The sequence below is a fragment of the Zootoca vivipara genome, chromosome 2 (genome assembly GCF_963506605.1).
Source record: "Zootoca vivipara chromosome 2, rZooViv1.1, whole genome shotgun sequence".
NCBI lineage: Eukaryota > Metazoa > Chordata > Lepidosauria > Squamata > Lacertidae > Zootoca > Zootoca vivipara.
Genome location: NC_083277.1, coordinates 28,488,013 through 28,607,617, shown reverse-complemented (window position 1 = coordinate 28,607,617; position 119,605 = coordinate 28,488,013). Strand labels below are relative to the sequence as shown.

Below are 119,605 nucleotides of genomic sequence, written 5' to 3'. Positions count from 1 at the left end.
CTCTGTCTTATTTCTCAACTTGTTAAATTGTGTGTCCCCATAATGCTAAGGACACTTCATTGAGCCTAATGAAACTAAATCCTTTGTAAAAGTGCGAAAAATCACTGGTAGGATGAAATTTACCCCAGGCTGTCCACAAGAGACCAAAAGACCAAATAACTGACAGAAATCTGGCTTCATTTTATAGAAATGAGTAGGCTGTTCTTCACAGGTTTCATCTTGTGAATCAAATGTGCCTTTTCTTATGATATAACCACCACTTATAATTCCACATTTGAATCCGGACTTCTATTATTAAAAGAGAGTTTCTTGTAACCAATACACATCATAAAGCCATTATCAAGTGACAGGGGAACTGGAAAGATCCAGCTACTTTCCAAACGTATAAGCGCAAGGTATATTTTTAGCTACATTAAGCCAGCCACATGCAGTTCCACACACTTATGCAATTCCAACATAAAAAAGTAATCCATAATATTCAAGAGGAACAAAATCCAATTCTTAGTCGCATACACTTTCATACAAGTCTGTCAAAACCCATTCCAAAATCCTCTCCATCTCTTTGACAGCTAGTGTTGGAGCAAAAGACCGGAGTCCTCTTAAATGGTCATTCAGCTTCCAGAGACTTTAAATCTAATAGTCCATAGCCTACACTGATCCACAAGCACTGAAGTCATGCAAAAAGTATTCTACCTTTATGAAAGATATACTTTGCAGAGTTTAGCGTGGAACATAGTATAGTCCAAACCGATTTCCACCCTTCTAACGAATTCCAGCTGGGGAAAAAAAAAATCACATAGGTAGCCTTTTTCCAGACATCTTACAGGTTGGTACCTATTCAGCTGACAGGGGGTGTTACCTTTGTATCAAGCAGATGGAAATGCTCGCAATTGTGGGAGCTATTTTTGAGGGTCTGCAAAACAGGAAAAGATTTGTATCTTTTTCAAACACCGGCCATCTCAAAATGCAAGACTCAAAACATAGCAAGCCTCATAAAAGGGTATCGCTGGTACAGTGTCCATTGCAGCAGTTGGTGGTATCTATATTTCTCCTTTTGTGGGCTGCCTGTGGTGGTTAGATCTATGTTAAGGGCTGCTTTATGAGCTGAATACCTCAGACTATGCTTCATTTTTAATTCTAATAGGCTTTATCCAACAAAGTCACTGCATAAGCGGAACAATATCCGGTGGCCCCTCCATCTTCTCCATGTAACGCCCGCCCCCCCACAACCCCACATTTGTTCTGGAGGTTTGGTGGAATTCAATAGAAGCTTTGGGGGCAGTGTAGGGGAGAAGAGAGAGAGGAAGTTCTATTACACAAGCAGAAGTTACTCTGCTCGTGCAATAATTTCATTGGATAAACTGTTGCATTGTGTAAAGGTAAAGGTAAAAGAACCCCTGACCATTAGATCCAGTTGTTACCGACTCTGGGGTTGCTCGCTCATCTCTCATTATTGGCCGAGGGAGCTGGCGTACAGCTTCCAGGTCATGTGGCCAGCATGACAAAGCCACTTCTGGAGAACCAGAGCAGCACACGGAAACACCATTTACCTTCCCGCTGTAGCGGTACCTATTTATCTACTTGCACTTTGACGTGCTTTCGAACTGCTAGGTTGACAGGAGCTGGGACCGAGCAACGGGAGCTCACCCCGTCACAGGGATTCGAACCGCCAACCTTCTGATCAGCAAGCCCTAGGCTCTGTGGTTTAACCCACAGCGCCACCTGTGTCAATTGTGTATAGTGTATTTCACTCTTATTTGTAAATTGATTTATTCGTGTAAAATAACCCTTCACAGAGGGCACATGTTGCGGTGAGATCATCAGGACTGACCTCACTGTTGTGTGGGTGGGAGCGATTGGATAGCCACAGCAACCTGATTGGGGGTCCCTCGGTTGTTGGGCAGATCTGCCCAATGGGAATTTTGTGTATTAACCGAGGGATCTTTATATACCGCTGCACGTTGCGTTGAGCTTCCTCTTTTCACTTTGTGCACCGGTTCACCGGCCCACCCTTCCCTATAATTAGGGCCTTGCTTTGACCTTGCTATGCTGTTGTGGGTCGTCTGCTTTTGAGGCAGGGGCCCGGTAGGAATTTTCCCATTTGGCTTATGAGCTGGTGCCATTTGGGTTTCACCTGTCGTGTAGCAAATCGTCATAACTTTGTAAGGCTTGGCGGTTAGGCATTGGTTAAATGGTGGTGTGGAGGGGAGGTCGGAGAACCAGCCCCCCCCTATGGCAAAAGGTATTCCGTTAAAGGAATCCAGGGACTTGGCATGCTTTTGCCGACCCCTTTTGGGGGGTAGGACCACGCAAGAGTTGCTGGGAGCATTTTGGGGTGAGCTTGAGTCACGTGCCCGTACCAATGCTCCCCCATGGTGTTTATTTGCACTGACGATATGGTGGAGTCCAGTCATCAGTGCCGCATCCTGCTGAGGTAAGATACAGCCTAGTCGAACCAATGCCTAAACAAACCACTCTCTATCTGTAATCAATAAAGTTGTGGCCAAAATTATGCCAATAACCTAAAACTAAATTCTGTGTCATGTGTGTAATTATTTATGGGGTAGCTCCTGGGGGTCTTCACATGGAAATAGTAAAAGGTGGAATACAGAAGCCGTATTCTGTCTGTAGGCCATTGGAAGGCAATCATTTCTGCAGAGCTGCTTTTCCCAAATTGATGCCCTCCATATATTTTGGACTATGGCTCTCATCAGCCTCAGGCAATACAGATATTGGGGACTGCAGGAGGCAGGAGAGTAAGAAGAAGTCCCATCCCATCCCTGGATACCAACCAAAAAGTCTACTGCTCAGCAATGGTATATTAATGCCATGAACAAGATGCCAGCCACCCAGACAAGTGCAGAGCCATGCCATTTCCCATTTCCCCCTGATATAAGGAGCGAGACTGGCGTGTAATCTAAACTAAATGTATTTTTTATATAATTATCCTGTGAACATTGGAGGCTGTCCATTCTTTTACAGGTGGGAGATTGGAATAACCTCAAAAGTGTGGTTTTGGGAGTAGAAACAGCTCTCTTTTCTACCTGTAGCCTGTACTGCAGGCAGCCATCAGGATCATATTCCTAACACCTGAGATCTGGCGCCCCACAGCTATCTACTTTACATCTTGTTTCTGCAAGGCTAGAGCTGTAAAAGGGAACCCTTTCGTCTCATTCTATTTAATTCTCCTAATTCATTTTGCATGTGTTCAGGAATGAGCACAACTGCTAATGAGCAGTGCTTAGCAAAAGGCATGCTTGCCTCTCTCTAGCACTTTCTGTTTCTCCAAGGAACTTTTCTAAGCTTCAGAGCATAAAGACAATCTTTACTATGTGGGAAAAGTCACCTTTCACACGAGCCACCTTTCCCCATTTAACAGCTATTTAGGCCCCCAATCAAAGTCCCAGCATTAGGTCATTCTCTCTCACTTGTCCCGTCATTTCTAGCTTTACACGTTAGCAGTTTTAAACCGAACTTGCTGATTGAGTTGGGTTTTTAGGGCAAACTATAGTAATATTGGAACTCTGGCACTTGTAAATTCCCCTTTAAAAATACTGGCGACCATGCTAATGTCTACTGCGCTATCAATATATCCATTGTATGTTGGCCCTGAACTTGTTCTGGGAATCTGAGATGGTGCAAATGGCCTATGGCAACAATAAAGAACTAGGAAGATACAGTTGCTAATAGCGAGATTTTGGAAATACTGTATATAGAAAGTGCAAAGAAAGAAAGATGGTATTGACCAAGTATGGAAAGACACTGGCCATAGTGAGAAACTGACCTATAAACACACACACACACACACACACACACACACACACACACACAAGAAACTATTTGGCAAACCTATTTTTCGTGCTAATGCTGAACACATCTGTGTGATCCCAGTAAAATGGACCAGCGTCTGGAACTTGTAACTGCCTCTCAGTACCAGTAAATATGTTCCTCTGAAAGACCCCCCAAAAATCTGGGTACAAAGATAAAAGCAGACTCATGAATTCTCACTCATACTCCCAGGGCCGGCTCTAGGTAGAGTCCCGGTGGTGCGGGGTGCCAGGACGCCGGGCCGGTAGGCGGGGCGCTGCGCGGCAAAGCCGCGTGTAAGCCATGCTGCGCGCTGCGAGGGAGCGATCTCCGCCCCTCAGCGCCAGGGTGCCCGACCTGCTCGAGACTGCCCTGCATACTCCAAGCTCCATCTGGTACACAGGCTGAGACCCTACCTGCCCGCAGACTGTCTCGCCAGGGTGGTGCATGCTCTGGTTATCTCCCGCTTGGACTACTGCAATGCGCTCTACATGGGGCTACCTTTGGAGGTGACCCGGAAACTACAATTAATCCAGAATGTGGCAGCTAGACTAGTGACTGGGAGTGGCTGCCGGGACCACATAACACTGATCCTGAGAGATCTACACTGGCTCCCAGTACGTTTCCGAGCACAATTCAAAGTGTTGGCACTGACCTTTAAAGCCCTAAACGCCTCGGTCCTGTATACCTGAAGGAGAGTCTCCACCCCCATCATTCAGCCCAGACACTGAGATCCAGCACCGAGGGCCTTCTCGCGGTTCCCTCATTGTGAGAAGTGAGGTTACAGGGAACCAGACAGAGGGCCTTCTTGGTAGTGGCACCCACTCTGTAGAACGCCCTCCCAGCAGATGTCAAGGCAATAAGCAACTATTTTACTTTTAGAAGACAACTGAAGGCAGCCCTGTTTAGGGAAGTTTTTAATGTTTGATGCTGTACTTTGTTTTTAATATTCGATTGGAAGCCGCCCAGAGTGGCTGGAGAAACCCAGCCAGATGGGCGGGGTATAAATAAATTATTATTATTATTATTATTATTATTATTATTATTATTATTATTATTATTATTACCTGGTGCCCTCTAGATGTTCTGGACTACAACTTCCATCTTTCCTGACTATTGGCCATGTTGACTACATCTGATGGGAGTTGGGTCTGGAGGGCAGCAGGTTAGGGATGGCTGCATTAGAGTACCGGTATTAGCTTGATTCATTTCTAGACCACTCATCGGTTAAGTGGTTTACAAATTTGTTAAAAATACAAAATACAACAGGGAAAGATTAAAAATATCATCAACACCAAAAAAACCAACCTAAATGCCATCATGGGCACAAGCATCATAAAATAAATATAAAGCAAACAAAAATAAATTAGTGCAAGAAATTAGAAAGCACCAAAAATAGAAAGGTGTGTTGTTAGGTACTTAAAAGTATTGGGAGGCACACCTGTAACAACAATAAAACTGAATGTGCTAATTTATATGTAAAGATGCCGATAAGTTTTGCCCAGCCATCTTTGTATTTATTCGCAGCTGGGCCAGATTAGGGGAGTTTTATTGGTAATTTGGTTGACAACAGTAAACATCTAGCTCATGTGTGCTGTGGGAATTGAAATCAACAGACAAGTTTGAGATATTGCATCTTCCCAGATGGCTAGCTAACATTAGCATCATTTCTGAGGTAAGTGTAACATATTGCTATGATTTCTTTCATCCTCAAACTTCACTTCAGTATCCACTTGTATAGAGCTAGTTTTATGCAAACTGAGATGGAAATTTCATTGGATTATTCTTCCTTTGCAGGAGGGGTGGGAAGGAAAGTTCAGCTCATTTGGGGAAGGAGAATGAATATTGCAAAGTGTTTCAGGGGCAGTGTCATTCATCTTAGTGGATTTTTGTTGTTCTTATGGTTGGGTATGAGACCCTATTGCATCTAAATGGGTTTTAAACTGGTCTAAAGCCTTGGTGTCAATGCATACTCAGCACAGAGGGTAGAGACCAAACTTTTCTTGCCAATACAGTCTCCCTGCTCTCCACTCAGAAATATATTGATGTTCAGCGCTGGCACCTCTCTAAGTTGTCAAAACATGATAGGCCCTGCCAGAACATTAGTAACATATTCTAGATCTTCTATACATCCATCTTAAGAAAAGCAACAACATGTCACCACTATGCCAACTGCAGGCTATACCAGCGTTGACGTATTAGTCTGTTCACCACTGATTGTTATAAATACAAGACAGCCGCTAGATTTATGCTGATACTACAACAATGGGGAAACATGAAGATGACGGTATTCTTTTTGATACAGGCAGCCAGGGTCATATTTTGTTAAGAGTATTTCCAGGAAGCTCAGGAAAGCGCTGACCCACTGGTGCAACTAGGCTTGCCAAGAAGCCAACTCAGACCTTAGCTTGTAACATCCTTCTACATAAAATACCACGTAAAATAAGCCCCATAACAGCCAGTCTAGCTCTTGCCCCCAATCTTTAAGTGAGTTTTTAAATCACACAAAGTTTTAAATCAGGAGTGGGCTCCCCCACCCCTTTATAAATATAAGAAATGCTACAGGTCAAGCAGATATGACAGCTCGCTGTAGGAATGGCGCCATGACATTTGCAGGCCATTGTTTTGCACAGATCCTGACATAATAATACAAAAATGACGCAGTGAAACAAACAGGAATTCTTATCATTTGTCCTTCTGATGCTAGGAAAAAGGGCCTGTAAAAAATAATGGGGTAAAGCTATGACAGTCTTTGAGGGAGAAAGTAAGCCTTGGATTGTAGAGTTACTGAGTATGTTCAAGTTACAGGTAGGTAGCCGTGTTGATCTGACGTAGTCGAAACAACAACAACAAAATCCTTCCAGTAGCACCTTAGAGACCAGCTAAGTTTCCCATTGGTATGAGCTTTCATGTGCATGCACACTTCTTTAGATACCCTTCTTGAGGTATTTGAAGAAGTGTGCATGCACACGAAAGCTCATACCAATGACAAATTTAGTTGGTCTCTAAGGTGCTACTAGAAGGAATTTTTTTATTTTGTTTTGAGTACGTTCAGTTGAATCCAACCAAGCCATTCTACTTGTGAAACAGAATTTTACCTTCTGCTCCTCTGCCTGATCCCTTTCTTCCTCTTGCCCAATCAACTCTTGAGGGTTGGGGGAAACACCAGATCAGATCTGGGTTTGTGGAATGCACAGAAAGAAAAAAGAGATGTCACCCTGTTCATGCAATGGCTTTGTACAGTGGACAACAGTTGTGAACGTGATCCGTGCGGGAGGCATGTTAGCAATCCGCAGCGTTCACAACCTGCAGTGTCACGTCTGTGCATGCACGGCTCACGATTTGGCGTGTCTGCACATGTGCAAAGCGCAATTTAGTTCTTCTGTGCATGCGCGAATGCTGAAACTCGGAAGTCAACCATTCAGGTACTTCTGGGCAGGGCCGTCTTAAGCATGTCGGGCACCCTGGGGCCGTGGTGCGGAGATCGCTCTGGCGCCCCCGCCCCGTTACTTGCCCTGGTGCCCCGCGCCACCCAGTCTACCCCTAGAGCTGGCCCTGCTTCTGGGTTCGCACGGTGCACAACCCGAAAAGACGCAACCTGAAGCGTCTGTAACCCAAGGTATGACTGTATTTCTCAAACTTCCAGTGAACCAATTAAAAAAGTTAACAGCCACAATAAAGAGTCTGTTGCAAACAGAGGCATGTGGCACGGCTATGTATGGGATGTGACATTTGAACAGCCACCCCACCACCCACAGCATGCACCAATTACATGGAGAGTCTCTAAACCACAACTACATGCTTATGACAGCTCCTGGGACTAGCGTAAAGAGTCAGGGGTAATCCAGTTGATGAATCTTGCTAAGGAACACTGGATTATTGTGTATTTGATAAGCAATAATGGCCCAGGGACCTTAATGTGGGCATACTTGCACTATCCTTTGTAGCAATTACAAAAGTGCCTGAAATACATCTAAGTACCTTTCAAAATGTTGCAGCTCCCATGTTGAGCTGCTGTTTTCAACAACCATAATTACCATAACCATTAAAATCTACCGTTTTAAGAAAGGGCAAATACGAAATATGCACCCTGAACTGAACGGCTGACTTGATCTCCAGTCATTGCACAGAGATTTTGTACCTCAAGTGCTCAAAGTGGCTGCTTTCAATAGCTAACATTTTAATCGAAAGCTCTGATTATCCATAGTCCCTCTCCAAAATCTCTGTTATCTAATAAAACATGAAACTGTGAAGGTTGGCCTAAAATAAGCCCAGTAACCCTGCAGCAATAAACAGATGTCATTTGTGCTCCTTTTCGTGGAATGAACAGGGTATGATTATGACATTAAAAATAAATTTGTGTTCCCCTTTCCTTCAGATGGATGCAGGTGGAACTATAAAACCTTTATTATATGAGTCAGAGAACCACGGCTGGCAGGGCTAATGGCACAACTTTAAAAATAGAGCAGTAATTAAATGAAATAACAACTGGAGAGAGAAAAATGTCTTTCTTTTTTTCCAGAAACTGGTCCAATGGCTATTTCTTGAAATTAATTAAAAATATTTTACCTGGACCTCTATCATAAATGCACTTAATGAAAAGTTGGCTGAAACTACCCAAGAACAAACTACCAGAAAGTCTGTTTAGTAAATTCAGTTCCTGAATGAGAACCAACTAAATCGGTTTTATATCTTTCCTCATAGATACTGGATTCTTTAGACTGAAATTCTGTACTTATGTAACTCAATGGTACTTAACCTCTGAGGAGGTATGTCTAGAGCTGCATTGTTAAGCTGCACGAGATTCTTGTGGAAAAGCGGGTAAATGAAGACACTCAATGATTCATCTTAGAGCAGAAATCATTTGCCGCAGAACACAAGAGTCAATGCAATGCAGGGATGTGTAACTAGTGTGCATAAGAGCCCGTTCTCCAACTGTCGGATTGGTTTGTGCTGCCTCTGTGTGTAAGGTGAGGGGAAGTGACTCCATTGATCCCTATCAGGGCTTTCCATGCAACTAATCACACTTCAAAATGACCTTAACAGATTAGACAACTGGGCCAAAGCAAACAAGATGAATTTTAACAAGGGCAAAAAAAATAAAAAATGAAAGGAACAAATACAGGATGGGTGACACCTGGCTTGAGAGCAGTACATGTGAAAAGGATCTAGGAGTCTTGGTAGACCACAAACTTGACATAAGTCAACAGTGTGCTGCAGTAGCTAAAAAAGCCAATGCAATTCTGGGCTGCATCAATAGGAGTATAGCGTCTAGATCAAGGCATTAGCCTTTGTAAGGGTTTTCTGATAACTGCAGTTTGTTCAACAAGAAGCTTCATGAACATGTTGAGAACAGACCCCCCCTCCTTCCTGTAACATTTACCAAATTACTTCGACCAAAATCACCTGCCAACAGGCAAGCGATGTTATTTTTCATCCTGCCACTTTGCGCAAAAAGAAAGGGCAAGCGGCTTTTGACAAGAAACCTTTTATAAAATGCAACCCACTCAGTCTACAATCCTATTCATGTTTGCAGGTGAGCTAGAGCCCCTGAAACCAGGTCTTTCTTCTGAATAAGCACGTTGACAATCACACTGTTCGAGAGCCAGCTGTCAGGATGTATTATGATCATTATTACCTATTGGAACATTGTGGTATCATCATACACAAGCAAAACATCTGTGTGAGATAGTTTGAGCGACTGAGGGACTGGTCCCTACAGGCAGCAGTTTTCTCGGGGTCTTGAGCAGAAGCCTAGCCCATCTCCTGAAAACTGATCTTCTTGATGGGACATTTCAGTGATTGAACCTGAGACTTCTTGCGTGCAAAGCCTGAGTTCTGCCACACTCCCAGCACAAAGAACTGCACTGCACAGGTATGAAATACAGCTGTCACAGTCAAATACAACAGACAGCTTTCATCTCATCTGCCATCGCTTGGAACGCTTCCCCATAGAGGTGCATTACATGCTCATCAGTCAAGTCACACTGAGTGATGTACACGTATGTGTGTGAAACTGGCTCCGATTCCCAGCCGTGAGCTTTAGCCCTTCACCTTCCTGACAACATGACGTGTTGCAAAGCATTCATTTCAATCCCCTCTAATAAGCTTGGATACTACATGGGATTTTATTTACGGAAGTTTACTGCTCGAGGTAATGAGGGGTGAAATAAAAATCTATTGACTGTGGCTCATGAACAATATGAGCGCAGCCATTTTTATCGTCGGCTTTACTACAGATGAAAAACTCATTGATTATCACTTTATTGTTTATCGTTAGCGCTTGTACTTAAGGTGCCTGAATCCTTGCACAGAAGTATCATAAATAATAGCACGGCTATTGGTGACCCGGGATATATCTTGGGCCATAATGTTTAGTGTGAGTAATAAAATATTGCTAAGATGATGTGGGGACGGTGGGGGGGGAGAAGAAAGGAAGGGGTGAGCCCCCTCCCTTCAAGGGGAGTCATTTCTTCCTGCAGGACATTAATGGCAGATGCAAATTAAAAGACCACACTCTTTCATAGAGAAAAATCACGCTCGTTCCATCATTGTCAATGACAGGTTTTTCAGTGCTCTATCATGAAACAGTTTTAGCTTTAAATGATCAACATAAGCACTACAAAAACCAAATGGGAGAGGGATTTGGGGGTGGGCATTTCAGATGATATATTACATTTTATATGGGAAGTTGAATGTTCTTTTTCAGACCTATTTCATTAAAGGAAAGTAATTAGTGAGGCATCATGGTATTTGACCCCATGCAGATTATCTAAGATGTTTAGGGTGCAAGTGATTGGTAATGCAGGTACAGATAAAAAATAGGGATGTGTACAATCACAGAGAATAAACACAGAAAAAGCTCTCAGTCTCTACCCAAAGACTTTTTCAGGTGAGAGCACCCAGAGGAGGGCTCCAGTGGTAAATTACCGTATATACTGGTGTATAAGACGACTTCCTGACCCATGAAAATCTTCTCAAAAGTTGGGGGGCTGTCTTAAACGCCGGGTACTAGAATCAGCAGTCTCCGCATATGGTGGGGGGAGCTCAAAAACGGCCGTCGGGCATGGCACAGTTTCCCTAAAGGAGTCCCTGAAGAAGCGCGCGCTCGGGAGAGGGCTGCTCTCCGCAGGGGCGAACGCACGGGCAAATGGCTCCCTCATGGCTTTGCCTGGATTAGCGCCTCTTCCGCAGGGGCGAACGGCTCCCTCATGGCTTTGACTGGATTAGCGCCTCTTCATCGGCACACGGGGGTGCCTGCTCAGCCCAGCCGTCCGACAAACAAAAGGGAACAAAAGGGGGGAGGGAGCAAAAGGGAAAGCTTTCTTGCACTGTCGGCTCCTGCTTTAGAGAGGGAGAGGGAGCTGAGCTGGGTGTGCTCGGCTTGCTAGGGGTTAAAAGGAACTGAGCAGGAGTCCTAGAGAAGATAGCCCGCTCAGCCCAGCCACCCGAAGCCGCGTGCAGGAACAAAAGGGAAGGCTTTCCTGCAAGGAAAATGCTGTTGCCTCTCTCCATAGCTGCCAAGTTATCCCTTTTTTAAAGGGATTTTCCCTTATGCTGAATAGGCTTCCTCGTGAGAAAAGGGAAAACCTGGCAGCTATGCCTCTCTCCTCTGCAAGTGCTGTCTTCTGGGTGGGTGGAAGGTGCTCTTGCTTTAGAGAGGAAGAGGGGGCTGAGCTGGGTGCATTCGGCTTGCCCAGCCACCCGGGAAGGCTTTCCTGCAAGGAGAAGGCTGTTGTCTCTCTGCTCTGCTGCCTTCTGGGTGGGTGGAAGGAGCCCCGAAACGGGGGGGGGGGGGAGAAGCGGTGGTGAAAGGGCAGCTCTCCCAGGAAAGGATGTGGAGAAAAGGCCATCAAGTTTCAATGAAACCCAGTTCTCCCCACAGGAGCATAGGAAGTTGCCTTATAGACCACAATATGTCATTGATATACTTATGACATAAGATGATGAACAGGAGGATTTTGAAGGCTTTTAAAGGGAAACTGTCGAATTAAAATTACCATATTGAAATCAAATCTGATGTTTCTTTAATTTTTATTTGGTGTGCGGTGCGGTGGAAGAGGGGTAGTCTTACACGGCGAATATATACCAAACTCTATATTTTAACTGGAAAAGTTGGGGGGTCGTCTTATACGCCCAGTCGTCTTATACGTCGGAATATACGGTAAGCAGCTCAGCATATTCAGACATATACAAGCTCAAGGAAAGGAGACTGCAGCTTCAATCCACCATTTAATTCCAACATTTAATCTGGCAAGAGTCTTTTAAGAATTGTTGCCCTTCCTTGAACTCACCAAGAAGCTATTTAGGGCAACAAGACTAAATCTCCCATCAGAATTCAATCTTCTGCCATGTCATTTTTCTATAAGTCCCTTTATTCTAGAGACCCTTATGCAAAGTTTGTAGTGTGCAAGCAGAGGCGTCTTAGCCATAGAGGCTAGTGGCACGGGGAACCATGGGGTCGGGTGCTGGAGGGCGCCAGGGAAGAGGTCCGGGGGCCATGGCTTGGTAGGGGCGGCAGCCTGCCTGCCGCCAGGGGGAAGACAGGAGGAGGCAATCAGTGAGCCGGGCGCACAGCAATCAGACCTCTATCCCTACCTCCCTCTGCCTATCCCTCTCCAGGAGGCGGGCGCAATCCCTGACGGCCGCCTCTCCTCTCGCCGCTGCAGTTGGTGGCCGGAGCGCTTCTCCAGCCCTTTCCTGCCACTGCACAGGACTGGAGGAGGGTATGGGGTGGCCGGGAAAGAGCTCGAGTTGGGGTGGGGGGATGGATGGGGACCCGCTTGGCAGATTTGCGGAGGGCGCCACAGACCAGGGGTGGGCTACATGAGCTCTGCGGGAACCTTCCCTCTCCGGGCCCGGAGGCGGAGGCGCACTTTGGGGTGGGAGAAGCCACGGAGAACCCTTTTTATCTCTGTGCCCTCCCTCTCTTTGTGGAATCACCGCCGCCCCCTCCCCCCGCAGCCGGTTCCCTGGCAACCGAGCCGTGCGTCATTGGAGACCCCGGGATGGAAGGAGGGGAGAGGGGAGGGAGGAGAGGGATCCCCCAAAGGGAGAAAGAGGGGCCGCAAGAGGAAAAGACCTCCCCAGCCCTGTCCAGCTTGTCCGGAGGGAAAGGTGGGCATGGGGGGCACCAGAGGGATCCTTGCACCACGGCACCAGATAGGCTTAAGACAGCCCTGTGTGCAAGGCTCTTGAGGGTTGGGGCAGATTGCAGCCACTTAATTGGCCAGGTAGGAACCCGGTCACCTTTGACCTTTTATCCAAGATGCGCAGCAAGTCAAGACTTGTCTGCTGGTCCACTTATGAGGCAAGACTCTTTTCAGCGGCTTATTCCATGGCGTTTTTGGGTGCACTGTGTGTGGGCGAAGTGGTGCTGGAGTCAGTGGAAGGAGGGTCCTCCAGGGGATTGTTATTTCAGGATGTTCAGCTTTCTAAAGGGGACCTAGTTCTCACCATCTGGAACTCCAAAACGGACCATTTCTAGGTCCGTCTGCCCTGCACGTCTGGATAGTCGGGCACAGCATCGTCCACTGTGCCAGCAGGAGAGCAGCGGAGTATTCGGACGCAGGCTCGGACTACCTGGCCACATGTGCATATCCCAGGTCTCCAGAAGAGGAATGCATTGGGAGGAGCTTCTCCCAATGGTATGGGCGAAGGTGTCTGCGGAAGGCACACCTGTGGCGATGGTGGTGCAGCTGGGTGAGAATGATTTGCTGGAAGCTCCCAGCTTGAGCCTGCTGACCCGCATGCAGGAGGACTTGGAAGAGTTGAAGGCAGCTCTTCCTGGACTCAAGATTATTTAGTCGCAGCTGTTGCAGCGACGTGTGTGGCGAGGTAGCTGATGCTCAGCTGCCACCAAGAGGGCCAGGAGCACAGTGGGCAAGAAGGTTCTGGCCTTGGGCGGGACGGTGATCCGTCACCTGGGCATTACCTTCCGTGATGCGTCCCTTTACAGGCTTGATGGGGTTCATCTGTCTGTGATTGGGAATTATTTGTGGCTGACAGCAGTGTCACCGGGGTTGAGGGATTGGTTGCAGGTTTGAGTGGTTGGCAGAGAGTGCGGGTGCTCATGTGGTGGATAGGCTCTGGTTCAGGTGATAGGGATGGGAGAACGGTCTCGCCATCCCTATGTGAAGGGTATTCCGTTAAAGGAATCCAGGGACTCAATTTGGTTTGGTCAACCCCCAAGAGGGGGTTGTGCCCATGCCTGAGTCCAGGGGAGCATCTGGGGGAGTGGACATAGCCTGTACCCGGGCTTTCTACCTACCTCAGGTGTTCACCCTTGGCGATAGAGCTCTGGGTCAGCACTACCTGCAAGGGTGTAGGGAGCTAGTCAAACCAGAGCCTATGCAACCACCTTTTTTATTCATTCACTTTGGGTGACATAAGCACTTGTAGGTCCTACACGATTAACCCTTCCATTGAAACCAATGAGACCTAAATGTTTACGTTTGTCTAGATCATGCCCCATTTGTAGAGAAACACCTATGCTTCATTTTAGCCACTATGATTTTGTCATGCAACTGGATTTTAGCTGAAAGTTAACACCATTTGCTTTTTAAAGAGTTTGGGATGGGTCATAAATTCAAATGAAAAGTCAACTCGCACTTTATTTCAAGGGTTACATCATAAGAAACTAACCAGTTCATTTCTGATGAGTGGTAAATAAAATATTTCCAACATCTGCACAAAACATGTCTATACTCATTAGTTCCATTTTCCCAATTAAACTCAGGTTTTAGTGGTCAAAAGGCGTAGATCTCAGTCAATTCACTGATTTGGTTACAAAAATAATGAAACTCCCAGTAGTCTACTCAGGCATTTTACTTTGAGCACGGAAGCATTTAAAATATCAAGTTTTCCCAGTATTTATAGCATACAACTTGTTTCCAGAGGTTTAAAGAATGTCATAATCAGCCAACACACCACAACTGTTCTTAATTGTATTATTCAGTGTAAGTTTGATGTTTTCTGAACCTGAACTGTTCTCTATGTATCCAAAGTCAATAACCTATCTAATCAAAGCCCTGCAAAGCAATAAGAGCCTCTAGGTTTTCTGCTCCTATTAAATGCAGGCCCCTCTAGCTCCACTTTTCCAAAACTATCTTAACTCTAAATTTATTAGCCTGCTCTGCCAAGGTTACTTTTAAGCTGGCATGAATGCTGTATACTGCCAGCATTTTGTTAGGGAGTAAATTATTTTCTGCAATTATCAGAATGAGTGAGCCAAAGCTATAATGGAAAGCATAAAGCAGGAGTGGCCCTAGGCTAGATCATCCATAGGTACGTTTCCCACCACAAACTTGATCACAGTGTGCCATAAGCAGAGAAGAAAGCACTGATCTTCCAAAATGGAACAACGGGCAGCAAATGGCACTCCCTGAAACAATATGCAAACCAAAATGAAGCTATCCTTCTCAATTGACACTTCTCTTCACTTTGTCAGTGTCGTTCCCCAACCCAAAAATGTGCACGAAATGCAGGTATTTGAGGAAAGCCTGCATAAAAATGACTATGTTAGTGAAAATAGCATTGAAAATGCATTATAAAAGGGAAAAGTACTAGACATGTACATGAAAATGCTAGTGGGTTTTCATGAGGACACACATACAATGACCAATATTCCATAAATGCATTAGATTATTGATTAGTAGCTCTCCTATAATACATTAGTTTTATCATTGTGATGATTGACCAAATTCTATCAGACCAGGTTGTTTAAAAGTCAGGGAAGTTCGCTCCTTCCTTCCTTCCCTCTTCTGCAATACAGACTTTAGGAGCAGTTAATAACTTTAATACCACTTCCAGATCTGTGTTCGGTACTAGATTCATTTAAATATAATCCAACAGGATAGTTTGAGAATCTTGTTTGGAGGCTTCCTGGAGGCACCTAGCTGGCTCCTGTCAGACCTGAATGCTGGACTAGAGGGGCTCTTAGTCGGAGCCTTATCAGAGCCTTCCTAAAGTTTCAGTCGAGATGGAGCCATTGGATTAACTGAAAGTGTGATTCTTTCAGTTTGACTAGACTTGTCACATAAAGGGGAAATGAATATCGGCATTTGATCATTCCTTAATTCTACATTAAAATGACAGTAATCTTACAGGCATTTTAAAATCAACAATTAAGAGATTCAACCGTTCTCCTGTATGTTTAGTCCTGAACCATGAAAAAATCATTCTCACCGTAAAGAGATCAGTGAGCATTATGTATTCCTATGATATTTTAATCAGTTTCATGCCAAACCTAGTGAATTCTCATAATATTGTAAATCTCCTATAATCTCATTAAATCAGTGACCCTGAAACCGTAAGACAAACACACACACACACACACACACACACACACAGAGAGAGAGAGAGAGAGAGAGAGAGAGAGAGAGAGAGAGAGAGAGAGAGAGAGAGCTTATCATCAGAGTCAGGTTTATAAGCCTCAAATTGTATAAATTTACCTTTCCCCTGAAAAATCAATTGCACTGCATTCGTATAAACACAGCATGAGTCTTCTTTAGCTTTTTCCAGCTGGTCCTATTTACTAAGCATGACACAACACAATTTCTCCTTGTTCAGACTCTCATTTGCTTCTTGAAAAAAGAACTTTCTTTGAATGTGTTCTTTTCTAAGCTCCAGCAGTATTGTATATTCATGATCCCATAGTCCAAAAATCAATAGTTTCTGTGGCTCCTACTAACTTGAAGTGATTCTTCAAACCCAGGGATAAGAGCAGTATTAGCAGATTCTTAAATGAATTCCACCTCTGTACCCATGAAGTGCAACACCCAGATTTTAAAGATCAAAGAGCTACACAGCAGGGATGTAGCCTTTGCTTATTCCTTTGGTACAGACATTCCTTGTTCGAGTGCTAATTTCTGTTTATCTGAAAGAATGGCTGATGAAACGCACTAGAAGGAGTATTTCCAGTAAATAAAACTTAACATAGTTTAAGCAACTGCTTTATTTCCTTGACTCCAAATGAATACCACAGTTTGCGTGTTCGGTAATTTAAAACTACGCACATTTCAAGCAAACACTATTAACGTCAATTATATCCACTTTGTGTCTCTAGGCAAAAGAAGTAAACCCTACACAAATTCAGAGTGGAGTCCCTAAGACGGTTGGATGACGTCTTGTATGCCTCCTTCTGGCAACCCTGCAGCCCAGCTGGTGTAAAATGTATTGCTCGGGGGGGGGGGTTGTCATTTGGGCAGCCCAGGACCTCCATACACACAGTGCACACTGTTGTTTCTCGAGACAGATGGATGCCAACATCATTTAGGAACGTGTCTATATGATTGCAGCATAAGAATTCTAATAGGAGGCACACATTGGGCTGCTTCACAAATTGATGTGTCAACCATGGAAAAAACCACCATGTTATTAAGCCAAAGAATTTCAATAAATTGTGAAGAGAAGATGCCTCAAGCCATCTCTCCGAAAACTGAAGGAGACCGATTTCTCAAAATGCATTTTTATACAGTGGTACCTCGGTTTAAGTACACAATTGGTTCTGAAAGTCTGTACTTAACCTGAAGCGTACTTAACCTGAAGTGAACTTTCCTATTGAAAGTAATGGAAAGTGGATTAATCCGTTCCAGACGGGTCCACGGAATACTCAACCTGAAGCGTACTTAACCCGAAGTATGAGTGTAATTGGTTCTGGAAGTCCGTACTTAACCGGAAGCGTACTTAACCTGAAGCGAACTTTCTAATTGAAAGTAATGGAAAGTGGATTAATGCGTTCCAGACGGGTCCACAGAATCCGTAAACTGAAAGTACTCAAACAGAGGCGTACTTAAACCGAGGTATGACTGTAGTATGTATTTGTACAGCTAACGTTTTGCAAGAGGGGACCTGTTCCTTTGCAGTTCTTCATTCTCTTTTCTCTGTGACATCTCGCTGGCCAGGGCTGATGGGACTTGGAGTCCAACAGCAGCCGGGTGTCTGTGCAATGTATTCCAACACTCCCTGGGGTTAGATTCACCCCCAAGAAAAGTGCTAATGGATACACAGCCATAGGTGTGTGTAAGTGAGAGGTCACAGCCCTCATTATGTCAGTTATGCTTTCTGGAATTCAAGGCTAGAAAATGGCAAAAGCTGCCACTAGATTCTGTGTTACTTACCTTTTCCATTGCATTTTATTAGAGTTCTTAATGATGCATGTTCATGGTTGCTCCTGTCATTTATCATGTATTCTGTGGTTAAACATATGCAAGCTGAACATAACAGCAAAGCAGACATTGATGCAGGATCGTCTTCTGAAAGCATTGCTCTTGAACTGTCTACAGGTCTCAAGATTAAGTGTGAAATCTGACAGGGAGTATACATATTAAGAGTACATGTTGACAGAGTGATTTGGTTGATAGTTTTAACAGTAACACATCGATTACATTTCCATATTATGCCCCCTTGCAGTATAGCTTATTGGTGTTTGCATTTCGCATCTTACGTGGCCACACTTTTTCCTCAGCGCAGGATGCAACAGGCACTATTTCCCCCCTCATGGGCTCACAATTGACTCCAAACTGGGTGACTGAGGTAGGGGCAAGGCTAGCTCAAGAGGTGAGGGGCCTCCTCCCAGTAAAATGCTTTTTTGGTGGGCCCTCTGGTCAGTTGGCCCTGTGGTTATGACCCTACAAGGAGCCAGTGGTGGATGGCTGGGAAGCCGCCATTTTGAATTTTCCTCAATGTGCCCGGTGTATCCTTTTGAAAAATTTAAAAGGCCCACCTCCCAGCAAAGGACATCAGTTCCAGTGGGCCATACTGGCAGATGCCCAAGCATGTTTGGTGCTGATGCCAATCCTTGAATTGTGGCTCTCCTTAGAGCTGATGGTGCTGTTCTTCTCCAGCCAGAGAAGCAGAAGAGGCTGTAGCAAATATCCCCAGAGTTACTTTCACGGAATCCAGAACGATGCATGTGAGTGGGGGAATTTAGAGTATGACTAAAAGGAGGGGACTTATTCTCCTCTTGTCCTGACTCGTTTTATATTATGAAATATGTTGTTCTTGTATTGCGGCATGCTGCCTTGAGAAAGTAGGTGGGAATTAAGTTTTTAAAATAAATAATAAGGGGGAAAGGGGGGGGAAACCAATCCAACACTTCCTTTTGTGAATGGAAGAATACGTTCATTGTCATTGGGCAATTTCTTGGCAACTCGTTATACCTTAACGTAGAGAGTTAATGGAGCAAGTTTTATCTGATATTATTTCTTTTTAAAAGATAAAGGTCTTAAACATTAAACCTTCAGCCAAAGACCTGTCTCTTAATCAAATGAAGTTGCTGCTCCAGCTACGGGTTTATGTTCTTTAGAAGAATTCCAGATTGCATGTTGTTTTTATAGTCTACCTGCATAACTACCTCCTACAGTATTTAAATTTCGTAATTTTCCACTCCTAATGCTACCTAAATGCACACAGAACACTTTACATGTCTCCATTTAATATCACAGTTACGTCTCATTTAAATATCTGTTTTTCAATAGCTTATTACTTGTAAATGTTTTTCAACAGATAAATGCTTAAATTGCATTTGATGCGTTTTTTAAAAAAGATTTTACAGAAGAGAATGATTAATGGTCCAGGAAGGTGTATTTATGCTATCTGTTTATCTGCTTCACCCAGATATATCAGTGTTTTGAAAACTAAAGTACTTACATGCCATTGCTTTTTATAGATGTTGGATTTTTAAGGCTTTAACAATATTGTTCATGTGAAACAAATTCCCCCTTTATTGCCAGTGATAAAACAAACATGACATATAAGATATGCATCATGTGTTAATGCAGAATTGTTTTTCCTCCTAAAAACTATTTCATATCCCTTAAAACAAAAACAAAACAAAAAGGCAGGGAGATGGGCCAGGATCTCCATTTCCCAGTAGATTTCTGCCAGTTCAAAAAATATGAGGGGGGGGGGAAAGAATGGTAAATGGTAGTAATTACTGTGGCAATGCATACAACTATTATTTGGACGTCCCACCACCTTCCCCTGCTCCAAATTAAGGTTTTCATGGTGAAAATGTTGTCTGATCATGTGGCCATTAATTAAGGTGCCTCTTCATCATAAATATTTTCAGTTTTTGTTGACCATGGTCACATTCACACCTTGGGTTACAAACGCTTGTGGTACCTTGGGTTACAAACGCTTCGGGTTACAAACGCTTCAGGTTACAGACTCCGCTAACCCAGAAATAGTACCTCGGGTTAAGAACTTTACCTCAGGATGAGAACATAAATTGTGTGGCGACAGCAGGAGGCCCCATTAGCTAAAGTGGTGCTTCAGGTTAAGAACAGTTTCAGGTTAAGAACGGACCTCCAGAACCAATTAAGTTCATAACCAGATGTACAACTGTATCTAAATAACTCTTGTACTGCTTTAACAGATGCTGCACCCTGCAAAGAATGCTGGGGACTGTTGTTAAGGAAGCTGAGAGTTATTAGGAGACCCTCCTTATAACTTCCCATTATACTTTGAGGCATAAGAGTGGCATAAGAGTGCTTTAAATGTATGGTATTGTGAGAGTGAGTGATGATACAGGATGTGCCTCGAACTCAGTGGAAAGTTCCAGGGTGCCATGTCAGCTAAGTTAGAGTAGAGATAAGGAAGTATAGCCCATGCTTCCTAATAAGGTTAACTTTAGAATAGAGAGTGTAGATTGGTTAATGTATTAGAAATGTGTCTTTCTCTGATAGATAGATTGTAAGCCAAGCCTCTAAGGAGGGGCGGCAGCAATAGGGTTATAAGCTTCAGCTTGTGTGTGGATCGGGGCTCTTCGCACCACTCCGGTCGAGGAGCCCGCCTTTGCAAACGCGTTATAATAAAGGGAGTTTCAGAGCTTATTTCGGTGTCTCCTTGTCTGGTTAATAGCCACGCTCCGTGACTTCTCACAGTATGCTTGTGACCTAAGAATTCGGCATTGTTATATGAGTTATCCCCAAATCCTTTGTACTGAGAAGTACATCTGAGCAAGATTATATTTACAGCGAAATCCTAACTGTGTCTACTCAGAAGTCAGTTCCATTGAATCAACTGGGGCTCACTCCAAGGTGATGTAGTGGTAAGTTCAGGGTGACCCAGGTTGAAGTCCCCACTCAGCCATGAAGGTGACATTGGGCCGCTTGGCTCTTTCTTAGCCTCACCTATCTTTCAGGGCTGTTGTGGGGATACAATGACTTTTTAAGCCTGAGCTTTCTTGGAGGTTGGTTGGATAACAATGTTCCAAAGGACTTAGCTTGTCCTATGGAACACATAGTGTGGTGTGCTTTATTTACTTTTTTAGGTGACTCTAAAAGTGGAGGTCCTTGCAAACATCTATCAAGAGACACTGTTTCACAGTGACAAGCACTGCTACGCTGCCCTCCTAGCTAGCTGGGACCAGGATGGGGCAGGGTGGTGGCGAGGGTTGGGGAGCTCTGGATAAGTGGAGGGCATATCTGCGACTGCCACCAGCAACTGGGTGCTTTTCTGCCCTTGCTGCTGTTTGGCTTCACCCATTTCAGTCCTGGTGAGTGACAGCACCATCACAGCCATGAGGGCAATGCCACACCAGTGCCACACCTCCCATAAACATTTGCAACGGCTCCTGGTTGATTTATGGACTCAATTCAAGGTGTTGTTTTAAGACTCTGTGGCACTCCAGATGTTGCTGGACTACAAACTTACTTGGCTGCTAATATCTCCTTCATTGGCTCCTTCTGTTGGCCTGGGACCTTTTTAATTGTGGCACCTCGGTTCTGGAACATTTTCTCCAGGGAACAGCATGCACTACTAGTTTATATCTTGTTTTCTTTATATGATAGGTGGGCCTTTTTATTTGCCCGTCCCTGCCTGATTCTACCTCTGGCCCAGCTATGTTTACTTCCAGCTTGGGTGGAGGTGGAGCAAGGACAGAGATAAGGCCCACTTGTCATCAGCCCATCACACAGATGTTTCATGTTTCGGCTAGTTCTATAAAAGGCTCTGGTAAACTCACCTTAATATTTATTTGATAATGAAGATTTGAGGGTGTGCATGTATCTTAAAAAAAATAAAATACCTACCAGTGAAAACTTAAGATTTTATCAGTCCTATCAAAATGGATCTGGATGAGCCACCTTAATCACAAGGAACATTAATATGCATCTTATTTCATGTGATACCCATGATTAAGAGAAGAAAGAGGAATGCTTGATTGGAAGATAGGCCTTGCTAGCTCCCCTACAAGCCAATTTGACTACAGCAGAGCTAATTAAAGATGTCTCCTGTATATAAAATATATCATCTCCAGATAACAGCATATTGCTCAATTTTTCATCTTATTAAAAGCTTACATTAAGGTTTTCCCAACATAAATTTTGACCATGGACAGGTGCTATTTGAGGAGCCTGACAATGGGGATAACTTAGATTAGGTTGACACTGCCAAGAGATGTATCACCCACAGCTGTCTTAAAGGGAAGAAGGATGAGGAATCCATTCTCCATTATTGCCTAATGCTGATGGGCTGACATTATCTCCAGAAAGCTGCTCTTCCTTTCTCCCCTCTCTTTCGGGCAATTGGGCATACTACTCTAAGCCTAAGAGCTCTTTCCTTCCATTTTGGATTTGATGGAGAGGCATGTGCTCTCTGGAATAACACTCATGCCTCAAGGAGCGAGGCAATGTCACCTCTGGAGATGAAACATGCCACTCTTTACACCCAGTCGCAAATGCACATGTTGCTTAAAAGCAATAGGGAGGTGAAGCAATGAAGATTCACCCACCTCTTCATCCCTATTAATTCATTCCTTAACTAAGCTGAGCAAAAACGAGAGTTGGATGAAAACAGAAGGGCAAGGTCTTTGGTCTTATGTGAAATGCATTACTTTTGATATGTGTGCTGGCTTTATGTGGGTTTGATGCTCCCAGTGTATGTCAGAAGGATGGAGGAGGGGACAATAATAAGCCATAAAATACATTATGGGCTGGACTTCAGGGGTCCCCATTCTTCAACTCTTTTATGTGGAAGAAGACCCCTTCCAACAGAGAATGGAAGAAGAGCCCACCTGCGTTATCTAATCCCAAAACCTGATTGCCACAGCAGCCAACTGGCTGTGTTCCTCTGATGGTAGGACTCCCATAGCAGGTCTCCCATAGCAAAAGGGTAGAGGGTGGGGGGTAGGCCATACCAGGAGCATGCAGGAAGAACCAAATTCACAAATATAAGATTGGGGGGGTGGAACCAGACACCTGGCTTATTAATAGTACATTTGAAAGTGATCTAGGAGTCTTAATAGACCACAAACTGAACATGAGTCAACAGTGTGATGCAGCAGCAAAAAAAGTGAATGCTATTCTAGATTGCATTAACAAAAGTCTAGTGTCCAGATCAAGGGAAGTAATAGTACTGCTCTATTCTGCCTTGGTCAGACCACACTTGGAATGCCATGTCCAGTTCTGGACACCACAATTTAAGAAGGATATTGACAAGAGGAATGTGTGCAGAGGAGGGCAACCAAGATGATGGAGGGTCTGGAAACCAAGCCTTATGAGGAGCGCTTGAAGGAGCTGGTATGTTTAGCCTGGAAAAGAGGAGACTGAGAGGATATAGGATAGCCCTCTTCAAATATCTCAAGGACTGTTACATGGAGGATGGAGCAAACTTGTTTTCTCCTGCTCCAGAGGGTAGGACCCGAACCAATGTCTTCAAATTACAAGAAAGGAGATTCTACCTAAACATCAAGAAGAACTTTCTGACAGTAAGAGCTGTTTGACAGTGGGACAGACTCCCTGGAAAGGCTGTGAACTCTCCTTCCTTGGGGGTTGTTTTAGGAGTTTGGATCTGCCATGGATGCTTTAGCTGAGATTCCTGCCTTGCAGGGGGTTGGGCTAGATGGCCCTTGGGGTTCCTTCCAACTCTGGAATAAGCCTACAGTTCTATGACCAGCCAGATCAAAAGCCCTTCTGTTCCCTCAACACTCTCCCAGAGCAGTGGAAGGAACTATGCCAGTGTTGGAGCGGGTATAATTTCCCTCTCACTGGGAGCAATGGAAACAATAGGTTTCTAGAAAGACAAGCACAAAAGGCCAAATAAAAAAGGAAATCCAATAAATAAATATGGATGGCTGAACTACTTATGTTCAGCATTTACATTTGATACTGACACCAAGCAGGCACATTCACTGTACTCTTTTTGGCGCCTGCTAAAAACATCTTTTTTTTGTTTAGACAAGCCTACCCAGTTATGTAGATTGTTGGCATCTGTTTTAATTTGTTTTTAGATTAGCACTGATTTTAATTATATTTTCATGCTTTAAATAGCTCTTTTTACTGACAATCTTATTGTTTTACTCTTGTAGTAAGCGGCTTTGAATGTGTGTGGTTTTTTAAAAAATAACAATAATCAAGCGATATATAAATTTTATGAAATAAAATAAATAAATATTTCTGGGACACACAAAGCATTAGATTAAGAGGTCACAGTAGTTTCGTGTTGCTTGTTATTGTAGGAATCATTTTACTATAGGCAGTCAAACTTGATCAGACAAATCCCAAGTAACGGTATAATCACATCCTCAGTTTTACACTTTCAGACAAGCTTTTAAGTTTGTATGCTTAACGTTTGAAGTGGCTAGATTTTCTTTGGCTGAGATATGAGTGGTGGGATATGAGTGGTGGGTGGGTTGGTGGACAAGCAGCAACTATTTGAATATTCAAGAGAGAGGAAAACACCTTTTTTGGCACCTGATAAAGCTGGGGTCCCATACATTAATAGGGAATCTGCCATTGACATCACTCACATTGACATTCTAAGGTTTCTCAGCATTAGACATTTGATTGACATTGTGACGGCTCATTCAAAGCGCAGACAATATGAACGCAACCGTATTAAGTTCTTTTCTTGACTTATATAACAGCTTTTTCAGAAACGTTTTTCTCTTCTCCATAAAATTCCCAGTGACATCCCAAGGGCAATTGTATTGATAGAGCAATGCCTCTCTTACAATGCCAGGATATGCAATGTTTGTTAGGGAACTAGGGAGGGGGTAGGGTACATCCTCTGTTGCTATTATTACTATCAACCATCAGTATCATATAGACCCCATATCAGACTTCCCCAACCTGGTGCTCCCCTTGTGTTTTGGACAAGGGAGGGGGTAGGGTACATCTTCTGTTGCTATTATTACTATCAATCACCAGTATCATATAGACCCCATATCAGACTTCCCCAACCTGGTGCTCCCCTTGTGTTTTGGCTGATCGCAGTTGAGTTCAAAACCTCCAAAGGACATCTAGGGAAGGCTGCTCTGTAGAGAGAGAGGCTCTCAAACTCTCAAACCTTAAAATCAAATCCATTCAGATACATTCAAACTCCTGCACATTGCCCCAACGATAGAAGGGAAACAGAAAGTAGTTGTGTTGATGCACCAGCAGCTCTTCCCACAACCATACCAATATCTGTCCTGCTAATTGTGTGGACCAATATTTATTGGAAAGGAGCCCCGTGGTTTGCTGGAGAATGGTCCTACGACTTAGGGAGCTATGAGTTTGCAACTGTTTCTGCGGAGAACCACTTTTGCTTTCAGCTCAAAATGGTAGATGGACTTCCAAGGAGGGGGGGGGATCCATTCACTATAAGTTGGGGGGTATCTATCTAAGACATCACTCTCAACCAAGGTTTCAGACACTTTCCTCCAATAGTAAACAATTACTTATCAACCTCTCAGGAACAGAATGGGACAGAATCAAAGCTTTGGGGAAAATGTTAAGCGCATTGCGTGGGATCCAGCTTCATCAAAAACCACTGGTTTTTAATTGGAAGTAGATCATCCCCTTTGTTCTTAATTCAAAAGAGAAATGGATCCTCTCTCAAACTAGCACAAAGCCATCTGTGGGCTTGATCATGATAGCAGTTATCCACCCATCACCCCGAATAGCATTGAAAACAAGCAAGCAAATGCAAATACCTTAAAAATATTCACCCAGATGTGAGGCCATACTCGCCAGTTGGGGGAAAGGCTTCACACATGGGTGTTGTGTGCAATCCAGTCACTCAGTAGCCAACCTATAACCCTGTAAATAAACTAGCCAAAAAGTCATGGCATAGGGAGCTGCGGATGGTGAATTTAATCCGATGCCTTTTACCAAACAAATGCACTGTGGGACTGGAGCCAAAACTGGACCAGTACAAATGTTTGGATCCAAACTGGAGAAATGCAGATACGAAGAGCTCCTATATTCTGCAAAATATAGAATCAGGCCTTTAGGGTTGTGGTGCTCACAGCTTGGAATTCCCTCCCCTTAAATGTTAACTGCCTCTGTTGTCTTTTCAGTACCTCCTGAGGACTTTCCTCTTCCAACAAGTGCGCTTTCCCCCCAGTCTGCATCTACACTGAAATGGCTTGTAGGGGTTTTAGTTGTTTTATTATTTGTGTGCTTGGCACCCTGGGCTCCTTTAGGAGGAAGGGTGGGATATAAATTTAAATGAACAATTCATTAATTAATATTTATAATAATAACCCTACTAGTTTCAAGTAGAAATGGATGAGCTTTCCCTTACTTGTGTCAGATCAACTTGGAAATGAGACAAGCTACCCTCCTTGCCTCGAATCAGAAACAACTCCTTATCGGAAACACCAAGGCAATGTGAGGAACATACAAGTGAAACTCGGAAAATCAGAATATCGTTGAAAAGTGCATTTATTTCAGTAATACAACTTATTATTTTTATTTTATTTTAATTTTTACAAATGCTTTCTTTTGGAAATTCCACAGTACTAAAACAAATAGTTACAATAATACAAAAATAAACATCGCTATTACATTTTATTAATTACATTCCATTTATAATTGACCCGCCTAACGACAAATAATTACAATTAGAACTAATAAAGGCTTGGCATATCTTGCTTTGCATGTCAAGCATCTATCTCGTATATTGGTTTCACCTTTTAAGTTGCCTTACTGAAATAAATGCACTTTTCGATGATATTCTAATTTTCCGAGTTTCGCCCAGCACCCACAATCCCCCAAGCATCCTCACCCTTGAAAACTTACCCTTGAAAACTTACCAAGTGGTGAGGGGAGCAGCGGTGGTGAAGAGAAAGAGGTAAAGAAGGAAGCTCATTCTCTTTCCCCTCCCTCTCAGGTGGCCTGGCACAAAAGGGGATTGGACAAATTCATGCAGGACAAGGCAACCAATGGCTACTAGCCACAATGACTATGTTCCACCTCCACTGTCAGAGGCAGTATGGTTCTGAATACCACTGGACTGGAGCAGAGTGGAGAGTGATGTTGTGCTGAGGTCCTGTTTTATGGCTTCCCATAGCCATCTGTTTGGCCACTGTGAGAACAGGATGCTGGCCTAAATGGGTCATTGGCCTGATCCAGAAGGGCTCTTGTGTTTTCATGAACCAGTGGTCTGATTGGGCAGCTTCCAATATTCCTGTGCAATTATTCCTGTGAAACATATGCGTCTGCATTTAAAACTGAAGTATCAGTGGGGGCACAGTTCAATAGATAGATATCAAGAACAAAGGGCAGAGAGCAATTTTAAATCATTTTCGTTTTTCCTGAAAAGGTTCTTATCATTGGGAAGGGAAGTAAGAGCTACAGTACTTCAAAAGTAGTGACACCGAGGCTGAGGTGACATAAACATGAAGATAAGGAAAACATTAAGTAGATGTTGAATTGGGTTAAAAAGTATTACTCCTTTTTAAGATAAATATATTACTCAAAGATGAAAGAAGTGCAACTCTGTTTTAACCACAGAAATAGCTTGTTTTTAAAAGCAATATAAAAATCTGGATTACAATTCAAATTAACTTTGTAGGGGGAAAAAACTATAGGATTCCCCCCCCCCCCGCCCCACAGTATATACCGTAACGGTATCGGTTTTTCTGTGTTGTAAATAGAATTTATTTTGCACTTTCCCCCTTCAAATGAACAGTTCTATGTTTATTTTTAAACAAAAGGGATATAATAAACATTGGTCTTCTGCATTTCCATTCAGGATCCTTTTATCACGTACAGTTCTTATCTAAAGTTTATGTTTGTTAGAAATAGTCTCCTCCATGTTTAATTTCCTATAAAGAGAGGTGCCCCGACTCCTTTTGACCCATTTCATGATTCATTTAATTTTTTTTGGGGGGGGGGTTAAAAGGTAAAGGTAAAGGTCCCCTGGATGGTTAAGTCCAGCCATAGGTGACAATGGGGTTACAGTGCTCATCTCACTTTCAGGCCGAGGGAGCCAGCATTTGTCTTCAGACAGCCTTCCAGGTCATGTGCCCAGCATGACTAAATCGCTTCTGGCGCAATGGAACACTGTGACGGAAACCAGAGTGCACGGAAACTCCGTTTACCTTCCTGCCACAGCAGTACCTACTCATCAACTTGCACTGGTGTGCTTTTGAACTGCTAGGTTGGCAGGAGCTGGGACAGAGCAATGGAAGCTCACCCCGTTGTGGGGATTCGAACTGCCGACCTTCTGATCAGCAAGCCCAAGAGGCTCAGTGGTTTAGAGGTGAAACAGTTTGTGCACTTCTAGAAGGGAGGGTCACTGACCACGGAGTGGGTGGTTATGGCTTTCTCTGAATTAAGTGGGGCTTAACCCAAGGCAAATCGATACAGGGTTGCAAAGTAAATCTCAGGTCACAGATGCCCACCCAACACAGCTCTAGATTTTCAAAGGACCACTGACGAGCATATTTCACTTTCACTTTTATCACTCTCAAATTTCTTTTTTTTAATAATATTTTTATTAGAGTTTTCACAAAAATAACAACAGTATATAAAGAAAAAAGACACAAAAAGGGGGGAAAAGAACAAATAACAATACAGTAACAATTCTCATATCACTTCACATGGTATAATGGGACCTCCTCGGGTTTACCTCCCTGTGGTTCTTTAACACATTTATAATTAGCAAATTCTAAATCATTTTAATCACCTTACATAACCTTATTATCTTCCTTTCATATCACATATTCCTAAATTCCACAGTTTATTTACAACTTAATTTCTGATCTAATATGTTACTTTAGCATATTTTTTAAAATACAGTTTAAAGTCTTTCCATTCTTCTTCAATCGCTTCCTCTCCCTGGTTGCGGATTCTTCCGGTTATCACTCTCAAATTTCTGTGGCTCCAGACCATTCTACAGATCCTGAAAGTCACTGAGCTCATACCCTGTCTGAAAGTTTAGTGCTTCTTTCTTTGTTTGTTTTAATCCCAGGTACATATACTTCTGTGTGCTTTGGAAACCCCCAAATTCTACAGAATCCATGACCTACCGGTAGTTTTGTGGCGGTCCATTTCACTGGTACTGAAGCATCCAAGTTCAGTCTTAAAAAGGGATTTTGAGGATGGACTGAGTCAGAATGCGAATCAATGAAAATGCACTTTCTTCAGTTCTAGCTTCCCCATGGCTACTATATGTCATTCTGCAGGTTTCATCAGGATAACAAAGAGGCAGCTTATTCATTAACATTTTAGCATAATAGGCCAATTTGCTGTCCATCACAGCATGGCTAGCCTGTATAATCAATACAGCACATTGTGTAATGATAATGAAGGCTAAAGGAAAATGCTAAAACATTTTAATGGGATGGTTTGGTGAAAAGTGCCAGTCAACCCTTTCAATATACTTTACTGGTGAGTTCAGAGATATTAGGCAGAGAGAAGGCCTAACACCTGATACATCCATTCTTATGCAGGGCCAGCTCTAAGGCAAAGCTGGGTGGCGCAGGGCGCCAGGGTGCCGGGGCGCCAGGGGGGCGCCGCGTGGCGGCTCCTGCTGCAGCGGCGTTGCGCCCGCCAGACAGACAGCCGCGGTGGGAAACGGAGGGGGCGGGACGCCAGAGCGATCTTCGCACCACAGCGCCCGGGCGCCTGATATGCTTAAGATGGCCCTGTTCTTATGTTTGCCTTTCCTGCTAAAATGTGGCTTTCCCCCGAACATATGTTAAAGGCAGGGCTTTAGAATGCTCCATATGTTCTTATATTGTCTATCTATCTACAACTTTTCTTGATTAGCCCTGGGTTCAAAGATGAGCCCGAGCACCTCACATTTCTGTGAGGTGTTCAGACTTGGATTTTGGTGAGTCTGCTGAGTAACAGGCAGCTGCATGATTGTGGGTCAGTTATGAAGAACGCCTCTCTCTTTGTGCACTTAAGGACTGAATATGGTACACAGATGATATAATTAGTAGGGTGTCAGTAATAGTAGCAGTAATCAAATTTTTCTCCCATTAGAATCACGTACCTCTGTGTCCCACCAGAAGAAAAGCACTGGCAGGAATGTATTTATTTCCTGCCTTTCACCATAAGGTCCCCTTGTTGAATGTCTACGAGCACATTCAGTGTGACATATTCAACTATCATTTACTCAGGGGAGACCCATTTAAATTAATAGCCACGACTCACTTAGGTCCATCAAATTCAGTGGCTCAGTTCTGAGTAAAAGGTAGTGGATACAAGCCAAGGTTTTCAACAGCTACTAGCCATGATGACTATATTCTCCCCTTACTGTTGGAGGAGATGCGCCTTTGACTGTCAGTTGCTTGGAATCACAAGTAGGGAGAGCACTGATACCCTTGCATTCCGCTTGCAGGCTGTCAGAGGCATCTGGTTGGCCACTGGGAGAACAGGATGCTAGACTACAGAGTCCCTTGGCATGATCCAGCAGAGTTTGTCTTATGTTCTTCAAAGGAGGAATCACGATCACACCTCTTTTGAAAAAACCTCATTGGCTCCCTGTTCACTTCCATGCTCAATTTGGTGTTTTGCAATGTTCACATATTTTGCTCTTTTGTAAGCCACACTGGAGCAATTACCAATTGGTGGGATATGCATTTAAGAGGAATGTAAAATGCCAACAGTGTACTAGATGCTGTCCAATATGTGTATGCCAGTGCGTGTGTTTTTGTGTGGCTCTTTGCACATTGTAAGCAGTTATGGAAAAAAAATATTCCCATTGGTCCCCAGTAGGAACATGCAAGGGGGAGCTGCTTAACTTGTCCTAGAGGTTTATGGGCTGTTAATCAGGGTTGAAAAAGGTGACTGGAGGAGCGCATTTCCAAGTGTGCATTTGTTTGTCAATAAGGCTTCATGTGCTATCAGTAACCTCTTGGTCATGCTGCTCATTCTGTCGATATTTCATAGCGGCGTAATGGTATTATATGACTGACTAATGGGAATGGCCATTAACGGCACTGATGCAGCTTGAAAATAGCAATCTATATTTTATGGACCGGAAAGAGCCGGAACCTTTACCTTAGACCTCAGTGAGAGTAACAGAGAATGATAATATGAATGAAATGTGTGTCCTCACATCCCCCAGGTAGCTTGTAATAAAAACCAGCTTTATTTCAAAACAGTGTGTGTGTGTGTGTGTGTGTGTGTGTGTGTGTGTGTGTGTGTGTGATTTTTGCTAAAGGAGCATGGAAGCAAAGGATTGACACATCCGCTCCTGCTTTTAGGAAACTCGCCCTTTAGTAGAAGGGAGAGGATGGGCTCTTCCTGGGAGCCAGCAAGCAGAGGTACATGAGAAGACCCTTGCTGAATGTCAGACATGTAAAACATCCCTGGCATCTGTTTAAAAGTATGCTGGAAAAGACCTGAGCCTTAAAGACAGTGCAGCCTGCCACAGAAGCCCACAGAGTGAGGCAGGCCAGAGTTGCAGAACTGCATAGCTGGTCAGTTTGCTTCAACAAGGTCTGGAGTCCAAAGGAGGCCTTTTATGCTACCAGACCCTCCAAGTGCGCCTATTTTCCAAGGACATCCCTGGTTTAAAGAAGCTGTCCCAGTTTCTGATCTCTATTTAAGACAAAATGGCTTTAGATAATACAGGCCCGTGTCAGAGGCAGGCAAACCCTTAGAAGCGGCATCCTGTAAACCAGAGGAATGCCTCATCTCAGAAAGTGCCCACAGGTTTTCATTCATTTATTGGATTCAAATTATTAACCATTTAAAATATATGGTTCCTGATTCATCAGGGTTAGATTTTATGACAAACCAAATGCTTTTAATAAAATAACCATCTAAAGCAGCCCTACTGGAACGTCTCTAGCAGGCATAGCTAATGTGGGGCCTTCAAGAGATTCCCTTTCAATTCAGTTCAATTTATGTATCCCTTTCACATTGCCAGGCATCTCAAAGTGATTTATATATGCTATGTGTAACGGTAACATTCAAAATAGAATATAAAACAAAAGTACATTAAACTAAAACATATATACTAAAAGTATTTATCTCTATAGAACAGGCATGTCCAACAGGTAGATCGTGATCTACCGGTAGATCACCGGACATCTGTGGAAGATCACTGGTAGGTAGATCACTGGCTCCCCCCAAAGAAGCTCAACAACCTTGACCTGAACCCCAGGAAACAGGGCTTTCCTTCCTAAAAAAGCTCAACAACTTTTACCTGAACCCCCCAAAATGGGGTAGATCACTGCCAGCTTATAACTCTGTGAGATCGCTGTCTCTTGGGAATTGGCCACCCCTGCTGTAGAAGAAACATCAGTGACATGACATGACTACTCTTCCTACCCAATAAGAAACACCAAAACTAAGGATGGACTCCAGGTACCATCAGCCTCAGCCACCATGACCAATGGTTAGGGATGATGAGAGCTGGAGTCCAACAATATCTGGAGGGATGCAGCGCCCCCCCTTCCTGTGACAGACAATAGCAAAGCCATGAACCGAAGGCCTTATCTGATACCGAGAACAGATAATCTCCTGCTGAAGAACAGTGAAACTTTACCTATCAAATGTGGTTGGATAGTTCCTCCCTCCCCCTTGTTCCTCTTTACTCCAGACTCCCAACTCCCATCAGCCCTGACCAGTATCAGATAAGGCTTTGTGGACCCTAAGTGCATTGACTTCATCGTTACACCCATCTCTGCCCAGTTTTGTACATGGAATCAACTATAACCCCCCCCCCCCGGCCCAACTACCATAAGCCAGATTTGAGAGCCTGGTTGTTAAAGAACTGAGCATTTCATATCACTTAATGACATCATTTAGCTCAGAAGAAAGCTAATTTTGGACAGTAAGTGGATTGACTGACCAATTTGTGTTTTAAGATGATAATTCCCCCACGTACTGCACTTCAACGCGCTCCACGGAGAACCGCTTAACACCTTCTGACACTCCGCGGAGCAGCTCTGCCTTCCGCGACGAGTGTGGCAGAGATGCAGGGAAGAGTTAAAAGTGAAGCCTCTGCCTATTTGAACTGTTTTCTCAGCGCTGCGTGTACACAGATACACTTTTGATGTGTTAACTAGAAAATCTGACGGAAGAAGAACAAAGCAGCTGTCACGGAAAGGAAGACGCTGATGAAGAACCACACAGCCTTTTATTGAAGAACTGTCAAGATTGATCCTGCAGCACTCAGTTTGTCTGTAGTATTTATCAAAGACCCAGATCAGATGAAGGAAATTAAAAAAAAAAGAAAAAACCCTCTCTCCACTGGACAGTTATTAATGGTATCTCAGATTGCGTTGCATTTAAAATGCCTAGGGAGGGGCGGCTGTGTTTTCCTTTTTCTTCTTTGAGGGTTGGAATATGTGCACAATAAAGCATAAACAAATAGCTTTTCATAACTGAGCAAATTACTTAAGGGTGAATTCATGCCTTTTAAATGGATGATTATCCTTTTCTGGATCCCACATCCATGCTAGCTTCTGTACCAGCTGATTCACTTATTTACATCACAGCAGCTCCTGGAACTGGGTGGATGTGTCACTCTGTAATTTACTCTCCAGCTTCTCATCATGATTTTTTTTTTAACAAAAAGTGTTGCCTCATTTGTTTATTGGTGTGTATGGTGTGTAACAAGGGGCAGTAACTCTTGTGAGGGATCTGTCGTGTTCCTTCTGGGTAGTTAATCCACCTTTGGTCCCCAGTTCTCAGCAGTGGCACATGGAAGCTGTCAGCATGTCACAGAGGCCACATCCCAGAAAAGGGCTTTGATTGGCTGGCTAAACCCAGTGAGGGTAGCCAATGGGTCTTAAACCCTTGGTGAGTTAAGGGACTTGTCTATCATGTGAGGACAGGTTCCAGCAGACTGAGGGGACGAGGCTGATAGTGGGTCAAGCAGGGAGCTTCTGCATGTGCTGTTGAGGGAAATGAGGGGGAGGTGGGACTCCCCAATCTGGGAATGTAGCCCATCCAGGAGAAAGAAAACCTCTACTGCCTCTACTGCCTTCCATCTATTCTCACCTGTGAGGAAGGCTTTGGGAGTCAACCCCGAGGAGCAATCCATACCCACTACCTTTCAGGACATCTTTGGGCCAAGGAGTCAACGCTACACAAATCCGGAGGGGAACCCCTAAGGCAGTTGGATGGCACCTTGGACGCCTCCTTCCGGCAACTCCCGCAGCCAAGCCTGGTGCCAAACGTATTGCTCTGCTTTCCTTCGGATCACATCAGTGAGTCTGAGGGGGTTGGGTGTCTTGCCATCTGGGCAGCCCAGGATTTCCATAGACACTGCCCAGGCTTGTGCCGTAGAGAGGTCACTTCAGTGCTCCAATGGTAGCAAAATCAATGCGAGAGACAGCAGTTACGAGTTTTAAGGCAGCCCTGTTTAGGGAAGTTTTTAATGACTGATGATTTTATGTATTTTTGATCTTTGTTGGAAGCCGCTCAGAGTGGCTGGGGAGGCCCAGCCAGATGGGCGGGGTATAAGTTGTTGTTGTTGTTGTTATTATTATTATTATTATTATTATTATTATTATTATTATTATTATGTGTTATGTATTCACTAGTCTGTGTTGGCCTGAGCTTGTGTTTGGACAAAGTATTCTGAGCCCCTATGTTCTGATTCAATACATGATATCCAATCACAGAACATTTCAGGATTTGGGCTACTGCCATTGGCCCTTAAACTCCGAGTTATGATTCACAGCTTGGGAGTTTAGACAGCCAATCACGTTGAGAATGGGAGTGGTCCAGGCCTTTAGAAATGTATATAAGCAATTGTTTTGCCTCTGTTGTCCAGTTCTGTTAGTTCAATAAAGGTTCTTGCTGTTATCACTGTGTCTTGCTTCATGGGAACCCACCTACATTTCAATAAGCACAATCTGATTGGTGTAAAGTATGAGCAATAAGGATTGCCTTTGTTGGTGGGAGAGATCATGTCTCACTGGTCATCTACTGCCTACCTTAAGCCAGGCAGCCTCTGATCAATAAAGTGCTAACCCGCCACTGTCTGCCTGCTTCAATGGGTGCTTGGTGTGGTCATACAGTTCGTCACAATTACTGAGAAGTAAGTCCTTCCTTATATGGACGTGGGTGGCACTGTGGGTTAAACCACAGAGCCTAGGGCTTGCTGATCAGAAGGTCGGCAGTTTGAATCCCCATGATGGGGTGAGCTCCCATTGCTTGGTCCCAGCTCCTGCCAACCTAGCACTTCGAAAGCACATCAAAAGTGCAAGTAGATAACTAGGTACAGCTCCAGCGGGAAGGTAAATGGCGTTTCCGTGCGCTGCTCTGGTTCGCCAGAAGCGGCTTTGTCATGCTGGCCACATGACCCAGAAGCTGTATGCTGGCTCCCTCAGCCAATAACGCAAGATGAGCGCCGCAACCCCAGAGTCGGTCACAACTGGACCTAATGGTCAGGGGCCCCTTTACCTAAGTCCTTCCTTATTCTGTTGAGCTTTCTGCACTGGACACAGTGTGCATTGGTTGCAGTTTTACAACACAATCCTATATCTTATGGCAGGATTCAACCAAATTGTAGCATGTGCAGCACAAAGTCTGCTTGTGCAATGGGACCCCCCCCCCGCTCATTCCATATGCCCCATGCGCTTCCTAAATCTATTCTGGAGGGTTGGACAGTGTGTGGGGATCTGTGGTTGGAGAAGTCTCATTGTGCACTGCCAGCAGACCTTGTTCTGCACATGCAACAACAATGGGCTCGTCCACACGCACACATGTTCCGTGCCTAGAAAGCATAAGTTTAAGTGGTTTTGCATTTGCCTCGCTCCTTTCTTCCAGAAAACCTGCTCTTTAGAGATAAATTGGAACAAACAGCAATCCGTGGGAAGCCCAGTTGCTGTTCGCTCCAATACAGCACTAAACCACAGGTTCCCCCGGGTGAAAGCAGCAGCACAAATGGAATTGCGAACAAGTCCTTAATTGAATCCTGTCTGAAGACATAAGATCATGTTGTAAGACTGCATACCCCACTTAGCACGATATTGAATTCCAACCTGTATCTAATGTATTTTTCTGTGTATAAGATGCCCCCATGTATAAAATGCATAGCTGCCAAGTTTTCCCTTTTCTCGCGAGGAAGCCTATTCAGCATAAGGGGAAATCCCTTGAAAAAAGGGATAACTTGGCAGCTATGAAAATGACCCCTATTTTTCTTAACCCAAAATTTAAAAAATAAGTTGTTTAGCTTTTTGGGGTGGGAATGGGGGAGGTCACTTCCACCAATTGCTCACCCGCCTGCCCGCCACTGCCGATCGCTTGCCACAGCCACTGCTGATCGCATACATCGCTGCAGCAGCCAATTGTCTGCCCGCTCACCGCCACCCACAACCCAACCGCCCACTTGCTGCAGCCGCCAATCGCCTGCCCAATTGCTGCAGCCACAGCTAATCACCAGCAGGCCTTGCCGCAGCCACCAATCACCCACCCAATCGCTGCTGCCCATCACCTGCTTGCTGCTGCCATTAATCACACGTCCCCCCTCTGCATTTACTTATTTACTATAAGATGACACCCAATTTTGCCTAATTTGTTTTAGCAAAAAGCATCGTCTTATACACGAAAAAATACGGTATATCGATACTTAGACAAAGGTCTCACTGAGTTCATTGCAGCCTACTGCCATGTAAGTCTGCATAGGATTGCAGTCCAAGACTGCAATCCTATACCCATTTAACTGAAAGTAAGTCTCGGTGAACTCAGGGGGACCTACCTGCAAGTACACATGGGTAGGACCATACTGTTGGTGTCTATTCTTGGTTGACAATGCAAGCATTTCCTCTTTGCCAGGTCTCAGAAAATGGATGGAATGGGCTTGAGGATTTATTTTGCTAAAAAAAAACCCAAAACCACCCATTGCGGGAAATGAAACTGACTGAACTGCAAAATACTGTTTTTATCCATCACTACCTGCTGTAGTGTATTGGCCTCTAGAGCAAAGTTGGAGTACCTGTGGCCCTCCTGATGTTGCTGGACTACAACTCCCATCATCCCTCACTGTTGGCCATGCTGGCTGAGACTGATGTTAGTTGGAGTCCAACATTATCTGGGCGGCCAGTCACAGGCCCTCTGCTTTAGAGAGTGGCTTTTATTGCTTGCCTACCATGGAGTGCCTGGCGTGCTATGGTCCATGGGGTCATGAAGAGTCGGACACGACTAAACGACTAAACAACAACAACACCATAAATATAAGTGATCCTTCAGCTATTATTATTATTATTATTATTATTATCTTCTGTTTTGCTTATGGCATTTCTTGCTGAAATTGCTTTAAATTTGTCTTATTTCTGGCACATATTGTTGTCTGTACTTCTCCATAGACTGCTGCTTTTTAGTTGTATTTATTATCATTCTAAGCCGCCTTGAAGGCAAAGTGGAGTATAAATATTTTTAGTAAATAAATATGTCCTGAGGGAATGAGGTTAGTGCAATTACTATGCCTGTTTTTGATTGGATCGGTTTCCCAGTAAACAACAAATAGATATAGGAAAAACGGTTCAGTTTGAGGAAACTGTGGGGGTAGCTTGCGATAGGCTGTTCACCTCTTCTAAGAAAAAGGCTGACACTTAGCAGGCACTGACATCGCACAGGAGTTTAGAACATGAAATATAAGCCATTTTCATCTTGCCACCGTTCTGAGCAGGGCTGGAAACATATTGCACCCAAGCCTTATGAACCTGTTTCTTCTTTTCCTTTCACGGCGATTGGAACCTCTTGAGCAGAACCTCAGCTCATTCATGAACTCACCATCTGCCAACTCAAGCCTCCCATCATTAATATACAGTGCAAATCCAGACTGGTTTAGAGGATGTTCATGGAAGTTACTGAGGCAATGTACGTGAGATACTCTTGAGAATTTGGGAGAACTTCCCCATGACTATCACATGCTATCACACAGTCCTACACATGTCTATTCAGAAGGGAGTCCTATTAACTTCAAAATGTAAGTGTGCATAGCAGGGGTCAGCAATTTGGCACCTGCAGGTGTGTATATATATATATGAGCCCGGAAATACCTTCCCTGGCACCCTCAAGGTCTCCTTCCTCTGCTAAAATTAGTCTTGAAAGAAGCCTTCTATTGCAGCCAGCAGAAAAGGTGACGTTGTGCAGGTGGCATCCACAACCTTTTCCCCAATATGTTGTTGTGCCCACGAGTCCAAAGAGGCCAGAGCATTATCGTTTGTTTTTAGACAATAATTTCTCAGTTTAGAGAAGAAAAACCATTCAATGAGAACGCAGTCTTTCTGTTTCTGTGAATATTTCTGCTGGCCTTTGTAGTGAGGTGCTTTTGCCAAAGGGCCCACATTTTCTTGTCGGGAGAGCTTTCTACACTAGCTTACAGAGCTCCTCTTTGGGGGTTTCCTTTCTACCTTTAAATACACTTTCATAACAAAATACAAGCGGTCATTCAAACAGGTTTATTCATGGGCGATGCTCATTCATCTGCCAGCAACCAGAAAGAAGCAACACTGCTTTCTCCATTACAAGAGAATGAATACGAAAAGGACGCCAGCTTTCAGGGGAAGTTTGGTGGAAAGCACATTGTGGCTAGGAAGAGGTATCCTTTTCTTTCATGTAAATAAATAGATCACTTTACAGCAGATTTTTTTAAAATAGAGAAATGAATGCAGCCTATTCTAGGGGCACTTTATTCAGCTCTAGAGTAAAATGTAAGCAGGCTGAAAAGAGAAGGGATGGAGTGGGGACAGAATGTTCATTTTCAAAGAAAGAAAGATTGATACACAGGAGACAAATTTACATATAAATACTCTATTTTTAAGATAGAGAGAAAAGGTAAAGGTAAAGGGACCCCCTGACCATTAGGTCTAGTCGTGACCGATTCTGGGGTTGCGCGCTCATCTCGCATTATTGGCCGAGGGAGCCGGTGTATAGCTTCCAGGTCATGTGACCAGCATGACAAAGCCACTTCTGGCGAACCAGAGCAGCACACGGAAACGCCGTTTACCTTCCCGCTGTAGCGGTTCCTATTTATCTACTTGCACTTTGATGTGCTTTCGAACTGCTAGGTTGGCAGGAGCTGGGACCGAGCAACGGGAGCTCACCCCGTCACAGGGATTCGAACCGCCGACCTTCTGATCAGCAAGCCCTAGGCTCAGTGGTTTAACCCACAGAGCCACCTGGGTCCCTAGAGCGAAAAGTTAACTACTAATAGGAAGTTGTCCTGCAATGATTCAGACTTTTGGACCACCTAGTTTAGTACTGGCAGCAGTATCCAATGGTTTTTAGGCAAGGGAGATTCCTAACCCTACCTGCAAACGCTGGGGTTTGAACCAGTGTTCCTCTAAATATAAAGGAGATAATGCTGGCCCAAGACATTTTGACACCTGAGGCAAACCACACAATGGTGTGTCCTCCAGCCTTGACAAGGGACAGAGGGCTGAGTGAAGATCTACATTGGGAACAAGGGTGGGGAAATCAATTTAACCTTACCCAGCAGTTGAAGTGGGATTAAGAATCCATCGTGGAGGGATGGAAGAGATCCTCTCTAAATCACACCCGGCAGCTGCAAACCCTAGGAGAGCCCAGTGTATTCACTGAGAGGCTGCTGTAGAGGCGGAATTGGTGGGAGGCTGCCAAGGATAAGGCAGATCCAGCCTCCAAGGAGCATGTCACTGCCATCAAGACCACTGTAGCAGCAGCAGCAGTATGCAGTGCATTCCGATCTGCTGCCCCCGTGGATACTGCCGCCTGAAGTGGTCGCCTCAACTTGCCTCATGAGTGGGCCGGTCCTGAAAGAAGAAGGTCTGCCACTGAGCTATGGCCTTTCCCCATGTAAAATGTAGATAATCATGATAATCTCCAGGCAACCTGCAGTTTCTCTGCAGTGAGTGCATCATGGTGAAGGAAGATCTTTTCACAGATCCCCTTGCAGAATATGTGCCTTTGGAGCAAGTGGCAGGATACCGAAGCAAGGAGAGAGGGCTCCCAGAAGCCTGTTTTCCTGAAAATTTACTACAATGGGAAATTTGGCTCAGATTTGAAAAATGGCCTTCCCCCCCCCAAAAAAAATTTGTTGTTGTTGTTGTTGTGAAAGTTGCAGATTTTGAAATGTTCACATTTGAACTGTTGATTTTGATTTTGGAGAATTCACTGAAATGAACACTTAAATCTTACTTAGTTTAAATATTTTTAGGTCTTTATTTAGTCTTATTTAGTTTTTAGGTAATACTATCAGGCACCGGCTCCCAACGACAATACATGAAATTGTTCTTAAAATTCTAACATTATATAACCGAGACTTTTTACTGCAACACAATTATGAGTATACTAGTACTCCTAAATAATTTGCAGACTGTGAGTTATATCAATGTTAGTCTTACTCGGTGCAGCAGACTCATTGAAAGTAATGGACATGACTAACTCAAGTCCATTAATTTTGATGGGTTTGCAATGAGTCAGGCTTAGTTGGATGCAGCCCCGTGAGCACGATCCATTCCTGATTGGGCTCAGTTCTGCTGGCCCTTGAATCATTTACACAACCGCACGTCAGTCGTCATTTGTAATGGGGTGCCCCTATTTGGTGGGAGCTGGCTGCAGTTACGGTAGCATCAGTCCTCTTTGGAGAGTAGGATCATGGTGAAAACAGCAGAAGAGCGAATGGATATCTCAGTTGACATCTTTTAATGAAGCAGAAATTTAGAGAGCAATTTCAAAACAATGTAGAAAGTAAGCTGGTTAATGTAGTTCCGTATCACCCATTGATAAGAAGAGCCTGCTGGATCAGACCAATAGCCCAGGGGTGCCAACTTGAAGAAAATAGGGGGGGCACAGCTAAGCCCTGCACTGCATAATCAATCACATTGTGGGGCTCACCCACACCATCTGAATGGTAAAGCCCATCAGCTTTGTGGGGGTCCAGCCCCCTCAAATATTTTATTGGAGAGGCTGAAGACACCTCGGCCCCTAGGAGTTGGCTCCTATGAATAGCCCATCTAGTCCAGCATCCTATTCTCACAGGGGTCAACAAGGTGGCTGTGAGAAACCAGTGAGCAGACCATGAGCACAAGAAGAGCCCTCTCCCCTCCCGTGGTTTCCAGCAACTGGTATTCAGAAGCAAAACTGCTTTCAGCCATGGAGGCAGAGCAGCACAGGGAAATGGAGAAAACAGGCTGTGTGGCGGCAATAAATATATATTTAAATAAGTGATTGTATGTATTTTTCTTTTAAACTGTTTTTAAGTAAGAAAAACCCGGTGGTTGTTTATGGGAACAAATATTTCACCTTTAAAAATGAAGTAGAGGGACTAAGTGATAAGATCTGGAACACAGTTCTTTTCTGCACGGCATTTCTGTTTGTGGAGGATTAAACTAAGAAGAAGTGTGCTGTTCATAATGTCTCTCCACTCTAGGCTTAATTACACCTAATATTGAATTTTTGTTTTGTTTTTCAAAGTACATTTTCCCTGTTCCCTGCAAAGAATCGCTCGAGGACTAAGATAAGCAATCATTTAACATAACTATTCAAGCCACTAATTGTACTTAGAAGTCTGCAGAACAAACTTTGTAGAGTTGGCCAAGGCCCCTTCTAGGCTCAATCCCACAAAAAAATTAGTTGTGCTTAAGACCCAACAAGATGAGTTTCCCTGTCAACTCCATTGTTGCCTAATTGTCCCCCTTTAATAAATTACCTTTGCTTCCTAGCTAATCAGGAACCAGAATACTGTATGTGAATCAGCAGCTGGCTAGCTTACACCCATCATACCACAACAGGATATGAAAACACTGGGATTTTCCACAGACCACAGAGACAGAAACCCGTATCCACCTGTAAGGGTGACTCTCTACAGGGAGCCAGCCCCCATCATCCTAACGTCCACCTCGCCAAGCAGCCGGGGGGGGGGGGAGACTCAGAGGGAGAGAGAAATCAGTGTGAGGAACAATGGGAAAGCTCGGGGGCGGAGAGATGTAGGCAAGGGCTCCAGGATGCTGGAGAGCCATTGCACCGCTTTGACCAGGAGGAGACTGAGAGGGCATCGTTCCTTCCGGTGCAAGAGTTAAGGAGAGCACCGTGACGTAGGTCAAGGGGGAGGCGTTTTGGCGTGCCCCGACTACTTTGCTGGCATAGGAACAGACGTACGCCATTGCCGAATTCTGGTTTGGACTGAGAGGTCATGTTTTAAGCTATCTCTGCACTGTAAATACAATGCACAATAAAAGTCTTTAAAGACAAACTGGACTCAAGCGGAGTTACTCTAGAGGAGCCACGATGACCCTCTGACACCACCCAATAGGGATATGTCTGCAGGACCATTTGCCTTCCAACATTATGGCACCATACTACAACATCTCAGAGTAATGAGTCCCACAGTTTGTGCACTGTTTGGGAACAAAATGTGTATGGATTAAGTATAATGAGTGCTTTCTAATTGGGAGCTAGAGACAGTGCAATTACTTCTTAATATGAAGATATGTATAAAGAAGGAGTCTAAAATGTTCCTTTCAGTTCTTTTCTAATAAAACATTGCTTTAATCAGAAGTGTAATTAAAGCATTCTGAACAGTCCCTAGCAAATAATCTCACTTCCACATCAATATATCATTTGTGCCACAGTTTATACATCTGTATTTCCTCAAAGTTTCTATAAAAAAGCCCACTGGGTTGGTTTTTTTTAAAAAAAATACAACAGGGTTTTTTATTCTTATTAAAGTGAGGAAAAATTACATATTTGCAAGTTTAATAGCTCCTCTAGAAACGGTTAGAGCCTATCAAACAACACACACACAAACCCACCCCTGCCAATACAGTTAATGAGAATGGTAAAACCACATGGTGCATATATGTGGCCCAAATAATATAGGAATTGTAAAGGATAAATTTGAACTCCTCAGAAACATTTGCAGACAACGGTTGAAAGGATGCACCAGGAGTTTCGATGCAGGAGAGGACATGGCAACCACCAATAAACCCACTGGGAAAGCACAGGTAAGTTTCTTTTTCTTTTCTTTTTTAATACTGTTTTTATTTACTTTCATGGTACGGAAGATAAATTCTGAGAAAACAATTGTTACAACAGTAAACAAATAATAATAATAATAATAATAATAATAATAATAATAATAATAATAAGCCCTCCCTAAACAGGGCTGCCTTCAGATGTCTTCTAAAAATCTGGTAGCTGTTTTTCTCTTTGACATCTGATGGAGGGCGTTCCACAGGGCGGGCGCCACCACCGAGAAGGCCCTCTGCCTGGTAACTTGTCCTGATAAAATTACAGACTTTTATCACGCCATGTGTTAAAGTTTCATTTGATTACTCTAAGAGATCATGGTACATTTTCCCAGGAGTGCTGAGTGGATTCCTGCCACACTCTGAACAATTTGTGTATTCAATAAACATTTGCCATATGTTATAAAAGGAATAGGGATTGTGTTTGCCCTTTGCCGCTCTCACCTGGCATGTTCGTTTCTCAGCCAATGCTATCGACCATCCTCTGCTATACCAAGAATCAATCTTCAGCCCATCACCGGTTTTCCAACATCTGGCTAGGTAAGCTTCTGAAAGGTAGATTCCCACAACCAGATCCCCATGACTTGCACTCATTTATTTCGGTACGCTCTTGCTATCTCAGGGTGTTAGCTTGCATATGCTCCAACTGTCCTGATCTACCAGGAATGCACTCCGTTTCATGGTTCCTATTGCTATGAATCATTGTATCTGTTTTTGCTGAAGCTTTTGAAGCTCCCGAATGATCGACCAGGAGGGAGAGAACATGCCAGTTACGCATGTGTCTCTGCCAGGGTCCTACACGAGAGTAGGACGATCCTAACATAAGACACATGGCCACTCTAGTCCCATCAGTGGGAGGAGATCCACAGGTTGCACTATGCCTAAGTCCTGGAGCTGGCACTGTTTTGAGCTGTCTGTGATTGCCAGTTAGGTGGTGGCAAGTTACTATTGCTCAGAAAAGGGACCCAGACGTGAGTACAGTGGGCACTTGGGTTGCGAACGTGATCCATGCGGGAAGCACGTTCGCAATCCACGGTGTTCGCAACCCGCAGCGCTGCGTCTGCGCATGCGTGGGTTGCAATTTGTCGCTTCTGCGCATGTGCAAAGCACAATTTAGCACTTCTGCACATGCGCGAGCACCGAAACCCGGAAGTAACCCGTTCAGGTACTTCCGGGTTTGCGCGGTGCGCAACTCTGAAAACACTCAAGCTGAAGCGTCTGTAACCCGAGGTAACCTGACTGTACTTAACTTCACATAGCAAAGCATCTGTCTCAAGCTTCTTTCAAGCCTCTGCTTGAACCCCTGCCAGTCAGAACCTTACATGGAGTCAGACCATTGTCTCATATAGCTCAGTATTGTCTTCTCTGACTGGCAGTGGCTCTCCAGGGTTTCAAGCAGAAGCTTTTCACAGACCTAGCTAGAGACACAATCAGTCATAAGGGAAATGACCTGTGCACTTGATTGGGGTATTATTGTCCATACAGTCCAATGCCTTGGCATTGAAAGCAATGAGCCCCGATGCAAATTAAGGCCTGCCTTTCTGTAAAGGGATGTAGGTGGCGCTTTGGTCTAAACCAATGAGTCTCTTGGGCTTGCCGATCAGAAGGTCGGCGGTTCGAATCCATGCAACATGGTGAGCTCCCGTTGCTCTGTCCCAGCTCCTGCCAGTTTGAAAGCATGCCTGTGCAAGTAGATAAATAGGAACCACTGTGGCAGGAAGGTAAATGGCATTTCCATGCTCTCTGGTTTCCATCACAGTGTTCCGTTGTGCCAGAAGCGATTTAGTCATGCTGGCCACATGACCCAGAAAGCTGTCTGTGGACAAATGCCATCTCCCTCGGCCTGAAAGCAAGATGAGCGCCGCAACCCCATAGTCACCTTTGACTGGACTTCACCATCCAGGGGCCTTTTACCTTTTACTTCTTGATGAGCTCTTGCTCCCTTCAGGATTCCTCACCACCAGCACCACCCAGTCACTGAAAAGCCTTTTATGTGGGATGGGAACAAGAGCTCCATTTGCACAAACTCTTCAAACATCAGGGGTTAACAGAAAGAGCTTCCAAATTGAAGAAGGAAACAGATATGTTGGAAGCAGCAAAGGTCCTTCTTGTAAATGGAAATGGGAGTGTGTGTGTGTGTCCCAAAAGTACCATTACAGGCTGACATTCCTTCGTGATGCAGCTTGAGTGAGAAGAGTTTCATCTGGCCTCATATCTCCATTACTGGGGAAGGACTGTGCTGGAATGGTTTTAGAATTTCCCTTCAGATACCAAACAGGCCCTAACGCTGGGTACACCCTGCCAAAGCCCTCCTTCTGCCCATTCCCTTCTCTGCCGCGATCTTAAAGAGGTTAATCTCTTATTCTTACGGAATGAGCTAAAAAAAGAGAAGTGGAATTTATCCATATTAAACGTTGGCTTGGCCCATTTCCCCTCAGGTTTGCACACACGTATATCCACACCATCCACACCCAATCTCAGTGTGTCTAAAACTGCTGGAAATTGGGCTTGCGTGTGACTGCTTAGCAAAAGGGATAGGAGTCCTGGATCACAGAACATCACCCAGGATGCTTACTGCCATCTAAGGTGTCAGCTTGACACTTGTTTTTAAATGTGGCCATTGATGGATGGATGATCTAGGTATAAAGCAGATATCCTCCTTTTCTCTCTCTAAGGTAGGCGTAAGTTTAAATCCCACTTTCATGTCAAGTTTATGGATACAGCTCTTTACATATGCAAGGAGGCTGCTTTATTCCCCCTACCCCCCTACCCTTAAATCTAATGTTATGCTTCTGAATACAGAATTTACCTAAGTAAATAATTATTTTCAAACCTAAGATTTAGGCAGCATTAGGATTTGATGTTATGCTAATGTTTGACAATTACTAAATGTGGGTATCAGGCAGTACTTTTTTAAAAGTTTAATTTAAAGCAATTTGACATGGAAAGGTTATTACTTTAGTTGCCAATAAAAGCTGTACTTTTAACATAAGTGTACACTAGACCCTAGGGTATGTGACTATTATCTTTTCTGCAATTATGTGGTGTTCTACATAAATGCTAAAAAAAAATTAGAAATATCAAAAGTATGAACTTAGATACAATATAAAAAAGTTGAATAGATAAAACCAGAAAGCAAGTTGACACGAACATAGACAGGTTGAGGTTTCCCCCTAGAGGTAATATTTGGAAAATCCTATAGCATTTTGGTTAATACATGAATTCAGCTTTTAAAATTGGCAAAAAACAAACTCTGATCAGAGTATTGCTTTGTCTTGTAAATTCGTAAATACAAACAAACAAACAAACCGTGGAATACAGATGAATCTGTCATGTAGGCACCCTGATATCTGTAATCAAGTCATCTTCTTTCAGCAACCCAGAGTAAGGCAATCCTTTACATTTTACCACATCCCCTCTCAGTTTTACTGAACAACCAACTGGCAAAGAGCTCTGATGAACTCAAAAACTTACTCACTTTTTGGTGGCATCTTTGTGGCCATAGACTGGTACTTCTTGTATCAATGCGAAGTGTAAATTTTGCTTGCACCCCACAAAAGCAGGGCTTTTTTCCAGCTGGAACTCAGTTCTGGCACCTCTCTGGTGGGCACCATTGCCATTATAAGAGAACAAGGGTTCGTGGTGAGTTCTGGCACCATCCAGCCTTAGGTGAGATGGGTGGTGAATGAGACAGAAACTTCTTGGTTGTGACACCCAGCTTTTGGAATTCCTTCTGGAACAGCTCAGCTGGCACCTATAAAGATGTCTTTTCAGTGCCAGGCAAAAGGCTCTTTATTTCCCACGACACCTTTAACATTGAATTGCACTGTTTTATTTCTGTTGTTTTGCCTGCTGCTATTGATTGTTGTATTATTTTAGCTTGCCCTGGGGACTAGGAAAGGAAAAGGTGGTTGTGGAAGAGGAGCCAGGCCCTCTCAGTCACCTCACTCTTGCTAACATTCAGTTGAACAAGAGCGTTCACTTTTGCAAGTGAATTCATGTGACATCCTTAAAACACTGATCTCAAACGACTTGGACAGGGGTTGGGGGAAACTCCCATTAGATATCTGTGTGTAAGTGGACAAATCCTGTAAAGGACAGTAAGCAGAGAGTAGAACTAAATAGTGAGACGCTGGCTCAACCCTTGGTGCTAGATGACAGCATTTACTGTGAAAGGACAAAGGAAAATTCCCCCTGCCAAACCAATGCCCCTTTAGCCTTCTTAAAGAAGCAGTTGGGGTTGTGGTGGATAGCTCAATGCACATCAGTGCATATGTGAAGAAAGGAATTCTACTCCCTCCCCAATGTGTATTACTTCATGCTTGATTACACTGAACCACTTTTAACAGTTTAATGCCTAGTTTCCTTGGAACAACTCGGTGTCATCAGCAGTAACTCCATATTATTAACACCAGTCCAAAATGAACCAATCCCAATGTAGAGCTTTGGAGAACCCCGATTCATACATCCCTCCATAATGAGAACTGATTATTTTCCAGGCTACTCTGACATATTGGTGAGGGTATGCCCCTCTCCTGTACCCATGAGGTTGATCCTTAACACCAAGGTTTATGATCTATAAGCCATGATTTGGGGATTTGGAAGCCCATTGTAGACCGCATTACGATCGTTTCTACTTAGTTCAGAAAATGCTGCAGTATTACAGACCTGTTGGCATATTTATAGCTCAGGGAGCTAGTCCAAAAGATTACTAACCAATACCACTTTACCTGCCATTACTATGAAGAAGTATATACTCAAACAATATTGTCGGTGGAGAAGGGAGAAGCACCATTGATTTGGACAGAAGGACTAAATTATATGGTCTTATGACTACAATGTGATTCATATCATAATTTTGCCCCAGATGTTTCCAGTTTGAAAGTTGGAGAAGTCATTATTGGACATAAAAGATTGGTTCACAGTCTGCTTGCTCCATGGCCTTTCCACTAGGTCTGGAAAAAAATAAGGCGTTTTTTTCTTCTTATTATGCCAATTGCAAATGGTGGCTTATGTTTCAAATTAGCTGAAGTTTGTTATTTTTCCCTCTTAGGTAGGGTCTAAAACAAGCTGTTCACAAGAGGTCCAGCCACAGTAATACAAGTCCCCCTAGAATTAGTTGGAAGAACTCCTGATGAGTTCACTCCTGTTTGTACATTAACCTTGGGATGAAAGGCCAGCCACAGTCATGTGAGAATCAAACCAAGTTTTCCAAAGCATGACACAATTTGATGGAAGTGTACGGGGCTCACAGAAAAATGTTTAGTGAGCCCAGAAAAACAATTAAAGCTTTAGGTTTTTAATGGTTCCACTTGCGGAATTACTAAGAGGTTGTTGACTCCAGAGGCCACACTGTAATGTTTGGAAAAAGAAACAGGTCAGGGAAGGAAGAACAGCCAACTCAGCTTGTGATGGGCAGTAGAAAGTCAAGAAGGTGGGTGGAAAATTAGGCTACGAATACAGCTCATTTGCCCCCCTCCATATCAGCATTTGCTGAGAGCAAAAATTATTATCCCAGATGAATGGTGGGGTTTGCATAGGATTGCATCTGTAGATTTCTCAGATATACAACACTTTATGTTAAGAAAATATAAACTCGACATTTACAGCAGTAAAGGGCAATGGAAGGGCCACTGTACCCTGCAGATGGTCAGCTTTCCCCACCATTTCAAGAGCTATTGCCAGCCTACAGGTGCATCACAAGTAAGGATGCTTTGTTAATTCGACCTCATCCTCACTTCCTAGGCTGAAATCCGGACTAGAAATTAGTTTACCCCCCAGCTATCAGCCTTCCTAAATGTTTTGCTGTAGTTTTCAGCACACCTGCAAAAACCAGAGCTACACTTTAAAAGGTGTGTTTTGAGAGCTACTATGTTTTAAAATGTGAATTTAAAATGCAAACTTTGTGCAGCATTTTTTTAAAATGGGGTGCAGGTCAACACTGGGCAAGAAGACAGAAGACAGCACACAGTTCTTCCACTGCCTATCTCCGCATTGTGGTGTAAGGGAAAGCGTGCCACTGCTTACAAAATGTGGTCTGAGCATGAAGCACCACCAGAGCAAACAACAAATGACAATATCAAAAATTAATTAGATAAAGTGATTTTAATTTTGCAATGCAGAATGCAATCCCAACACCTGTTAGAGCAATTCCTGGAATCATTTCCATTTAAAGCTGGGGTGGGGGGGCTACAACACAAACCGACTAACATTGACTGTCAATCCTAGGTTTTCTTTCTCAAGACAAAATTCTGCTGCAAGAATAACTTAGCATTTCAAGCATTTCTCTTTCCCCGCCCTGTGCAATTCCCCCCCCCCTATATTTGACATTGCAGCTGCAGTAGAAGTATCAACAAATTTTCTTGATTAATTGAAGCAGTAATTTAGCAAAGATTCAAACACAACATTCAAGCTGGCAACAGGATGTCTTCTCTGCTGGCTAAAATATAGGATCCTGCTTTATTTTAATTTTTTTAAGTACAAAATTATTTGCATAGTGGCAATCTGTTTACTCCACTGAACTGAATGTGGGAAAATCTCTCTCTCTCTCTCTCTCTCTCTCTCTCTCTCTCTGTGTGTGTGTGTGTGTGTGTGCATTCAGTCTAGGGCATATTTTTTTAAAATAAGCAAACCTCCACATGCTGACTTTTGTTAAGACAAGAGCTGCTGTAGATTGGGTCTAAAATAGCAGTTTGGAAATTAAAAGCTGTATTTTTGGAAGGAAGGAATTAATCGACAACGTGGGGAGAGAATCCGAACACTCATAACTCGTGCAGAACTGCAATGTGACCAGGGGAGTCTTTCCTGTGTGCCTGTCATTCCTCCGCATGCATTGAAAGAGCATTTCCATCCCTTTTCTACCATAAGCTTTGCCCTCCTTCAATGACTAAGTTGTGGCCAGTCATATAATCTGAAGCTTCAGATGCCAAGTATACTACGGCAGCTTGCAAGTCTGTCACTCGAGCCAGCCTTCCGGCGGGGATGTCCCTGAGCCAGCACTGCACAAGAGGTTTCAGCTCCTCAGAATGGATGAGCGGTGTTTCAACAATCCCCCTGTATAAACATATAAGACACAAACCGGCTTGTTATGGCTTCTTTCTCTCTTTCTTTCTCTCTTTCTTTCGTTCATTCGTTCTTTTGCGGCACAAAATTGTAACAATACAAAAATAGCCCTGGAGGTACTTTTCAAACGAAGGATGCGAAAGATTCCAAACTTCCCTGGCTAAAAGCCACCAGAAACTTCAAACATGATTCCCGTTAAATGTCTTTCTAACATAGTTTTTATGTATCATCATTGTGTCCTTCATTTATTTCCACATTAGCGATACATTATTTAGCATAACGTCCCAATTGAAAGATTTGCCTCACAAACAATCACATCATCTAAATTGAAAGTGACTGGCGAGCGTTTACCTACAAATAGATTTTTTTGGAACTGGACATAGCAATTATTCTATTCATTAGGAGACACTGCGAAAGGGGAGTTTGCAATATGTTCAGCAAATGCTGGGGGTTCACATGCTATCATTAGAATAAAAGTTCGTGTTCACTAGGACTTTTCCCGAGAATAAATTGTCAGTTAGGAAAAAGCTTGAAGGAATTGGCTCTTAATGTCTTCCAGTTTAGACACCTTCTCTGCAATATGACAGAGAATTTATCACGAAATGTTTGCAAAAAGATATATATATATGCCAAAAAAAATCCACAGCACTCCATAAACATTTGGTGGGTGTTTAGGGCTTTAACAATAACTGATTTGTCACCCTCCTCCTTAACAACATATTTGTATTTTGAGAAATGTTATAATTCTCTCCCCCCCCAGTCCCTGTATAAATATATTTACATAGCTGGGCCTAACAAGAAATTACATTTAACTTCTCAGAAATGACAATAACTAAAACCTGAGCTGCCAATTCCACTTCATTAGTGTGGTAGAAATGCATTCCAAATGTTAATAAAAATTCCAACATGCTGATAAATTAGTGCTTCTAAGGAACATGTGACACCTTGGTTAACATATTCAACCTCAATTATATTTCTCTTCAGCACCCTGTTATCTGGAACCTTTGCTGGCAATCAGAGGTGCTGTTTTTCAGCGGCCAATTTTCTAGATAATGTAGCTTATCAACACTGTGGGTAAACTTGCCAATGAAATCAGACTGCACTGAACCACACACGCGCTAATTGCATCTCTTTTTTATGCATATTTACAGACTGTCACTTCAAAGAAATCAGTGGCCCATTGAGGCAGCCAGTTAGCTGGAAGAATTGCCTCTTGCAAATGAAAATTAGCAAACAAGCTAGTGATAAATATGAAATGAACAAAGTCTCGAAATGCCGTTTTGTTCTCAAACTTCATCCTCATCCCAATTTATCCTTCCAAAGAAACCGGGTTTAGAAACATTGAATTCTGGGAATGAGAAACCCCCGCCTTGTACTTTTGTTTTAAAAGAAACTCTTACGATATTGTTTAATGGATGTGGTTCAGACTTTGCTCTCTTTTTCATAGACATGTTTTAAAATGTTTTAATTTTTTTGCTTAACCGGGGCACTCTTCCACAACCCTACTTTCTTTTCAGTCTGAAACTGACAATAAACAGGATAGCTATTCAGAAATAATACCACACAAGGGCAACACGATTGACCTCTGGCACTATCCTGCATTCCAAAGTAATATTATAATCACAATATTATTTTCCCTAAGTAGTTCCCTATCCCAGTCTTCTCAACCCCTTGACTCTAGCACATGTTTTCTACGAAAACAATTTGATTTTTCAGTTGCAAAAGAATATCAACAGGCTTATCATTTGCTGTTACTCAACATCATTTTCTCCCATATATATTAGACACATGCACACACACACACACACACATATATATATGAAACAATACAAGGCTTGGGTCACGCTGATAATAATGGCAATAACAATAATAATAATTACCAGAATGTGCTAGGTTCTCTAGGGGTAGTGACGGATGATCGAAAGAAGGCCAGCCCTATTATTTTATTTTACTTTTAGTAGACATTTGGAGACTGCAAAAAAACCCAGCAACATCAATCCCATTTTTTCAAGCATTTCCTGTGAGGCTCTGATTATAATTCAGTGCCAGTTTTATTTGCAAATGTTAGCAGGGTGTGGCCTTAGGCTTCATGCTACATCATTTTATTTTCTACTCATTAGAAACTAGATAAACAGTCTGGCTTTGATCATTTAAACCAGATCCAAGCAGCATCTCTTTCTACATGGATTGCGTAGCAAATAGATAGATCTCTTAGTTTGTTTACCTTTTCACCAAACAAAAGGGTTTTTTTTAAAAAAGGGGGGGGGAGAATGGGCTTATTCAAATGAGGAATATCCACAAAGAGATATTTGGTGGGGTGTATATGTGTGCAGTGATTAAAACTCTGGAATCAAGGGGACGAGCTCCTATTAATTCTGCTGAGTATGGCTCTGAATGTCTACCTGAAAGGCCAATGGCACAGTCATCTCTGACAAGCCTGTCAACCCAGCAGTGTGTATAGTGGGGAGAAGGGGAGAGCAAGCTTAGCTTCTCCCCACAACAAACAATCCTGAGCGGGAGGTTTCTGCAGTAATATCTTTGCAGTTCTCATTGATTCTCCACCAGGGAACAAAATAGGATGAAGTAGGACTGCTTGAATGAAACTTTCCACCTCTCTCCATTTAATAGGCTAAAAGGATCGTCAAACCTGTCCATTATAGTCCTCTAAATTTCTCCTTTTCCAATCTTAAATTCAGTTCTCCACATTTCCACAAGGTTTTGTTTTTAAAAAAATCCTCATGGACGTTCATCAGCATTTTAGTGTGAATTATTCCCAATAAACACATTTTTTGTATGCAGTTTTGACAAATGTACCCATTTTTGCAAGCAGTTATTCTTCTTATACTGCCTTTTAATACGTTGTTTTCACTGCTATATGCATTTTTAGAATAGAATAGAATATCTGTATTTATTGTTTGGTTGTCGAACTGCCTCACAAAATTCAGACAAGCATGAATTTTGAAGGATAGCTGTGTTTGGTTCACACATTGGTTCAAAATATGTGAATTAACTAATTTCTCAGTAAAATAAACACAAAATTTAATTTCATCCTTAGTAGCAGGACAACAACCAGCTTCCTCCTGAGCATATAGAAGTCCTGTAGATAGCACTGCAGCCAATGCCTCCAGGCAAATAAAACCCAGCAAAACTGAAATTTCTGAAGTTAATTATGATACTGTATTCATAAATTATAGAGCACGGTACTACATAGTGGAACTTAGGCCTTTCGTTTAATTATGCTGGCAGTGGGAGGAAATTGAACATTTTATTCTAAAGACAGCATAATTTAGGACGGTTCTTGTTTGTTAAAATAAGCAAACAACAACATAGTGGCTGTAAGCACACTTTTGGGTTCTTATACAAATATTAGATATGCCCCAGTATACTGCACATCTTCTGGGAGAGGCTCGATGCCAAGATGGGCAATTTAACGCTGGAGATGGAAAAACCCTTTTAGGCAAATGTGCGTTGGCTCTTAACCATTCTGAGCAGTGACAAGTGCCAAGGCGTTAATTCCCTGCCTCATCTGGAATGCAATGCTGTTGCATAACAATGGCTTATCACACTATCTAGGTTCCCTTCACGGGAGATGCGGAACTGACATTTTGCTGCTGACGGCAGCAGCGTGGGTTGATATAAGACTCAAGTAGCCCCCCAAACGATCCCACACTTTATGCCAGTGGATATGTTGGTCTTTGAGTGCCCTGTTTATCAGCTGCTCCCTCAGAATGGTTGCAAGAGTTCTTCTCCCAAAGTGTGTGCATTTGTGTGGATTCCATCTGTGTATAAGTTGATTTCTTTCAGATGAGTTATTAATTTGAATGATTTAAGTACACTTCAATTACTCAGGAAGTGTTTAATCAGTAAAAACCCACTTAACTGGGACATCTCCCAAGAAACTACATATAAGCCCAGAGATATTTAAGAGCAACTGCTGTTGCTTAATGGGGATGGTAATGCTGGTTAATTGGGATGCCTTTAAGTGATAGGGCTGTGCTCGGTTCTTCCCTCTGGTGCCAATTCCTCTCAGACCAGGAATGGGAGACCTGTATCCCTCCAGATGTTGTTGGACTACCACGGCCATCATACCTGACCACTTGCCATGCTGATGGGAGTTGGAGTCGAAACTAACATCTGGAGGGCCCCTGGCTCAAATTTTCTGGGTTTTGAAGCTAACTGCCAAGTGAAACAAAAACCGTACAATATCCTCTTTACGCCACACTCACCCACCCTTCTGGGGATCCTAGGAAACCCACATTCAAAGTGTTGGTGCTGACCTTTAAAGTCCTAAATGGCTTCGGCCCTGTATAACTGAAGGGATGTCTCCACCCTCATTTGAAAGCCCGGACACCGAGGTCCAGCTCCAAGGGCCTTCTGGCAGTGCTTTCATTGCAAGAAATGAGGTTACAGGTAGGGTTGCCAGACTCAATAGAGGACAGGACTTCTGTGCCTTTAATTGCCCTGCTCTCTTTTGTGTCTGGAAACCTTGAAGAGAAACCAGCAGACCCTTTGTTTAATTTCCAAGCAAAGGGTCTGCTGGTTTCTCTTTAAGGTTTCCAGACTCAAAAGAGAGCAGGGCAATTAAAGGTACAGAAGTCCTGTCCTCTATTGAGTCTGGCAACCCTACGGTAGTTACAGGGAACCAGACAAAGGCCTTCTCGGTAGTGGCACCCGCCCTGTGGAACGCCCTCCCATCCGATGTCAAACTGATCAGCAACTGCACAACTGACCATGTGCTTAAGCACTTTCCCAAGATATCTGAAGCAGCCCTGTATCATAGCTGCCAAGTTATCCCTTTTTTAAAGGGATTTTCCCTTATGCTGAATAGGCTTCCTCGCGAGAAAAGGGAAAACTTGGCAGCTATGCCCTGTATCAGGAAGTTTTTTATGTTTTGCTGTGCTTTTGATTATGTTGGAAGCTGCCCAGAGTGGCTGGGGCAAGCCAGTCAGATGGGTGGGGTATAAGTAATTAATTCTCCTCCTCATCACCCTGATCGTTTAGTTTGGGAGGCCCTATTGTTGTATAAGCGATCCCATGCTTTCCTCTTTATCAGCCTGTCCTATCTTCCCCCATCCCTGCACTATATCTACCACTAATTGTGTGCCATATATTAGGACATTTCTGTTGTTTTATGCATAACTGGAAACAAAACATAAATGCACAAGCAGATATGCATTAGTTAAGATATATGCATTAGCACTTTCACACTGCAATAATTCTGGCAATTAGATATTACTAAAGGAAGCCTTAGGCACCGACTCAGCTATAAATATGGATTCTCTTGTAAAAAATATAGTTCAGGAACGCATTTCCTTGTGGAGCTGGAGCCTGTATGCTTCTTGCTAAAACCCCGTAGAGCTTTAAAAAAATGTAACACATAGGGAACAGTGCATGCAGGGCTCACACATTCACTTAGATAATACAAAACTGTGAAACGTGTCAAAGCTTCTGCCAATATAGCTATTACAGCCAAGGTAAAAAAGCTAATCACTTCAAAGTGCTTGTTGTTGTCGTTTAGTCAGTTAGTCGTGTCCGACTCTTCGTGACCCCATAGACGCCAGGCACTCCTGTCTTGCACTGCCTCCCGGAATTTGGTCTGACACATGTTGGTAGCTTTGAGACTACTGTCCAACCATCTCGTCCTCTGTCGTCCCCTTCTCCTTGTGCCCTCCATCTTTCCCAACATCAGGGTCTTTTCCAGGGAGTCTTCTCTTCTCATGAGGTGGCCAAAGTATTCACGCCTCAGCTTCACGATCTGTCCTTCCAGTGAGCACTCAGGGCTGACTTCCTTCAGAATGGATAGGTTTGATCTTCTTGCAGTCCATGGAACTCTCAAGACTCTCCAGCACCATAACTCAAAAGCATCAATTCTTTGGCGATCACCCTTCTTTATAGCTTTAACTATACAGACCTTTGTCGGCAAGGTGATGTCTATGCTTTTTAAGATGCTGTCTAGGTTTGTCATTGCTTTTCTCCCAAGAAGCAGGCATCTTTTAATCTCATGACTGTGCAGTGATCATGGAGCCCAAGAAGGTTCCCTCAGAAGTCTTATCTTTAAAACCCTTTCTCTAGTTTAGGATTCTGCTGTTGAACACCTCATTTCAGTTGTTGTTTTTCCAAGTCACATGAAGGTGGCCATGTTGACCTATAATAAAATCCCCAAATTTGCAGATGTTTGGTCCTGGTTGATATTCTTTTTGTCTCCTAGTATCCGGATAATATTAGCACAGAGATGGAAAGAAGACACAGTGCCTACCAGAGAAGAATGGCAGATTAAGCTGGTGGGACTATGCAGAAATGGCAAAACTGACCGGAAGAATTAGGAATCAGGAAGATGAACATTTTAAAAAGGGGGGGAAATATATAATTTACCTTTAAAATCACTGCAAACTATTAAAATTATTAGTAGGATTGGAATGATGCTTGTAGTTAAATGTTAGACAATGGTTGTAATGGAGATTTAATACAATTGGATTAACAGAAAAGATGCAGGAGAAAAAATTAACATAAGGACCCACAAAGGGGAGCATAGCTGCCAAGTTTTCCCTTTTCTCACGAGGAAGCCTATTCAGCATAAGGGAAAATCCCTTTAAAAAAGGGATAACTTGGCAGCTATGAAGGGGAGGCAGGAAGTCAATGGGAATTTATGGGGGGGAAATTATTTGTTTGAAGGTTGTTTGTAAATTTGAAAATAAAATATTTTTTAAAAAAAGATATTCTTTCTGTCCCACTGCTATATGTTGAAGTAGGGGGTTGTATTGTAGCTCCTTGTGCTATTATTTGTATTCATATTGGCCACATTATTTGATCTTATAGTTTATTATGTTTCTGATACACTGTATTAGATGCTTTGAAGGCCTCTGAGAAGGGAAAGTGGCCCAAAACTATGCAGGCAAATCAATAAAAAAATTAAACAGGCCTTGTTTTGAAGTAGTACCAGGCAGAGGGCCTTCTCGGTAGTGGCGCCCACCCTGTGGAACACCCTCCCATCAGATGGCTACGCAGTGGAGCCACCAGCAAACCTCAGCCCTGTATGGGTATGCTGCTGCCCGGGCTCCTCCACTCGCGGAGCACGGCTGTCGGTGGAGGTGGCCCCCGCAGAGTGGAGCCTGGGGGCCTCCGTCCCCCGCTCCCTCATTGCTACGCCCCTGATCTGACGGGGATGTTGGGAGAATAAAAGGCGGACAGTGGATGCTGTCCTGTGGGGACAGTCCAAGGCTTTTTCCTGCCTCAGGCAAAGAAGAAGATGGCGCCCCTCCTACTCAAAAAATATCTAGAAGCCCACCAGAGTCACAGTTGAAATTTTACTTTACACCAGGCATCCCCGAACTGTGGCCCTCCAGATGTTTTGGCCTACAACTCCCATGATCCCTAGCTAGCAGGACCAGTGGTCGGGGAAGATGGGAATTGTAGTCCAAAACATCTGGAGGGCCGCAGTTTGGGGGTGCCTGCTTTACACTGATGACAAGACGATGTCCTCCAACATACTGGAGGGCTACAGGGCGAGCTTAGGGCACGTGGTGTGGCACACACAGCTCAGGCAACCAGTGTGGAAGAGAAATGGGCATACATGCACGCACACACACAAGCACACACAGTGTTGTATTTTTCCTTTTCAGAAATCCCCACCTTTATAAGCCTTCAAAAATTAGGTAAAATGCAATTTGATAATGAATATATTTCATAAAAAACAAAAAATTATACCGAGGTGTCCTGTAATTGCTACTGCTGAATGGAATTTCAATGATAGTAGTATAATGATATGCCTTCGAAAATGCCTGTATATTTGTCTGAGGTAAAAAGAAGGGGGAGGGGACTGGAAGGGGGGGGGAGTATTGTCTGTTAAGTGTCAAACACCTTTTTTTCACCACATAAGACTTGGACAGTAGCAAGGAAATAATTCACCTGGAAAAGAAATGTTAAAAACCACCCTTCACAAAATTAGAAAACCTGTTATCAAATGGCATAATCTTTTCAAAAATCCCAGAACATATACAGCAATAGAGATGACTTTTTGCTACGCTGTGCACTTGGCAATTGTGTTATGCTTGAGAGTATTCCCACCCCCTTATTTAAGGAACTGGAGTTTTGCTAGCTAACAACTTTGCTTTCTTATATTTCCTTAACTTGAGAACTTTACCACATTCATGCCACCTTATTTCCTCTTCCGCCCCCCCCCCAAAAAAAACCCCTACATTTTACTTACGGAGAAATGCAGTTCACTCTCACTCCTCTATCAATCCACTCCGTCCCCAACGTCTGAGTTAACTTTACAACCCCGGCTTTCGAAGCATTGTAAGCTAATTGCTTCTGTGGGTGAGGAACTGGGTGGTTGGGAAGGGAGAGACATAGAAATTTAGTTATTACTTCCTGACAGAGAAAGAGTAAATAAAAACTGAAACAGTTATTTGTAGAGGTTTGGCAAACAAGCAGGCATACATTGTATTATCCTGGCTTTTAGATCAACATAAGGAAAAGGGAACAACTGTGAACGGATCCCCGTAAGTACCTACATTTTAGTGTTACATATAGCAAACCTATATGCTATTTAAAACAAACTGCCACTGAGTTCAGTAAGACTTATTATTCCCATGTAAGTGTGTGTATCACATGCCAGCCTAAAACTTATTATACCTGCGGATGCTTATTAAAATTAAAACTCAACCTATAAAAAGGTACCTATATAAAACAAGCACAAAATTATAGAACATGGGTAGGCAAACTAAAGCCCGGGGGTGGTGGATCCGGCCCCATCACCTTCTAAATCCAGCCCACAGACGGTCCGGGAAGTCAGCATGTTTTTACATCGATAGAATGTGCCCTTTTATTTAAAATTACATCTCTGGGTTATTTGTGGGGCATAGGAATTCGTTCATTTTCTCTCTCGAAAATATAGTCCGCCCCCCCCCAAGGTATGAGGGACAGTGGACCGGCCCCCTGCTGAAAAGGTTTGCTGACCCCTGTTATAGAAGATCAGACATTTATCCAGATATTGGTACACTTCTGTCCTGGAACCGCCAATCTCTCAAAGCAACTTCACTGGTTAGATGCTTTGGATGTGGGGGGGGGGGGGAATGCACACATGTCACATGTCAGTCAGAAACTAAAATGATCGGCTTTGTTAATTATAACGTTCACGCTTACAAGCGACTTTGGTATATTCTCCTCCTCCTTGCCCCTTTCCTTAAGCTGATACACCTGCAAAAATACAGCTTATTTTTAGCAACCAAGCCATTTTAAAACAGAGTTTAGGCCCCACCAGGCAGAATCTATGAAAAATATTTTTTAAAAAACCTGAGAGGGTTTTTCATAATTTCATAATTAACATGAATTTGTTGACAAGGATGTGTTTTAGACCCATTTTTTTTAATGCACCTACAGAACTTTTCAAAGTGCAGAACGTCATTGTTATGTATTAGTGTACTGTATATAGTTTTCCCTCGGGTCCTGGACAGTTGTTTTAGGAGGGAACTTTAGGAGGGAACTTTGAATTATGTTTGATACATTGTTTGAGCCAGCCTCTATAAAAGCAGACCAGCTCGGCAATGCAGTTCAGTTCTGTTCTGGCTTCCGAATAAAGAGCTTCTTGAAGAATCGCTGTGTCGTCTACCCACTATTTAATAGTCATCCCACCCAGAAATACCCTTTTTAGTAATCTATTCTTCATCTGGGCTGTTTTTATTCCCTTCCCCTCAATTTTATTCTGCCGTTCATTCATTTGCTTCAGTATATCTTTGCTGACTTTTAGGGCTAAGCCCTTCCTTGCAAGGCAACTTAAATAAAACAGTCATAAAAATAATTAAGAACAGTGGCTTAAAACAGCAGTGTTTTGAATAATACACAGGTGAGCAACATACCATTGCAACTCAGCTAAAACAATTAAATCAGTTTCAGAATGACAAGTATTTTTGTTTAATTGTTATTTCGATAATTATTGGGGTGGGTACAATTCTGCCACAGGTCACAAGTCCGTGGAGTTTAACTATAATCTCTAACAGTGCTCAGCCAGATCCCAGCATCACTACATTCCCCAGAAGCTCCATATCAGGCCACGAAACACTCTGCAAATTTTCTTTTTCAGTTTGTCTTTTTTTAAATTACAGTAATAATAATAATAATAATATACTTAAATGGTTGGACGTGTGGTAAGATTTAGGATTTTTTATTTCTAAAAAGAATAACAAAATACAAAACAAAAAAAGCAAAACAAAAAAGCCCCACAAATCAACAGTTAAATTATTACTGCATGTCAGAGTGGTTTTCATTTAATTGGGAGCAGTCCTATAACAAAGTCAGGAGAATTTGACCAAATAAACTAACTTAGTAAAACAACAATTTAAAAGGCTGTAGCAGATTTATCCTTCCAATTCATGTATTTTGCTTGCTTGCCTGCCTGCTTTCTTGCCGGTTTCTTAAAATCAACATGGTGGAAAAGAACGTTTTTGCTGAATTGTACAAAAGCATGTAAAAACATACCACATCTTGAAATCACTTAAATAGACATAAGACTGTGATCCTAGCCAGCCGCTGCCTCCCTTTTTCCACTGCATAATAAAACTTGATTAATAACGATTTTTTAAAAAAAGAATCCCTTTGCTTTACAACAGAGAAATCATTTTTACAGACCCAACATATTTATTCAATAAGCTTTCATTACAAATATTTTCCCTCTTTTTGCTGTTGTTTGGTCTGGCATACCGGCAAGCAGCACTCCATGTGGGCTGGAGAAGAGGAGAGGAATCTAATTTCTTGATTAATTACTCTACTCAAGATCCAAGTTACATACAACTTTGGTAGTTAACCCCATCGCCCTTGCAAAAGTAGCACCTGCTGAAGTTTCCAAAAATGCCTGTTTATGATAAATTACTGCATGTTTGCTTAAAGGGGCCAAACACTTTTGCATCTTTCCCATCTGAGATTCTTTGTTTTCAGAAAACCAGAAACTTATTTATTTATTCAGCCAGTTCTCTGACCTCTAATTCTGAACAGACCTATCAGGTGGCTTCCTGCAGTGCTTATCATACATTTTATAGGAGAAACTTTTGGGACTTCTTCCTACTTCATCCCACCCTTGACAGCATAAAATGTGAACACCAGTTTGTTATAGGGATGGACAAATTTGTCAGTTTCCATTTCTCCCAGTTTCTCATGTTTTCAGTCTTAAGTTCTGTTCTCTTTTCCACATTTCTGCATCCCTTATTTGTTTGTTTGTTTTAAAATCCTCATTCAACAGCATTCTATGAATATACACATTTCTGTAGGTAATTTTGCCTGACATTTGTATAAGCAATCTCCCCTAATATAATGCATTCTATATGTTCTTTTCAGCAACATACACATTTTTTGCACACATTACTTGTCCGGAAAACCGCATCACAAAATTCAGAGACGTGCAAATTTCAAAGGACGGTTTTGTTTCCGTTTGCGCGTCGTTTTAGAAATTGCAAATTTGGGAGGTCTGCTCCTACACCACATCAATTATTATCAGTGATACAGTCAGGGTGGGGGGAAGCTATGAAAGGAAATCTCTCCTTGTTGAGTGAGATGATGTGCATGCTTCAAGCTGTGCAGTTTGCAGTACGAAACTGCAAATTGGGAAGAAGGACCATGCAGAAGGTCCTAAATCCTATCTCTAGTCGAAAGGATCAGATAGCAGGTAAAGCGAAAGAATTCTGCCTGGGTTCCTGGAGAACCACAGCTTGTCAGAGTGGTCAGTACTGCCATAGACAGTCAGTTAATCTGATCCGATCTAAGGCAGCCTACTTTGTGGGAAACAGCCATGCTTAAATCATTCTCACTACAGTATTTCTTATGCTTGTGCTGGGAGTGCCGTTGTTTATACAGTGGTACCTCGGGTTACAGACGCTTCAGGGTACAGACTCCGCTAACCCAGAAATAGTACCTCGGGTTAAGAACTTTGCTTCAGGATGAGAACAGAAATTGTGCGGCAGCAGCGGGAGGCCCCATTATCTAAAGTGGTACCTCAGGTTAAGAACGGACCTCCTGAACGAATTAAGTTCTTAACCCGAGGTACCACTGTATAGCCCAAATGGCATCGTGAACATAAAAGAATGAGATATCAGCAGACTTGGAGGAATCTTGAGGTTTTGGAGGTGGGAATACCCTAAAACATCCTAATGAGGATTGAATTCAGGGGTAGGACTTTCCAGAAATCTCAATGTTGTGGTGGCCTGCATGGATTCTTTTCCTAATTCTGATCTCACTGCTTGATCTCAGTTACAAGGGAGTTATTCCTCCCTGGGTCCTTTAAAAATACAAACATATCATATGCATTATTATGTGTATCATTATAAATATAATATTACACACATATTTCATACATATACCTCCCGGGTTTTCCTCAAGTAACCAGCACATAAGTAAATATATACAACAATGCCTATAAAAATACTTAAGGATTAATTCCTTAACGCTGCAGAAATATAATACCACATGTGGTTTGACTATTTCATACTTTTTATACTCTCTGCAGGTACCGATATTAAACAGTCTTAGATGCCATCTAGAAAACTTTTTTATTTGAAGAAGGCTGCCCAAATACATAATTTAGACTTGTATTGTAATGTATGCTATTTTATCTATGTATTACTGCTAATGGTTTTATGCATTTAGAGGGTTGTTTATGTTTTAATTAAACGTCTTACAAATCTTTCCTAATAAACAAATAAATAAGAGATGTAGTTTGCATATAATTCCCCATATAATGTGCCAGAGTGGGTGGGGCAACCCAGTCAGATGGGTGGGGTAAAAACATAATAATAATAATAATAATAATAATAATAATAATAATAATAATAATAATTAATAATAATAAGCCAGACTTCAAAAACAAAGAAAGAAACTGACAGTTTGCAGGTGGCTCAGACATAAGCAGGCACTCTGTGAAAGAGGCAAAGCTCACCAAATCCCATGTAAGGGCATAAAGCAAGCCAGTGCAGGTTAAGGCAATGTAAAGATACACCAGATATACGAAACCCTCTTCAGCAGTAGAGCGGCTGCTGCTCTACCTAAGCCTGGCAGAGGGAAAACAAGCCTTTAAAGCAGTGTTTGATGCTGGTCAAGGCCCCAGCCAGATTTGGCTCACCTGGGATGAGCACGTGATGCTGTCATAATTGCTGGCTGAGTTGGGGTTGGGGACAGTGCCGATTTTAGGTGTGATCTTGCCAGTTTGGGGTGAGATCTTCCCCCAAATCACACAAGACCTCGTGCACTCTGCAAGCTCCCGTGCGATGATGATGAGATCTTGCCCGAAATCAGCACCAATCCTAAGGCGGTGGGGCAGGCAGGGACTACCCACAGCATTGCCTCCTCAAGGGTTTCTGCTGCTTGAGGCATTGGCCTCACTATTCCAAATGGGTGGGCCGGCCCTGGATTTAAAACTGGCTGAGCCAGGGAACAGAAAATGAAGGGAATGAAAGGGAGAGGATGGAATCCTGACCTCTGCACTCCACATAGCAACACTTGTGGCACACTACATGTATTTTTGAGTAGTATTTTGTCGGGATTGATATCTGAGAACCCACTCTTGCAGAGATATGACATTCAGAACATAAAAATAAGCCTTGTTGGATCAGGCCAAATGCCAATCTAGTTCAGCATTCTGTTCTTTTATTAGCTAACTAGATCCCTATAGGTTGCCCCCAAGCACTGGCGGAGGAAGAGGACTGCAGGGGGAGCACACCGCCCCGGGCAGCGTGATCCCAGTGGGGTGCCATCGCAGCTGCCCCCCACCTGCGCTGGGTGCCATGCCCCCGCAGGCAGCGCGCTACGGCCCAGGGTGTGTGCCAGCCCCGTCTGCTCTCCGCCCCCCCCCCGGTGCCGGAGCATGAAGCCACTGCCCCCAAGCAGGACCCAAGGGCTTGAATTTATTGCAAACTTGAATTTTAAAAGTGCTGCTTGTTTTCCAGCTGAATAGTGAGCTCGTTTCCAGTGCTGATCTTTCCAGTGCTGCAAATTTAGGCAGAAACGTACTTTTAAATTAAACATTTCAGAGCAGAGTCTAAAAGAGATAAATGAATCACAGTGCTGAAAATGCCCTTCTTGTGCTTTTAATATTATTAGCAGGATCTCTAATCCAGTCATATTATGGCAACAATGATATCAGGAAATTGTTTCTGGAAATGATTTTTCAGCAGCAGTGGATTACTCTGAAGATGTCATTTCAGCTCAGAGGAGTGCCGCTTTGCCATTCTCGTGAAAAATAATGGTGTTTGAAAACATCTCTATATTACCCTAATCTGTTTTGCCGTCCCAGAATTCCTGATCTTGAAATAGCTGAAGGGGTGCTCGTATAGGAGATGGAGTACGCTTGCTCTCTTTTGCTCTAAATGACCAATGGGTGGAGGAGGCAGTGATGGCCAGCACTAAAAGAGGATTGGACCAATTCATGAAGGATGAGACTATCAGTGACTATTAACTATGATGGCAAGGCTCTACCTCCAGAGCTGGAGGCAGCATGCTTCTGAATACCAGTTTCTGGGAACCACAGGAGGGGAGAGTGTTCTTGTGCTTGGCCCTTGCATTGGGTTTCCCACAGGCATCTGGGTGGGGACCAGGAGAACAAGATGCTGAATTAGGAGGTCCCCTGGCCTGATCCTGCAGGCTCTTCCTATGTTCGTGGGTTCTCCCAAAAGTAAGAGATGGGCCTCTGGCCACCCTTTTGGAAGGGAGAGCAGGACTGGGATCGAGCCTCAGTTCTCTTGAGGTCAATGGATCTAGATGCATCATGAAGCATTTCTAGGCTGCTCTCTTAATAAGAGCGAGAAGCTATTTAGGTTGGCCTGACATGGAATGTTTAAACATTGTGAATGTCTAAACGTGATTCCTTTTCATAGAATGGAGTCTAAAATGCATGTGAGATCTTCTACTTTACAGATGCCTTTGACTTGACTAGCAAGTCCTTAGTGACTCTCTCCCTTATGGCTTTGGAAATCTACACCTTTCACCTAGAGAGACTCAGAGATAGAATGCTAAGCCTTTTTAGAAGGCTCTGGCTAAAAACTGAAGTGTACTGGGTACCACTGCTTCCTTGAGGAATCTAAGATAAGATATCTTTATTGTCACTGTCCCCTTGCGGGAACAACGAAATTACTCGGTTGCTACATCCACTCAGATAAAGCATTCCACATAATCCAAAATTACAAAAACCTAATTAAAAACAGTAAATATAATACAAGTAAAATAAGTTGACTTCAAAGTCCAGACTTTCCATTTAAGGCCAAAATCGCTCTAGAGAAGAAACTGTTCCTGAGATGGCTCGTTCTTGCCTGCATTGTTCTATATCTCCATCCCGATGGCAGGAGCTCAAAGAAATGGTGACCAGGGTGCGTTGGATCTCTTGATATGTCTAGTGCTTTTCTATGGCACCTGGTGGTGTAGATTTGTTCTAAGGTGGAGAGTGAGCAGCCAATAATGCTCTCTGCTATTTTAATATTCCTGCACAGCCCTGCTCTATCCTGAGAAGTACAGCTTCCGTACCACACACATAAACCGTACGTAGGCACGCTCTGTATGGCACAGTGATAGAAGGCAAGCAGCAGCTTTTGTGGAAGGTGGTTTTTCCTTAAAATTCTCAAAAAATACAGTCTCTACTGCGCCTTCTTCACAAGCCCCCTTGTATTAACACTCCAGGACAGATCCTCCTGTAACTCAATGCCTAGAAATCTAAACGTTGTTACCCTCTCCACACAGATTCCATCAATCAAAAGTGGCTAGACCTTGTTCTTCTGTCTCCTGAAGTCCACCCCAAGCTCCTTTGTTTTCTTTGTATTTATGAGCAAGTTATTAACTCTGCACCACTCTGTCAGCCGCTCCACCTCATCTCTATAGTCCGTTTCACCCTCCTTATCAGAGATGAGCCCGACCACGGTTGTGTCTGCAAATTTGACAACCCTATTTCTAGGGTGGGCAGCGACACAATCATACGTATAAAGAGTATAAAGGAGCGGACTAAGCACACATCCTTGTGGTGTTCCTGTGTTAGTCCTAAGCATATTAGACATATAAGGGCCCAACCGGATCCTCTGGGAGCAATCTGAAAGAAAGTCCAGTATCCACCCACAGAGTGATAGCGGGAGCCCCAGATTTCCCAATTTAGTCATCAGACGTCGCGGTAGAATGGTATTAAATGCCGAGCTGAAATCTACAAAAAGCAGTCTGGCATAGCTCCCCCGCTGCTCCAAATGTGCAAGAACAGCTTGGAGGGCAATCGCCACGGCATCCTCTGTTGATCTTTTCGTTTTGTAGGCAAATTGGAATGTGTCCAATCCCTCTGGTAGGCAGGCAATGACATAATTTCGTACCAGCTTTTCAAAGCACTTCATAATTATGGGTGTGAGTGCTACTGGACGAAAGTCGTTCAGATTCTCTGGATTAGATTTTTTTTGGTACTGGAACAATAATAGAAGACTTCAGGAAAGATGGGACAGTAGCCTGGGCTAGGGATCGATTTAAAATCCCAGTGAAGACTCCTGCTAGTTGGTCTGCGCAGTCTCTCAAGACCCTTCCAGCTACTCCATCTGGCCCTGTAGCCTTCCTTGAGTTGATTCCCTTCAGCACCTTCCCCATCAATCTGATGTAGAACCAGTGTTCGTACTGCTTGTGTTCAGGAGTCAGTTTGCTTCTAATAGGCTTTGCTTGTATATTTGTAAATAAACAGATTACACAGTCTCTCGCGCCTTTATAATCCAAATGTACAGTGGTACCTTGGGTTACAGACGCTTCAGGTCACAGACTCCACTAACCCAGAAATAGTACCTCAGGTACTTTGCTTCAGGATAAGAACAGAAATCGTGCGAAGGCGGTGTGGCGGCAGCGGGAGGCCCCATTAGCTAAAGTGGTCCCTCAGGTTAAGAACAGTATCTGGTTAAGAACGGACCTCCAGAATGAATTAAGTTCTTAACTCAAGGTACCACTGTAATGGTTTTGTAGTCCTGCCACTGAATATCCTAAAGAATAACACTCTTATGCTGCCCATTCATTATGCATTCTTTTCTAGATGCACTAACTTTCCCATCTCTAGCAATTAGCTCCCAAAGACTGTTTCTTTTCCTTCTCTCCCTTTTCCAAACTTCCCATAAGCTATTCAGTAATCTAGTTAGTAGTCAACATGGTGCCCCACAGATGATGTTGGGGACTAGAGCTTCCATCAGCGGCAGCCAGCTGAGAATTCTTCTCTGGCTCAGGTTAAGATCTATGCAGGTGAACAATTCTGGGTTTCATAATGTTCAACTTATATATCAGGTGAGCGCTGGGGGAAAACAAGTCCAGTGGCATCATTATGTCTGAGACGGATCCAGTGAGTTGCTGCCAATTAGGGAAAGACCGTATGGGTCTACATGGATCAATGGTCTGACTCAGAACCATTGCTGGGCCCAATTGGACATTCTGCGAACGACATTTAATTAATTAATGGTCCTCTGTGAGCAGCCTTTAACATGGCTAGCCTAAAATCCAAAAGGGCAATCCACATACAGACTCTGTAACCTGAGAAATGAACGAGCCTTGGAGGAGAATGAGGAATATCAACACTGGAGTAATGCGGTCAGCATCATGATTATGTCCTCTAAAAGTCTGGTAGTTGTTTTTCTCTTTGACATCTGGTGGGAAAGCTCACCCTCAATTCTTTTCCTCCTTACTTAGGGAACACTTACTTATACCAATCCAATTGTAATCTATATTCACAGTGCATTTTCAGCCATTGGTATAACCTAACTGCTAGCCACATGTATCATGTAGCACAGGCCATTGAGCAGTGCTGCTGTGCAATCTTAATTCCTGTAGACATTGGTGCTGGGAAGAGACTGTGCTAGACTGTTTTATACCTGCCCTGCTCCTACCCTCTTCCTGAGACGCTTACAAGGAGGAGCTGCTCCCTAAGGATTTACTCCTGCTCTCTCTGACATTTTTATTTGGACTTTAGTCTTTTTTTAAAAAAATACATTAAAAAGGTTTGTATTTTGTTGTCTTAAACTTTTGAAGAGTACATTTTCCCTCCTTGAATTTTATTCTCGCGTGTGAACCTTTGTGAGCTGCCTTGGGAACCTTTTTGACTGAGAGATGGCACAGAAACAAGCTCTAACTATCACAACCCCATTGATTCAAACAGGACTTCTACAGTAGACCTCAGCCTTCGCTTTTCATCACGTGTTCTGGGTCAGGTATTGGAGAGATCACGGTTTATTGTACATTACCACTGAACAATAAACAATACAGGGAATGCATTTTTATTTTTTTACTTTAATCCCTACAAGACTTGTTATTGTCCTAAACTGAGACCAGTATTTTCCTCCCCTTATTTTAAAAAATAACATTCTTTTTTTTGTTTGCAAAAATGCCTTGCACTTGGGCAAGAGCGACATCGCTGGTATTAAAAACCGTAAGTGAAACAGCTGGTAAAAGCACTTGGAAAAAAAATTAACAGCAACATTATAAATGCATTTCCCCCCCTGAAGAAACAGTTAAAATTACTAAGTAATAAACTGAACAGAATGTCATAGAATGTCAAACTGGGCACAGTAAAAATAAATGTTATTCCCAAGGAAAATAAAAAGACTGCATATTTATGTAACATTCAGCAGATGGACATGATATTAATATCGAGCTTTTCAGTTGCACTTCTATAGCTACTGGATTTCTCTCTCTCTCTCTCTCTCTCTCTTTCTTTTTTTGCCTAACTTGGCAGCCCACAGGCACCATTTGATTTTTGGATTTGGACAATCCTGCAACAGATGTCCAGACCAATAAAACAAATTCCTAAAGGGCTACGCTTAATTTGTGTAATTGATCAATTTTTGTTACATGGGCCTCAGTTCACCAGCATGTAACTGCCTTCCAGATTAGCTCTGCAGTTGGGATTTCGTTCCATATGTTGCAATAGTTTATTGGCTTCTTGACGACGTGGCTGATACAACAGCGCAAGTGGGGACACCTGTTGGCAAGAAGCATCAAACAGAACAACTGGTATTAAAGCAGAGGCAAGAGAGCCCAGTTGGCACACAAGGGTACACTCTCAGGCATGGGCCCAAGGCTGGGATCGGAAAGGTCATTGCCAATAACAAACATAGACCATCTTCCAAGGCCAAATGGGCCTGGATAGACAAGGCAAGAGGGGAGAGGGTGGGAACAGACAAGGGTGTGAATCAGCAGAGGCAAGTGTGGCCCAATTTGGCAATAAGAGCTAAAGCTGAGGTAGCTCTGATGCACAGCCTGCACATGTCACACCTAGAATAAGGCAGGAGGCAGTCTGACCACTGGGTCCATCTAGCTCAATATTGTCCACATTGATTGGCAGAGACTCTCCTGGGTTTTAGCCTTGCCCGGGGATGTCGGGGGTCAAATCTGGTACCTACTGAATGCAAAACAAATGTCCACAGCATTGAACCACAGCTCTTCTCCTTCTGGAACCAGAAGCTGGCCTAAGGATATATCAAATTGTCAGAGCAGCAATGCTGGAAACCAATCAGAGCTCAAATTCCATATACCCACCTGCAGTATGTTGGGGCTGTTCTCCCCACTATATAGAATGGAGTAGTAGAACTATGGATTCCACCATGTCAGCTTTAAAGTGGGTGTTAAAGTATTATTATTATTATTATTATTATTATTATTATTATTATTATTACAGTCGTACCTTGCTTGGCGAATGCCTTGCTAGTCGAACTTTTTGGCTCCCGAACGCCGCAAACCCGGAAGTGAGTGTTCCAGGTTGCGAACATTCTTTGGAACCCAAATATCCGACGTGGGTTCCGCGGGTTCCGATTGGCTGCAGGAAGCTTCCATACTCTTGCAGGAAGCTTCTCACATGGGAGAACTTTCTTTTAATATTAAAAACAACAACTATACCTACCCTACCTGCAGCCTCAAGTGCTACATTTCAGAATCCTACCATTTACCATTTACCACATCATTCTGCATAATGGGTAGATTGGCTGTGAGCTTCCTGGGTGCATCGTGAGGTGGAAACATCCACCAACCAAGGCAAGGGACTTGAGTTCCAGTCCTGTATATAGCATTCCCTGACAGAGCTGCTAAATCCTGTAGGATACTCTATAAATGGTGAAAGGATTAACATGCCTTTCACTCTGAGGGTGAATGTAGATTACACCCAACACCTTTCTTACATAATAAAGTCTGTCAGCTTTAGAGGGCTTTAACCCCACCTCCTTATAGGAGTAATAAGTGCTCTAAAATGGAGAGGACAGATAAATGTTGAAAAATGATATCAATAAAATTTTTGTAGTACATTTTCCCTAATACAAAATGTCAGTGATTTACTTCTGCGCAATACAGGTTTAATTGATTCAAATAGCATCGGCAGTAATTAAAATATGGATTCTGAAGCACAACTGTTAGCTCTCATCACTCACCTATTAAACTTGCCATAGATGCTGTGTTAATTATCTTCCCATATCCTTGATTCAGCATAATGCGGCCTGCAGCCTGTGATAGAAATTAAAGGAAAGACCAGTGACCCCTTTTGTGATTCCGCTAATAATGACATGATAATAAATTAGTACTCACTTTTCAGAAGAGTTTATGTGCTAACTAATTTTCCCCTTCTCTAAAGTGCTTGATGTAAAAACTTGATATGGGGGAAATGGTTAATGCAGGAAAGTTTACGTAGCCATTTTAGTGCACTCCCAAAGTGCGGCTCCCAAAAGCTGTCAGCAAATTTGGGGTCTCTGCTTTAACTCCTTAGAACCAATGATGAAAATACAGGGCCTCTTTTAAAGGACTCACCATGTATTAGCTTGAGTTTTTGTATCAATAGTAAATGCAAGATGAATGAAGGATCCCCCTGACAAAAAATAAATAAATCTGTACCCATTGCACAGGTTGCAAGCCCAATTCAACTTGCTGGTTTTGACTTTAAAAATCCTAAATGTTTGTAGGACACATGATTTGAAGGGCCACCCCCCCTCTTTTCGGGAGGAGGGGACAGACTGTAGAACTCCCTTCTCATTGAGCCGTGCATGGTCTCATTCCCAAGTGTTAAATGGATGTAAAAAATACACCTCTTTAAGTCTGCTTTTTATAATTAAAGCCTTTCAAAAGAGCTGGCCCTGAAGGGAGAGTTTTTGAGTTCTGATATGGCTGTTATTTTAAATTGTGCTAAAATGATTGTCTAAATTGCTGCCACTGATGCTTAGTTTTATATTTTCTTATATTGAATTTGATATTCTCATGGATTTAGGAAAGAGAAATCCAGAAAAGCCATAGTTTAATTTAATTAACATATTAGAAGTGTTTATCACCCGCTCTTCATTGAATGTTTTCAATCTCTGAATGAGAGTTCCAAGGCAATTCCTTACATGTCTAATCCTTGCTTTCTATGTTTGTAGTTTGGACTGTAGATCTTAAAACCTCCAGAAGCTGAGCCAGAGCAGTGGGGATGTTCTGTTACTGGTCTGTGCTTCTGTACGCTTCTGCTCTAGTAGATAGAATATGGTGACGGTTAGGTGGCTAGTCTGATCCAATGAGATGATTGTGATATTACTGAATGCTAACAAGAGGCGATTCCAGACGGAGGTTTATTGTGGAATCGGCGCCGTTCTTGCATTGTCCACATGATATCAACATCACAATGCCGGCCTGATTTTTTTTTAAAAAAATTGTTTAACATTTAATCTAGAGTTCCTCTTGGAAAAACTGGTAAGTAACAATAGAGCAATTTTTGGGTGGTGACATTTTGGTGAGTGGTCTCTATAGTCACATCCGTATTTTTGCTTGTGCCTCACCTGAGCACAGCCAGCCGTTTTGTTTCTAGTGGCCCAAATGATGCAAGCATGCCTCCCTCCACCAATTGCCACATACCGAAGGCATTTCAGAGTTTCAGCCACTCAGACAGGAGGAGCTATTCTATCAAAATCTCAACACATTGTGAGAGACTGCCTTGAATATTGTGGTCGATATCCAATTAAGTAATTCTGTCAGCTCACGGATTTCTGGCTATACAACGGAATCTACTTTCCCTTCCTCTCCCTCAATCATCCTGTAAATCTGTTCTGGGGGTTACCGCAACCCTCCAGAGCAAATCTGGAGAGGATGAAGGGCACATGAGGAGAGCTGTCCCTTGCGGGGATCAAACTTGCAACCTTGGGTGTTATCAGCACCATGCTCTAACCAACTAAGCCAGGCATCCCCACCTGCAGCCCTCCAGGTGTTTTGGCCTACAACTCCCACGATTCCTAGGTAACAGGACCAGTGGTCAGGGATGGTGGGAATTGTAGTCTCAAAACGTCTGGAGGGCTGAGGTTGAGGAAGCCTGGACTAAGCTAGCCTTGTGTTAATACAAGGTAACAGCCTGTAGTTGCGGTGCATACATCAGGACCTTTAAAAAAAAATTAGTCAGAGGTCTTGTGCATGACCAATTTTATCAGAATTTCAATCCAGCTCAATATCAGACTTGTGCAAGATCTCTTTCCTCTTTTCCCTAGCCTTTGACACTTGAGAAGCATATTTTTATGACCTGTCCTATTCTTGTGACTGCAATTTGTTATAAACTGTTTTTAATGTTATTTTTAAAATTGTTTTAAACTACCCTGAGACCTTAGGGCATGTAATAAATCAAATAAATAAATTACTACAAAAATATGTGTGTGGTTTTTTTAAATTAAACCCCTAAAAAATAGCACAACCATCCATTGTGCCCATTGAGAAACCTGATAATTAATGGGTGGTAATGTTTCTCAGGGACCCAGGTGGCGCTGTGGGTTAAACCACAGAGTCTAGGGCTTGCTGATCAGAAGGTAGGCGGTTCGAATCCCTGCAATGGGGTGAGCTCCCGTTGCTCAGTCCCAGCTCCTGCCCACCTAGCAGTTTGAAAGCACATCAAAGTGCAAGTAGATAAATAGGGACCGCTCCGGCGGGAAGGTAAACAGCATTTCCATGCACTGCTCTGGTTTGCCAGAAGCAGCTTTGTCATGCTGGCCACATGACCCAGAAGCTGTCTGCAGACAAACGCTGGCTCCCTCGGCCTATAGAGCGAGATGAGCGCTGCAACCCCAGAGTCAGACACGACTGGACCTGATGGTCAGGGGCCGCTTTACCTTTACCTAATGTTTATCTTGGGCTCTTTTGCACACTTCCTGTGCAGACAGGTATAGAAACTGCCTGCACATCTGCAGATCAGGAAAGTATAGCGGAAAGATAAGCACTGGCTATTGAGGGGAAGTTTCAGAAGACAAATCACAGAAACATTCCACCCAGGATCACCCATGGAAACAGCATTATAGCCATGTAAAGCAGATGGCTGTGTGTGAGAGAGAGTGGGCCCTCACATGTCAATTGTGCACAAAGAAAAATTGAGATCCGAGCAACTCATTTGCAAGATATACCGTAACTTCCATCAGGAAACGCCTTAGTAAATATAGTGTCGGCAAATTATTATTGCTAGAACCTTGTAAAGTAGCCGGGATCATGCTAGCAAATCTCTGATAAATAGTGCTTTGAACACTTAAAAATGGGAAACATGTTTTATATAAAGCATTGCAGGGTCCAATACTCACCTGGCAACACAAAAACAAGCCTCGCAAATTCACATTAAAAGTTTTGTCCCATTCTTCCAGGGAGGTAGCTTCGCTTGGCGAATTCATGTTGATCCCTGCATTGTTACATGCGATATGGACTGTGCCCCACTTATCTACGATCGTAGCAAGCATCCTCTGCACATCTCCTGGTCTGCTTATGTCTGCTGCTATAGCAATGCTTTTTATCCCTAAATGAAGAAGCAAAACAAACAGAAAACATCTGACTTGCTTGCGGTTTTGTTGATGTCGTCGTCGTCGGTTTGCTCTTTCAACCCTCTTAATTACTGCGTGTCATTGCAATTAATACAGTAGTGGTAATAATTTGCAGGTGCATAATTTTCAAAGAAGCAAAACCATTTTCAACAGTGTATGCGTTGTTGTTTTTTAAAGTAACATTTCAAAAGGGCTATGTATGATCAAGCCCTTGCAAGGCTTTTGGATTTTGGCCGAAGCTTTGAACACCCCGCCATCTACTGGCAAAGGATTTCAACTGCAACTCTTCTACTCATACGTTTGAGATGCTGCTGTCGGTTGTTGAAATCTTAATTTGTGTCTCCTTCTCACCCCTCTTCAATTTTAGAATGCAATTCACTGTATTTGGTGGTGTGTGTGGCGGGGGGTTGTCTCTTGGCTGCAAATATATCTGAGAATGCCAGTACCCACAGCTGCCTCAGGAACCAGAGCTATGGACGCTGCGATTCCAGAGGGAGACTCGCAGCTTTCAGGTTCTGTGTTCGAATGAAAAAGTTGGGGGAATGCCATTCAGATTGTCCATTTGCACTTATTTCAATTTATTAGAAACAGGGTTGGAGCCCTGAACTTCCCTTATGTCTTGAAAACTGCAATGTGGGAAGTGACATTTACTTTTTCTTAGGGTACTTTTGAAACGTAGCTGGACGAGGGTCGGATTAATTGGCCCACCCTTCAGCCAGGAATTACATTTGGCAGCTGCTGCTCTCTGCTCATGCTATCCTGCTTTTTGCAGGCTCAGTCTGGACAATGCCTTTCACGTGACTGGGGATGGTGGAATCTGACAATTTCAGCCTCCCTCTATTTCTGCATTGCAAAATTCAGAGAAGTGTGAATGTCAAAGAACGTCTATGTTTCGGTTTAAATAAAAAAATTCCTTCAGTAGCACCTTAAAGACCAACTAAGTTTATATTTTGGTATGAGCTTTCGTGTGCATGCACACTTCTTCAGATACAGAGAGTTAGGTATCTGAAGAAGTGTGCATGCACACGAAAGCTCATACCAAAATATAAACTTAGTTGGTCTTTAAGGTGCTACTGAAGGAATTTTTTTTATTTTGCTTCGACTCAGACCAACACGGCTACCTACCTGTAACTATGTTTCGGTTTGTGCATTTCGCAGGTCCATATTTACATGTGAACTGTATCTCCCCTGTCCCTCCCACACCCCTTTCTGACAATAAACAAAGAAGGCAGCTACATTTCCCAAGGTATTTGCTATATTTCGCTTCCCAGCTTCCAGGTACGTGTAAATACACCTAACCACTATGAATATGGTTGGGTACAGTTGCCGCCAAACACAGACCCCACCATGATTTATTGAGGTAATGTTGTATTGAGGCATTAACTGCTTGCTGAATCCACAGCCAAATCCTGGCTGAGCTACTGTCGGTCATGCTCAAACCCTTCTCTTTATCATCCACGATTGACCCCTGTGAAAAATGGGGCCCACAGGGTAGTTGCAGGAACAAAATTAGGTAAGGATTTTAAAAGTGCATCTCAAAAGTGCCCTATAGTTGATCATAATTTTGCTGGTTGCATATTGCGCCCATTCTAGGGTCAGCCAGCTAAGTCGGGCTCTGAGATCATTAAACTGGCTCATTCTTATCAAACTGTAACAAGCATATAGCTGCTCCAGGTTTTTAAAAGAAGAGACTGGCAAGTCTGGCTTCCTGATCAACACAGATCCGGGCAGCTGATCCAATGGCCAACCACAACACATTTCAACATTGAGCTAGTTAAACTAAAGCAGGGCTTAAAAGGGTGAAATGTTCACATTTTGAAGATGATGATGATGATAATTCACATATTCCTACAGAGAGTTAGAAAAAAGGAAAGAGTGGGGATGAATGGGAAAGAGAAAAAGAAAGAAAACACAGGTACAGAGCAATAGTCTTGAAAATGCAACTGATTAAATAAATAAAATGTAAACATAATTATAATGTAACAACACCCCACCCTGAAAGCTAAAATTGAATATTGTATTGAAACATCTTGCATAGGACCATTTTCCTATACACTTATCATTATGTTGGCCTCTAGATTAAGGTGGAAAAATCTGTCAGTTTTGATTTCACTCAGTTTCTCATTTTGCCCCTTCAATTCTCCACATTTCCACATCTGTTTGTGAATATATATATATATATATATATATATATATATATATATATATATATACTTTTCCCCTCAAGAAAACCCATAACTGCTTTAGAGTATGCTTCTCCTAATATATGCATTTTGTATGCAGCTTTGCCTAATATACATCTTTTTGAAAAGCAAATTCCCTACTGCTAGAATGCATGTTTGTTGTTTTTACTAAGATGTACGTTTTTATGCACACTTTACCCCAAAATAAGCATTATTTGGCTGCAGAATTGCTCTGCAGAATTTGGAGAAGAGCACTTTTTGAAGGATCTTAGTAATATTATATTACATGTTTCCCAAAGCCAATCTACCTCACAAGGCATTTCTTCTAATTTCCAGAATTGGTGTTGCCTTGCTTCAACTAGAAGATTTAAAACAAGCCGAAGAGCCACTGCTAACACACACACACACACACACACACACACACACACACACACACACAAAACATATATAACTATATATATGTTCAAGTTTTCTCGATTCAGAGAGTTCCCTCATTTTCAGTTGTTCACTTCTATCCACAATGAGATGAGCAAAGAGAGAAGGTATGGACCACACTGGAATGGGAAAGCAAGACTTTTGCCTTGTTATAGGAAAGAATAACCATCCTCTCTATGTCTACTCTGAAGTAAGCCCTGCAGAATTGAATGGGGCTGACTCCCAAGTAAGTCTGCATCAGATTGCTGTCCTAAATCCTTATTTACTTGTATTGATTTCATCTGAAGACATATTTGAAACCAATCTTAAACCAAGTTCAACTGCTGGTCCAGCTGGCCCAATCCTTTTCAGCTCCGTTGGGCGGCAACTCTCTACCGTAGGTCTTTCGTCACCTTTGGTGGCTGAGATAACTGGAGGAGTCAAGGACTAACCCTAGGACAGCTATCAAGCAATGCTCTTTCACTAGCTATGGGAGCATCAAGGTCTTCTTGCAGAGTTTTCCTTGTAAAGGAGCTGAAGTCTTGCACAAATGTCTGCCTTCACCATCACCCAACCCTGCAGCTTCTCGGTGCTCATTTTCATGAGCAAGCAAACTACAGTGAGTCAATTTGTTTTGCAAAAAATTCGTCTTGCGAATCGCGGTTTCCCATAGGAATTCTTTTTTTGCCCATAGGAACGCATTAATTAAATTTCAATGCATTCCTATGGGAAACCGCGACTCGCAAGACGAATTTTTCACAAAACAAATTTGTCTTGCAAGTCACCATCAGATCGCAAGACGCATTCGTCTTGCGAAAAATTCATCTTGCAGGGCATTCGTCTTGCGAGGTACCACTGTATTGGGAAAATGGTTTTAATGACATTGCTTTTAAAGCCTGAATGAAGATGGTGTTGACTGGGCTAGGCGTGTGGGAAGAGAGGCAAGGTCGGATTGAATTTCAAAGCCCGAGACTCTCCCTTACTATCAGGTGTCCTCTCCGTATGAGAGAGTTGGCAGGTCTGGATCCCAGGGAAGCAACCTGATTTATTAATGCCCGCCTAGTGGAGCTGAGCCAGCATTTTTGATCCGGCAACCATTTTAGCATGTGTGATGCGCCCGTAACAATTTGCACATGAAGCCCTGGACAGTGTTTGATCAGAACTGGCCCTAATTTGTTGTGGCTATGCAGCGGATGTGTTCTCTGGTAGCATAAAGAGCAGGGAGAGCAATAGCTGCTGTTTGGCTCCACTTTGTTAGGGAAAAATCTTAAATGCCACAGCTGACACATGATTTATTGTATGGAACACCTTCTTTTGCTGGCTGATTGATGTGTATTATATAGAACCGGTTAACAAAAGATTGCTCTCCTCTGTTCCCGTCAGTCATGCCTCATTGTATGTTATTTTTCCTTCAAGTACCCCAATGAAGAATTCTATATAGGGTAATTTGCTTTCCTGGTTGAATCATCTCTGCTAGGCAACAAGGATCCGGCTAAGCTAAGTTGGTCCTTGTTTACCAACAAAGAGTTGAGGCAGTAGCTTTAGAGAACTTGCTTTATTGTTCAAAACAATCCCCTTGTACGGAATATCTCTTAAGCTGCAGGTCACACACCCCCCCCCCAAATGTACGGATTCACCCACCACCCCCAGTCTCTCGCCTGCAAGGTGAGTGCCATCACTTTATGTAGCCTTGGAGAAACCTGACTGTTTGCAGCAGTACAGAAAATCTTTGGGATCAAAACCTTTGAGGGCAAGGGAGAGCCAATAATAATAATAATAATAATAATAATAATAATAATAATAATAATAATAACCTAATGAGGACTGAGCAATCTCAGGGGCCACAATATATCAACTAGCTGTTGGGGAGAGCAGACGGAAGTTGGGGAAACGGAATGGAGTCGTTTGGAGTGGCTGGCACACTGACTGGCAACCCTCTGCACCGCAACATTTTGTTGCAGCGTCCCACTTGTGAACATTCCACCTTTGACTTTTCCACTGCTGTTCTAAGAAGAAACATACACAGCGTCTTTGTACAAGAGCCATGCTTGGGAACTGAAATATGTAAACTTGCCAAATGACACCGGGAGAGCTCACGGCGGCAGACGGCAAGAGCAGAACTGTTGCATCCCGGACTAAAGATGTTACTGGCAATTGCTGGTCCATGCTAACAAATGTTCTAGCCAAAGACAATGAGAGGTTCGTCAAGACAAGCAATGCCTGCTGGGCTGCCTTTGCCTTGGTGGGCCACACAAGGTCCATAGAATTGCATTTACAGGAACCAGTGCTGACAGAAAATGTTGATGTCCAGGTACACGCTAAAAATCAGGGTTGTGTAAAAGATGTTGCGTTGGATTTGGGTCAGTGACCTTTGGCACTCACTGTTTCATATGCTATTCTCCCTCACAGGGCTGTTTTGAGGACAAAATAGTGGGGAGCAATGTATGCTAGCCAAAGCTCCTTGGAGAAAGAATAGAGTAGAAAAGTAATATATAAATAAAGTGCATGATTGTTCTGAATGGTGTCCAGAACATTGGGGGCATAGAAAATTATACTGTCAGAGGAATGGTCTATCTAGCTCAGCATAATTAACACTGACTGGCAGCAGTTGTCCAGGGCTTCAGGCACAGATCTCTCCCAGTCCTGTCTGGAGATGCCTAGTGTGCAACTGGGTGAATTTAGACCCTGGATTTAATCGTCTTCTGCTCCTGCTCTTTGGGTGGCCCTTCAATTGTGAAGCACACAGCATTTCCCTTCCTCCTACCATGCTTTACAACTATGGTACTTCTGGACATCCTGATACATTAGAACAGGGTTTCCCAAACTTGAGTCTCCAGCTGTTTTTGGACTACAAATCCCATCATCCCTAGCTAGCAGGACCAGTGGCCGGGAGTGATGGGAATTGTAGTCCCAAAACATCTGGCGGCCCAAGTTTGGGAAACTCTGTGTTAGAACAACAACAGCAACAAAAGCCAAGCCTGTTTGTTTTTAAAAAGTTACTCTGAACATTTGTTGTTTCACATTTTAAGCTCGCTTCAATCATAGAACTGTAAAGAGTTTGTTTCTACTGCCCTGGTGCTAAGAACATACTTACTTGGAATAGGCACTATTCCAAGGAAAGGATGACCCATATTTTTAACAGAAGAAAAAAAATATATTAAAGTGAGCATATATACCCAATTACATAGCTGGGCCCCTGCTTTTTATTAAATTTCTGCCCTGCCCTTCACCTGCAGATTCCAGGAGGGTTTGCAAGATAAAATTACAATATAAACAAACCAATAATTCCCCCTCCCACAACACATTTAAAAGGCCATTGGATGTCAATCAGCCAAAGGCCTGGTTGAAGAGGAACATTTTCACCTGGTGCTTAAGGTGTATAATGAAGGCACCAGCCGAACCTCCCTGTTTGCTACTGCCTTCTGCACCTGCTGTTTCTGGGTGCCGTTGGCTAGGGACCATAGGATAGGGACCTTGCCCCCAACCCAGCTCTAGCTGCACCCCTGGAGAGGCCAAGGATTGAACCTGGAACTTCAACATGAAAAGCAGGTGTTCTCCTATTGCTATCTGTGTTTCATACCTTTGAGCCTCAGCTCACATGCTACTGCCTCTGCTTTGGCAAGCACCAGATCCGCCACAGCTACTTTCGCCCCTGCTTCCCCCAGCGCATGGCAAAAGGCTCGGCCGATCCCCTGGCCTCCTCCGGTGACATAGGCGACTTTGCCGTCCAGCTGCAGGCGGTCGAGGATGCGGCGACCACGGTGGCCCCAAAACACGTCGTCTTTCACAACACCCTTTTGTAACCAAAACAGAGGAGTTCGCTGAGGCACGAAGGAAGCAAGCGTGACATGTAAAGATGAGCTGGCACACTCTCACTTTAAAGAGCTTGCGATCAGGAAGCTCGGCAAGCCTTTCGCCGTTAATGAGTGTATACATAGTGCCCCCATATGGATAAGAGGTGGATTTCTAGCATGGACATTTCCCCATGCTTAGAAAGAGTTGCATTTGCTGCTGCAAGCTTTAGGAAGGATTCAACCCCCAGTCCAACCCCCAGGAAGCGTAATCAGAATTATCTCAACAATTGCAATGGATAATCAACATTTAAATGAGGAGCAGGATTGTGCCCTTCTCCCAAACTTTATGCACTCACTCAAGCGGTTTTTTTTCCTTTTTCCTTTACAAGGTTGTTATTGTACTTCACCAGATCTTAACCTATTACAGTGATTGCAAGATTGGATTCCAAATATCATTGAATTTATGCATGGCAAGCCTGTGTTTATGTGCAACTTGTCCGTATGTTGCAAATTTGTATAAGTCTTCAATCCAATCATAGAAGGGAGCCCCATTTTTACTTTTCCAATGTGTCAGTATCAGTCATTTTGCCGTGGTAAGGGTACAGAGAGTTCTCTCATATTGTCCTTTTGTAAGGTTCCATGTGCTGGACATATAATTCAAAAGGATATTTTGCTCTGTAAATGTTAGGTTGTTCTGTACAGTTCTGTTGATAGTTTCCGTCAGTGCTTCCCCCCCCCCCCGGGGGGGTGTACGCAGGGGTACGCATACCCCTAAACATTTTGTGAATCTTTGTATTTTGTCCATTTACTGTATTTATTTTTCCCGACTTGAACTATAAAATGGTGATTTTCTTGAGTCTAAATGAGAGTATCCCTAAACATTAAATCCGTCCGGCCTACTGCCCCTAGTCCTACAGGACCCTCATAAAAGTGCATGGTCCAAACTAGTGCACCAAAAACTCCTTTCCTGCCGACTCCATCCACATCAGCTCCTTATGATGGGCCTTACCAATGCAAAAAGGCTAATTGGACAGCACCTCAAGGACCTTGAGCAACAGAACAATCTGGCCATCACAAAGAAATCCTGCCCTTGGTTTGCCTTCTTTCCCCCCTCCCAGCTGGAACCCCTGTCACACTATCTGTATAAATTAAGGTAAAGGTAAAAGGACCCCTGACCATTAGGTCCAGTCGTGACCGACTCTGGGGTTGCGCGCTAAATTAACCATCTCTAAATTCAGACGTGCTTTTACTTTAGCCAGATTGGGTGTGCTGCCCTCCGCCGTACCCGAGGGCAGATTTCAAAAGATTCCAATGGAAAAACGACTCTGCCCCTGTGGAATTGGCAACGCGGAAACAGTGGCTCACATCCTTCTGTCATGTCCCCTCTATAAAGACTTGCGGCTCAATCTCATTACACCACTACTCATAACTATCCCAGGCCGCCCAAATGAGGCCACATTGTTCTTTCTTCTATCAGATCAAAATGACCTGAGAACAACAGAAGTTGCCAGATTCATCGAGGGTGCAATGAGACTAAGGGCTATCTTTTAAACGATAATCATAGTCATATGACTGATCCTTTTATCCATGTTGTTTTTAATTGTATATTGCGTGTATTCTGTTGCTATGGCTGTCAGCTATGCAAATAAAGCTTATTGATTGATTGATGTTTTTTAAGAAAAAGAGCACTGGTTTCCATTACCTTCTGCCCAAAATCTTTCAATATATGCACTCACTCAAACTTGTGAATAGAGCACACACACAACTTGTATGCATCTATAGTAGGGGTTGACAACCTTTTTGACGCAGTGGGCACATTTGGAGTTTTGAGAAAGTGTCTTGAGTGCCAGTCCCAGAATCATAGAACTGTAGCGTTACAAGGGACCTCGAGATGCAGGACTCTCAACATACGATTGGCCTACCTGCCAAGTTGCTGTCAGAGAAATAAGGGACCGGGCCGGAAATAGCAGGCCGGAAGTAGCGCTGCCGCCATTTTGGAACTGGGCAGAGCATGCTCAGAAGTGACTTTTGATGCTGCTTTGCCCAGTTCCAACTGGGCAGAGCAGCATCAAAAGTCGCTTCTGAGCATGCTCCGCCCAGTTCCAAAATGGCCACCGCGCCAGAATAAACCGGGGGAAAACAAAAAAATCCGTTTTTTCAGCTAGGAACAGCTGGAAAAACGGGGATTTCCCGGGGAAAACGGGAGACTTGGCAGCTATGACGATTGGTTGGTTGGTTCCTCCCCCCCCCCAATCCAATTTGAAACTGCCCAGACCCGGCTTGGCTTTGCACATATGCTAGCAGTTTTCTAAGGGAGCATGGGCAGGAGCTGGCTACTGCAACCACACAGGTGTGCCCCCACAGCTACAACTTCACTACTGCCCTTCCCCAGTCCTATCTAGTTACAGCGATGCTGCTGTTAGGAGGCAGACTCCTTAGTGCTATCCCATCACATAATAATATGGCACAATCATGATTAGTGGCCACTGGGTACTCAGGACTGTGTGGCTCAGGATTGCTGGCTAGGAAGTCTGACTTTATTTCGTGTTTTGTGTCATTTGTTTATAAAAAAAAATTATATGCCACTATATCACAACACTATCAAAATTGTTTTAGGATTATAGACATATATAATAAAAAAACATATACCAATTAAAAATCAAAGGCCATCAACTGGGGGAGCAAAGTTCTGACTGGGAGGGATGCAAATGTGTGAGGCCAGCCTTAATAGCAAGTCAAGGATATGAGGGGAGAAACTGGCAAGACAGATGTTGTTGGGTTTTTTGTTTCTTTCTTTCAAGTTTGAAATGCACACAAATTCCTTTGAGAGAGAGGCAAATACATACTGCTAGGTTAGTCTCCTCATCGGCCCATATCCGACTCCTTTGGAGAAGAATCAAGCCACCTTCCACAGGGAGGACCACCTTGACAAATGAAAACACACTTCATGAAACACTTCAGATAAAACCTCATCCGTCCACTTTGAGCCCAGTCATGGCAACTATTGCAGAGAGGAGTGTCAAAAACATTCACAACGCCCCTTCCTCTCCCAGTAACAGGGGTCCTTCCCTCCCGCCGTGGTCTCAGGAAACACTTGTTACTTCATCAAACAACATTTAGATACAGCAACGCCAGTTTTGAAAGGGATCAGTGGAAGGTTTTCTTATATCTTGGTGGTGAAACTAGTGTGTTTGCTGCTGGTCTGAACTGGGTCTGTGGTCTTGGAATGCAAGACTTCACAGTTGCCTGGCTTCTGTCAGCTTGAAGAGGGAAATTAGAGGTGAGTGGGGGGAAGAAGGCAGTGTCAGCCTGGAGACCTAGGAGTAAGCAGGGCTCTCATAAAGCTGTGCTGAGTTTACCTGAAGTGCCTGGAGTCTAAGGCAGGCAGCCCTGCTGGGCAACAGCACACCTGTGTCTCCTCTTGACTTGAGACAAGAGAGCACCCTTCTTTCCCTATCTTCGCTCCTTCCTTCCCTATTTCACACCTGTGAACAGTGTGGAAAGATGCCCAGTGACAGCATGAGGGACATTCCCTCAATGATGAGCAAGGGAATCACTTGATTTCTTTGCCAGACTTACCCTTTCTCTCAAATTCTTCTTTTGCCCAGAAGCACCAGCATTAGACCCTGTCTGTGTCAGACTCAAGGAAAAACCCTGGGACCCACCAGAAATCCAATACAATTTCACAGGCCTATAACTATCTGATATGGAGGAAAGCCAGATTGACAGCTCCAGGTCCGTTCTTAACCTGAAGCCGTTCTTAACCTGAGGCACCACTTTAGCTAATGGGGCCTCCCACTGCCGCCGTGTCGCCGGCGCACGATTTCTGTTCTCATCCTGAGGTAAAGTTCTTAACCCGAGGTACTAAACTTCCAGGTTAGCGGAGGCTGTAACCCAAAGTGTTTGTAACCCAAGATGTCTGTAACCCGAGATACCACTGTAACAGCAAAAGAGAGCGGCAGGCATACTTTGAATAAGCATTAAAAGTACCAAACATACTTTTAAAACTAGAGCACATATACCAAATCAAAAGGCCCGGGCAAATAAATTTGTTTTTACCTGGCACCAAGGCACCAGGCAGAGCACTTCAGAGTCAGGGGTGGAGGGAGCGAGACAGAGAAGGCTCAGTCCTCAGTCACCACCCACCTCACCTTAATGTGATTATAATATATTCCTATTAGCAAGGGAAGCTTATATAAAGATAATCAGTACGTTTATGTCAAATGGAAGGGAGCAAGCAGAAGCGCCTAAACAAACATGGCGCTTCCACCCCGAAACATGCAAAAAGCTATTATAATATTGATGTCACCCTTAATTGTATCGCACGAACCTGCTCCATGCGAGGATCTGAATTAATTACTTGATTCAGTTTTTTGACACCTAATACATTTTCATCTGCCGTATTCTCCAGGTAGGCCTCTCCTTTCATGAGGGTGTTCTCTATGCAGAGCGTCCCATCCATCCTTAGCAAATGGTTCTCCATGACAAAGCGATAGTACTCTGCAGGGTTCCTTTGATCGGCATCAATAAAGACTATATCAAAATCTTTCCCCACGGCTGCTAACTCCTGGAATCAAAAATATTACAACCATGTCAAAGGAAGCATCATAGCTATGTGTTATTTGGCCCCGAGGCCAAAACAAGTCAGGTGTCCTTGCTTTTAAACAAGCAAACGTCTTGCCTGCTTGCTTTAAAATAAAAATCCAGCTGCCGGATAGTTCTGGTCAGGTCTAGACATGTACTTACAACTTTCACTTTGTGGATCAACATGACCCCAGCCAGCATTTCTAAGCTTCGCAAGCTTAATACACAGTGGGCTTCACCCTGCCCTGCACTGCTAGTTGACAATGGCTGGCAGTGGCTGGTGCAAAGACAAGAATGCCACTCAAGCTGGTTTTGCAGAGACACCTAGGGAAAAGAGACCTGCCATGCTTTGAGTATGCAAATTGGAATCTGGACTTCGCCCAGCAGCCCAATCAGACACTTTCAAACATGGCTCTCTGGTTTCCTTTAAAACGAACAGACAGAGGGTGAATTCTAAGGGAAGGCACTTCAAACCTTCTGGCACTGGCACATAATCCACTGGCACTCAAACCAATAACTTTTTCATACTAGCCACTGGCCATGACAAATCTGAATAAAAAATAAATACACATAAAGGGATGCCGTGCCGCAAATAATAGTCTCTATTTAGATCTCTGCATCTCCCTTACAGTTCAGTAATGCTATATTGTCCAGGGACTTCTTTCTGATCTTTTTGGCTGCCAGAGGAAAAAAGGGTCCAATGTACTGTATAGTGGGCAGTATATTAATAGGGCAAGATGCCCTCCACCTGCGGTTGCCCACACGTACAGAGTCTGTCTTCGTATGATGCTGGTACACCTTGGTGATTTCCAGTGATGCACCTTGTTCTTGACCTAAATGAGGTTTTAATTCTTCTACACTGTAGAATAAGTAGGATACAGCACAGGTAGCCAAGAAAGTGCACTACAGATGCTGTTGAGCTATAGGTCCAATCAGCTATGGCCAATACTCAGGGATGATGCGAGTTGCACCTCATTGGCTACCCCAGGGGCACCTAATATACCTGGGGGGAAGCACACGGCCCTTTTAAAAACACCATTGGAATATTTTACTGTATGTGGACATCTACTCTTGTTGCTTCTGGATGCTATTCTATTGAGTACAGTTTATATTCACTGGCAAAGCTAAATCTCGGGGGAAGCTAGAGAGGGAATGCAATTTCTAGTAATAACAGCTCACAACAGTGAATACTATCCACTTATCCCCACAATTTCCAGCTATTTTGGACTCCTTTCTGAATTAACCTTTCATATCAAAAGGAGCAATTCTGCACACTAGAGACTCCGACACAATTTCATGCATAATTTATTCACTCAGCTCAACATTAAACGTGGAGTCCTTGACTTTGTCAAGGTGGATTCTGTTGGCAGACTTCACAAGCAGCCAAACAGGGGGAAATGAGATCTGCGCTTCAACCTCTTCACCTAGCCTGTCGAAGAAACGAGAGGAGGGGATGACAAAGGAAGCAAAGTCCCTCGCGCACGTCCACAGCGGCGCTGCAATTACCAGCAGCTTTTGCAAATGCGTCCTTATTACTTCCCGGTATTATCTGGTTAAGGCTTTCAAACGGAGCGATCTGAAACTGCGCCTCCATGAAAATAATAATAAGCCTGGAGGGCGTGAGGGAAAAGTTCCAAACCCGCTAGATAAATAAATAACATGCTACAACGGTGCCTTACATGATGGGGACCCTGTAGCATGTCACCAGGACAATAATGTATGGTTTCTGCCATAATCAATGTGAGGGGTATCAAACACTCAAAACGTTGAGTGTTTTGTTGTTGTTGTTGTTGTCGTCGTCATGTTTATTCTCATTATCCTTTTATTATGAGGCAATTGTCTCCCTTTATGGACGAGGAATTAAGACACAAGGCAAAGGAAACGCAAGATTCCTGTGGCCGCCACAAGATATCAAGAGTGTGGCTATATCAGCAGCTCCTTTAACAAGGCCTGGGTATCTTAAAGAGAAAGGAGAGCATTCACGGAAGGCCGCCGCATATGTTCTGCTCGGCATCCAAGCAAGCAGACAGAGCCTGTGCAGCAGGAAGCTATGGGATAATTTTGCTTGGCAGCTGTTCAGAACAGCATCTGCAAAGGGATTGGGGAACGTGTGAGAGTAGGTCCGCCCTGTGTGCACAACCATCTGCTAATTCCCTGCCTTGTGTACCCTAATCCCTACTGGGGCACCTAAGCAGACTGTGGGCTGCCCTATCCTTCAGTCTATGATCTGCGGCATGAATTAGAGCTTGCCTCCTTTGACCTTCTGCAAAGCATCAACACAGGAAATCTTTGGCTTTAGCTTATTGGCGCATCCATGCGAGGCAGTGAAAAGCTCCACGTAGCCAAGTCTCATATAAGCTCAACAGGGGCTGGCCCGAAACATTTTGATGCCTAAGGCAGCAAAGGATAAGACAGTGCCCTCTCCTATTTCAGGTACAGAAACCAAACAGACTGGCAGCTGAATCTTGCTTTAGCGCTGGCAATGGGACAGAATCTTCCTAGCTCTCTTTGGGAATGACACATCTCTTCCCTCTGCACCATGCTATCTTTTATACACAACCAGTGTGGTGTAGTGGTTAGTGTCTCGGACTAGGACCTAGCAGACTATGGTTCAAATCCCCACTCAGACTTCAAGCACACTGGGTGACCTTGGGCCAGTCACTGCCTCTCAACCTAGCCTACCTCCCAGGGTTGTCAACCTGAAGACTGGTGGTTCGAGCCCACACAGTGATGCCTGTGGGTAGGATTCCTGCACTGCAGGAGGTTGGACTAGATGTCCCTCGGGGTCCCTTCCAACTCGTCAATTCTATGATTCTATGAATCCTTGGAGAAAAATGTGGGGGGTAGAAGTGAAATAAATAAATAAATAAATACTAGTGGCTTTCTTTGTCTGTTTGAAGACCATTTTCTTATTCCCCATTTAGTAAAGCTATCTTGCATAGGGTTGCCGTGTCCTCTTTTTCAGGGATAAAATTTGAGACAAATTGCATTTATTTGCTTTGAATGGCCACCATGGCGTCCTCTTTTTTTGCTCTTGTTTCTAGAGTCTAGAAACAAACATGGCCTTATCTTAGGCACCATAGCACTGTTTGGCCTATGCGCCCAACACTATATGCCTCTATTTGATCAATTAATATCTTGCCCTTCTCTTAAAGAAGCCCAGGGTAGCAAAAAATAATAATTATAAACATCTAAACATAATTCCTTGTACAGTATTAACTTCTTCTTTTTTAAAGCTATAAGCACCAAAACCCAAACAGCAAGACAACCGTGTGTTAATGATCCTAGAAAGAGATCTTGAACAAGCTGGCCAGAGCAGTCGCCTATGGACAGGCCCATACAAGAGCTTCCAGGTGCTTCTTATTTCTTTGGGCTGAGCAACAGAAGGAGAGAGAAGGCTCCTGCTCTTGGTTCCAGACCTAGTGTGGTCATGTGTCCTACACTATGGCAGGCAGTTCTCTTGAAGGAGTCTTCTATTTAAAGTGTTGCCTGGCCCAAGTCCGGTTTAAAGGTAAAGAATTCTAAGAAGCCTTTTGCAGTTGCCCCAAAACAGTTAGCACACCTCAGCAGGCTGAAGAGGCCACCTGCGTCACCTCTTCACAGTCTATCCAGAGTTGCCTCAGTTTTGCTTTAACGTCCTAGGCCTCATTTGCCTCTACGACCTGATGAATTCTTTTTCAGTCATTTGGCTTTGTCATCTTAAACAAGCCTCCCCTCCACACACACAAACTGGCAAGGAACAAATCTGGCAAGCAGGCAGAACACATAAGGCACCTCCATATGGCACTTATTTGAGAAGATGGCTCTACTCTCTCTCTCTCTCTCTCTCTCTCTCTCTCTCTCTCTCTCTCTCTCTCTCTCAGAGCAACTCCATCCCTCATTCAGTATTGTAATCTTCTTGGCCCATCTAACCAGTTCAGAGTGCTTACTGCAGCTCATCTTCAGTCTGAAGAAGCCTTTTTCTCCCTTGAATGGGCGCACCTTCAGGCACCAGAAAGCCTCTCTGCACTAGAGATGATGTGCTTGCTCCAATGTACAGAATAGTTAACTCTGTGTTTGCGGGAGCTTCAGTGCCTTAATGATCATGAATGAAAGCTAACCACAGACATGGGATAAACCAGAAAGGGGCAATAGGGGGACAGAAAATATTGTCTCTAATGCTACATCAATCCAATGCACAACTACTAACAAGGAGATCCTATGAGCATTCTGCTGAATTTCTATATGAAGAGGGTTGCCACCTAAAAGGATGTGGCTGGAGCCTCTTCCCCCTGCCCAACTGCATGAAAGGTGGTTCAGATTGCAGCAAGGTCCACTACCACAAGACCTTCAAAAGCTCAGATGTAATCTATGTCCAAGGTGGAACCAATCACAACAAGAGCTCAAAAGTGTGTGTGTGTGTGTGTGTGTGTGTGTGTGTGTGTGGGAGAGAGAGAGAGAGAGAGAGAGAGAGAGAGAGAGATATTCCTGAATGCAATGTGTTTGGTGGACAATGGCCACCACGGGTAAGACATGTGGTTAATTAATAGACAATATATGTATTCCTCTTTTGGCATTTCCTGGTCTCTCTCCCTCTCTCTCCCCCTGCCCCCCATCTCTGTTCCCTCATTCTGGATGTTCAGGGCTGAGAGAAAAGCAGCAGTGCTAAAAATGTGCTACAAAGAGTTTTGACTCTTTCCGACTTAACCCCACTTTGGAGGTATTGAAAACGTGCTGCCTTCTGGCCGCGTTTGACAATCTAGATCACTTAGCCTTTTGCAAGGGCCGTTTACACCACGCCATTGGAAAATCAACCTCAGCGCTCTCCTTTAAAGGTTCCATTTTCATGTCTTCGCTCCCATCCAGGTCCCTCCTTTAATCTTCACACTGCATGTACTCTTGCTTGCCTCTAGATATTTTTATTCACAGTCAGTTACACTGAATGAGCACTAGAGAGCAACAGCAATTCAATTAATTTCACACTCTTTGCAGGGAGCAAAAAGGATTTTTAAAACCTTGCGCCATTGCAGGTGATCTGTAACGTTCTTCCCCCTCCCCCTTAGTGTATCTGCCAACATCATTGTATTGAGGTGTACATATTTATTTCCTGTCAAGCCCACAGTGACAAAAAGAGTCTGAGAAGCTTGTGACCATTTAACTGAGAACCAAAGGCAAGGCAGCAGAAATAATGCAAAAGGAAGCTGCAGTGAGGAAGAGCATATGAGTCACCTGAAGCCCAGCTGGGTAGTGAGATGTTTGGCCTTTTTCAAGCTGTATGGTTGACTGGGAGGCCTGATCTCTAGCAAGCCCTCCAGAAGCCTAGTCCTGTGTTTTGTCATTATGCAAGTTGCTGCATAATTGAAAGAAACAACTCAATCTTGAGGTGTATCCCTAGCCCCAAGGAGAAGTTCATGCCTTCAACTGGCTTTGCTTACAAAGATAAGTACTGAGGGTTTTTTTGGGGGGGGGCAACAACTTTACATCCTCCCCCTGAACATGCTTCCCCACCTCCCATATTTCTATATACAGTAGTACTCAAGAGTTCAGATTTAAGGCAAGCAGCATGGGGAAATCTGATGATGGGGGGGGGGGAGCATATAGCGCCCTTTTCCTTTCGACTCTCAAACCTTCGTCCCTGTGTAGCACAGATAGGTGACCTTTACGACCACAAAATATGCATCTTTCTGATCCTAATTCCACTCCAGGTTAGTATGAAGGTCAAGGTCTAGAAGGCCGATTCCCTCTTTCCTTCCCTGCATTTTATGTAAATCACCTGGAGGCTCATGAGCAAGATGATTAATACATACATTTTCCCCCTCTCCCACCCAGATAAGACCCCCCAGTATTTTGCAGCAGTATTCTGCACCAGGCAACTTGTTAAATGCAAGGGTGGGGTAATCTTATGAGCCTAGTCTAATTTGTATGACCTTCGCTCATGGAGTCAACCTTAGGTGGGTCTAATGAAGCAGGAAGGGAATTTAGAATACAGGTGTATGCGAAGTTTTGCAATAATTAACAGTGTTTGTCACTTACCGAAGATTCAACAAACAGTTCTTAAAGCAAAACCGTACCTCCAAGGAGTCCATTATTGGTCCTATTTGTGCCCTCATTTTGTTGCCATGAGCTGAGAAATCAAAGGCCTCCTGGCTGGATTCTCCAAAATGGGGCTGTGTGGCACATATGGTTATGCTGCTATCTTCTGGCACCAGTTCAGCCATAGCCAAAATGGATGGGACTTTTAGCCTTCCTATTATCAAAATCATTTTGGCTCCCGTCATACGCACCAGCATCCTGTGAAGTTGCTCTGGGCAGAAAGGAAAACAGGATGCAAATACATCACATTTCTACCATTTTGACTTCACATACACAAGTACCACTGGCAATGTCCAAAGTATTTTGACTGATTGCCCAAGACTTATATTTATACAAACTGACTAGAAGCTGCCGGCGGGGGAGCTGTGATTCTTAGACTGGCAATTTCCATGAAAACAAAACACTCTTCTAGTCCTTGCGGTGGAGGTCTTGAGGAATATTGTGGGATGTGTGCTTAGTATGTGAAAAAGGCTTTGAAATGGTTCAGATCTGTAGGGCTTTCACAGATATTGCTTTGCGGTGAGCAACTTGTGACCTGTGTTGTAAATTTCTAAAAGTGGATTGTTTTGTTACCGTAACTTACATTTTGTCATTGTGCTTCCGTGGCTTATGGAGTCCCCTCTATAAGTTATAAATTATGGTTCCCAGGGATTTTTTTTTTTTGTGGGGGAGAAGCCATGTTTGTTAAACATGGTATTCCTGTCGATCTACAGCGCAGTTGGGGGCCAGAGCTTCACTCAAGACGTACTCAAATTGCAAGCGAACACACAGAATGATGACACAAGAAATTTTCAGAATTGGGACTATAACCACAAAGTGACAGCATCAACATGGAGCTTAAGGAAGTAAAAGGCAATCATTTAAAATGTTAAAGCCTTCTTGATAAATGCCAGCTAGCATTGTTCTAAAGCAGGGCCTGAACTGCTGAATATTTGAATATTAGCCCCTGTGAAAAAGGCTTCAAGATGTTTCACATATCATGTTCCTGGGACATGTTAAGTCGGTGCGAGGTTTGAGAATCACGAGATTACCTTGCATTTGCTCTTAAAGTCATTATCCCTAGACAGCAACATCATTTAAGAGATTTATCATCGCTGCTGCCCTTTGAACAATGTATTCCTGCTATACGTTTCCAGGGCACTTTGTTTCAATGATGTATTACTCAAAAGATGGCAACATCTGGGATGCACGAACCTGGCGATTTAGTGTAATAACTTTACAGAGGAGCAAAGGCACTGAGTGTTGAAATAATCTGAAATGGACCAGTATTCATCCCTGACAAATCATCCTCTATAAAAACACCAAGATTTTTGCAGGAATAAAAATTTGACTCCTCCTTCATTAATTTAATATCCTTACTGCCAGCAAAATAAGTAAAGATGGCTTGAGGGGGAAAGGCTGTTCACTCATATCAAATGCTTGGATTGTGTATTCTTCAGGAACAGAATAGGTTGCTACTGGTGTGATGGCAACAATGGGTTGGATCCAATGTTAATCCTACTCAGAGTAGACACATTAAAATTAGTGGACACGAGTAACTTAGGCCCATTAAAATATGTTGTATACAACCCTATATCTCCACATCTCTATCTCCCATTTGCATGATTTTGAATTTATACATGGAAGCTTGTTGAAGCTTGTCTTCAGCCTGTGGGTGTGCACACCTATTATGTGTTATCTCTTTGTGGGGTACCAAAAAGTTAGAGTACCTATGGACTGTAATAGGATTGCAAGCCTTCCTCTGAGACTGCATACTTATAATTTTCAGAGTGTTGATGCAAATCATGGAAATATCTGGGGGAAAGTACCCATTTTCTAAAATTGAAGTATGAATGCTACTGCATAGAATGTGCAACCATTACAGGTTGCAGGATCAGTGGCAGAGCTACCTGCTCCGGCACTGGGAGTGGCGTACATTCGGGGGTGTGGCTGGTGCACGTCCCAGGGGGCATGGTGCGCCGCTTGCAAGGGGCATGGCGCGTGTCAGGCGGGTGCGCAACAAGCGGCGCACGTCCCGGAGCGTGAGCAGCGAGCATCCTGGGGGTGCGTGGCAGGCACCAAGCATCATGGGGCGGGGGCGGCCATGATGTCACTCCCCCAGGATGGCACCCGGGGCAGACCACTCCCCCTACCCCCACCTTTGTCTGCCAGTGTGTATGATTGCCTCCTTTTGTGGCAAGGATAGGATGGGAGGAGAAAGAGAACTCTGGGCTCAATTGTACAAAAACTGGTTTCTGCTGTGTATGGTCCATACAACTGACCGCCTTCAAAACTGCTGTTTAGATGTTGCCATAAGCAGTACCCAGAATGGTCAGTTGGCAAGGGTGCTTTTCACCAGCTTGTTAGTTCACCATTTTTACCCTTTTTTTAATACAAAGAAGTTAGTACAGTCATACCTCAGTATAAGTACGCTTTCGGTTTGAGTACTTTCAGTTTAAGTACTCCGCACACCCGCCTGGAACGGATTAATCCACTTTCCATTACTTTCAATGGGAAAGTTTGCTTCAGGTTAAGTACAGACTTCTGGAACCAATTGTGTACTTAAACCGAGGTACCACTGTACAAGTAAGTCATGATTTGGTGGCATCCACTAGACAATGATAACACACTTTTGGCAGGGTGTGGTGTTTTTTTTTTACTATTAGTAAATTTATTTAAGATTTGACAATAACAATAAATCAACAATAATACATCAATTCACTATTTGCTACCGGTGACCATCTTTAACAATAGTTAACAAACTACAAAACATCGCTTCGAGTTAGTCAAAGTTAGTCATATTTAACTTTATCTATCTCTTTCTTAGCAGAAAAAGGTGACTAAAAGGAAAAAGTGAGAAGAGAAGAAAAGTAAGAAAGGAAGAAAAAAAATAAAGAAGTTAATAAAGAAAAGAATTTTTAAAATAAAATAAATACATTTAACTTCCGATATCCAAAACAGAAAGTACAGAAAGAATTGGAAATCTTTAAAGAATACCTGGAAAACTATTGTAATAATAAACATCTCCTGGCAGAACTAGAATGATTCTTGTAAAATAAGAAACATAATGTTTTTGTTATCTGATAAAAACAAAGAAAGCAATACAGTAATTTGGAACTGTGTGTGAAAGAACAATAGAAACAATAATACAATGAGTCCAGTCGGAAGGCAGGGTGTGGCTTTCAATGAATTTTCAGAACTACAACTGTTCCAGAATGCAGCCGCCAGGTGGGTAACTGTGCAAACGAAATGTTTCTTTTAAATACACTGGCTTCTAGTTTGGTTTCTGGACCCAATTCAAAGTACTAGTTTTAACAAAAAGTTTCAGACTAAAACTCCCATCACCCCCAGCCATCATGGATGGATGGGAATTATAGTCCCGAACATCTAGAGGGCACCAGGTTGGAGAAGGTTGTCATAAATGGTCTAGGTAAAATAAAAAAATTCCTTCAGTAGCACCTTAAAGACCAACTAAGTTTTTATTTTGGTATGAGCTTTCGTGTGCATGCACACTTCTTCAGATACAGTGAAATGGAAGTTTCCAGGCACTTATGTAGAGAAGGGGTGGGGAGGGGTGGGGATGGGGAGGGGGGATCACTCAGAAGGGTGGTGGAAATGGGTGATTGACTGACTGATAGCTGTTGATGACCGCAAACGACTGCAAATGGTTTTGCATGAAAAAGCAAGGGTTGAGATGGCTGAAGATCGCTTATCATGTATAATGAGATAAGAACCCGATATCTCTGTTCAAACCAGGTCCCTCCATGGTTTTGAGCTTGGTGATAAGTTGCAATTCAGCAACTTCTCTTTCCAGTCTATTTCTGAAATTCTTTTGTAGTAAGACAGCTACTTTGAGATCTTGTATAGAATGTCCTGGGAGATTGAAGTGTTCTCCTACTGGTTTTTCTGTCTTCTGGTTCCTGATGTCAGATTTATGTCCATTTATCCTTTGGCGTAGGGTTTGGCCTGTTTGTCCAATATAGAGAGCTGAAGGGCACTGTTGGCATTTGATGGCATACACAATGTTAGAGGATGAGCAATTAAATAGTCCTGAGATGGTATGTTGGATGTTGTTGGGGCCAGTAATGGTGTTGTCTGGGTGTATGTGGCAGCAAAGTTGGCATCTGGGTTTATTGCAGGCTCTGGTACCAGTGTCCATGTTAAGTCTGGTGGTTGTATTATTGTGGGTGAGGAGTTGTTTAAGATTGGGTGGCTGTCTGTAGGCAATGAAAGGTCTTCCTCCCAGAGCTTGAGAAAGGGAGCGGTCATTGTCCAGGAGAGGCTGTAGATCTCTGATGATGCGTTGTACTGTTTTAGCTTGGGAGCTGTATGTGATGACTAGTGGTGTTCTGTTATTTTCTTTTTTGGGTCTGTCTTGCAGCAGGTTCTCTCTAGGTATCTGTCTGGCTCTGTTGATCTGTTGTTTAACTTCATCAGGTGGATATTTTAGTTCTAAAAAGGTTTGCTGTAGATCTCTTAGGTGAGATTCTCTGTCTGTAGAGTTGGAACAGATGCGGTTGTAACGTAAGGCCTGGCTGTATACGATGGATTGTTTGGTATGTTTGGGATGGTAGCTAGAAGCATGTAGATATGTTTGTCGGTCAGTTGGTTTTCTGTATAAGGTGGTGTCTATACGTCCATCCTGTATTTTTATAGTAGTGTCCAAAAAATGTATTTCTTGCATAGATTGGTTCATTGTTAGGTTGATGGTGGGGTGAAAGTCATTGAATGTCTGGTGGAAGGTTTCCAGGGTCTGTTGTCCATGTGTCCAGATAATAAAAATATCGTCAATGTATCGCAGGTACAGGAGAGGTTTGAGTGGGTAGGAGTTAAGGAAACGTTGTTCTAAATCTGCCATGAAGATGTTGGCATACTGTGGGGCCATGCGGGTGCCCATGGCTGTGCCGCTGATCTGGAGGAACAGGTCATCACCAAATTTGAAGTGGTTGTGGGTAAGGACAAAGTGGCAGAGTTTGGTAGCAAAGTCCGCTGTGGTTTTATCTGAAATGGTGTTCCTTATGGCTTGTAAACCATCATTGTGTGGGATGTTGGTATATAGAGATTCCACATCCATAGTGGCTAGTATAGTATTGTTAGGAAGATTGTTCAAATATTGTATTTTCCTCAGAAAATCTGTGGTGTCACGTACGTAGCTGGGAGCACTGATAGCATATGGTTTCAGAACAGAGTCCATATAGCCGGAAACACCCACTGTAATGGTGCCAATACCTGAGATGATGGGGCGTCCTGGGTTTCCTGGTTTGTGTATTTTGGGTAGAAGATAGAAAGTTCCTGGCCGAGGTTCCGCTGGTGTGTTTGTGAGGATCTGTTCTTGGATGTGTAGGGGTAGCTCCTTAATAATCTTGTTCAGTTCTTTTTTGTATGCTTGTGTGGGGTCTGAGTCCAATTTCATGTAAAAGGCAGTATTGGAAAGTTGTCTGTGGGCCTCTTGGATGTAATCAGTTTTGTTCATGATGACGACAGCTCCACCCTTGTCTGCCTCTTTAATTATAATGTCTGGGTTGTTCCTGAGATTTTCTATGGCTCTCCTTTCAGCATGGTTTAGATTTTGTTGTAAGCGATGGTGTTTTCTGGTCACATCCGTTTGGATTCTGTGGCGGAAGCATTCGATGTACAGATCTAGTGTGGTATTGCGTCCATCAGGAGGGGTCCATGTGGAGTCCCTTTTTGTGTAACTTCTTTTCGGTGGTAGTTGGTGGTCAATGTTCTGTTCATTGATGCGTTTGGAGGGTGATGGTTGTTCCCCAGTAAGTTGAGAGGTGTTGTGTTGTGGGGATGTAGTTTGTTCTACTTTGTCTTGTTCTTGTGTGTGATGAAAATACTCCTTCAGGCGTAAACGGCGGAAAAATGCTTCCAGGTCCCCGCAGAACTGAATCATGTGTTGGGATTTGGCAGGGCAGAATGATAGTCCCCGTGAAAGGACGGATTCCTCAGCTGGGCTGAGTGTTTGCTGTGAAAGATTGACAATGTTGTTGATCTTGTTTTGATTGGTGGCCTGTAGGTTGGAAAGGTTGCAGAGTTTTTTATTTTTCTGGTTCTTCAGTAACTCCAGTTGAGAGTGGTAAATGGTTTGTTTTTCCTTGTGGAACTTCTGCCAGGCCGGGTGATTCCTGATGGAGTTCTCCAGTGCAGAGAGTTCCTCCTTTATTAACTTCTGTTAATAAAGGAGGAACTCTCTGCACTGGAGAACTCCATCAGGAATCACCCGGCCTGGCAGAAGTTCCACAAGGAAAAACAAACCATTTACCACTCTCAACTGGAGTTACTGAAGAACCAGAAAAATAAAAAACTCTGCAACCTTTCCAACCTACAGGCCACCAATCAAAACAAGATCAACAACATTGTCAATCTTTCACAGCAAACACTCAGCCCAGCTGAGGAATCCGTCCTTTCACGGGGACTATCATTCTGCCCTGCCAAATCCCAACACATGATTCAGTTCTGCGGGGACCTGGAAGCATTTTTCCGCCGTTTACGCCTGAAGGAGTATTTTCATCACACACAAGAACAAGACAAAGTAGAACAAACTACATCCCCACAACACAACACCTCTCAACTTACTGGGGAACAACCATCACCCTCCAAACGCATCAATGAACAGAACATTGACCACCAACTACCACCGAAAAGAAGTTACACAAAAAGGGACTCCACATGGACCCCTCCTGATGGACGCAATACCACACTAGATCTGTACATCGAATGCTTCCGCCACAGAATCCAAACGGATGTGACCAGAAAACACCATCGCTTACAACAAAATCTAAACCATGCTGAAAGGAGAGCCATAGAAAATCTCAGGAACAACCCAGACATTATAATTAAAGAGGCAGACAAGGGTGGAGCTGTCGTCATCATGAACAAAACTGATTACATCCAAGAGGCCCACAGACAACTTTCCAATACTGCCTTTTACATGAAATTGGACTCAGACCCCACACAAGCATACAAAAAAGAACTGAACAAGATTATTAAGGAGCTACCCCTACACATCCAAGAACAGATCCTCACAAACACACCAGCGGAACCTCGGCCAGGAACTTTCTATCTTCTACCCAAAATACACAAACCAGGAAACCCAGGACGCCCCATCATCTCAGGTATTGGCACCATTACAGTGGGTGTTTCCGGCTATATGGACTCTGTTCTGAAACCATATGCTATCAGTGCTCCCAGCTACGTACGTGACACCACAGATTTTCTGAGGAAAATACAATATTTGAACAATCTTCCTAACAATACTATACTAGCCACTATGGATGTGGAATCTCTATATACCAACATCCCACACAATGATGGTTTACAAGCCATAAGGAACACCATTTCAGATAAAACCACAGCGGACTTTGCTACCAAACTCTGCCACTTTGTCCTTACCCACAACCACTTCAAATTTGGTGATGACCTGTTCCTCCAGATCAGCGGCACAGCCATGGGCACCCGCATGGCCCCACAGTATGCCAACATCTTCATGGCAGATTTAGAACAACGTTTCCTTAACTCCTACCCACTCAAACCTCTCCTGTACCTGCGATACATTGACGATATTTTTATTATCTGGACACATGGACAACAGACCCTGGAAACCTTCCACCAGACATTCAATGACTTTCACCCCACCATCAACCTAACAATGAACCAATCTATGCAAGAAATACATTTTTGGACACTACTATAAAAATACAGGATGGACGTATAGACACCACCTTATACAGAAAACCAACTGACCGACAAACATATCTACATGCTTCTAGCTACCATCCCAAACATACCAAACAATCCATCGTATACAGCCAGGCCTTACGTTACAACCGCATCTGTTCCAACTCTACAGACAGAGAATCTCACCTAAGAGATCTACAGCAAACCTTTTTAGAACTAAAATATCCACCTGATGAAGTTAAACAACAGATCAACAGAGCCAGACAGATACCTAGAGAGAACCTGCTGCAAGACAGACCCAAAAAAGAAAATAACAGAACACCACTAGTCATCACATACAGCTCCCAAGCTAAAACAGTACAACGCATCATCAGAGATCTACAGCCTCTCCTGGACAATGACCGCTCCCTTTCTCAAGCTCTGGGAGGAAGACCTTTCATTGCCTACAGACAGCCACCCAATCTTAAACAACTCCTCACCCACAATAATACAACCACCAGACTTAACATGGACACTGGTACCAGAGCCTGCAATAAACCCAGATGCCAACTTTGCTGCCACATACACCCAGACAACACCATTACTGGCCCCAACAACATCCAACATACCATCTCAGGACTATTTAATTGCTCATCCTCTAACATTGTGTATGCCATCAAATGCCAACAGTGCCCTTCAGCTCTCTATATTGGACAAACAGGCCAAACCCTACGCCAAAGGATAAATGGACATAAATCTGACATCAGGAACCAGAAGACAGAAAAACCAGTAGGAGAACACTTCAATCTCCCAGGACATTCTATACAAGATCTCAAAGTAGCTGTCTTACTACAAAAGAATTTCAGAAATAGACTGGAAAGAGAAGTTGCTGAATTGCAACTTATCACCAAGCTCAAAACCATGGAGGGACCTGGTTTGAACAGAGATATCGGGTTCTTATCTCATTATACATGATAAGCGATCTTCAGCCATCTCAACCCTTGCTTTTTCATGCAAAACCATTTGCAGTCGTTTGCGGTCATCAACAGCTATCAGTCAGTCAATCACCCATTTCCACCACCCTTCTGAGTGATCCCCCCTCCCCATCCCCACCCCTCCCCACCCCTTCTCTACATAAGTGCCTGGAAACTTCCATTTCACTGTATCTGAAGAAGTGTGCATGCACACGAAAGCTCATACCAAAATAAAAACTTAGTTGGTCTTTAAGGTGCTACTGAAGGAATTTTTTTATTTTACTTCGATCCAGACCAACACGGCTACCTACCTGTAACCATAAATGGTCTAGGTCTGGGATACACTAAGGACCATTTTCTTCCAAGTGGACCTTCCCACACATTGAGATCTTCCCTGAATTCCCTGCTCCATTTATCCCACTTTTTATGAAGAGGATAGGGCTTTCTTTATTATGCTTTATTGATTCTGCTGCGCGTGCTTGATGTTGGTGCTGTGTTTATTTGTTTTAGTTTTTATTGTGTATTATAATGTGAAATGTTTTTTTCAATATTAGCCAGCTAACTTATAGATCCAGAAAATGGAAAGGCAGGATTTCAGTATTTTAATGAATGAATGAATGAATCAGTCAGTCAGTCAGCCAGTCAACAACATTCACAACATTCACTAGATGTCTGCAACATTACACAGTAAATAGTTGTTGCAGCCTATACACTACATGGTATTGTAATAAATGTGAACTACACTGGCATAAAGCTAGTCTACTCTTGGGTATAAATAATTAGTGCAAAATTATAAAACGTGGTCACATCTCTATGCTTGCAGGTATGCATCTCATGGTTCCTTGGTTCTACCCAGAATTTGGAACTCCAAATATGCTTTGTGAGTAAATATATAGGATTAGATGAAGCCTTTGTTCAAGTTCACCAGATTTTACCTTTTTGCAAAGCCTAAACTCCATTATCAATGTGCAAAACTTAGTTATTTCATAATGCAAAGGACTCACCTTCTGCATAGCTTGAGAGCTGCTCTTCATTAGTCTCGACCTTCATTTCACTGAATTGGACATTCAAAAGGCAATCCTTGGATGACGTTGTCCTAATAAATGGAAAAAGAAGAACAGGACCAACTCATTGGAAACTCCTTTCTAAGAAATCCTTAGGCTATGACCCTAGGCTTAAAATAAAATAAAATTGCTACCTCAAAATGTGTTGATGATCACAAGCTTAGCTTGCTTTAGATAAATTTGTGAAGGACAGATCTCTTCATGGGTACTTCTGATTTTCAGGGGCCAGGAGCAACTAATAGAACAGGTGTGTATGCAACAACTGCAGCAAGAATGTCATTAGCCCAACGATGGAAGCAACAAGAGACACCAATGAAAGAGGAGTGACAGATGAAACTAATGGATTATGCCGAGTTGGAGAAACTAATGGAAAATTCGGAACCATCAAGACCAGACTTTCCTGAAAGACTGGAATAAATTAACAGAATACTTGAAAGACAACCGCAAACAACTAACTTAGCTAGTAGGGTTGCAAGAAGTTTTGTAAGGCAGACTTTATCAGTTATTGCAAAGTATAATTTAAGAATTGTTGATTTAAGATTAGGATTTAATAGTCATAATTATAATCCCAAAATGCAGTATTAGATAATAAGTGGGGAAACCATTAGTCAAGGAGGAGGGAAGTCTCAGGCTGTTGTAACCAAATGCTTTCTATATTATATATATGTTGAATGTTATGTTAAAATATTTGCAAAACTAATAAAAATTATTATAAAAAAACTAATAGAATAGGTGTGGGGAACCTTTGGGTCTCCAGATGTTGCTGAACATCCATCATCCCTGGCCATTGGCTATGCTTGCAAGGGCTGGTGGGAGTTGTAGTTCAGCAATATCTGGAGGGCCAAAGACTCCCCACTCCTGTAACAGAAGATGGCCATGATCTTCAAGTCCTACTTATAATCTTCTCAGAGCCACCCAGTTTGCTATTGTTAAGCAATACTACGTTGTTGCATGAAACTCCGGCATGATCCAGCAAGGCACTTCTCATATGACTATGGCCACCCATGTACTGTACATTGTCCAGGCACAATAGACATCAGAATGATGAACCCCTCAAAGAAAATGTAAGCTCTAGATCAGTGGTTTGTACATTTCTGTGGGATCATCTTGCTGAAGGAGAGCATTGCAGAACCATCTTGTGTAGTTGGTTGTTTTTGGCCACCTAAATGGCAGTGCTTGACCATTTTACATGCATTTATTCCACACTGAGCTAGTGTGATGTCATGGGTTAGAGTGTCAGCCTGCATCTCTGACTAACCTACCTCACAGGGTTGTTGTGGGGAATAAATGAGGGGAAGAACCATGTACACCACCTTGAGGTCGTCGGAGAAAAAGGCTGGGCATAAATGCAATCAATCAATCAATCAATCAATGTAGATAATTAGTATCACTCCATGCAGCTATTTTTTTAAGGGGTCACAACATCAGCTGCAATGTTCGAATAGCCAAGCATTCTTCCTCCTTTCAAAGAAATGAGGTCTGTCTCAGTGGAAGAAAGCAGAACCTCAGAAGGCTTAGGTATGAATACCTCCAGGCCAGCATTTGAAATAGACATCATCTGTTCCTGCTCCGCTCCACACACAGTCTTCCATAATATAAGAAAAAATTCATAGCCCATAACAGATATGCTCAGCTACTCCAAGACTGGAAGAGTAAGACATTTCGGGTAACCTCTTTGCTGCCCCTCGCCAGTGCTTGAACAACTTTAATAAGATAATGTATAGCTATTATCACCAGCAAGCGTTAGTCAGACAACTACCGACTATTATTTCAGCAACAGAACTAACACTCAGTTTCCCCATAACCTACAGACTGGAACAGTTTACACATTGGTAGCTCCCAAGAAATGAACAAACTTTTTTTTCTCTTCCCCCCATAGCAGAATATATGCTGATAAATGGGAACTATTTAGCAACCCAGGTATTATTGTTATAGCTGAGAAAGGAATAATGACAATCCCAGTCAGGCTGCTGAATTAATGATACCTAAAATTAGCTTAATTAATTAGTTTAGTTACTAAAGCAATTTAGTTAGCAGATTAATTAATGCTCACAGGGTAAGTTATTTGAAGACCCAAGCTCTGGTGCATCTAAAAGCACAATCTTAGAAGTGTCTAAGCGTTTAATGGAGTTTTATTCCCAAGATAAGGCTGAAATCCTAACCCCACGTATCTGGGAGTAAGCCCGATTCAATAGTATACCTGGTTACAATTGCAACCTGTATAATATTGTAGCCTAAAATAATTGAATAACTGGAGTGGGCCCACATCTACTGCATATTTGTTTTACATACTTTTTCAGAGACTGAAATAAAAGCCATGCTTCACCCATTAAAATTTCTGATCTCCATATTTTCCTGATCTCCATTGCTTGGCTTGAGAGGCACATGAGTAACAATTTTACTTGCATGCCTCATTATTTACGTAGTTTGTCATTGTGAGCTCCCCTAAATAAATTTTGCTTGCACTGAGGAATATAACTCCCTTCTCAATGCTGCAATTTGGCATGGAAGGGAAGCTGTAATATCCCAAAATTGTTTCTTTTGTTCCTTCACACACAAACAGGCATGCACACAAACACACCAGCCTTTTTACTAGGGGTAGATCAGGAGTGTCCCTCTCACCAAACTCTGATTCTTCTCTCATTGCAAAACAATCCCAACAGAGACTATCAAGAAAACATTTTCTAACAATTAGATGCCATGAAGAGAAATCACCTAACATTCATGGGCCATTAAGAAATATTAATGGGGTGAGTTTTTTTTCAGATTTCCATCAAAACGTTTGTGATAGTCCCACTCACGGCAGTAAGAGAGCGAATGCATAACAATAGATTGAACTATACAGTACATTCACAATGTAGAGAAGGTAGCACTAGATAATTAGACTCGCCTTCTGTCACAGCCAGATGATAAATGTGTTACCTGTTAGAACATGCCTCTGTTGTCAAGCAAAGGTCCAATTCTCCTGCTGCATCAAGAGCTTTCTGCAAGTAACATCCTAGCTCTTCAGGAATTCCAGGGTGACCATGTGCTATCTCTCTCGCTTTCTTGAGGTTCTCAACTACAGCCCCAACGGATAATTCTAAAACAAAAGACCGAAGGCAAGAGGTTTTAAAATGAAAATCTGTGAGACATCTCCATTGCTCAGTCACCTACGGGTGATGGTGATGAAGACGAAAAACTTGGTGTGATTTTTGCAGGGAAAAAAAAGATTTGTAGAAAGCAGTTGGCAAAATAATATGGGTTTACCTATTGTGGATTGACATTTTCTAAGTTTCAATTTAAAAAAAGGAAAGAAGAACAGGGCCACCTTTAAAGTCAGTGATTTACATAATTTAAAGTCAGTGATTTACATAATTTACCTACAAAAGCACACTTAATTGCTAGCCGTGCCTTGCTGCCCGTGAATTATGGCCTTGGCATCTGTAGTTTTATAACCCAACTCCACCCTTATGGGTTATAACACCAAATGCAGGTCTCTAACTTGGTGTGGGAATGATGACTGTCGAGCATCATGCTTGACTACATAATAGGATCAGAAGTGAACATGGCATTTATATATTCGATATGGCATTCATAATGGACATTACACGTGCAGAAGTCAATAGGGCACCACATCCTAACACTAGACAACACCGACGCATTTCTTTATGCAAGCCCATAAAAATGAGCCACTGAGGCATCCCCAGACAACGTGTTCAAATGGGACCTTATCTAGACAAGAATTTATGCAGACATTTGTTAATATATCTATTTACAAGCCCTGAAAGGTACATTATCAGGTGCATTCAGTTGTTTTGAGAGGGGAGATCATGTCTAGCTTGTTTCAGAAGACAGCTCTTTTGCAATAACTAGGAGCATCTTGGAAGTCGTAAGCTATTATTCAAACAAGAGTGACACAACCATGCAATAAATGTTAGCAATTCAGATTTCTGACAGTACATGGAATATAAAGCATGAATGTATAATATTCATACCCCCAGAGCAATGAAGACTAGAGGACATTCTAAGAGAAAACAATGTTTTATTACAAATCTTTTAGGCGGTAATGTTTTATCAGCAATCTTTGTCACAAAGTCATATTTCCCCAACATGAAATATTTCTTGCAAAAATCCCAAGGTGCATTTACTTTTAGTATTCAAGGTAAAGAACCCCTGACAGTTAAGTCCAGTCGCGAATGACTCTGGGGTTGCAGTGCTCATCTCGCTTTACGACGTTTGTCCGCAGACAATTTTTCCAGGTCATGTGGCCAGCATGACTAAGCCGCTTCTAGCGAAACCAGAGCAGCGCACGTAAGAACCTTCCATCTAGATCAAGGGAAGTAATAGTACCACTGTATTCCGCTCTGGTCAGACCTCACCTGGAGTACTGTGTCCAGTTCTGGGCACCACAGTTCAAGAAGGATACTGACAAGCTGGAACGTGTCCAGAAGAGGGCAACCAAAATGGTCAAAGGCCTGGAAACGATGCCTTATGAGGAACGGCTTAGGGAGCTGGGTATGTTTAGCCTGGAGAAGAGAAGGTTAAGGGGTGATATGATAGCCATGTTCAAATATATAAAAGGATGCCATATAGAGGAGGGAGAAAGGTTGTTTTATGCTGCTCCAGAGAAGCGGACACGGAGCAATGGATTCAAACTACAAGAAAGAAGATTCCACCTAAACGTTAGGAAGAACTTCCTGACAGTAAGAGCTGTTCGGCAGTGGAATTTGCTACCAAGGAGTGTGGTGGAGTCTCCTTCTTTGGAGGTCTTTAAGCAGAGGCTTGACAGGCATATGTCAAGAATGCTTTGATGGTGTTTCCTGCTTGACAGGGTGTTGGACTGGATGGCCCTTGTGGTCTATGATTCTATGATTCTATCAAACGCTGTTTACCTTCCCGCCGAAGCAGTACCTATTTATCTACTTGCACTTTGATGTGCTTTCGAACTGCTAGGTTGGCAGGACTACTTCTGGGTTTCCCATGGTATGCAACCTGAAAATGCGTAACCCAAAGTGTCTGTAACCCGAGGTACCACTGTACTTGCACTGGTATGCTTTCGAACTGTTAGGTTGGCAGGAGCTAAGACAGAACAACAGGAGCTCACTCCATCGCAGGAATCCGAACTGCCAACCTTCTGATCGGCAAGCCCAAGAGGCTCAGTGGTTTAGACCACAGCGCCACCAGCATCCCTATCAACAAAATACTAAGGACCCAAATAGGCATACCTGGGTCAGGTCAGCCTCCTGCCCCCCTGCCCGCCCCCTGAAGGTGTCAGTGATACAGACTTGGGCTGCTGCTTCATCCACAATCAAATTGTGGATCACTGATGTTTTATTATGGGATGACCTAGTATTCAGATTCAGCACACACATACAATGGTCTATTGATGTTTGTTTCTAATTTCTTTTTTTATTTTTCCCTTGCTCTAAACTTTTTATGATTTATTGTCTGGTTTTATGTTTTTATGTAGTTGTAAATTATGATACAGTGGTATATGGATCAGACAGTTTATGATACAGTGGTATGTGGATATTTTTACAAGCAATAAATAAATAAAACGCAATTAGGAAGGAGAACTGGATAACATAAGAGCCTAAATCTTGTTGGGTGGGAGAAGGACCAGAAAAGGGCAATAGCTTCCAAATGTCTAAAGCCCCTCTCCTTACATAGCTAGTCTTACCTCCAACACCCTACAACCCTCTAGCAGCCGCAATGAACCAAGAATTACTTTTCCCACTTTTGATCACCCGGGTACTTGTCAGGCCCTGCCCTTACCTAAAACAACCACCAACTATATCAAAGTCTGTGACTGCAAATAACGGTTAAAAGACGGACAAATAACAACAGTTTAAAAATCATGGCCAGGGGAAAGGCACTGTTACCAATACACTCATCTCCTCCCAGTCACCAACTCCATCCTTTCCCATCACTCCTGGACAGAGAAACAAACCAAAACAAAACAACAAGGCTTCAAATAAAATAAACAGTTCAACCAACTTAAGGTGACAACAAAATGTCTTCTCCCGCCCCCTTTCGTGATGCAGACCCAACTTTGAGGTTGAAAGACACCTCTCGAAAAAGAAAAAGTGAAACACAATGAAGTTGCTCAGTAGTAAAGATGGGAAGGGTTACCTGCAAAGTGTGGCATTGTGGTACCATTCACCCAAGCTTCTGGAGATGTTGCTGCTGATTGTACGAGATCAGTTTTGCAGAGCTAGGGAGGGGTGCATATCTTTTTGTCCACGTGACGGGCAGGGCCAATTATGCCAGCACGTTGGAGCCTGTGGGCCCTCTTACAGAACGACTTGGCTGAGGTGCAAGATCAGCAAAACTTTCTGCCGCCCTGGGGCATTTTTAAAAAATTGCTCTTTGGCTAAGGAGCATAAGGACTTCTGACAGTATCACACGGCGGCAGCAGCAGCAGCAGCACATGTGCTTGTTTGTTTTATATAAGCTGATATAAGTCGCTCTTGGAGAGGGGACCCTCATTGAACGAGATGTGTGCCTGGAATGCAAAATGAGACCATTATGCTGGGCGTCATGAGGCTGGACATGCAGATTAATTACAGTTGGAATCTGATGGGTCGCTTGTAAGAGTTTCGGATTAGGCTTTCTCACCCATCCTTCAAAGTAAGGTCCCAGGAAAGGCTACAATGACATAAAAATACAATATTACACCTCCCCTTTTTGCCTTTAAGGTATTTTATGCAACACTTTCTTTTCAGACTATAATGAATGTCCTCATTGGGAGAAAATATTAAGTTTTCCTTTTCTAATAATTTCACCAGTTACAGGGTTATTTAGTATTTAGCAGATTTAAATGTTGAATGTGCTTCAGTACTGACCCTTTGGGAGGGCTTCTTCCAGGGCCTCTAGATGCCTGCAATGAGCCAGTGTTTTGCCATTGATGCTTCCAATCAAAAATGTGTAAGGGATATGCCAGAGATTACAGTAAAAAGGTTAGCAGCAGCTAGACTGGTGACTAGGAGTGGCCACTGGGACCACATAACACCAGCCCTGAAAGACCTACATTGGTTCCCAGTACGTTTCAGAGCACAATTCAAAGTGTTGGTGCTGACTTTTAAATCCCTAAACAGTTTCTGCCCTGTATACCTGAAGGAGCGTCTCCAACCCCATCATTCAGCCTCAACCTTGAGGTCCTCCTCCAAGGGTCATCTGGTGATTCCCTTACTGTGAGAAGTGAACTTACAGGGAACCATACACAGGACCTTCTCTGCAGTGGCCCCCTCCCTGTGGAACACCTTCCTATCAGATGCCAAGGAAATGAACAACTATCTGACTTTCAGAAAACATCTGAAGGCAGCCCTGTATTGGGAGGTTTTTAATGTTTGATATTTTACTGTGTTTTTATATATGTTGGAAACCACCCAGGGTGGCTGGGGCAACCCAGTCAAATGGGTGGGGTACAAATAATAATTATTATTAAGTCATTTGGGGTGTGCCTTGAAAAGCCCACAAAGCTGAAAGAGGAAGTGACAAAGAGTGTCACTCTTTGGACTTCCTCCTTTCACTCAGTGCTATTTTTCTAGAAAAAGAGCTGCTGGAACTCACAATGAAAGCTTCCCTTTTCTCTTATGATGGCAACGGCACCCAGCTGAGAGGTGCTGGAAGTGAGTTGCAGCAAGTTCTGGCTGAAATAAAAGGCCTGCTTCCGCTCTGTGTGTTGTTCAGAGGAAGGGGAAAAGATAACCACCCTCACCATTTCATGATAAAGGGGGGTATGAATGGGGTTCAAAGGGGGAGTATGAATGGGGTTCAAATACTGTCCTCAAGGGCAGTATTCCGCCCAAGGTACCACATTGGCAACCCCAGGGCTTTGGGAAGGTGGCCCATGTTCTGTGTCTGTGGAAATATATTGCATACTTGTATGGGGGAGAGAGTATGGGATGCTGGTGGCGCTGTGGGTTAAACCACAGAGCCTAGGGCTTGCCGATCAGAAGGTCGGCAGTTCAAATCCCTGCGACGGGGTGAGCTCCCGTTGCTTGGTCCCAGCTCCTGCCAACCTAGCAGTTCGAAAGCACGTCAAAGTGCAAGTAGATAAATAGGTACCGCTACAGCGGGAAGGTAAACGGCGTTTCCGTGTGCTGCTGTGGTTCGCCAGAAGCGGCTTTGTCATGCTGGCCCATCTCAATAACTGGAGATGAGCGCCGCAACCCCAGAATCGGTCACGACTTGACCTAATGGTCAGGGGTCCCTTTACCTTTATGGGGGAGAGAAATCATGCAGGAGGCCTGATCACTCTTAACTCTAGATTAGAATGGAATACTGAATATTTTAAAAAACACACTTTGTTTTCTGAGATGCTTCGGACTAGAAGACAATGTGGCATCATAGCGGATAGTGCTGCAATTTGGATGGGAAGAACTGCCCTCAAATCACTGCTTAGACATGACCTTTTACTGCATTTACTGCACTTATTTTACTGCATTTATTAGCAGCTTAATATTTTGTTATAAAAAAATTCTCTAGAACGCCTCAATATAAAACAAACAATATGTTTAAAAAACACAAAGCCAACAAAACAGGAGCACAGAAGCCCATAAAAACAAAAACAAAACACACAATTCAACAGGGCCTAAGTATCCAGTAAGAACAATATTACTGTATTTGGCTCTATCTCAAATATGTTCGAGGCTTACATAAAGTTGTGTTATAATCAAAAGGGTCAGGAAGTTGAGATAAATTCCTGGAATCCTCCTTTTTATGGCATAGAAATGATTCAACATTAATCACTGCCGTTTCGTTGCAGGGCCTCCTGTAGGAAGTTAATTTGTGCACTCTAATTGTACTTTTGGATCATTATAAAACTATTGAGTTATACAACCCTAGGCTCTGCATTTTCACTGTATGTGTGTGTGCGCACACGTGAGCACGCAGGTCTGGGTGATGTGACCACCCCTCTTTCATGTGTACAGATTAAGTAATGATAGTTTTGTAATTCCCCCCACCCCCCAGCCCAATCTTTTCACTCCATCAGGTGAGGAACACCTCCCATTCCAAACTATGGTCCCCGTGGAGCTTTTATAAGCAAACAGCAAGTCCCCCTCTTACCAGACACCTCTTGAATTAGACATTGCAACCATGCCACAGTCCAAAGAGGTCTTCTTGGCTGATACGAAATCTGGAACACAGGGTTCCAAGCAAACAGACTTCCAGCTAGTGCGGGTCAAAAATACTTGGTGCCGAATCAAGAAAGATGAAATCATTCATGATGCTGAGAATGAGATCGTGGTCTCCCAGGCTAAAATGTAAGTAGATGAGGTTACTACTACTAATAATTTTATTATTTATACCCTGCCCATCTGGCTGGGTTTCCCCAGATACTCTGGGCAGCTTCCAGCAAAATATAAAAACATAATAAAACGGGAAGCAACAGAGACACTATTCCTCTTATTTGGGTTAAGTAATCATTCATGGTCTCTGGAATGGGAAAGCATGGAGGTATTAGATGTCGATGCCTAGATTATTTGTTCTCATATATTGTCCTGGCGAGTGCCATTGCTAAGCTTTCAATTTCAATTTCAATATTGACATGCAGCCCAATCCTAGGCATGTTTACTCAGAAGGAAGTCTCCCTAGGTTCAATGTAAGTATTGTACTGGGTTTTCTTCTTGTTGATATTTTTATTTTTTTAAAAATTGTATTTGCAAATTTAACAAGGGAAAGGATAAAAGATAAAATACAATTAAAGAAGAGAGAGAAATGGAAAGAAACAAAATAACAATGCTGATAATATGGGTAGGCCGTCACCAGCTCACACTGTGGATACACTGGCCTTCAGCACACAAATATTAAAATTAAACATACATTATAAACCCTCCATGTGTCCGAGTAGGTATCCATGCAATATTGATGCCTATATGTAATATGCTTTAGTGTAGCCAGGGTGGGAAGGTCCTCAAACAACTGTGTAATAAGCGGTAGCTATTTATCCTTCAAGGCTTTACATAGGTCTCTTAGCCATCTGGCTATGGCTGAAGTTGGAGACAACCCTTTGAATTCAACAGGGTTGAAGCAGCCTGTGGCAAGATCTGCAGCCTAGTCAGAATAAGAAACAACCCAGTTTCGGCTGAGCATAAGTATCGAGGCACAAAAAAAGGAGACTGCAGTGGCATGACTTAATGATGTTGGCTCTCTCATTGTTGTGCCGAAGCTTTCTCTAATGCTTGGAAAGTCTTTTGAGCTAAAATGGAATTTGATTGGGGTTGGAGGAGGGGTTGGGAATTGAACAGAGAAGGGCTTTTCGATGACAGACATTTCCAAATTCACAGACACGGGTAATGAACTCCAGAGATGGGGGAAAACAAATACAGTGATACTAAAAACCATCAGCTTGATCAAAAAGCATAATGCATTTGTCATAAACTTCAAGTGAAGTTTGCATCCTGCAGCAACATTAAAGGGGGGTGAAAGTCACAGATGGGTGAATCTCTGACAAGTTTTCCCCTAAGGACAAACGTTGCTTTCTGTGCAGGAAAGTCATCTCTCCAGTTAATTAACCTTTGAGTGGGACAATCTCCTTCTTCTTGCAATAGAACACATTTGTGACCATTAAATATTAACCATGTATTACTTCACATATTGCACATTTCCACAATATTTGCAGTTGTGTAAAGATCATAATCATCTTCGTAGAATCAAGATGAGTTTCGATGTAGGCCATCAACGGTTACAGATTTTTAGGCTGCATTTTACAAAGGTAGAAACATGCTTCGGTTCCTGTTCATTTTGAGCCACTGTGGAGCTGGCAGGTTCTAGCGGTGCAATGACGCTGTTCGTATAACCTTGCCAGCAACAGTGTGAGTGAACTACTGTACAGGGATTCTTTGACTGCTGCACAGAACTTATGACAGAAATAATGTGTTTGATTCCCTCCTTCCCCGCCAACTTGCAGTTTTATGCTCACAACCTTGCAAGGTAAGGAAGTCTGAGAGGTGGTGACTGGCTCACAGCCACTCAGTGAATTTCACTGCTGGGTTCTTAAGTGTGTCTCTCCACTTCCAAGTCTGACACACTAACCACTACAGTGCACCTAATGAGGCCCACCTAGGCCTCCCCAGTTGGTCTTGTGACATGGTTTAGCCCAAACCCTGCTCACCTGTCCATCATCTGACAACACACAGCATCAGGAGCAAGGCATAAAAAAACTGAGATGCTAAATTCGAAAGAAAACAAATCATTCCTTTCCAGCTGCTGCTTGACTCCAGCCTTTTAAAAAGTTGGCACCTTCTTTTGTTGCCCTGCATAGCGACAGAAAAAGACATGGAGTTCAGAAAGTGCTCCATTCAAACTGAAAAATGGAAAGAAAGAAAAAAGATCACACTGAGGCCCCATCAGCGGTACACATTTAAGGCAGACCACTTTAAACAAACATGGCTTCCCCCAAAGAATGCTGGAGGAACTCTTGCTTGCTAAGGGTGCTGAGAATTATTAGGTAATCAGGGCTGGCTCTAGGTATAGGCTGGGTGGCACGGGGCACCAGGGCGCCGGCCCGCCCACCAGCCGCGCCAAGAAACGGGGCGGAGCGGGGGCGCCGGAGCAATCACGCTTGAGACGGCCCTGTAGGTAATTCTAATTCCCCTCACAGAGTTACGATTCCCAGAGTTCCCTGGGAAGAGGGATTGATTGTTAAACCACTCTGAGAATTGTAGCTCTGTGAGGGGAATGGGGGGGGCGGGGCGGGTGTCTTCTTACAACTTGTGGCTGTGGTAAATCAGGTATTTCTTTTCATGGTAGCTAGAGGTTACCATTTTGTTCTCCTCAGTGTACCCCTGGGAATGATGTTACTTCCTCTGTACGTGATTTTGTACACCCCACAGAAAGAAAAAGAGAGAACCCAAGGCTTTAGAAAAGCCACAGAAAGAATTAGCAAAGGAGAAGGCAAAATGCAGAAGACTGAGGAGAGAAGAGAAATCTAAGAGAGCTTATTGGGGGGGGGGAATGGCAACCCCTCATTTGTTCACCCCCCCTCCCAAAAGGAAGTGCCTCTGTCCTTTCGAAGGACACCACATCTAGATGTTTCATAATGCTAGATGCATTCCAAGGGAGAGAAAATGGCAGCCAGAGGAGGGGCCAGAGGAGGGGCCTCTCTACCAGGAAGAGCTCCAAGGCAGAGGTGAGAGGGCAGCGAGAATAGCTTTTCAAAAATATTAAAAGGAAATGATGCTGCTGTCACTGAAGATGAGAGTGGGTCTGATTTCCAGCAGGGTCTCCATCAAATGGACTCTGACTTTCACGTGCAAATGTGAGAGTGAAAACTGTGGAGGGCATTTTGACTCAGCCATAGTAATGCATATCCATCCCATACAACTCACCCCCACCCTCATAATTCCCAACAGATCTGAAACTGTCTCAGATGGAGAGATATCCTGGACAGTGGAAGCACCTATCTACCTTTGCTATAAGGTGGTGGAAACACGAGGTCTCCTGGATCCCTCCAACAAGACATTGCTGTATGGGCACATCAGAGATCCAAAGGAACTGGAGAGAGCCCTTCACAACAAAGAGGCCCAGAGGCGTTTCATTGTAATCGATAAGACGGTCGACGACTTGTATGGCACCACAGTCAGAGAATATTTTGAAGCAAACTTGGTTCAGTGTAAAATCCTTTCCCTGCCCACCACGGAAGAGACCAAATCCATGGATTTGGTGCTTGATATCTTGCAGGAAGTGCAAATCTTTGGCATCGACAGGCGTGCTGAGCCTATTATAGCAATTGGAGGAGGGGCATGCCTGGATATTGTGGGGCTGGCAGCATCACTTTACAGGAGGCGCACCCCTTACATTCGTGTCCCCACCACCCTCCTGTCCTACGTGGATGCCAGCGTTGGAGCAAAGAACGGCGTCAATTTCCTTCAGTGCAAAAACAAGCTCGGGAGCTACGTTCCTCCTGTTGCCACTTTCCTTGACAGAGCCTTCCTCAAAACAGTCCCCCGCCAGCACATCTCCAATGGACTTGGGGAAATTTTAAAGGTATGGTGGTTTTGCTGCAGAGACTCCTTCCTCACTTTCACCAACTGCTTTCACGCTCTCTCTGCTCATTGCAAGCTCATTTCCACGGATGCTCCCTGTTTGTTTGTTTGTTTGTTTGTTTGTTTGTTTGTTTGTCTCGCGGTGATTTTTGCTATGTGGCTCTTCAAGAGGAATCTGGAAGGACAGGCCCCTGTCATTTATTGTTTCTGCATCTCTCTGCAACTCCTAAAGGGGTACTTACAACACCTTTCACCCCTTCCTGTGCACATTCCTCTACGCATGGGAATGTGTAGTCCCGTGAAACTGCCTTATACTGATTGGTTGTCTCTTTAGCCCAATGTTTTCTGACTGGTAACAGTGGGGGTGCTCACCTGACCTCCCATCATGCACATTGCTGCTGCTTTCTAGGAGGTATACAAGGAAGGGAGAGGCAGCAGGGAGGTTGGTGTGGTGCAAACACACCAGCAGAAACACCAGGTTGGCTCCCCCAGTGTGTTTGCATTGCAACAACTTCCCACTGTCTTTTCGCTCCCCCTCTACCTCCCAGTAAGCACCACTGATGCAGGTGACAGGAGGACAGGTGAGTATCCCCCACCCCATCAACTACTTGGCAATAGCAATCCAAGGCTTCAGGCTTGGGTCTTTCCCAGCCTTCTTACCTGGGCTTCTTTGCCTGGGCATGCCAGGGATTAAATTTAGAACCTTAAGCATGCCAACTATGCACTGTACCACTTAGCTATGGCACACGTCTTCCTGATCTTGTCGTCCCCAATTCTTGCATACCCAGAGTCACTCTCAATGCCGCTACCTTTCTATTATATCCTGTTCCTTGTACTGGAAACATCTTCTCCCTTCCTGCATTCACTGCTTATCTTCAGAGTCTCCCCACAAAACCCACTCCTTTCACTTTCATGGATCACTGCATGTCAGCTGTTTCACAGAGAGCACTATTATTATTTTAACAATAGCTAACAATAGCTTTCACTGCATGCACTCCTTATGAAACACCTGTATTCTCTTGTGGCTCATGTGCCACATCTATTATGTGGTCTTTTTGGGTGAAACTTATACAGAACAAAACTATTGCTTCCTTTTCTCCTGTGACTGACTTTCACACCCAAAATATCAACTTCATGTGCATGCTAAAGCTTCTCAGATTCCATATGATCATCTATGAGATCTACTCAGTCTCTTCTTTTATGTCTACAGTGTGAGGTCCATGCTTTGAAAGCAAGCTTCTTCCTGGCATTATTGTACAACCCTCATTCAGTCCACTGCAACCCTTCTTTCTTTCTTTCTTTCTGTTCAAGATGGCACTAATGAAACACAAGGGCCTGTTTGACTTGCTGAAAAGTCATGGGAAATTCTTACTGGATACCAAGTTCCAGTCGCACAGCGGCTTAGTTGACCATGGTGACTCAGCGCTGAAGACAACCAGAACTGCCATAGAAACCATGCTGGAAGAGCTTGCCCCAAATCTGTGGGAAGATGATCTGAACAGGCTGGTTGATTTTGGCCACCTTATAAGCCCAGAACTGGAAATGGTGAGGAGGAGATGTCATATTTATTGTTGAAGAACATTTCTGCCCCATCTCTCCACCCAATGGCCTTACAATAATAATATCTTAATTGCATGCTTCCGCATTTTCAGCTTGTGACATATCACTACTTGTACCCGGAAGTGTGTGAGGACATTGGATGAAATTTAGTGTCACAAACTATTATGATTGTCCTGTAAGCGCAAGGATTTCTGCTTGCCAGGTGAAAAGATCCCCCTTTGCCTCCCTGGTGCACTATTTTGAGGGTTCTCCTGAGCCCCCCCAGGAGCTAGTTGTGGGGGTGCAAGGGGAGGGGGCAAAGCAGAAGTCCTAGCTCTGGCTCCCGCTAGTGCAACTATTTAACTGAACCCAACCATTTGCTTTTATATAACCAAAAATATTCAGCAAGAAGCACTCTTCACATGACAATCACATGTACAAGTGAATTTATTATTATTATTATTATTAGTAGTAGTAGTAGTAGTAGTAGTAGTAGTAACTTATACCCCACCCATCTGACTGGGTTGCCCCAGCCACTCTGGGCTGCTTCCAACATAATAAACCCACAGTACTATGTCAAACATTTAAAACTTCCCTGTCTTCAGGTGTCTTCAGCAAGTTGTATATCTGTTTGACATCTGATGGGAGCCACAGCCCCACTTCCCCCATACATGCAATCATCATTTCCTGCCTTCTCCCTTAATATCACAAACATTGGTTTCCTTTGGAAGGAGGTTTATGGCATTTTGACATGTTTGGTCTTATTTACAAATGTACAGATTGAGCATAGGTGGAGACACAGGTTAAACACACCAATAGGCAAGTCCACTGTTCACACATCGAATCTCCAGAGAGATGACACATAGCCCTCAAACATTGCTAGCTTACAGAGTCCAAACTCAACACTCTGAGAGTCACCTTCTCCAGATCACAACTGCATTTTTTTGTTCTTCACTCTCTAGCTTGCCATGTCCCCCTGGCAAGGGGAGGGAATATGGGTGAGTCATATTCTCTGACCATTTCCTCTCCTCCTTGAGACATTACATATCTAACAATGTTGCCCCTGAGTTATCAAAGAATTAATGCAATCCTTCTCGCCCCATGAAACCTCTCCTGTTTAAATTCCCAATCTCACAACAATATTGATATGCTATAAAGGTAAAGATACCACTGACCATTAAGTCCAGTTGCGGACAACTCTGGGGTTGCGTGCTTATCTTGCTCTATAGGCCGAGGGAGCCGGCGTTTATCTGCAGACAGCTTCCAGGTCATGTGGCCAGCATGACTAAGCCGCTTCTGGTGAACCAGAGCAGCGCATGGAAATGCCGTTTACCTTCCCACCGGAGCGGTACCTATTTATCTACTTGCACTTTGACATGCTTTCGAACTGCTGGGTTGGCAGGAGCAGGGACCGAGCAACGGGAGCTCATGCCGTTGCGGGGATTCGAATCGCTGACCTTCTGATCGGCAAGTCCTAGGCTGTGGTTTAGACAATAGCACTACCTGCGTATATGCTATCTATACGGTATAATAAATGCTTGTGCGTCCTTCATTTCAGAGAGTTTTACCAACGCTGATGCATGGAGAAGCTGTGAATATTGATATGGCTTTCATGACTTACCTGTCCCACGTGAAGGGGTTTTTGAGTGACAGCGAGAAGGCTCAAATCATTCAGTGCATGATCGCTTTGGAGCTTCCGGTGTGGCACAAGAAATGCACATGGCATCTTATCAAAAAGGCCTTGACAGAAAGATTGAAGCACAGCGGTGGGCACATGAGAATGCCTCTTCCAACTGGACTAGGAACAGCAGGTGCGTCATTGCTGGGGCCATCCGCTTTAAGGCCAAGCTGAGAATGGGGTGGTCTTCTTTCTAAAACACAATATTGTTTGCTTTTCATTCTGAAGTCCAGACCATCCTAAAGGCTCAGGATGTGGAGCAACAGAGTGAAAAGCAATGTGTAAAATAGATAGATAGATAGATGAGAGAGAGAGAGAGAGAGAGAGAGATATGATAGATACATAGATGATAGATAGATAGATAGATAGATAGATAGATAGATAGATAGATAGATAGATGATAGATGATAGATAGATAGATGGTATCACTGATATCTTCCATCCAGGATGTGCCTGGGTCAACATAGAGAACGTGTGGGCCCAGCACCACCCACACATGTCAAATGAGGGAGGAAAGGGCCCCCCCAGAAGAAGCCATCTCAAACCTGGAGCCAGCCCTACTCACAAGGAACTTTTCGGTGCTCTGCACTATGTGTTCATTCATGCATTTAGCAAATATAAGAACAGGCTCTTGCCATACCTTTTCTCCTGGACCTCTGATTGCAGTCTTGAAACTACTCACTCCAGAGCAGTTCCAACAGAGTTCTAATCTTAGTTCTTTTTCTTTTTTTACACTGGCAGTGTTTGTGGGAAGAGGGAAATGTCGGGGTGGGGGTGGGCAGAAACCTCTGCACCTGAAGTCTCAACCATTGCAACCCCACAAAAGGGATGTAGGATGATACATTAGCATGCTTGTCACACAATTGGCAGTTCCATGCTTATAGTTTTAATTGGGTTTCCCTTTTAATTACAACCTTTTAATAAACTATGACAAAGCATTTCCTTCAGATATTATACAACCACCAGAATTATTACACAACCTCCAAGATGTAATTAAACAGGCAACTTCAAGTAATTGCATTAGGGTTGACTAATTCCCTTTGTAAAGCTTAGCGGGTATCAAGAACATTTAAGCAGCATGTGTAATTCCCATTACAAAACCAGACTTAGGCTCCAACCCTGTGCACACTTACTTGGTATTAAGGCTACCAAGTCTGGAAAGACAAAATTCTGATAGTGGGCAATCTGAAAGAACAGCTGACAGAAAATGCTTTCTTCATCTAAGACAGCAACAGGGATCCTGTGGCTCTCCGGGTCCCAACTCCTATTAGCCTCAGCCAGGATGGCCAATGATCAGGGATGATGAAGTTGTAGAAAAGGAGGAGCACAGGTTCCCCATGCCTGTTCAGATATGTACAAGCACTGCAGATGGTTGCGAGTCCCTTGCCATCAAGTGATAGCACCCACCCCTGAAGCCACCTTAGCTCTACCTAACAGAACCCTGTCACGAGCACAAAGCAAGAATTAAGAGTGATTACAAAGATGTAAACAGGACAAGTCTATCTGCAGACTGCCCATCAAGTCACACGCATAGCTCTCTTCCTTTTTAAACGGAAGTAAGCATTCAGAAACAAAATAAATAATTCCTTCCAGTAGCACCTTAGAGACCAACTAAGTTTGTCATTGGTGTGAGCTTTCATGTGCATGCACACTTCTTCAGATACACGAAGAAGTATCTTCAGATACATGAAGAAGTATTTCATGCATGCACATGAAAGCTCATACCAATGACAAACTTAGTTGGTCTCTAAGGTGCTTCGGGAAGGAATTTTTTTTATTTTGTTTTGACTACGGCAGACCAAAACGGCTACCTACCTGTAACTAAGCATTCAGAAGACATTTAACCACAGTGGGCAATACTGAGGAGAGTCCAAGGATCACCAGTGTATCCATGGACAGAACACAAAATGCACACATAGCCAAGCAGCACTCAAGGAAGTGAACAAACTTAGCTGCAGACCATGGATTAAATAATGACATATATCGTATGGTCAATTAAGCATTCACAAAACGTTTACTCAGGGCAAAAATGCACACACTCACACCACAAATAGAGAATTTAAAAACAAAACAACTGCTCAATTTACCAGAAACAAAAAGAAACTAGATAACTGTACAAATCGTAGTTTGGTACTATTTTGGATTACTGATTAGAACTTTTGCTTTCCAGATATATTCAATGACGTCAGTGAGGAAACCCTGGAGAGGGCTTACATTCTCTGGACCAGTGAGTGCAAAAACATCTCTGCAGAAGCATGAATACAATGGAAGCAGATGAAAACAATAAATCTCCACCAGAGCAACAGGTAAATTGGGAATTCAGATAAACAGCCAATGGGCACCTTTGAAGGACCAACCATTTGGCAAAATCCCAATACCTGTCTACATGAAGTATGGCAAACAACATGAATCCAGGATGAAATACCACCAGCCACTCCTCCTTCCTCCTTCTCCAAGCTGGCTCACAGGACTAACCCTTATACTATCTCTGTAGCATGGTTGGTTGCATCTGATCAGATGGGGACACCTGATCAGCAGGGCAGTCTCGAGCAGGTCGCGCGCCCTGGTGCTGAGGGGCAGAGATCGCTCCGGCATGGTTTCCGCGTGGCAAAGCTGCACGGCACCCTGCCTACCGGCCCGGCACCCTGGCGCACCGCGCCACCGGGGGTCTACCTAGAGCCGGCCCTGCTGATCAGGTTAAATGGGGAGACTTCCTGAGAGAAGCAATTAGTTAAAGAATATTTTTAGATTAGCAATGTAGACTCCATCTTTTCTTTTCATTTATAGTTTTTTGCTGTCTTTCTTCCAAATTTTTGTTCTACACCTCACAGTCTATCTTAGAGTTATTATGTGAATTGCTATTCAGTTCAATCCAATTCACCATCCAAGTCTTCAGGAGGAAAAGTTTGACATCTAAC

At 43.3% G+C, this 119,605-nt stretch overlaps 2 protein-coding genes across 2 annotated transcripts; one reads left to right on the top strand and one right to left on the bottom strand.

Moving 5' to 3' along the window:
• Window positions 1–49,040: 49,040 nt before the first annotated feature.
• Window positions 49,041–106,682, bottom strand: LOC118080056 (uncharacterized). The gene is made up of 11 exons (XM_060271339.1): window positions 106,611–106,682; window positions 103,419–103,578; window positions 100,437–100,528; window positions 90,796–91,028; window positions 84,492–84,728; window positions 83,008–83,085; window positions 79,948–80,161; window positions 73,537–73,745; window positions 70,396–70,468; window positions 58,215–58,332; window positions 49,041–49,999 (listed from the first exon to the last, which is right to left on the bottom strand). The coding sequence occupies exons 1-11, from the start codon at window positions 106,624–106,626 to the stop codon at window positions 49,804–49,806; spliced, it is 1,626 nt and encodes a 541-aa protein (XP_060127322.1). The 5' UTR covers window positions 106,627–106,682; the 3' UTR covers window positions 49,041–49,803.
• A 2,859-nt stretch (window positions 106,683–109,541) lies between these two features.
• LOC118081610 (2-epi-5-epi-valiolone synthase) lies at window positions 109,542–119,217 on the top strand. The gene is made up of 5 exons (XM_035108107.2): window positions 109,542–109,747; window positions 112,838–113,471; window positions 114,782–115,015; window positions 116,568–116,820; window positions 118,858–119,217. Exons 1-5 carry the CDS (start codon window positions 109,581–109,583, stop codon window positions 118,944–118,946), a joined length of 1,377 nt encoding a protein of 458 aa, XP_034963998.2. The 5' UTR covers window positions 109,542–109,580; the 3' UTR covers window positions 118,947–119,217.
• Window positions 119,218–119,605: the final 388 nt, after the last annotated feature.

Coding starts and splice junctions, on each gene's coding strand:
- LOC118081610 (XM_035108107.2), top strand. CDS start 109,581: ATGCCACAGTCCAAAGAGGTCTTCTTGGCTGATACGAAATCTGGAACA. Junction 115,016..116,567: donor TAAGCCCAGAACTGGAAATG/GTGAGGAGGAGA, acceptor CCTTCATTTCAG/AGAGTTTTACCAACGCTGAT. Junction 116,821..118,857: donor AACTGGACTAGGAACAGCAG/GTGCGTCATTGC, acceptor TTTGCTTTCCAG/ATATATTCAATGACGTCAGT.
- LOC118080056 (XM_060271339.1), bottom strand. Junction 100,529..103,418: donor ACAGAGGCATGTTCTAACAG/GTAACACATTTA, acceptor TCCATTTATTAG/GACAACGTCATCCAAGGATT. Junction 58,333..70,395: donor ATCTATGGCAAGTTTAATAG/GTGAGTGATGAG, acceptor CCAACCACCCAG/TTCCTCACCCACAGAAGCAA.